Source organism: Drosophila erecta, unplaced genomic scaffold (genome assembly GCF_003286155.1).
Source record: "Drosophila erecta strain 14021-0224.00,06,07 unplaced genomic scaffold, DereRS2 tig00000126-arrow-pilon, whole genome shotgun sequence".
Lineage (NCBI taxonomy): Eukaryota > Metazoa > Arthropoda > Insecta > Diptera > Drosophilidae > Drosophila > Drosophila erecta.
This window is the reverse complement of record NW_020825209.1, coordinates 7,629,910-7,751,805: the sequence shown is the minus strand read 5'-3', so window position 1 is coordinate 7,751,805 and position 121,896 is coordinate 7,629,910. Positions and strand designations below refer to the sequence as shown.

General features: G+C 46.4%; 17 protein-coding genes and 1 long non-coding RNA gene across 35 annotated transcripts; 9 read left to right on the top strand and 9 right to left on the bottom strand.

The window, feature by feature from the left end:
- Positions 1-875: 875 nt before the first annotated feature.
- Positions 876-3,142, top strand: LOC6550368 (N-acetylglucosamine-6-phosphate deacetylase). 3 transcript variants are annotated; one of them, XR_003408016.1, is made up of 4 exons: positions 876-1,266; positions 1,937-2,205; positions 2,276-2,808; positions 2,859-3,142. XR_003408016.1 is itself a non-coding variant. In XM_001977829.3 (4 exons), exons 1-4 carry the CDS (start codon positions 1,005-1,007, stop codon positions 3,038-3,040), a joined length of 1,254 nt encoding a protein of 417 aa, XP_001977865.1. In that variant the 5' UTR covers positions 876-1,004; the 3' UTR covers positions 3,041-3,142. The 3 variants fall into 3 exon arrangements, 2 of the variants coding, with proteins under 2 accessions (XP_001977865.1, XP_026837571.1); XM_001977829.3 differs by having other exon boundaries at positions 2,268-2,808; XM_026981770.1 differs by lacking the exon at positions 876-1,266 and having other exon boundaries at positions 2,054-2,205.
- Positions 3,143-3,262: 120 nt separating this feature from the next.
- Positions 3,263-6,526, bottom strand: LOC6550367 (ras-related protein Rab-10). Its single transcript, XM_001977828.3, has 4 exons — positions 6,081-6,526; positions 5,411-5,610; positions 5,260-5,349; positions 3,263-4,786 (listed from the first exon to the last, which is right to left on the bottom strand). The coding sequence occupies exons 1-4, from the start codon at positions 6,205-6,207 to the stop codon at positions 4,589-4,591; spliced, it is 615 nt and encodes a 204-aa protein (XP_001977864.1). The 5' UTR covers positions 6,208-6,526; the 3' UTR covers positions 3,263-4,588.
- Positions 6,527-6,679: 153 nt separating this feature from the next.
- On the top strand, positions 6,680-9,510 carry LOC6550366. Its single transcript, XM_001977827.3, has one exon. It carries the CDS (start codon positions 6,872-6,874, stop codon positions 8,948-8,950), a length of 2,079 nt encoding a protein of 692 aa, XP_001977863.1. The 5' UTR covers positions 6,680-6,871; the 3' UTR covers positions 8,951-9,510.
- Positions 9,511-9,523: 13 nt separating this feature from the next.
- LOC6550365 (protein obstructor-E) lies at positions 9,524-12,908 on the bottom strand. The gene is made up of 5 exons (XM_001977826.3): positions 12,749-12,908; positions 12,593-12,653; positions 10,594-10,809; positions 10,328-10,522; positions 9,524-10,192 (listed from the first exon to the last, which is right to left on the bottom strand). The coding sequence occupies exons 2-5, from the start codon at positions 12,642-12,644 to the stop codon at positions 9,963-9,965; spliced, it is 693 nt and encodes a 230-aa protein (XP_001977862.1). The 5' UTR covers positions 12,645-12,653; positions 12,749-12,908; the 3' UTR covers positions 9,524-9,962.
- Positions 12,909-14,795: 1,887 nt separating this feature from the next.
- On the bottom strand, positions 14,796-17,512 carry LOC6550364 (protein obstructor-E). The gene is made up of 4 exons (XM_001977825.3): positions 17,337-17,512; positions 16,187-16,390; positions 15,501-15,704; positions 14,796-15,436 (listed from the first exon to the last, which is right to left on the bottom strand). The coding sequence occupies exons 1-4, from the start codon at positions 17,383-17,385 to the stop codon at positions 15,180-15,182; spliced, it is 714 nt and encodes a 237-aa protein (XP_001977861.1). The 5' UTR covers positions 17,386-17,512; the 3' UTR covers positions 14,796-15,179.
- Positions 17,513-20,780: 3,268 nt separating this feature from the next.
- Positions 20,781-29,097, top strand: LOC6550363 (cytoplasmic dynein 1 intermediate chain). Of its 14 annotated transcripts, none has more exons than XM_015155253.2 (10): positions 20,781-21,142; positions 21,474-21,710; positions 21,783-21,929; positions 22,319-22,446; positions 22,841-22,873; positions 23,860-23,880; positions 25,127-25,174; positions 26,673-26,825; positions 26,969-27,891; positions 27,954-29,097. In XM_015155253.2, the coding sequence occupies exons 2-10, from the start codon at positions 21,556-21,558 to the stop codon at positions 28,305-28,307; spliced, it is 1,962 nt and encodes a 653-aa protein (XP_015010739.1). In that variant the 5' UTR covers positions 20,781-21,142; positions 21,474-21,555; the 3' UTR covers positions 28,308-29,097. The 14 variants fall into 14 exon arrangements, with proteins under 14 accessions (XP_015010739.1, XP_015010737.1, XP_015010735.1 ...); XM_015155251.2 differs by having other exon boundaries at positions 26,670-26,825; XM_015155249.2 differs by having other exon boundaries at positions 22,811-22,873.
- Positions 29,098-29,829: 732 nt separating this feature from the next.
- LOC6550378 (annexin B10) lies at positions 29,830-32,025 on the top strand. 2 transcript variants are annotated; one of them, XM_015155259.2, is made up of 5 exons: positions 29,830-29,990; positions 30,429-31,140; positions 31,229-31,410; positions 31,521-31,523; positions 31,810-32,025. In XM_015155259.2, the coding sequence occupies exons 1-5, from the start codon at positions 29,979-29,981 to the stop codon at positions 31,864-31,866; spliced, it is 966 nt and encodes a 321-aa protein (XP_015010745.1). In that variant the 5' UTR covers positions 29,830-29,978; the 3' UTR covers positions 31,867-32,025. The 2 variants fall into 2 exon arrangements, with proteins under 2 accessions (XP_015010745.1, XP_001977859.1); XM_001977823.3 differs by lacking the exon at positions 31,521-31,523.
- LOC6550377 (TIP41-like protein) lies at positions 31,940-33,276 on the bottom strand. Its single transcript, XM_001977822.3, has 4 exons — positions 33,109-33,276; positions 32,714-33,048; positions 32,378-32,597; positions 31,940-32,310 (listed from the first exon to the last, which is right to left on the bottom strand). The coding sequence occupies exons 1-4, from the start codon at positions 33,118-33,120 to the stop codon at positions 32,062-32,064; spliced, it is 816 nt and encodes a 271-aa protein (XP_001977858.1). The 5' UTR covers positions 33,121-33,276; the 3' UTR covers positions 31,940-32,061.
- A 209-nt stretch (positions 33,277-33,485) lies between these two features.
- LOC6550376 (xaa-Pro aminopeptidase 3) lies at positions 33,486-35,470 on the top strand. The gene is made up of 2 exons (XM_001977821.3): positions 33,486-33,991; positions 34,055-35,470. The coding sequence occupies exons 1-2, from the start codon at positions 33,620-33,622 to the stop codon at positions 35,318-35,320; spliced, it is 1,638 nt and encodes a 545-aa protein (XP_001977857.1). The 5' UTR covers positions 33,486-33,619; the 3' UTR covers positions 35,321-35,470.
- On the bottom strand, positions 35,405-36,943 carry LOC6550375 (delta(3,5)-Delta(2,4)-dienoyl-CoA isomerase, mitochondrial). Its single transcript, XM_001977820.3, has 4 exons — positions 36,666-36,943; positions 36,360-36,528; positions 35,664-36,288; positions 35,405-35,604 (listed from the first exon to the last, which is right to left on the bottom strand). Exons 1-4 carry the CDS (start codon positions 36,715-36,717, stop codon positions 35,506-35,508), a joined length of 945 nt encoding a protein of 314 aa, XP_001977856.1. The 5' UTR covers positions 36,718-36,943; the 3' UTR covers positions 35,405-35,505.
- A 442-nt stretch (positions 36,944-37,385) lies between these two features.
- LOC6550374 (mucin-22) lies at positions 37,386-40,835 on the top strand. Its single transcript, XM_001977819.3, has 4 exons — positions 37,386-37,435; positions 38,322-38,628; positions 38,696-39,198; positions 39,263-40,835. The coding sequence occupies exons 2-4, from the start codon at positions 38,527-38,529 to the stop codon at positions 40,326-40,328; spliced, it is 1,671 nt and encodes a 556-aa protein (XP_001977855.1). The 5' UTR covers positions 37,386-37,435; positions 38,322-38,526; the 3' UTR covers positions 40,329-40,835.
- Positions 40,836-41,501: 666 nt separating this feature from the next.
- LOC6550373 (ras-related protein Rab-35) lies at positions 41,502-44,949 on the top strand. The gene is made up of 3 exons (XM_001977818.3): positions 41,502-42,504; positions 43,159-43,458; positions 43,619-44,949. The coding sequence occupies exons 1-3, from the start codon at positions 42,453-42,455 to the stop codon at positions 43,870-43,872; spliced, it is 606 nt and encodes a 201-aa protein (XP_001977854.1). The 5' UTR covers positions 41,502-42,452; the 3' UTR covers positions 43,873-44,949.
- A 608-nt stretch (positions 44,950-45,557) lies between these two features.
- On the bottom strand, positions 45,558-52,643 carry LOC6550372 (neurogenic locus notch homolog protein 1). Of its 2 annotated transcripts, none has more exons than XM_001977817.3 (6): positions 52,485-52,643; positions 50,681-50,855; positions 50,172-50,410; positions 49,998-50,079; positions 46,483-47,099; positions 45,558-46,230 (listed from the first exon to the last, which is right to left on the bottom strand). In XM_001977817.3, exons 1-6 carry the CDS (start codon positions 52,485-52,487, stop codon positions 46,021-46,023), a joined length of 1,326 nt encoding a protein of 441 aa, XP_001977853.1. In that variant the 5' UTR covers positions 52,488-52,643; the 3' UTR covers positions 45,558-46,020. The 2 variants fall into 2 exon arrangements, with proteins under 2 accessions (XP_001977853.1, XP_026838098.1); XM_026982297.1 differs by having other exon boundaries at positions 50,792-50,855.
- A 2,602-nt stretch (positions 52,644-55,245) lies between these two features.
- LOC113564531 lies at positions 55,246-55,864 on the bottom strand. Its single transcript, XR_003408074.1, has 2 exons — positions 55,798-55,864; positions 55,246-55,719 (listed from the first exon to the last, which is right to left on the bottom strand). It is a non-coding gene; the product is annotated as an uncharacterized LOC113564531 (long non-coding RNA).
- A 318-nt stretch (positions 55,865-56,182) lies between these two features.
- On the top strand, positions 56,183-57,949 carry LOC6550371 (odorant receptor 19a). Its single transcript, XM_001977816.2, has 3 exons — positions 56,183-56,921; positions 57,231-57,591; positions 57,645-57,949. The coding sequence occupies exons 1-3, from the start codon at positions 56,191-56,193 to the stop codon at positions 57,708-57,710; spliced, it is 1,158 nt and encodes a 385-aa protein (XP_001977852.1). The 5' UTR covers positions 56,183-56,190; the 3' UTR covers positions 57,711-57,949.
- A 776-nt stretch (positions 57,950-58,725) lies between these two features.
- LOC6550404 (mediator of RNA polymerase II transcription subunit 15) lies at positions 58,726-64,855 on the bottom strand. The gene is made up of 5 exons (XM_026981898.1): positions 64,669-64,855; positions 63,496-63,688; positions 62,856-63,004; positions 61,959-62,766; positions 58,726-59,993 (listed from the first exon to the last, which is right to left on the bottom strand). The coding sequence occupies exons 1-5, from the start codon at positions 64,690-64,692 to the stop codon at positions 59,185-59,187; spliced, it is 1,983 nt and encodes a 660-aa protein (XP_026837699.1). The 5' UTR covers positions 64,693-64,855; the 3' UTR covers positions 58,726-59,184.
- Positions 64,856-74,895: 10,040 nt separating this feature from the next.
- On the bottom strand, positions 74,896-75,510 carry LOC6550403. The gene has a single exon (XM_001977814.3). The coding sequence runs from the start codon at positions 75,446-75,448 to the stop codon at positions 75,098-75,100; it is 351 nt and encodes a 116-aa protein (XP_001977850.1). The 5' UTR covers positions 75,449-75,510; the 3' UTR covers positions 74,896-75,097.
- Positions 75,511-93,208: 17,698 nt separating this feature from the next.
- Positions 93,209-94,170, top strand: LOC6550401 (fork head domain transcription factor slp1). Its single transcript, XM_001977812.2, has one exon. It carries the CDS (start codon positions 93,263-93,265, stop codon positions 94,013-94,015), a length of 753 nt encoding a protein of 250 aa, XP_001977848.1. The 5' UTR covers positions 93,209-93,262; the 3' UTR covers positions 94,016-94,170.
- Positions 94,171-121,896: the final 27,726 nt, after the last annotated feature.

The following is a 121,896-nucleotide window of genomic DNA, read 5'->3' as shown; positions in this document are numbered from 1 at the left end:
AAAATGTTGGCCATTGTGGATTAGCTGAGACAGAGGAGCACCCGGCCGCCAGCAGCCAGCAGCACGTCAAACACGAGGCACTGGAAGAAAAACAAAGTGCATACAGCACCCAGAAGTAACTGAAAAAATAAGAATGCAGCCGCTTTCGCAAAACACAAGCTACTTTTGTGAATTTTCAAGCATATTTCTGTTAAGTACCATCACTCTATTAACATTATTATGTGTCTCACAATTAGAATTGTCTTCTTGATTAGTTTTGCTACTTGGCATAAACACCTTGAAGGAGTTTAAAAGGAAATTGATCTGCAAGCGCCTGTTGTTTGTAGTGCACCTAGGCACTTGAAGCCTTCTGCTGTTGCTGTTTGTGTGCCGTGTCGTCATTATCATTTGCATTTGCATTTTCGGCCTGCTCACCGACGGCTTGTTGGGTAAATATTGCCATATTATGCAGTGTCCACGAGATGCCATCGAAGGAGCCGGCACTTTGGCTATAAAAACAAATTGGAAGGGGTCGGTGGCGCAAGGCCGCGACAACTGGTTAAACAAATTGGCTGTGCACCGGAAACTGCGTTAATTCGCTGAATTTCAATTTGAATCTAGTCGATAACGATTGGCATGAATCGAGTGCCCCCGGCCAGAAGCTGATTGCTACGGCAGGTAGGCAGGTAATCAGTGCTGACGCGCAGTTAGCTGGAGATTATCAATGTTGCTGTATTATTTCAATTCCATAAGTAATGCATATAGGCAGGATTGTACGCTAATGGGCGTTTAGTTCTTATGCAGTCGTATATAACCACCATTTGCATTACAACTTACATGAAGTAGCAACGAAAATACCCAAAAGGCAAGCAATAGCACATGGCTAGGAAGTAGCTGATTTGGCAGCACAACATCTGATTGCTGTTAGGTTCGTTTTTGTTTTTCGTTTTAATTTAGTTTACGCTCCTCTGTTTATTTGCGAGCCATCGCTCCGTGCGCCCGCATCGCCAGCCCCGCTCCCACCAATGGACATCCGGGTGAAGTGCACCGACGAGGAGCCGGAGGCTCTGGAGCAGGAGATCCCGGCGAGAAGACAGCGCCTGCTGCAGTTCACCAACTGCCGCCTGGTGCGCGGCCACCGGATCATCCACGAGGATCTGTGGGTGCGCGACGGTCGGATCGTGAATCCGGAGCCCGTGTTCTTCGACGAGCGGGCCAAGGCCCACTGTCGCATCGACTGCGGAGGAGCCATCGTCGCACCCGGCTACATCGACCTCCAGATCAATGGTGAGCACCTGCCCCGACTCTACTCCCCCTGCTGCACTGGGAAAAGCTCATGACATGTTTGAGCTCTGAACTGCACATAAATCATGGAACATTTCATGGCCGTAGATATAGAGATTACTTTTAGGATCTACATCTAGTCATTTCGTTTTGGCGCCTACTACACTGATTGGAACAAGTGCAACGCACTCCATATTTATGACTCTCCAAGATAACATAGATATAGCTAAAGATATATGTCAAATCAAGAGTTTTCCACATTCAGCATGTTTCCCATATGGAAATTATGTTGCTGGGCTTTTTCGGTGCCACTTTGCCTGGAATTCCATTAATTAATTGGCACTTTCGTCGCGCTCCGATCGGCCGCCAAGGTCATCCATTCAGTTTACCCGTTGACAAGCGGCAAGCCGCAATAGGGAGCACCGTAATCGGAGCGAGTTAATCTTATCGTGACTTCGCAGGCCCCAAGCTACTGAGCTCGACCGCAAGTGGGCTACAGTGGGCCCTTGCAGCGCTGGCCCACTGTGCTCAAACTGAGCCGCGATAAGCTGCCTCTTTGTCTTTGGGGGACAAAGGCTGGACGTGCGATGTAGATAGTCCCTGGTGTGTTATCATATCCATCGAGTAGTGCCATCTAAAGTAGCTTCTAAACCCAAATGCAAATGTTCCACAGGTGGCTATGGCGTGGACTTCTCCCACGACACGGAGACCATCGAGGAGGGCGTGGCCATGGTGGCACGCGGCCTGGTCAAGAGCGGGGTGACCTCCTTCTGCCCCACGCTGGTTACCTCGCCCAGCGACAGCTACCACACCATACTGCCGCGCATTCCCGCAGAGGTTTCCAGGGGAGCCGGCATCCTGGGTATCCATGTCGAGGGTCCGTTCATCAATCCGCAGAAGAAGGGCGCCCATCCGGAGCACTGCATACAGACCATCGATAAGGTGGGAGACCAGTTTTCATTGCAGATTATTTAAATGTAGCCCTGTGTTTGCTTTGCTTGCAGGGACTCAGCACGCTGAAGGAGACGTACGGCTCGCTGGACCGCATCAAGATCATCACCCTGGCGCCGGAGAAGGTCACCGACCCGGAGGTGATTGGCCAGCTGGTGGAACGAGGCATCACCGTGGCCCTGGGCCACTCGATGGCCTCGCTGAGCGATGGCGAGGGAGCCGTGCAGCAGGGCGCCACCCTGATCACGCACCTGTTCAACGCCATGCTGCCGTTCCACCACCGCGATCCCGGCCTGGTGGGACTGCTGGCCTCGGACGCAGTGCCGCACGGAAGGACCGTGTACTTCGGCATCATCTCGGACGGCGTGCACACGCATCCGGCGGCGCTGAGAATCGCCTACCGCACACATCCGCAGGGCCTGATCCTGGTCACGGACGCCATATCGGCGCTGGGACTCGAGGAGGGAGTGCATCACATCGGACAGCTGCCGCTGGAGGTTAAGCAGGGCAAGGCGTTCATCGCAGGCACGGAAACGCTGTGCGGCAGCATCGCCCCGATGGACGAGTGCGTGCGGATCTTCCAGAAGGCGACCGGTGAGTGGGAGATCCCCGATAGAACTCGCATTAAATGCTCCGTTTTGCAGACTGCTCCGTGGTGTACGCCATCGAGGCGGCCACCTTGCATCCAGCTCAGTGCCTGGGGATCGAGCAGCAGAAGGGAACCCTGGACTTTGGCTCGGACGCGGACTTCATTCTTCTGGACGACCAGCTCCGGGTGCTATCCACCTGGATCGCGGGTGTATGTGTTCACCGGACTGCCAAGTAGTACATCGAATGTACGATTGTTGCAATTGATTTTATTTACCTGATGCAGGATGTATTTTATACCGAAGATTCTTCGAATAAATTGTTAAATTTATACACTTCAGTTGCAGTTCGACTGCAGAAATTTGGGATTCCTGTGGCCAGATTCAAATCCATTCTTAATAGTGATGATTGGCCATGGCATTTACCATTTGAAAGCCCCAAATGAACCAAAAATGAGTCATTCGTTTATATGACATGGTTTAGGTTGTTCTTTATATTTTAATCGGTAAATCATTTGGTGTGGACAACTAAACTAAATCCATATACAGTTACAAATAATTGGTTTACACGACAAAAAAAAATGTAGAATAAAATTACAAGGAGACGGGAGGCGAGCGCTTGATGGTGCGTTGGGTTTGGGCGCTCCTCCCAAGTGGATGCGAATGCAAATGCGAATGCTACATTGATGGCGTGCACCGTCCTTACATAGAAACATGGAGATATACACGCGCGCACACCCACGCCCCCTTAAGTGTACACAGATATATATATAAATTGGGTGTGCGAGCGCGAATGCACATAAAAACGATGCGATATACGGTGTGTAGTTATATATATAAAGATATATATATATATATAGGCAATAATCAGAAAACAATTTCGGTACACCTCTATCTCAATCTGGAACTCCCACTGCAACTCCAACTCTGGCCAGGATCTGGCTTGATGAGTGGCCAGGGCACAGAGCAGAGCAGGGCGTCCATCCCCACCCGCTCCATCGAATTCCTCGCTGGCTTAGCATCGACAAACAAAGCGAAAGCAAGCTAGGTATAGGCTATATACTATCCGATGTATAATATGTATAGATGTTCTTTATATCTAGGCGGAAACGCAAAACAAAACGAAACACTAAGTGGGGCGGCAGGGGAGGCGAGTGATGGCGAACGGACGATAGGACGAACGATCAAACGAATGACTGACTGAGTACAGGAATCGTAAGACTATATGTATATCAAAAGTACGTTACAAAAGTTGCTTATGTCTGCGTCCTCGCTATCATTGTCGTTTCGTGTGGCTGGACAGTGGCTGGAACTGATCTTCTGGCCACGTCAGTTAACCGAAATGCAGATCCGCGCTCCTTCTGCGAACGGAGCCGTGTCCAAGTTAGGTGTGCGTTAACTAACGTGGTCCATGCCGCCTGACCATTGCCTGACCACCATCGTCGCTCGGAGTTTTGTAAAGTTGCTTCCAAATGTTCGTATTACAATATCTGTTGCTTGTTGTTAAACTTTAGGTAGGTTGTTTCTGTTGCTTGTTCCATCTGCGTATCCTCGTAATAAGTAAGTTCCCCACGTGCGAGTGACCCCGACCTTATTGCTTTGCTTCCCTTCGTGCGTGCGGAGCAGTTTCAGAAACCGATTCCCAACGCTTCCCGTTCCACTTCGTTCTGTTCCTTTCCGTTCCTATCCGATCCAGTCCAATCCAATCCGTCTTTCGCCGCCTTTCCCACGCACAGCTAAGCACAAACCGGGCCAAAGCACGCCCCGTTCGCCTGGAACGCCGCTTCTTACGCGCAGCACTTGCTGTAGCCCGGCGCCTTCTCTTGGTTCCGGCGGTCGATGATCACGCGCTCCTGGTTCTCCGCCGACTCGCGTCCCGATGTCTTGTCCAGAATGGCCTCGGCCAGCTCGCAGAAGGCCCGCTCGATGTTTATGTTCGATTTGGCGGATGTTTCCATAAACCGAATGCCATGTTCACGGGCAATCTAAACGTGGGCAGAGATGGGAAAGGGGGGCAAATTATTAGCTTGGTAAACAAATTGATCAAACAGACGTGGGGCGTGTGCGATCAATGAGTATCATTCTTAATAAATAACCAGAATAGTTCTAAAATAAATTGTGTGCTTGCCTCTTGCGGAAATTTTCATTTGCTCTGATTAACACGGACATACCATAGGACTAAATATGTAGTTTCGTCTTGATTGTTAGATAACCAAACTCTTTCATTACTTATCTGTCATTGTATCATGTAGCAAAAAGCTATTGGACCTATCCACTAATATATGATCAACTGCCAAACTACTATTTACCTCTGGCTATTAACAAATCAACACATTCTACAAATGCAATGGAATAGAAGGGCACAAGAGCTATAGAATCTAACTTCAGCTATGGATATTTGGGAATCTCTGGGACCGATTGCTGTTTTATGGGGACACCAAGGATGAGGGATGCTCACCGCTTCGCCGCGCTCCTTGTTGACCACCCGCTTGTCCGTCATGTCGCACTTGTTGCCCAGGATCATCTTCTCCACATCCTCGTTGGCGTGCTGAAAGGGGAAAGAACACTTTAGACGGACAAAGGCCATTGCTCGCAGGGGGATCACGTACCTCGTCTATGTTCCGTAACCATTTGACTATATTCTCGAAACTCTTCTCGTTCGTTATGTCATAGACGAGCATTATGCCCATTGCGCCTCGATAATACGAGGTGGTTATCGTGTGGAATCGCTCCTGGCCGGCGGTGTCCCATATTTGCAGCTTGATCTTCTTGCCGCGCAGCTCAACTGTTTTAATTTTGAAATCGATGCCTGGGGAGCAAGTAAAACAAATGTAGTGCGGAAAAACAAACGCAATTAGAGCCGAATGACGTCACGGCGGTGTTATCGATTATATTGGAATTGTAATTTAACAAAATAAAGCAGTTCCACAGTGATATGATGATTCATTACATTCGTATTTGGAGCACGCATTCCAACTAAATGATCACACGTCTGTGTTACGTGTTGCGATCATAGTTTAGAACGAAAAGTTCACGTTCAGGGAGTTATATAGCCACATAAATGACATATTTTGCTCGCTTTTCACTCCATAAGCGATCGAATCAAGCAGTGCGTCCGCCTGTCGATAAGGCAGTACCACGCCCAGTCACACACGCACACACATATATACATATATCCTGGCTGCGCAGCTGACATGTGCGTGTGCGTGTGTGTGCGGTGCGGTGCGGGTGGACAGATGCATGTATGTGCGTTACTTGCGTGTATGTCCCGTTACTCACCTATGGTCGATATGAACGTGGACGTAAATGCATCATCCGAGAACCGGAACAATATGCACGTTTTTCCCACTCCCGAATCGCCGATCAGCAACAGTTTAAAAAGCAAATCGTAGGTTTTCTTTGCCATTTCCAAAACGCAACGATACCCTCGCAGAACAAAGCACAAACACACGCGCACACTCTCACACGCACAGGCACGGGTGCAGGTGACAAGCGATATTATTATTATAAAAGCGTCTGCCTTTTGTCGCGCTTTCTTTCGCTTGTGGCCCCTTATACAATGATCCTGGATCTCGTGTTAGCCCTTTTTTCTTTCCGCTGTTTAAATGCGCCGAATTAATTAATATTTTTCGCTTGCAATTGTTGCTATTAGAACTAGAGCTGGAACATGAAACGATATCTGCTCGATAACACCGATGCTAATCGAAGTGTGGCAGGTTTTATGCACTATCGATTTCTAAAGAGAAGCCCGAGTTTTTAAATCTTAGCTTAGTAACCGAAGTATGTTTTGAGTTATAATGCTTACTCTTGAAACCTCAAATTTGATATTTAGGCCAGTGAACTCATGTAAGTACTGTTTAATTATTACGCGATTTGGCAGCCCCGTACTATCGGTATAACTGTCAATCGATAGGCGCAGACAATAACGCTTTCGGTTATCGGTATCGTAAAATAATAACAATTTCGCAAAATTCCAAACCGATTCGCAAAAAGGTGGATTATTCTCACAAATCAGAGCGGACAACGTTTCGATTGAAGTGATCCCAATCCCAGCCAATCCACCGCAGGCAATGGACATCGACTGGCAGAACGGGCTCACAGAGCTGAAGGACCGGGGCCAGTACCTTCTGCACTCGGAAAAGTGGGCCGACTGCCGCTTTCTGGTGGGTTCCTCGCCCACCCAGCGGCTCATCGCTGGCCACAAGCTGCTGCTGGCCATGGCCTCGCCGGTGTTCGAGCGGATGTTCTATGGCAACCTGCCAGATAAGACGGACCCCATCGTCATACCGGACGTGCAGCCGGAGGCGTTCGAGGCGATGCTGGAGTACATCTACACGGACCGCATCACCATTGGGTCCTTCGACAAGGCCTGCGAGCTGTGCTACGTAGCCAAGAAGTACATGCTGCCCCACGTGGTCACCCGTTGCACCCACTTCCTTTGGGCCGACCTTAGTCCGAAAAACGCCTGCCGGGCGTACGAGTTTGCCAAGCTGTTCGATGAGCCACGCCTCATGCAGAGCAGTATGGACCTAATAGCAGCCAACACGCGCGAGGTGCTGTCCGATCCCAGCTTCCTAGACATCGAGGTCTCCACCCTGATGGCCATACTTGACCAAAATCGCCTGAACATCGACTCCGAGCTGGATCTGTTCAACTGCCTGCTGAAATTCGCCAGTGAGCGGGGCATCCTGAACGAGCCCGGCCAAGAAGAGGCTGCTGGCGGAGGTCAGGTGCTGACCAAGGAGTCGCCCGACAATGCTGCCGGTCATGTGCTGGTCGAAGAGATCAAGATGGAGCCCGATGTGGCGGCCATGGTGCAGCACATGCACCAGGACGACGAGGGTGACAGCTTCGAGACGGACGCAGGCATGGCCTCCACTTCCTCTGGTGCTGTAGTGGCAGCAGCGGCGCCTGCGGCTGCCTCCCCGCCGCTAGACGTGGCTTCCGGCTCTGACGACCTGGTGATTATCGATAGCGACGCTTCCGCCGATGCCGCCGCCAACATGATCAACATCATGGACGCCCAGCGCACCATTCTCGATGGAGCTATGCTCCGGCAGGCGGTCAAAAAGATCCGCTTTCTTACCATGACGCCGCAGCAGTTCGCCGAGGGGCCGGCCCGTTCCAAGCTGCTGCAGCAGCACGAGGCCCTCTCGATCCTGATTAAGATATCCAGTCCCTCGCTCAACGATTGTCACATGCCAGAAGGTTTCTGTGTGTCGCGAAGCACGCGCAACTTCTATGAGTCGGGCCACCGGCACGCCCAGAGAGAACTGTCCTCCTCGTACCGCACTGGAGCCGCTCCCTCAGGCGTCTGTTTCCCGGGTCCGGCAGTCCGCAGCGGAGGTCCTGCCGGCGGCGGAATGATGATGGGCAATGCGCCCCGTTTCGGATCCGTTGGCACTGGATTCAGCTTCGCAGGCGAGGAGTTGGTCATGCGCCCCCCGGACCCAGTGGGCGTCCCACAAGATGCCGCACCGGGGCCAGCCCCACTGCGCTGCTTCGGCGAGGGCTATGAGAACGGAGCGCCAGTCCCAGCGCCCGCCAATGATGATGACGGTGGCGATCGGGGTGCGCCGGCGCCCGCCGGCGGAGCTGCAGCTGGAGGAGCTGGATCCGCAGCTGGAAACTCGCACAACGACATGGTGCGCGCCTACTGTATGCGCTCCCTCACCCGCCAGTTTGACTTCCGCAACACCAGCGTCACGGATGCAGGCGTGACTTTCCAGGTGGACACCAACATCTGGATCTTGGGCGTCCAGGTGCCAACACGTGTGCTGTGTGGCGAGCTGATGACCTCCGCCGGCTTTACGGAGCGTTACACCGAGGTGCTGTACGCCCACATCCAGGACATGCACGGCTCAAGGATCACATACACCCACTGCACGGCACGCGTGCGTTACGACTCGCTGCTGGACATAACGTTCGATCGACCTGTGTACATATACCGGAACCAGATCTACAAGATCTACGTCGTGTTCAACAAGACCGGCTGGTATCCCATGTACTCCTGTGTGCCCGATGCCAACTGCAACCGCGTGAAGTTCATGTTCAACGTGGGCAACCCCACGGAATCCGTTCGTGACGGCCTGATCTACGCAATCATCTTCTCCACGCCCCAGGACCACGGCCGTCACCTGGTCGACTGAATCCTAAGCAATATTAGTTCATTAGTTTAGCTCCTTCCCTGTATTTTCGATGTGATAGACTTTGGTTGGCGTCTTGGCCCATGGAACTTATTTGATCTGTATGCTGGAATTTTCCCATTCTATGTTTACAAGCTGGGAACTAATTGTGCATAGTTTTAACATCACTTACCAATGTATGGATCGTTTGTGTTCTTGGCTGGTTGTTGTATTGGCGAAATACTTAGGATCACCTAGCAAATGAATAGTCTCAATCACGCTTCAGATCAGCAATTGTTTCATAATTTTGTACAAGTTTATTGCCAAGTTCAATTAGTTCTGCTGTATAGCTCTAGCCAATTATGCATTTATTTTTTTGAGTGCTTGATTTAAGCTGCCAGTCCCTCTTAACAAACTCCACTTAAATGTTTTTTTTTTACAAACGTAATTATTTTGCGTTTAGCTTTTATAGATCAACAAGCTAATATTTTAAGACTTATATAAGACTAAATTGGTATATTTCAATTTAATAAAACACATTCAATATATTTCCTAATATCGTCACGTTTGCTGTGCTCAATTGTGAACATCTAGGGTGTAGGATTCCAAAGGAAACGCAAATGGGGGCGAAACCGAACCCCAAAAAATGGCTTTTTTTGCCTTGAAGAAATGTACAATAAATAAAATTAACTTTATTGCGATTCATATACAAAAGAGACCAAACAACAAAACAAGTTAATAATACAGAAAGGAGAGGTAAAGAAAGATAAAGACGGTTAGAAAGCAAAAAGGTTAACAAGCTATTGGGCTAGGAAGTTTTTTACAGTGCAGAGACGGAGGGACGGAAGTAGTTGGTTAGTCGGAGCTTACAGTGCACACTCGAATCAGCGAACCAATGGAAACCTAGGGGTGCTTCAAAACAACATAACTCCCAGTTTGCAGCAAACAAGTATGTATCTCCTTTAATTCGAACGTTCACATTATCGAGATAGCACTGCACTTTGTTCGTGGGCATATACAGAGCGGCCGGCGATCCCTATTTGCCGTAGTTGGCGCAGCTGCCGCTGGCGTACTCCGGCTCCTCGCAGGTCAGCGTGTGCTCGTCGAAGACCTTGTCCTCGCCGCAACTGATCAGGCGGGGATGCCCCTCCACGCAGGTGATCAGGCGGTGGCAGTCGCCGGCGACGGGGAAGCGGGGGAAGGGCCAGAAGCGGGCGGCCACCGAGTTCGGGTCCACCTTGGTGGGGCACTTGAAGCCGACGACCGCTGGAATGATTTGGGTTATTTAAAATACACAAATATATTCAAGGAGTGAGGAGACAAGTGGGAAACAGGTGGGGACAAAACTGAGCATGCTTCTAAACATCACGTTAAAAGTGAGCTAGAGATTTGAAGGCTCACCCTCGGGATTGCAGTGCTCCAGCAGCTGATCCGGCCAGTTGCAGCCGTGGATCCTCTCGTCGTAGGCCAGTCCTGCGTCGCAGTCCTGCTCGTGGGGCTCACCGTGGGCGCACTTGATGTAGGTGGTGGAGCAGTCCTTGGAGACCGCGTACAGACCGAACTGGTACTCGCAGGCCGGCGTGGAGATGGGAGTGGCTAGCGGGCGAGAAAGAGTACCCCCTCAGTTAGGGAATCCGGCTCGATGGACTCGCTGGACTGCTACTCACGATCCCACTGGCGGCCCTTGCAGTCCACCGCCCAGTTGTAGTTGCAGTGGTTGTGCACCGCGCCCTTTCCGTCGAAGAGCAGTCCGTTCTCGCAGGTCTCCAGGGTCAGGGTGCCGTTGGTGCAGAGGAAGAACTGGTCGCAGTTCTCCGTGTGGGCGTACGCCTGCACGCCGTACTTCTCGGGGCACTCCGGAGATCCCACGGCCAGGGCATGTCCTGGAAATTGGGACGGATTGCAATTTATATTGGTTGTTTTTATATTGGGAATCCATATTCGGATACGGAGCTTGCTGGGAAGGTAATATCTCTAAAGGCAGTGCTTATCCCCCTTTTTATTGAATTCATATTCATATCGCACTAAAATGGTTCTCCCTTTGCTGCAAAATGTATATACGCCCTAGACCATTGCGTTCTCTTGTTTTTTTCAGTGTAGAAGCGCTCTATAGAGCTATGGGCATATGTAAACTGAGCGATTCAGCCGATGATTGTTCGAAAGCGGTGACCAATGTTCCCAACATTGTCAAACCCGAATCGCGGTGCCGTCCACTTCCTTCCTGTCCGCCAGTCGGTCTATCTCCATTCCACCTGGCGCCCCTGCTCCACCTCCGCCTTTCCACCTGCCCAACTGGTTTTGATGCAAGTGGAAGTGACGCCACAATCGCGACCACGACAAATTCGCGCATCTTCGCACCGCGTCTAGCTGTTCGAATCGCTTTGGAAATGGAGATGAAGATGGGGAGATGGGGCTGTGGAGATGGAGATGTGGAAATGGAAATGGAGATGTGGAGATGGAGCTTTGGAGCTGGTGTGATGTAAGCCCGAAACAGCTTGATTGTTGACTGTCGATGGGTAATGGTTAATGGTTAATGGTTAGTGGTTAGTGGCTGACTAGCGGCCTGCGCACAATTTGCTCGAAGTCCCCAACCGAAAATATTCAAATATGTGAAGATTTCCGGTATTTAAGTTCCACACTCGCCATCAATAAGTTGTGGATCAAACACCTCAATCTTTTGTTCCTTGTCGGAGAGGTTGAACTTGGTCCATCAAGGTTCCAATCGTGATATTAGCCAGCTATCTTATGTAAATCTCTGGAAGCCTGGCGATAGTTCCATGTGGTTCAACTTATAGAGATTTGCCTATGGCCATAGTGGTGATGGAATTCACAAGTGAAAACATTTAAATTAAGTGCGAGTGGTTGGGAAATGGCTCAGCCACCAAAAACAGCCTTCTTGTGACATAATTGACATTGATGGCTCTCCGAAAGGCCAAAGCGTGTGGCGATAATCCGATGCGGTCCGCTGTGATCTGTGCACCTACCTTTCTGGTCGCCTTGGTTAACCCAGAACTAGATCGCACCTAATTGTCAACTGGTTTGACGGGCCCAAGTTCTACTTTTGTTGGGTTTGGCATTTGTTTTATTTAGTTCATTAACTTGCCGGATCGGCTGGCCGATTTCAGATGGCTTACGTCTGATATATACGATATACGGGCATATATGTACACATGCATGGTGTGTGATTGGCGGCCAGCACCAAGATCTCCGCAGTGAGTCAGTGGTGGAAACAAAAGCAAAAGTGATCGCTCGCCTGATCTGCATGCCAAATCAGCTACGGCCATAGGGTATAGATATGGCTATAGATCGGCGGGCAGCACGATTAAGTGGAGCAGCCTTCGGCTCGAAAAACCAGTAATTAAAATACATTAAGACTGAAGCTCGATTCTCGAGGCGAGAACAAAAGAGCAGACCGTTAGGTTTGCCAGATTCGAAGGGGCACCACGATATGTGTACATATGTATGCACTCGCAAATATACTATAGATCGCATTTGGACACTCCACGCGATTGCAGTGGAATTTTTGAAAGTAAAAGCTCCGTTTTCGAGGCGCACACACGCGAGTAATTGAAAGGTTTGGCTAATTGCAAGCGGGAGTGGCAATCGATTCAGTAACCAAGGCCCTAGAGCATTATGTATTGGTGCTGGCAATAGTTTGGCACTTACCACAGGCAATCCAGGCCAGGATTAGGACGCTGCACACTTGGAATCGCTGCATGTTTGGTGCCTGGCATTTGAAAACATATACATATAAACAAATTATTAAGGCGGAAATGCATGGGGTGTTAAGTGAAAAACCACAAACAAGGCACACACACGCACCGTAAAAAAATATATTCAAATGCGCGCAAAAAATGGAATGGAGAAACTTGAAACTTCCGCTCCAAGATTGTACGTTTTAACGGTTACGCGTTCCAAACTCAACTGAAAAGATTTGTACCGCGCTCCAAGAAGAAGAAGAAGAAGCGGCCGAGCTGCGACTGCGCAGCGTTGACCAAACTGCGCCAGCAAAACCGAAAACTAAAAACAGCAAAAAAAATTAAGTACAGTAGAAACGTGGTCGAAAAAACCGAACAAAACCGAAACCAAAACCGAAACCGAATCAAAAACAAAAAACCCCACAAACGACACCAGAGTTTTGCAAAACTTTGGTTTTTCGCTTTTTCAATCCCACTTTGTTTTTTTTTTTGGGGGCGGTGGGCGGTGGGTGGTGCTGTGTGTTGTCACAGCTGCCATTGTTGTTGCATTGTTGCTGGCTGGTGTTTAATACAAAACGGGATTTGGGATTGCCAGTGCTGCCAATCGAGCTATTTTCCCGCCGCAGCTCACCAATTTGAGAGTCCAAATCTGTTGGGAACAGCAAACGACATACCGAATTTCATATCGATCGAACATTTTCCTCGCAGCAATCTCTTATGCTTTGAAACCTCTGATAAAGAATTAAATTGTAAGTATAAGCTGGGGAAATAGTCATTCCAAGATGTTGCATAAGAATGTGATCCACTAACCCAATCGTCTTTCTAAAATGAATTAATACTGTGCCCAAACTCATTTACAGTGCTGTCCAAAAGTATGCTGCTAGATAGTACGAGTGTTGAGTTATCAGCACAAGGCAATGTTTTACTGGATTCTAGCTATTTTGAGTCCGTTTCCTGGCCTGAAAACACGCCAAGGAGGAAATCGAGCTTCTCTGGCAACATGTGTGATTGAAAGTAAAAGGCAAAGCTCGCGCAGACCATAAGCTTCATTCATGATTGGGCCCGTTTGCCGATTGCCGTTACATTGTTAACTATTGCAAAATACTTGCTTTTGCTTTTGCTTTGCTTTGCTTTGCTTTGCTCGTGCTGCGCCGATTGCATAAGCACTCTTGCCTGCTTTTTGTGCCCATTTACATGTGCGGTGGCTGCTCTTTTCTCGGTCTTCGGTTCGCTTGGCCACTCGGGCAATTAGCGACTCTTTGTAGCCGATGGACGGACCAAGGGCCATGGTGGATAATGGATGGACCGATCCCGCCTCCGTCCACCTCGGTTATCCGATATTGCGTGTGGAGTGAAAGGTTTGATGGATTAGTCAATCGCGCTCCGCGCTATTTGCCCAAGAGATGCACACTAATTTTGTATAGATTCGAAATGGTTTTTTAATTCGAAAAAAGCGGAGAATGTAGGGTGAAGTTGGATGTCAGGGGCTTACAGTCTGATGAATGATTACTTAACTTAAGTAGGCGAAAATCACATGTACAGATTCGAAGGTTGTGTCGCTTGGATTATTGGATGCAAGTCAGGAAGTTTTTTAATAAATAGCTTGGCGTTCCTCAAAAGGGAAAGGAAACTAGATAAAAGTATAGCATAAAAGAGAATTTAAGAGTCGGTATAACAAAGTACAGGGAAATATATATGAGGAAGGCAGAATTTATAGAAAAGATTTAGAAAACTGAAATGAAACTGAAGCTAAGCTTGAGGTAGAAGAGAAATACGCATTATAGTTTTAGAATGCTTAAAAAAATGCTCTTAGGAATAATAAACTGTTGCATAAAAATAGTTTACAGATCAAATGGACAGGAATTAGAATTTGAGAATTTAAAAGTGAGAAAGAGGAAGAGGAGAAAGAGGAAGAAAATAGAAAAGAAAATATCCAGTTTTGAAACTTAAAGAAGGACAGAAGTTTGTAAAGAGGTTTCCCATATAGACAAGAAATTGGTTAAGGAATATCAAAATAATATGGTAATATGGAGAAGTAGAAGGTTGTGGAGAAAACTTAGAGAAACCAGAGAGAAATTGATATATTAGGCGAAGATCAGATAGGATAGCTGAAACAGAACACAAGATAGTTGTAGTTCTGGGAGTGGGAAGATAGATCATTTTGGCAGGAGTAGTTTATAAAAAATTCAGTTTATTCTTTTTGTATAATAATAAGGCGAAAGTCTGAAAGCGGGAAATATATACACAACAATTTGGCAGCGTTCGGTTGGGCACAGAAATGAACAGATGTGGTGATTGGTAGTAAGAAAAGTAGTTAGAAGTAGGTATAGAAAAGTCAGAAGTAGGGAAAATAGTTAAGAGATAGATAGTCAGAGTATTGAAGTTTAACTGCTACACATACGCTCTATAGGAAATGGGCTAGAACTACTAAATTTAAGTGACTAAGACGCGAATCTGTGTGTTGTTTTGTTTCGATTTGATTGCTTTTCTCTCAGTGTGCTTGTGTGTGCATGAGTGTGAGTGTGGATGTGATGAGCAGAGCCGACCGGAGTGGCTTAGTCCTTCTTGTCGTCCACATCCTTGTACCAGTCCTCGCAGCCGGGCACATTCTCGGGAGCATCGCACATCTCGGTGGCATCGTTGTAGACCTCGCCCAGCTGGCAGCCCAGATCCCTGGGATCCTCGCCGTTCAGGCACACGTAGAACTTCTGGCAGTCGGTGGGATGCGGGTACTTGGGGTGGGTCACCACCTGGCCGCGGTCGTCGGTCTTCGGCTGGTCCTTGGGGCACACGAATCCTGTCTCGGAGGTTCCTGAAAGCACACACCACATGGCACCATTAGCCCACTCCGCCGCACTCCGCCTCCGGCCACTTACTCTGCTCCGGATTGCAGCCCTCGCGCTTCGCGGTGTCCGGCCACACGCAGGTGCCCGAGTACTCATCGAAGTGCAGGCCCACGGTGCACTTGGTCTCCAGGGCGTCGCCCTCGATGCAGTTGTAGAAGATGTTGCACACGGCGGGATCGGGATGCGCGAAGAAGCCGTTCTTGCGCGGGCAGTACTTGCTGGACTTGGGCTCCTCTGTGAAGGGAAACCAAGCGGGGTTAGTTACTCCAGCTACCAAGAAGCTACATCAGTATTACGAACTATGATCAAAGTTATGATCTTGAAGTTTGAGTGCCGACTTTTGGACAGCTTATTACAATGGTTTCTCGCCTTTAAATGTAGAGAAGTCCAAAAGTATGCTACGTTTTCTGCAAACGCGTTTTTCCCCTCTCGTATTCCTTACCAATAAATATATTTATGGCTTTTTTACCAACTTTAAGATATGAAACCTTGATGTTTCCAACTGATGTTAATCCGAAAAATGAAACTATATCTTAAGTTGGCATAAGATGCGGCCTAAAACTCTCTAGCTGAGCTATTTACATTTGCATGCATAGTTTATGATAATGCGAACAACCAGTTCAGCTTTGCCTTGACCCAGTTTTTTGACCATTCCCGAGAGTCAGAAACAACAGCCTGGAAATAGTAATTGATGGGTCATGGGATGGGCAACTTACGGAGCTCCGTGCGGTCCTCGCAGTCCACATTGAAGGGCTGGTCGCACTTGTTGAACTTGCGGTTGAGGGGATCGAAGACCAGGCCATCGGGACAGAGCTTCGCCTTGGCCACTCCGTCGTCGCAGACGTAGAACTTGTCGCACTGCACCTCATCGGCGAACTGGCCATTGGGCTTCGGGCACTCGAAGTCGGCGGCGGACACGGCTGGTGGAGGGGGAAACAAAGGAAAGAGGCACTTCAGTCAACTGGTTTTCCCACTTTCACTTTCCTGGCGACCCCCAGTCGCACTCGAAAGTGTAACAGATCGATGGCAATTCCGCATTCGCGGTTTCCTGATTGGTGCCCAAGAAATGATCGATGGCTTTTCATTGGAACAGGTTGCTCCAAGCTTCCACTGACTTGAAAACCCAATAGGGAAGAGTAGATTTTGTATATTATTGTGTGACCATTTACAAACAATCTGAAATCTCCTACTCGAGTGCCTAAAAGTAAGATACGAAATTCATTCGGTGCGAAAATCACTGCATACTTTTATACACCTTTTCATTTGCTATGCTGAAAATGCCCCTATAACCAATTCCACGCGAATTCTTTAGATTTTCGTAGCACACCGGCAGGTGATTTCAAATTGTAAATGCCAGTGAAGGCTTCTTGCTCAGCAAGATGCCCAGATTACGATACTCGGACCGGGTTCAACGCACTCCTTGGTTGACGAGCGCGATTCCGCGGCCCAAAAGAGCAGAATGCCACTTGGGCAACAAGCCGCAAGAGTTGCATAACCAGCGGCCCAGACTGCCAGACAGCCAGCCAGCCAACGGCTCTTGGGCTTGGCCAGCATTCCAGTTTTTCCAGACGGAAAACGGCGGCCCTCCATCTCGATCTGCATGTGGCCCGTAGATCCGCAATCGCGACCACATTTGACATTTAAGCGAGGCGTCTAAATGCCATAAGTAGCTATACTTATGGCTTTCAGTTGGCCCAAAACTCTCGATATGCAAAACACACAGTGGACCGAAGTGGTCTTGATTTCGGTGTCAGTGTCAAAGTAATTAGCAACAATTTGCGCCTTGGACTGGCTGGATGGGTTGGCCAGTAGTCACTTTAGCTCCAATATTCCAATATTCCCGCAAATCCATTGATTCACACTCACTTGTCGCCACACACAGGGTCACAGCAATGGCACATAAAAATAACTTCATTTTGGACTCGGTCTGAGAAAAAAAAAACGCAGAGCGACGATCCTGGCAACTGGATACTTGAGCAACTAATCGCGACTCAAGCGCTGCGATGGTTAAACTAAACTAACAACGGAACGCCAAAGAGGCGCACTTTTCAAGACTTTTTGCCGGCTCTGCTCGACGTCGCCGTCGACGACGCCGTCGGCCGCGGCAGAGAGATGCCAATGGGCGGGGCCACTACCGCCCCCGCCACTGCCACTGCCACTTCCACTACCAACACCAGCACCACTACTACTTCCACACGAAACCGAGCCAAGCCAAACGAGCTGCGGCTGGAGCTGGAGCTGGGGATCGGGATGGGGATGGGGATGGGGATGGAGCCGGGGCTCCAAAGGCGGCAAAGAAAGGCGAGCCGGAGATGTAATGGCACAAAAACAAGAAAGTGCAGAGGCGAGGCCCGGAAAACCGCTGGCGATATGCCCTAGCTTTAAAAGCACCACGCGAATTCTTCAGTGCGCCACCTGTATGGTTATCTCTCTTTTGTTAAATCAGGTTTGATTCAATCGCAGACTTGGAGGAATCACCGAACTCTTAAGTGCACGCAATGCGTCGATCAGAGCTTAAGCGAACATTAAGCCATATAAAAGGTTATTAAAAGAACAATCAGAAATTTTAATGGCGCGAATTCTTCAGTGCAGACTGGGTTGGTTGTATCTGCACCATGCCAACTGGATTTACATATATTCTCGTCTCCATTGTTCATATTTTTTATTTGTATGAGTAAGAGTTTTATTAAAATGCTGCTGTTTACCAAGAGTTAAAGTAGTGCCTAAAATAGTTTGTTTTTAACAATATAGGGTAAGAAACAGTTCATATCACGCAAAAGAAACATCTCAGCTTGTAAGACACCTGGTCAACTGCATATTTCCGGGTATTGACCGTCAAATAGCCAGGAGCGATCGAGTGGCCGATGGATCCGGTTCGAGTAGGGTATACGCTCCCTGCGATCAGTGTGTCGATGTGGCCGAAAAAGCCACACGAAAATGAACATAAACAAATTCATATGCGTCAACGGTCCTCGCGTTCAGTTGGCTCGAATCGAGTTGAATTGAGTTGGCCGGGTTGATGGTCCGCATGCAAATGGCTTACACCGATAAAAGGCCACAACGCTAATGACCATAACAAATGGAGCCAAACAGGTACAACCAAATTGGCGACCAGATGGACTGGAAGACTATCCTTCGTCCAAAGTCCCAGCCAAACATTAAGGCTTCAAGGCTGACGAGGAGTCGCCATGGTCGTAGCTCCTACTGGTTTCGGTCTGGAGCAGATCGTCCCTTTTCAATTATATCATATATATAGTCTGTAGCCTCATAGTCTAATCATTTCGGTCGGAATGGAATAGGGTAAGATAAACATAAATATAAATAAAATACTACTGATAATAGCACAGATACTGATTTAAATAGCACAGAAGAATGTAAAAGAGAATATATATTAAAATTAACAAGAGCAAGTAAACGGCGCGTTGGAATTTAAAATGTTTCTTTCGCAGCATTTTTGACCACATAGCAAAGATCTTTATCGCATAAATTTAAAGTTATATATTATTAAGGAACATACCAATGAAATGCCAGATATAATATAACCATTATAATTTGGCCGGCTTAGGAACTGGTCTTTAGCGAGCTGGACTTCATACTCAACCCAGACACTGGTGAGATGTGGCCGTTTCCGAGGAGCTACGCCCATGGGATGGAAAACTGTGTCATCCCGATGTTCCCAGCGACCGAGCAGCGGAGCATGCCGGTAATATATGTACATAATATATGCATAAATATGCTAAGCGTCCACGCAATGACCCAAAAGCCGCTGTCCTTGGGAGATGCGATCCGTCCGATCGGAGTAGGAAAGAAATAAAAAATAATGAAAATAAAATCAGAGACCAGAGCTCGGAGATCGGAGAATGGAGATGCGACCAAACCAGACCGGCTGGGAAACTAGTTTAGGTTAGCAGCGTGGAGTGGCTAATTAAAAATACACTTTTACTCTCGCCCGGTCCCATGGAGGTGGTTCTTGGAAGCCCGGCCAGCCGTCTAAATCTAAAATTCAATTGGCAATTCATTTGTAAACTAATCACGCTGGGCTGGATTCCCTGCTTTAGTGCGACTGGTTTGGCCTGCAATTAGCGAGGGGAAAAAACGAAAATATTAAGTATCCGCTCATCGGTTTGCCAACTCCCGCCCATATGCAAGATTTATCGGCCTGGAGCGAAATGTTGAGCAGTCGAAGATTTGGAAATTCAAGGTTTTTAGGTTTTTACTGCAACAGGGGATCGAATCTCGAATCGATTTCAGTTCGAGTCCGGTTTATCAATGCGGTTACGAAATGAGCCACTCGGATTACAGTTTGTGGGTCGTCGAATGCTGGCATTAAAATGCAGATGCGCCAAAATCGAACCGAAATTAAATCCCCAAAGGGTTTCATGGGCGCACTTGGCCTTTGGGCACCTCTTCCTTGGCATTTCGAGTTCGGCATCTCACAGATACTTGCGATCGGAGGCACGTACTACTGTTTACAGCTAAGTCACCTGCCATTTGACCCGTTTTATGCCCCTGCGGTGCAGGAACGGTGGCATTGGTGGCATAAATTATGGAAGAAACATCACTCAAGTGCGCTTTCTATTTCCACGGCGGGTTCTGGTGATTTCACTTGCCCATAGACGCGCATTGAATGTAATTGAAGACGCGCTTGGGAGGGGTTATAAAACACTACATGAGTGTGCCTATTTTCAGAGCCCCGAACGTACTTTGTAAACTCACTAGTTTGGGGTCACTAATAAAATTTCAGAGCTATTCATATTTGTACGCATTATTTGTAAGAGTATGTGTAATAATTATTTTGTAACAGTTAAGTACACAGTAACCTTTATTCATAAATTTATACATTTCATAGTAACCAGATCCATAAAGCATGATACTTATTATCATAAATTTGGTATTTTCGTGGCTTTAACTATTAGAACTTAGATATTTACAGATATATTTTTGTAAAAATGTTGATGCATAGATGGCATCTGTTTCTAGTCTTCTCTTGGAACTAATAATTATATGTTATGTTTTAGATAAAAACATACTTATATATTTAGTTATTTTCTATTGCGCTGAATAATTCTATGATAAGAATGCATAATAATTTAAATATAAAGCAGTTGATGAAATTCGTTCCTAGTACGTATTTTTTTTGCCTATTCTTAGTATTAAGTTTGAACCTCCATCTACGTATGTCCCTAGATTGCATCCATTTATATATCAAAATAATAGTAAAATATAAGTGCAATTTAAGAAAATGTGTGGAACTGCACAAGTGTGTTTCAGTGTAAGCGATATATAACTGTAACTTAAAGTGTGCTGCTAGCCGCAGCAGTGTTGCCAGATCGTTGCGCTAGAGAACGAGAGTAGGGTAACTATCGCAGTCACGACAGCTGTTCTCAGCTAACGCTGTACAACAATAAAAGCTTATTCGTGTGCCTAAACCTGTGTAAATTAGGTATTCCGCTAAAGGTCCTAGTTTTTCATACCCTTTAAGGCATATTTATAAACCAACCGCGCCCATTATCTCCCAAACGTGCCAATTATTGTGCGAAGTAGCTGGTCGTGGACGAAGTTCCATCTCTAGTTAGTCAAAACATTAAAGTCAGTCGCATTTTTACATTGTTGAAAAATGATGATTTAAGTACTTTAAAAACAGCCGAGCAACGTGTAACGAAAGTCAAGAGGTGGGTTGTTGTGCATTTCATGGAAAAATCACAAGAGCAGTGGGAGAAGTGATTTAAAAAAGCAGCCAGGGCGAAAAGACGTCACAGTCGAATCGCTGGATTATTGATTTTTTTTTGCCAAGCAAAGGAAAGTAAGTTGATGGCCACTCACTGGGTTACCGGGGAATGAGCTCCACTTGGCGATAGGAAAACAAATGCGGTGGGCGCGCTGCGCCAACCGAGCGCCGGAGAACCACACAACGCACCCACTTTCTTTGCTTCTGGCCAGCAGTTGGTGACATCATCAGAGCTACCAATATTGGCGACCATTAATCATGCATCCCCCTTGCAGAGAACTTGGCCAGCCAGAGATCGAGAGCCCCGCACTGAACGCCATTCGAACAACAAGTCCCAGCAGGTAATCCCTCCGAGAAATGGATCGCAAGGCTGAGTTGGAACGCAAGAAGGCCAAATTGGCCGCCTTGCGGGAGGAGAAGGATCGCCGGCGGCGCGAGAAGGAGATCAAGGACATGGAGGAGGCGGCCGGTCGCATTGGCGGCGGAGCAGGCATCGACAAGGATCAGCGCAAGTGGGTTTGCAATCTGCTTCTCTCCGGGAGTTGACTCACCGCCATCATCCGTCTTTCGTTCGCCTCTTTCAGGGATCTCGACGAAATGCTGTCATCGCTGGGTGTGGCTCCCGTCTCCGAGGTCCTTTCCTCACTCTCCTCCGTCAACTCGATGACCTCGGATAACTCCAACACACAGACTCCCGACGCCAGCCTCCAAGCCACCGTCAATGGCCAGAGGTGAGTCAGTTCATACCAAAGCCTTGTGGGTAGAAGTGCCATCCTAAGTAGAAGTATCTGAAAACTATAGAGATAGATCTTATCTATGACTTTTACATCATAAAATACCAGCTCTCAAAATTAATATCCTGATTAGAAAGATTTGTAACAAGTGGCTTTGGCCGTTTTTAAAATTGCAGTCGACAATGGGCTAAGTACTGATTTAGTTTTTACATCCAAAGCCTTCTAAATTGTGTTAATATTACTGCCCATTCAAATAATCTGTTCTCATTTTGCATAAAGGCTGTTTCAACAAATATAAATTATATATACGATAGAGGATGCAGCAAAGGCCCTGCAAGCATTTAACTAATTCCTAACTAAAACCGATTTCTAATGTGCACCCCCAGCGGCGGAAAGAAACAGCCCCTCAACCTGAGCGTCTACAATGTGCAGGCTACGAACATTCCACCAAAAGAGACGCTGGTCTACACGAAGCAGACCCAGACGACCAGTACAGGAGGCGGAAACGGCGATGGTGCGTATTGCCCCCGGGGCGGGGATATGGTCTGGGCTCTACTGTAACCACTATCCATAGTTTGACTCCATCTTTCGCTACTGTCGCCGTTCTTATTCTTGGTCTCGTTAACTGTGTTTGGCTTTCCTGCGCTCCCGTTCCCGTCTCCGTCCGTCGGAGGAGCTGTGTATTTCTCTCTATCAGTCCATGTCTGTACTCCCAACTGTCCCTTTCTGTCTGGTGCTAGTTCACTCCGCTGCATGCTGACCCGTTTCCGCGCTTTGTCCCCCATCAAGTGTCCCCAACTCCCGTCCCTTCCATCAGAGAAAAAGCAAAGATGCAAACAGAAACCATAATCCATAGTGAAATAAAATAACAAATACAGTTCTTTCTTGCCACTCCTCGCCTCTGTCAGGATATATGGAGGACTGGTGGCGTCCACGTAAAGGTACTAATCTTAATTTTAAGCAAACTCCACACCTAATCACACATCAGCACACGAATTTTGTTGTGACAAAAACAAAGCGGCATACACATGAGTGTACAAAGAGGGCCATGTGAACCGCTCATACGATTTAGTCAAAATTTGCTGTAAAGCTGTGAAGGCAGAAGGATGTCGGACAATTCGTAGTAGACAATTCGGTGGACTATCTACTCGACTGCTCAAATTAAGACAGCTTCCTTTTGCTTTGCCTCAACTCGATTCGGTTACAGCTCTCAAGAACAGTAGTTGCTGGTCGATTGATCATCTTATGAACGCTTTCTCTTGATTTTCCCTACCCGCATTATTGGTTTTTGCTTCCTTGAGTGCTGCCAATTTGGCCTATCTACCCCAGCATTTGTTTTCGTCAGTTTATTTTATATATCCCATGAACTTACTCAGCTCAGATACAATTTCTAGAACCATACGCAACTATTATGCTCACTTTTTATGCAATATTCAGCACACTATCTGAACACATCAATCCGAACCTTTTAAAATATGTATCTGTATTCTATTATTGTGCCTGTTCCCGTAATGAAGTCTAAACATTCATCTAATATAGGTTGTAAATGGTACAGAAACGCAATGTGTCATGTTTATCCCCCTCCTTTAAACCCCCTTTTGTAATTATTAGTTAACTTTTTGACGCATTTTTGTAAAGGTTGTTGGTAGCACCAAGCTCCAATCATTACACCAATTGGCCTTGTTTTCCTTCATTTACGCCGCAGTCGTAACGAGTCCCGACTCATTTCCTCATATCCACCGCTGTCCAGCATCTATCAGTTATGCCACCCAGTCATCCACACGCAAATCCACATCCATCCATGTTCGCATCCGAACCCATAGATCATTAGAGTGTACACCGTTCGAGCGCATTTAATAATTTGTCTATTTACTTTCTCTTTCTTCCCCCTTATCTGTTTTTGGCACGCACGCAAAAAAAACTGCAGCTCATGCTACGGATTATTATGGTGAGTAGTCCTCGTTGTATGCGTAATTCCGTATTTAGAACTTTTCAGCCTCCGTAGCGGTCTATGTATCACCCGTAAAAAGCGTATCGTATGCCTATACCCGTAACCGTATATATAACCTTAAATCTGAACCTCTCTATGCTGAACTTTTCTATAATGTCTTTATGTAGTTTGCTCTATCTCTATTCACAACACGATCTATGCCTTCTCCTTAGAGTTGTTCTGACTTGCTTAGTGTACGCCTGATATCGTAATCCTATCCTAGAATATACATCTATGTCTATGTCTTAGCCTATCGTAGATGCTTCTTCGATCTTCGTTTCCGATTTGGTCGTTTGATTTGCATCCCAACCGGGTTTATATACATATATTTATATCTTTGTATACATTTAATATGATTTATATGACATTTGTTTCAATTAGCTCAAGAACTACCTGAAAAGATATTCAGTTCGTATCAGATCTTATAGACCTTGTGTGAAAATCGTTTACATTGAATCGAAAATGAAAAAGAAATTTGTAATCTCCACCCAATTTTTAAGTTCTTAATTCGTTTAAGTATTTTTCGTAATTGCTTTAAGTTGAGTTTTAATATAATATTTTTTTAATTTATGTATAATCCATTATAAGTATGGAGGGTTCTTATAGAACATTCGTGCAAAAGTTATAACTTGTTTTTTTTTTTTAATTTTTTAGCATAACCGAGCTATTACTTAAATATTTGAATTCGATTCCTCTTCCCAACAGTATTTTTAAGTCTATGCTAATCTCTAAGAATCAAGTACATAACCCAAACATAAACACGTATGAACGAATCTTCATCTGTAAGCACGAATAGCCTTTATCTTAATATCGTTTGTATGATTGCGTATCAGATATATTAGCTAAACATCCTAAGCTGTATTATAAACACTTTCTCCTCCCCTCGCTACTTTTTGTGTTCCATCATATGAGCCGGCTTGTGTGCTAATAGTACTTATACATATACCCTATATAAACATATTTATACATATTCGTGTGATAAATACGCCAAGCAACAAGAGTTGAGCACACTAAAAACCAACATTTTTCACTTCTTACCGTATGCATTTTGTTTAAACATTGACTATCGATCGATTTGTCGATTTAAATGGGCGGTATGCTAAAGCCAGTCATGATTTTTTTTTCGTTTTGATTTGAAAAGTCGCAAAATACCAAATACCAGCAATGTTTGTACAATATATTTATTTCTTTATATTTCTTCAAGATGAATACAATCTTAATCCGGGTTTAGAGTGGGAGGATGAATTCACAGGTAGGTACAGGCCAGCCGCCCGAACCAAAATATTGAACAGTGACGGAACCGACATGAAGCAAAATAGGAACGTTCCAATTCTCACTTTGCCAGCGAAACTAAATCAGAATTAAGAAAAAAAGCACAGAAAAGCAAGCGCGTTCAAATCGATCCTGTGAGGTGTCAGTGTTGGAAAGTGAATTAAACCGCAGATACGCACGCGCTCCCACAACACTGAAAATAATGGTCCCGTGCCCCTCCTTGCTCTCTCCATCTCTATCTTTCTGACTCTATCGCTCCTTCATCTCTGCTTGTGTACATCCTACATTTGCATGACTGGTAATGCGCCTGCATTGCCCCTTCCTCATTGTGTGCCGTGTTGCTAATCCCAGTCGTTCATCCTGAAACCCGAGATAACAATGTCCTAACCACTAACATACCCTTCTCACACATGAAAACAACGAAAATGCAGCAGCGACAGGATGCTAGGCTTGCTCCATTTCACTCACTCTCACGCAATTTAGCAGCGAGCGCCTCCCTGCCTGCCTCTCTCTCATCTATTGATCCCGATAACCGATACCCTCTTCAATTACAGCACTGTTACAGAATCGAAATCGATCAATCGGCCGTTAACTTTACCTTGTTTAATATATGTGTAATATATTTCTAGCATAAAACTAAATAATTTTAAGTGCAAGCAATTATAAATTGGGTGGAGAAAAATGCAAAAACGATGTACAATAGCGATTACGTTGATAGAGTTAATCGAAACAGAACCAGAGCTAAACCTCAGCAGGGAACTTGTAAATTTTTGATTTCAGTAATTGGCTTTGTATATTAACTAGGTGAAAAACAAAACTGAAAACTGAAAACCGAAAACTGAAACGAATCACCACACCAAGCGCACACGCTCGCATACTCACCTGTCCATGCCCTAACACTGTATATATCGATAACCACCTACAGTGTGATATATGCACCTGTGTGAGTGCCTTTAACAGTTTATTAACAGCCATGCACCTGCCGCCACATCTCTCCTTTTTCTCTCTCTCTCTGCCTCACTCTCTGCCTCTGTCTATCCTCTTCCCCCGATTGGATGCACGCACGCACACACCCACACACAGGCGAGAAGAATCAGTGTGCTTCAATTCTCCTCCTCTCCCTCTCGCTTTCCCTCTCACACTCTGATCTTCATATAATCCCCCTGCCATCCCATTCAATCCCAAATCCGGAAATCCTAATCCACAATCCCGCCTCAAGGAGTCCCGAAAACAAAGCCAAATGTCTCCGAAAATTTCCTTGTTCCTAGCCAAGCAAAAAGCGAGGACGAAGAAGAACGCATAAAGAAAACGAATCGACTCAAAATCAAAGTCAATCTAAACTAAAATCAAATCAAATCGAATCGAATAGAATCAATCAGAGCCGAAAGTAGAATTGTTCCTGTTCTGTCGATTGTCATGTTCCTCTAGCTGTGTTAGTTTTATACCTTAAACAGTGCTTGCATTTGATGCCCAAGGAGACGACGAAGAGAGCTCACTGCAGAACCTGGACAACGGATTCACCTCCAAGCTGCCCCCGGGCTATCTCACCCACGGCCTGCCCACCGTCAAGGACGTCGCCCCGGCCATCACGCCCCTCGAGATCAAGAAGGAGACCGAAGTGAAGAAGGAGGGTGAGTCACCACTTCGAACAGACATCTTTTCACATTCTCTCGAAAAATAATTGTTCAATGAGAATTGTTCTTACAGTGCTAAAGAATTCGCGTATCTGCACTGTTGGAAATGTAAAGTAACAAACTCTTCATCTTTCTCGCAGTCAACGAGCTGTCCGAGGAGCAGAAGCAGATGATCATACTGTCGGAGAACTTCCAGCGGTTCGTGGTGCGCGCCGGCCGCGTCATCGAGCGGGCCCTCTCGGAGAATGTGGACATCTACACGGACTATATCGGCGGCGGCGACAGTGAGGAGGCGAATGACGAGCGTTCGCATGCGCGGCTCTCGTTGAACCGCGTCTTCTACGATGAGCGCTGGTCGAAGAACCGCTGCATCACCAGCATGGACTGGTCCACCCACTTCCCCGAGCTGGTGGTGGCCTCGTACCACAACAACGAGGAGAGTCCCAACGAGCCGGACGGCGTGGTGATGGTGTGGAATACCAAGTTCAAGAAGAGCACGCCCGAGGACGTCTTCCACTGCCAGAGCGCGGTGATGTCCACCTGCTTTGCCAAGTTCAATCCCAACCTGATCCTCGGCGGCACCTATTCGGGCCAGATTGTGCTGTGGGACAATCGCGTGCAGAAGCGCACGCCCATCCAGCGCACGCCACTCAGTGCCGCGGCGCACACGCATCCCGTCTACTGCCTCCAGATGGTGGGCACCCAGAACGCGCACAACGTCATTTCCATATCCTCGGACGGCAAGCTGTGCTCCTGGTCGCTGGACATGCTCTCGCAACCACAGGACACGCTCGAGCTGCAGCAGCGCCAGTCGAAGGCAATTGCCATCACGTCGATGGCCTTCCCGGCCAACGAGATTAACAGCCTGGTTATGGGCAGCGAGGACGGCTACGTCTACTCCGCCTCGCGCCACGGCCTGCGCTCCGGGGTCAACGAGGTGTACGAACGCCACCTGGGCCCCATCACTGGCATATCCACGCACTACAACCAGCTGTCGCCGGACTTTGGCCACCTCTTCCTAACCTCGTCCATTGACTGGACCATCAAGCTCTGGTCGCTCAAGGTACGCAGTCGCCAGCTCGCAGGGCTGTTCTGAAGGAAATCTAATAGCCGCATCTCTTTCAGGACACAAAGCCGCTGTACTCCTTTGAGGACAACTCGGACTACGTGATGGACGTCGCTTGGTCGCCCGTGCATCCCGCACTCTTCGCCGCCGTCGACGGCAGCGGCCGCCTGGACCTTTGGAACCTCAACCAAGACACCGAGGTGCCGACAGCCTCGATTGTCGTGGCGGGAGCACCAGCCCTGAACCGCGTCTCCTGGACTCCATCCGGCCTCCACGTGTGCATCGGCGACGAGGCCGGCAAGCTGTACGTGTACGACGTGGCCGAGAACCTGGCGCAGCCATCGCGCGACGAATGGTCGCGCTTCAACACCCATCTTAACGAGATCAAGATGAACCAGAGCGACGAGGTCTAGGACGATAGTTGTTAGCTGGTAGTTGATAGTTGATACCACTTTTGCTATGCGTAAAGGAGCGTCCTTGAATGAAATTTAATTTGTATTTTTGTATCTTTTGTGATCCCGCTGCTCCTTAGTTGTGTATAGCCCAGAACTCAAAACTCATCCGCAGTCCAAGTGCTCAGAGTTCCCATGACCACATCCACTCCAAAGCCCCAAAAAAATCAAGGGAAACTGCAACATTCTCTAGATAACCACAGCAACTGTATTAGAGGGTTAATTCAATGAAACACGACAGAATATAGATATACATACATACATATATGTAAAGAGCAGTGAGAGAAAAACTAGAAGTTTGTCTAACCGCATGTTTGATTGGTATATGCATTGTTTTGTTACTCGATATTGGTTTCATTCCATAGCTATTTCCCCAGTTCCGCTCCCACCTCCAATGACAACCAAATTTGATTGGTGGTGGCAACGGAATTGCAAATAGGATTCATACTTTATTTTAAATTTGTGGAACTAACAAGATTGAAGAATGATCGTTTAACCGACTGTCGGGCAGGCTGAGAGCAACACATAAATAAATTAAATGCTATATAACTATATGCTATATATAATTATACATAACAACGTATTAAGCTTAAGCCTGAGAGGAGGTCAGACAGGAAATGGGGCTCGGGATTGAAGGTACGAGCACTGAAGGTGGAGCAACATCCACTCAACGGAAAGAGCCCAAATGTAAATGTATTAGAGCGAAGCCTATTTAACGAGATTTAATAAACATAATATCTATATACACAAACAAAAAGAGGATGCGTGTTATTTGGCTCGCATATTAAGTATAAATACCCCCAAAAAATTCATGTATTTTAAAGTCTTAAAAACTTTCGAATGCGCCGCTTGCATGCAATTTTGAACGGCGCTGGCATACAAAGCGCAACTAAAATTCCATTTAAACTGAGATGCTTGAACACATGTATTTTCACGATCTCATCGGCAGGTTTTAATTAATTAATTCAAGCAATGTGCCGAATGAATCAGTTGCTTTGGAATTCAAGTGCAGCCCCATTAGAAGCGGAATTAAAAGCTCTTCCGCGAAAGTCGCGCTCGCAAAAGCTTATACACTGAGAGAAATAAGATTGACTTCAAATGCCAGGGAACCATTACATGGGAACCATTATTAAAAGAAGACATACGTTTTTAAGCCCGCATTCAAATAGAAAAATTTTACCAAAGGTCCGTGTTCAAACCCCATCGCTGACCAATACATGAAGGTATATTTTCTGTTCGGAAAAAGTTATTTTTTTCGATTTCTATTTCGAAAGAATTTTTACATTTGAATTTAAATATCAATCGATCGGTTTAGGAGCACAGACTAGGTAAACAAGTGTATTTATTTTACTTAACCCGAGTGCTGCCTTCAGATGCATATGTGTCATGTATGTGACACCATCGAAATAAGTCTCACTTTTCTCTGTGTGTAAAACTTGTGCTCTGTAACGAGCGCAATTCGGAGAGCACAAAAAGAGACCGCGGTGCAGTGCCTCCCAATCCCAATTATTCACCAAAAGCAGGCGGAGACGGCAAGACGTCGCGAGAAAAATTCGCATATAACTCCCAGGAGAAACGTTAATTTGTGCGAAGTTGTCAACCGCAGAGCCTAAGGAATCTACCAGCTGCCTAATGGACTACAAAGTGAGTGGGTTGCCAGGCTAAAGATGATTCCTTTATTGCACTATTACTTATTATTGATTTCCCACGGCGATGCGTCACTCGCTACACACAGAGAAAAATGCCTGCGGTTCGATGATTTCACACACAGTTAAGAGTTTGTTATTATCACTCTGAATTTGAAGGTATCAACTTTCCAAAGCTTACATTTCTGAAGAAAGTAAAGAGTTAACAATAGGAATTCCAAGCTCCTATGTGAAAACATAAAAAGTTTAATAGGCAGCGATGATATTTAAACCCAGACCTTCCTAACAATTATTTATGGATATTGGAAACATATACAGCTCATAGCAATCAGCATCATAATTACGTGATGCTAGGCTGCTCAAATATTAAAGCTTATTGATTTATATCTACCTTATCCTAAATTTACCTTATATCAACTTAATTATCACCGCCCAGCCCGTGCCCACGGTTAAGGATGCAGCTCCCTTCGACGCCTCCCAGGACGCCCAGGTGCTGCGGGCGGCGATGAAGGGATTCGGCACCGACGAGCAGGAGATCATCGCTGTGCTCGTCGGCAGGAGCAACCAGCAGAGGCAGACGATCAAGGCGGTTTACGAGGCGGAGTTCGAGCGTGACCTGGTGGACGATTTGAAGGACGAGCTGGGGGGCAAGTTTGAGGACGTGATCGTGGGTCTGATGATGCCTCCGGTGGAGTACCTGTGCAAGCAACTGCACGCCTCCATGGCAGGCATCGGAACCGAGGAGGCAACGCTCGTGGAGATCCTGTGCACCAAAACCAACGAGGAGATGGCCCAAATTGTGGCCATCTACGAGGAGCGCTATCAGCGCCCGCTGGCCGAGCAGATGTGCAGCGAGACCTCCGGCTTCTTCCGCCGCCTGCTCACGCTGATCGTGACCGGAGTCCGCGACGGACTGGACACGCCCGTCGACGCCGACCAGGCCAAGGAGCAGGCCGCCCAGCTCTACTCTGCCGGCGAGGCCAAGCTGGGAACGGACGAGGAGGTCTTCAACCGGATCATGTCGCACGCTAGCTTCCCGCAGCTGCGACTCGTCTTCGAGGAGTACAAGGAGCTCTCCGGGCAGACCATCGAGCAGGCCATCAAGCACGAGATGTCCGACGAGCTGCACGAGGCCATGATGGCAATAGGTCAGTATATTTCTCTATTACTCTATAACTTGCTGAAGAATTTGCGGCTTACTCAAGTCTCCTCCTCATCCACTCCTTAAACTTTCAGTTGAGTGCGTCCAGTCACCGGCGGCCTTCTTCGCCAACCGCCTGTACAAGGCCATGAATGGTGCGGGCACAGATGACGCCACGCTCATCCGCATCATCGTCAGCCGCTCGGAGATCGACCTGGAGACCATTAAGCAGGAGTTCGAGCGGATCTACAATCGTACGCTGCACAGCGCCGTGGTGGTAAGTGGATCTTGCGACGATCGCAAGTGCTTCGCACATGGTTAACGCATCCCTTTCCCCTTTTCTTCACTTACTTGTTGGTATTTGTTGCGGTGTTTGTGTTGTCCTAGGACGTAAGTATTGGCCACTCCATTGGTGAAACGGATGTATTCCTGGTCTTGGTTACTTCTCGGTATCAAGTGCTCCTTTTACGCTACATATGCTGCCAAAATCCACACCAAATCATTTCTAAGAACTCACCAAATTATCCCTGAAGCAAACTGGCTCTCGTAAATTTTTCAAAATCTCATTGGCTTGCGAATAAGTATTCTTAGGCGAAGTAGTAATTGTAGTGTAGAGGGCATGGGATTAGCCATAACTTGGATCTCGCTCCAATACGGTACTTTCTTTACTTTCCAGGCGGAGACCTCCGGTGACTACAAGCAGGCGCTGACTGCCCTACTTGGATCCGCCTAGACGCGAGGATGTGGCAGCTGGTCCGCCCAACAACGTATTCATATTAATAGCATTACTCGTAGTGTGCCTTTTAGGAAAATCGCTTTTAATGTCGTCTGCGCACGCGCACACTGTTGGCAATAAATAAACGTATATAGCAGCAGTTCTAACCAATTAGAAGCCTGGCATAAGCCTAGAGATTTTTGGACATCGGGACTACTTAAAGAAGAGCTTGTGCAGCTGCCTGGTCTTAACGGGCACAAAGTTTTGCATTTCATCCGGATTGGTCCAGAAGGCCACCGAGCTCTGAAGCTCTGTGCAGGGCGCCTCCCGATGGATGTACTCTTTCAGGATGAAGTCGTTCTCGATCTCGTGGTGGAAGCGGGTGTCGTGCATCCGGATTAGCACATCGTCCACGCGCAGAAAATGGCGCAGAAGGATGAAGAATCCAGAGGGCATCACGCGCTGTGCCAGAAAGAGGCGTGTTTCTTGAAAAAGGGCTCTATAATTTGTATATACAAGGACCACTTACGATGCGCACGCTCATCACAGAGATCCCGTGGTCGTGCAGCTCGTCCTCGAACAGGGTTAAATCGTGGTAGAATATGATGTTCTCGCGCTGCATCAGCTTGAACTTGTTCAGTGTCTGATCCGTCTCCTCCGACCGCACCTTTTCGTTCATAGTGCCCTGGTAGGTGGAGGTAAATGTCCAGTCGAAAGGCTTGAACTTCTCCTCCATTGTCTGCTCGTTGCTGGCAAATAGAATTTAATCATTAGGGCGAGTTACTCAGCACGACTAAGAGGATCTAGGGGGAACAAACTGGTGATATATGTGTTCCCAATCAAGCACACATAGTTAAGTACCCACCGGGTTTCCCGCCACTCCTGGGCACATGCGACCTCCAGCGGCTGCTTTCCATTGTCCACCAGCGCCAACGCCTCCATGGGACGGAACTCGAGAACGGCGCCGTCCTTGTGCTTCAGCACCAGCTGGTTCTTGTGAAACACCATGTCGGGCAGGTGGGGCAGCTGCAGGGAGTCTTGGTAGTGGCAGAGATCGCAGCGGTCGGCAGAGTCCTTGGGGCAGCACTCGTCGGTGCCCAGTTTGCAGCTGCTCTTCAGGATGTGCGACTTCTCGTAGCTGATGGCCCAGTCGTGGAACTGGATGGACTCGCTGTCCACCGGCAGCCGGGGCACAAAGCACTGCAGGCGGGGAATACATTGAGTGTTTGGCCATTGGAAATGGGTAATACCACCACATACCTCGCTCGACATTCTCTAGATATGCTAAAAGATTTTAGAGCGTCTGTCAAAATCGAAAATCCCGTTACAAAGCTCTCTATTTATCCAGTTAAAAATCTTTGTTTTTATGTTGGGGATGCTAATATCGATTACATCCGAAGCTTAGCGGCGGTACTATGGAGGATTTTTCGATTGTAGTGGCATATTTGAATGCTTTGGGGCGAAATCGATCCAGTTGTTTCTACTTCAGTTAGTTTATTAGTTTATGTAAGACGAGGACTCCTAAAATTTTAAATTACCCAGGTTTTTGGGAAACTTCTGAAGGTAAAGGGAAACTACATTTATATTTTCGAATAATTTTACTACGATACTTATCGACACCTGTCAATCGGCGGGACACTTGATACCCAACCGTCTGGCAACCCTGGTAGTTTGTTTTTATGCAGGATCGTTATTGTTTTTGTCAGTTCGGTTTTCTTTTGTGTGAAATATAGTGTAGATTTTAGTTGGCAACCCGAGAACCGGAAGCACGATGAATGTCCTAAGGCGCCTGGACCGCCTGATCGCCCCCACCGCCCGCCGCAGCGCCGCCATTTCCACGAGCTTTTGGCCACACCGCCGGATGACCCAATCCATAACGAGCTCACCAGGAAGTCCCAGCACCAACTCTACAGTGAACGCGGACGAGGTGCGCGGAGTGGCTCAGATCCTGCGCCAGCAAAAGGGCAACCTGGGACAGCCTACAAGCGTATCGCATCCACACCTTATCCAGCCACACGAGCTGGTTCCGGGTGTGGAGCTGGCCGAGTTCGAGAAGCGCCGCTCGCAGCTGATGCAAAACATCCGTGCCTATGCGCGCAGCTTCGGCGGCGAGTTCAATGGGCACTCCAGCCCCTGCCACATGGTGAGGATCTCCGGTCTGGTCCACACAGAGAAACCCAAGATCCCTAACTTGCATCTTTTATAGCTCGTTCTGGGCGCCGCCTCCAAGAAGTATATGAGCGGCAAGATCCCATATGTGTTCCGCCAGAACTCAGACTTCTACTACCTCACTGGCTGCCTAGAGCCGGACGCCGTTCTCCTGCTGACCATTGACGATGCCCAAAACGTGCAGTCCGTGCTGTTTATGCGTCCCAAGGATCCGCACGCCGAGCTCTGGGATGGTCCGCGCACTGGGTCCGAGCTGGCGGTACCGCTCTTCGGAGTCACTGAGGCCCATCCGCTGTCCCAGCTGAAAGCGGTGCTGGCGAGTCGCGCAGGTGCCCTGAAACCACACATCTGGTTCGACCAGAAGAGCTCCGATCTTCCGTCACTGGTGGAGGACATGCTGCGTTTGAGCAGCGATCAGCAGCGTCCGCTGCTGCCGGCCTACACTTTCCTGGAAGCCATGCGTCTCCTCAAGTCCCGCGCCGAGATGCAGCTGATGCGGCGCACCTGCGACATAGCTGCACGCTCATTCAACGAGGTGATGGCCGATTCGCGGCCAGGTCAGTCGGAGCACCATCTGTTCGCGGCAATTGACTACAAATGCCGAATGCGGAACGCCAGCTACCTGGCCTACCCGCCAGTGGTGGCTGCTGGTCAGAACGCCACGGTGATCCACTACGTGGCCAACAGCCAGGTGTTGGGGCCGCAGGATCTGGTGCTCATGGACGCAGGCTGCGAGTATGGCGGCTACACCAGCGATATCACACGCACCTGGCCGGCGAGTGGGCACTTCACGGAGCCGCAGCGCACACTGTACGACATGCTGCACCAGCTGCAGGGCGAGATTATTGGCACTGTGATGAAGCCAGGCGGCGAGACTCTCGACCAGCTGTTCGAGACCACCTGCTACAAGCTGGGAAAGTACCTGCAGGAGATCGGGCTGGTGGGCAAGTCGGTGAGCGGCTACAAGGAACTGGCCAGCCAGGGGTACCGCTTCTGCCCGCACCACGTATCCCACTACCTGGGCATGGACGTGCACGATACACCGCACGTGCCCCGCAACACGCGCATCGTTCCCGGCATGGTCTTCACCGTTGAGCCGGGCATCTACATTGGCCAGGATTGCGGCGACGTGCCGCCCGAGTTTCGAGGCATCGGCATCCGCATCGAGGACGATCTACTCGTCAACGAGCACGGCCACGTTGAGGTTCTAACTGAGGCGTGCGTCAAGGATCCGCGGGCCCTGGAGGAGCTGTGCCAACAGCAACAGAGGAACCACGGCGCCTCCTCCGCCGATGTGTTGTAAGGGTTCACAGAGAAAACCAAATTCCTAGTCATAAGCCGACAGAAAGCCTAGTCTTCCGACAACTACAAGCGCCGATTTGGGTCCTAAAGTAAAGGCAAATGGTGTATTTATAAATGCACACATGGCAAATACATTTTAAATTCGATCCTCCGCCGTTCGACTCTTCCTTTTGTGCGGATTGCAGATCACAGCTTGGCGAACACGGGCTTATCGTCCTTCGTCAATTGGGCGGCGACAGCCTGGGCGAAGTCCTCCGACAGCAGGTTGAGCTTGTTCAGCAGAAGCTGCAAGGAGTCAAGCGTGGTTAGTTCCTGCAAATTTGTAGAGATAGGAGGATACCCACAATGTGATCCAATCCCTCTTGATTGGTGTGCTCCAGGGAGTAGACGAGGCTCTCCTTAGTTGTCTTTACGGCGACGGGACTCTTGCTGGCGATGAGCTCGGCCACGGCCAGGGCTCCGGTCAGCAGGGACTCCTTGTCTGGGAAGAGGCGACTCACCAGGCCAGAGGAGTGGGCCTCGACAGCCTCGAACTTGCGCCCAGTGTAGCACAGTTCTCGGGCGAGGGACTGACTGCCCACTGCCTTGGGCAGACGCTGCAGGGTGCCCACGTCGGCGGCCATACCGATGTCCACCTCCTTGACCTGGAAGAAGGCGTCCTCGGTGCAGTAGCGAATGTCGGCGGCGGTAATCAGGTCCACGCCGGCGCCGATGCAGGCCTTGTGCACCGCCGTGATGACCGGCTTGGGACAGCGCTCCAGGCTGCTGATCGAGTCCTGGTACACCTTGATCACGCGCTCCATTATGACGCCCTTGCGGGCGTAGTCATCGGTTTCGGACAGCGTTTGGCCCAGGTTCATCATGTCGTTGAGGTCGATGCCGGCGGTGAAGTGTTTTCCAGCGGCGGACAGAACGATGGCCCGGCAGTCGGGATTGGTGGCCAGTCCGTCGAAGCACTCCTTGATCTCCCTGGAAATGCGTAACGCAGCTTAGGTTAGCACTCTGCGGAAACGGTAACGAAAAGCTATTGGATAACCCACAGCCACATCTGCTTGCTGATGGCGTTGAACTTGCTAGGCCGATGGAGCTCCACATGGAATACAAACGGCTTGGGCGAACTGACAGCCAGGGTCTTGAAATGACCGGTGGGTCCCGATTCTGGGAGGGCCGAGAGGTTTCTCTGAGGCTTCATCTGGAGGGATCTGGCGGCTGGCGAGAAGTGTAATTCAGTGGTGTAATTTCAACCGAGTCTGAAGACAAAGGTTCGTTCACCAGTGTTCGGACTTTGAACCGAACCCAAATGTCAAACGCATGGATTTCGAATTATCGGAGCCACCGGTACCTACCCGTGGACTTGGGTGCCAGTTTCATCAGAGAGTTTAGGCGGGAGAGAGACATAGTACACGTTATTGTTCCTTAAATAAGGTTCTTTCAAATCAAATCCACTTGTTGCGGCACGGAAATTTGTTTGTTTACTTATCGGTACAGGACAGTGCTGCCACCCGGATGGGATATTTAAAATGACCGGGTTCTCGGTCAGTTTCTACCGAAGCTTCTGTATATATTTTACAAGCATTTACCATCGTGCTCAGGCTGTACAACAACATAATTGTTGTAATAAATGTATTGCGGTAGAAATTTGTATATTTATCTATCGATACGCGACAGTGCTGCCACCCGGCTGGTGAATTCAAAAACACTAAGGCATATATTTACTAAAATTACACTTTAAATGCTAATGGAATTACATTTTTAATGCTAGTGGAACAGTTTCATTAGCTTTTACTGAATAAAAATTAAATTGCCGTGGACAAATATTTGCTTTGAAAGTATCGATGTATTGCTTCAGCTCCCATCTCTTCGCGAAGTTATCGTAAGTTTGAGTCCTTTGGGTCTAATGTCAAAATCGGAATATCATAAATGTGAATAAGGTCGGCGGAGCAGCATTAACACAGCTCAGTGAAAAATTAACTGAAAAAAAGTAATTTTTACAAGTTTTTAAAAAAATTTCATACCAAACCCTTTGAACCGAAGTGAACGCATAAAGCAGTAAATCTTACCTTTTTTCAAAATTAACAACACAAAACACTACTGACGGGAATTCCACGCTCTTTTGGTAAGTTTTCATAGAGAATTAGCATTGTACAAAGAATTGGAACACAAATATACTTGCAAAGGCATTTAACCTATACACATATTTCGAAAAAAAAACGACTTTCCAACTTCCATTCTATTCGCATTTTCTCAAGAATTTTCTTCTTAAAACCGGAAACCGGAACCGAGCGCTTGGCGCTTGTCAACTCTGACAGTAGGGTTGCTCTCAAAATGTTTATATTTGTCTCTTATATGCACGAATTCGTATTCAAGTGGCTCACACACCTAAGCTGCAACAGCAAGTGATAATTTTGTAATCGTAGCGTAACAGGGAGAGAATATACATAGGTATGTAGCAGGTAGAAGGAAGTGGTCATTAGCCAAATCAAATTCTCGGTATGTCCATGTGTCCATGTGGGTCTGTAAGTCTGTATTCGTAAGTGTGTTAGTGTCATTTGCCAAAATTAGTCTAACTGCCAAAATTTGTTCAGATTGGACTTTTAGAAACCTACCAAATGCTAACAAGTACAAAGGCATTCAATTGCTGCGTGTTACGGCATTCAGTAACTGAGTAACTGGAAATTGGGTTTTTTGGTGATTTTTCTTTTTACTTTTTAGTCCGTTCTAGTTTAGGGATATAATCAGTTCATGCTACATTTTTAATTCCACTACCGAACGCTCTATTCATGTTTTAATTTTTTTGTGAGGCTAGTTCCATTGCAAATGGGGGCCAAAACATATAAATTCGCTTTAATTTGGGAGAAGGGACTTCCCAAGGCAATTTATTGAAAAAGTTCCCTTGCACTCGCACGTGTCTTTCGACATCGGGATTGCCTTGAAATTGTTGTACAATCTAATTCACACCAATCGTCAGTCAACTAATTTTCCAAGTATTTATATTTCTTAAGGTAGCAGTGAATTCGTGCAAGCGCAAATCAAATCAAATCACGGTGGTCTGGCATCTCTGGCAGCAGGGTTGCCCCCGATCAACTGACGTTAATTGCCCGCGACAACAGTCAATCGCTTCTCCCGGCTCCAGCTCGATTTGTTATTTTCGACTGCTGCTGTTTTAGTTGAGGGATTGGCCACCGGGAACGCAGCGAGCACGCAGCTATGGTACAGAATTGCGTGCTGTGCCGCAGCAGCGAGCAGGACGAGTTGGTCTTCGGCACTGTGCACGTGCAGGACAAGATGATGGTGCACCGCAACTGCTTGGTAAGACTGCATCCGCAAGCCCACACTCTCGCTCTCTAACCGCCTCCGTTCTTCCTTCCGCCGGCAGTACCTCAGCTCGAATCTCATCCAGCGCGGCGACAAGCACTTGGGCATACTGAACTTCCTCAAGGAGGACATCGAAGCGGAGGCCAAGCGCTGCCGTACATTAACGTGCTGCTATTGCCGCCGCCTGGGGGCCAATATTGGGTGCTGCAAGTCGGGCTGCCGCCGCACCTTTCACACCAAATGCGGCGTCGATCATCTGGCCCAGAACCAGTTCCGCGACACGTACAAATCGTACTGCCATCAGCATGTGCTGGTGCATCGCCACCGTCCGTCGCTCATAAAGAAGGAAGAATGTGTCATATGCGCAGATGAACTGCTCGGCGTGGGCGAGCGCTTCAGCGTGGTGACCTGTATCTACGCGCCGTGCTGTCGCAATGGATGGTTCCACCGCAACTGCCTGCAGCGCTACGCCAATTCGGCCGGCTACTTCTTCAAGTGCCCGCTGTGCAACAACTTGGAGGTGTTCCGCAAGGTGGTTTTGATGGGCATCTCGGTGCTGAACCAGTGAGTTACCCCTACTTACATCTGGATCACCTAACCCCAACTAACCAGTACTTGTATTCCGCAGAGACGCCACCTGGGAGACGGATCCGGACGCCTTTGTAGATCAGTTTCACCGCGATTTGGTTTGCACGGCCGAAAAGTGCTTTGCGGTGTCTGGTCGTGACGACACCTCCGCAACGCTGTTGTACTGCAACAATTGCGGTGCCAACCCGTCGCACTTCTTTTGCACGACCCAGAGTTACAAAGACTACGTCTGCAACATTTGCGCACCCGTCTTGCCGAACCCAGTTCCCTATGTCGATTCGGACTCGGATGACGGCGACTCAATCGACGTAACTGAATTTGAGACAGCCGCCACACAGTTAGCAGCGGGCGAACAGGGTGATCTTATTCACCTCAAGCTGTCCGCCTCCATTTGGGATGTCAGCGACACATCTGACGATGACGACGATGCCGTCTTTCAGCGCGCCGTCGATGCCAAGCTGCAGAAGACCATCTCCGATGACCAACCATCTACTTCTGCGGCGGCGGCACGCGCTTTATCCTCCAGCACCCGTTCAGCGCTAGCAGCGGCCGGATCACGCGCAACTGCTGCGCCATCTCGTGGATCTCACACAACATTTGAAACACCGCGTGGATCGCAAGCAACAACTGTAACCTCACGCGCATCACGCACCTCTGCCGCAAGGCCATCTCGCGCTACTACTAGAGCTGCTGTATCCCCAGCCACACCGGCACTCAATAACCAGGAAAACACTGAGCCGTCCCCATCGAACGTGCGTCGCACCTCTCACTCTCGCGCACGCACCACGCGCACTAGACGCACCATGAGCACTAGACGCACCATGCCAGCCAGAATGACAGTGGAGGAGTCCGATAACGAGAAGAGCGATCAAGATGACGGGGCTGAGACGAAGAGGCTCCGCCTTTCGTCCACTTCCACTGAGCCGTCGACAGGCAGGCGTCTATTGCGCTCCATCTCGCCAGAGCCGAGCACTTCTGCTCCACGCACGTTGCGTCGCCGCACTTTGGCCAACATGCATCCAACATACACCAACATGGATGTATCCTGTGTGGCCAATAGGACCCGCAACCGCTTGCCCACGCACATGGCCACTCGCAAGGTTTAGGAGATCGGATGGCAACGACTAGTGACACTCGCAAATTCCATGTACAGCACATCGACTAGGCTGTGGACCAAATGCGTGCGTTTGGTGCGCAGCTGCTTCTCATTGTATTTTTATTGTTCAGATTATGGAGAGCGACTGTTGTACATAGATATATCCCATTAAATACCTGTTCTCCTTGCCTGTATTCGCTAATAAGTTTCGAGCAACTCGGTTCATTTATTATTTATTTCTTCTGCACATGCCATTTTCTTTAAGTATTTGTAGAAATAACTTGTATACATATTTACTTTATTTAACTAGTTGTAGACATCATTTAACCCTTTTCGCCTTTCTTTCCAGCCACTTGCAGTGCAGTATTATTATATTTTTATGACTAGCAATCTAAGAATCCCTGACCAGTATCTGTTTTATGATACATGTTGAGAACCACCGAGCTTAGTGCATATCTTTTCTTTGCTTTTTTTCATCTCCTTTTCCTGTTTCTTACACGACCTTATTCCGGAGAAAAGGATCTATTGAGTTTCCAACTAACAATTTGTAATTTATTCGTTGGTAAAATACATAATTGTATATACAAATTGGAACAATTATTCTTGGAATTGGGGCGGTGGGAGGATTTAACTCATTAATTTAATGTGATTTTACCTTTTAATGGTCGGAACATATATTTCGTCTCTTCTAGGGTTTTGGTAAGAAAATATATGATTTTAGTTTATTAGGGATAAAGGCTGTGAGAAATTTAAATTTCGGAAAAGGGTTAATAAACTTTTCATATTAAGCATGTTATTTTCTAAGTAACACAACATAAACTGGCAGACTGCCAAGGTATAAAACATAGCAGCAGTGTTTAAAAATCGCGCCATTCCGAAAAAATAAATGATAATTGTGACGAAAAAAAAGCCAAATTGTAAACTCTGGCCAACAGTTTATTAAAGGGTGGCAACGTCAGCAATTTAGAGCTACTCACAAAACGACAACACTTGCAATAATGTTTAGTAAATATATCGATATCAATTGATGTTTTTGGGTTTATATTCCAGGTTTCGTCGTCGAAATCAATGTAATTTATAGTTCTAAATTTATTTAATTTATTACCCTATTTTAAAATTTGCCAGATTGTACTCATAGTCATTAAATAATTCGACTGATGTTCCGCTAAATATATCGATGGTTGTGGGTACTTTCGATTTTAAAGTGTCGAAGTCATAATCATCGGGGTTACTTCCGTCTCTAGTGTGGGTGCGTTAGTAATAGTTTATCCAGAATATGAATTAAGCAGAATTAAGCCGGAACGCCGACGCCCACAAATTCCCACAAATCGTCGTCTCTTCAGCGCTGCAAAAGTAACCCGGAAACTGGAAGCTGGATAGTTCAAAACTGCCGAGAAACACAAGATAAATTCAACAGTCAGCCAGACCTCCGCTTCTGTGTGTGTGTGCGTGTGTGTCGTGTGTTGTGTCTGTGCCGAAGTGTTGGAGAGAGCGAGACGGACGATTGCGAGGGAGTCGAGCTTTGCGAAAATTTTTTGCCAGCCTATTTTAAATTTTCGGCACCAAATCACCGTCTTATCCGCCAGCAAGTTCTGATTGAAATGAGAGTGCAGCTCGATTTCTGTTTGCGAATCCGTTGATAAGGCTACAGCCACAACTGCACTAGTGGAGCCGAAAAAATAGAAACACCTAATCAAACGGAATTAAATAACAAGGCGGCGGCAACAACACACACATAAATTAAATCGCAGAGCAACAACACTAATAACAATAGCTTATCACACAGCAACAAAAACATCATCATCATCAGCAGCAGCAACAACAACAATAGCAACTGACCAGCAGACAGAAAGAACAACAGTTTATCTCAGATATTCAGCCGGCAGCACCAGTGCGAGCGAGAGAGCAGTAGTTGGGGCGAAAGAGAAAGGGCGCTCCCGAGAGCGAAAGAAAGAGAGAGAGAGAGAGCGCAGGGAGTGTGCTGCTGTGTGTGTGTGCGAGTGTGGGAGCAGGCAGCAGAAAAAAGAAAACAAAGTATATTTTGCATTGTTCGACGCGCCTAACTGTAAATATAAAAGCACTTGCAAAAACAAGGAAAAACACAGAGAAACGGGGGAAAAGCAACCAACGAAAAATGGCACGCGGCTTCGATCATCTCTTCAAGTTGCTAATAATCGGCGATAGCGGTGAGTTTCCCAGGCTTTCCCGTTTCCCACAGATCAGGTGCTTAAAAATAGCATTGCGTTGAAAATAGCAGGTGTAAATTTCGTTCTGTCCCCGATTCCTGGCCAAAAGTGCAGTTCTCTCCACCGCCGTTTGGCATTATTGCATCTAATTACCATTTATGTTACATTTGAAATGTTCACGCCAACATGGCGTATGAGTAATGTTGTTTTCAGTTTCCATAATACTTTCAACATTCGTCAGCTTCTTGTTTCTATGGCACAGGCATACTCAACATGTGTTACGTTGTACTAACTGTATATCTTTAATCTTAACCGCAATCAAGAGCACTGTATCAGTCCTTTGTAATAAGAAACATCGATCCTAACAGCTAACTATTCATTTGAGTGTATTGCAAGCTTGTGCCAAATGAAAAGTAGTCTGGTCCGCGGATCGTCAGAGATGCGGATAAAACCTGGCTCATGACTAATGGTGACGCACTGGCAGGATTTACATACAGATTGATATGCGAGCAGTCCAGCTGAGGCGGTAACCGGAGCAGGGAAACACTCCCTGCCCAGCAATGTCACATGCCAAATTGGCCACTTGTGTATAGTAACCATATCGCATAGTGGTAATCCGAATCCCGTTCCATCTTTCCATCTGATCCCCTGCAGGCGTGGGCAAGTCGTCGCTGCTCATCCGGTTCTCGGACGACACATTCTCGGGCAGTTACATCACCACCATCGGCGTGGACTTTAAGATCCGCACCGTGGACATCGAGGGCATGCGCGTGAAGCTGCAGATCTGGGACACGGCCGGACAGGAGCGCTTCCGGACGATCACCAGCACCTACTACCGCGGCACCCACGGCGTCATCGTCGTCTACGACGTCACGAACGGTGACTCCTTCGCGAACGTCCGCCGCTGGCTGGAGGAGATACAGAACAACTGCGACGTGGTCAAAAAAGTATTAGGTGAGCCAGTACAATTGCACGCGTAGTCTGGGCGCAACCAAAGATAGATTTGGTCGGGTCAACCGACGTAAGAACAAGTTGTTGGCTATGCCAAGGACTTTAATTAGTAGCCAACTTCCACTAGCGATATATGTATACTCATGTTTGAATTCCTCAACAGTGGGCAACAAGAACGACGATCCGGACAGGAAGGTGGTCATTACCGAGGACGCGCAGCGGTTCGCGAAACAAATGGACATCGAGCTGTTCGAGACATCTGCCAAAGACAACATAAACGTGGAGAACATGTTCTTGTCGATCACGCGGCAGGTGCTCGACCACAAGCTGCGCACCTCCCCCAACGAGCAGCAGAAGGACACGCTCCACCTGAAGCCCAATCCCAAGGGCAGCAAGGGTGGGAAGTGCTGTAGGTGAAAGCGGCTCCGGCATGGGAGCTGGCATTGCAACTGGACCGACGGCGACGGCGGCGGCGGCGGGACGGGAATTGGAGCCGGAATTTGGACCAGGACCTGGATCAACTCTGGGGGCGGACGAAATCGTTGTGGGGGCGCGTAGTTTGTAGGGTTCTTGGCGTACGATGCGGCACACACACTCACTCACATAGACATAGCTAACAGCACCAAACAACCAACAACAAGAGACCAGAAACCAGAAACCACAAACAACACAAGACAACAACACTCACACCCACTAGAGACAACTATTTTTTTTGTTTTGTTTTTTTCCTCCTGAGTTTTATTCGGAATAATGCCAGATAGCCGTAAATTAAAGTGTAAAAGTGTAAAGCGCAATTAAATGTATTTAGCAATTTATATACATATTAATATATATACATAAACAAAATTGAAACAAATCGCATATTTATATACAAGAATATATTTATATTTCAAACGGAGAATTGTATTTACAATAACTTGAGCGACCGCAGGAACAGGCACTAGCACGAAAGCGCCTCAATAGCTAAGATACAAAACACATTTATATAAATATAGAAATATATGTAGGGCGATAACACATCAAATTATTGGCTTCCGATCGCGACTCTTCACTTCATACTCCCATAGTTTTAAACTCGAAAACGGAAGCTATGAATCTTAAAACACATGTTTTTCCCACCCATCAACCGAGAAAGAATCTCAATTTAATTTGTGCGGAGTAATGCTATTAAACATTGTGTTGCTCCCGGAAACTAACATACTTGATAAGATTTCATTTGATACCAGCGCCATTCCGTGTTAGCAGTAACTGGAAAAACTAAACAACTTCATGGACTGTTTTCATTTAATTTGGGCTCGTTTGCTTACAATGAAAAACCTGAAACTGTCAGTTAATATTACTTCCAATTAACGTTTCTGAAGAAAAATAGTTCTATAGGAGCCAATAATCCCATTCTCCGATATTATGTACCATCAGAAAGAATAAAGATAGATCTTTACAAAAACACGATTTCAAAACGCGATAAGCATTGAAATCAGTGTGTTGTGTGTTGAATCCATTGCTTAAACTTCATTTAAGTCCTTAGGCATTTCTGGCACCTAACTTCTTTGCGGCATACATTCCGGGGATACTTTGAAAAACGTAGTAACGAAGCGCACCAGGAGAGTGTGGGAATTTATAAACACAACTATTTTGTGAGATTGGTACTTATATATAATGGACCTGCATCTCAGCTGGATTTCATGTGGAAGATCTTTTCTGATTCAGAATGTACATATGGGTACACTTCTTAAGAACCATATACATATATAAATGATCGCTTTTTGACACTATCAAACATTTTCTTATAAAGCGTTATTTTTTGTTCAGTTTTGTTCGATTTTTTGATTACAGCTTTATTTTAAAGGCTATACTTTCCACAATGAAGCAGTCTTTCGGTTCGAGGCATTTACTAACTCCGAGTATATTTATATGTATTTGTTTAGGCAGCTTAAGCTATACCCAGAAATTCAACGACTATGTAATTGCGTTTGAATACCAAAAATAATTACCTAGTTATGGGTTAAGTTGCAACAAGCTTTCAGAAAGTGCGGCAAACTCATAGTAAAAGACTATGCACGAATATAAAACCTATATTTCATACCAACCAAAAGGAAACTATATATTTATATACATGTATATATTTATCGATCAAAATAAAGAAGACAATTGGATTTTCTAAAATGTTTGGTGTTCTTCTGTTCAGCTGTTAAGATTTTTAGGTTTAGAATACGACCTGCAATATAATTATTGTATGAACCTTATATCTTATAACTATTAACTTTATTTTAAAACAGTGTGCTTAAGTTCTCCAGTTTCTTGTTGTGGAAGCAATTTCGCTGAAGCAATAGTAGTTATTAGATTGGACCCCAGTAAAATGGCACATTGGTTATTATTATTTACGTGTATTATTTATTGGTTTTCAACGCATTTCCGTTCGCTTCGATTAGGGAGAGCACGAGGTTAGGGCAACGACTAGTACGGGAAGTAGGCGGATAGACTGGTGCGGATTGCGATAAGGGCGGAAGGGGACTGGCGTGGCAGGCAGTGCGGCTCCGGGAACGATGGGGAGTCCCCCATCCCGCCTCAGTGGTACTTGGCCACGGGGAAGGTGCGCGTCTGGCGGCAGGAGACCAGGGCGTCGCCCGACTGTCCCTGTGGACAGCGGCAGACAGCTAGGTGGGCCTTGGGCTCGCAGCTGGCTCCAGTGGCACACTTGCCGATGCAGGGATCGATGCACTGGTAGTTGATGCAGGCGCGGTGGTCGGGACACTCGTTGTTGCTCAGGCACTCACCCTGTGGACGTGGGTAAATAAGTTAGTATGCTGGTGCCCCACTATGTTGGCGTACTTTTGTCAAGAAATTACTATGGCAATTTTTACTGTGCTATTTCTATTAAATTTCTATTAAGGCGCGTTCGTCACTAGCTTGTAGCCTCTTTTCTTAGTTTCATAAAGACTGGAAACAGTGATCCGTGTTGGGAGCACCGGCTTCGCAGACTACACAGCTGTTGCCCAACCTACGATGCCCATTTGCCCAGTGACTCACCCGGGTGCAGTGGCTCAGCGGATTGCCGGTGTGGCCGGGCAGGCAGTTGCAGACTGGCCGCTCGCGGCCGGTGTTGTCGTGTCCGGGCACGCAGATGGCGTTGGTGCCGCACGGATTGGGGTCGCAGAGGTCCTCCTTGGTGAAGGGTCGGCAGCGGACGAAGGGGTCGCCGGTCATGTCACGGGGGCAGCTGCAGACGGGGGTGAGCCCGCGCAGGTTGCAGTCGGCGCCGATGCCGCAGGCTCCCTCGCAGGTGTTCTTGCAGATGCCGTAGAAGCAGGCGGGTCGCCCGGCCGGGCAGTCGACGTCTCCGTAGCACTCCGGGCGGCACTCCGTGTACGGACTGCCTATGTAGCCCTTGGGACACTCGCAGACCGCCCGGTGATTGCTGACCGTGCGGCAGGTGGCGCCAGTGCCGCACTGCCCGCAGGCCGGCACGCACTTGAAGTTGCTGGAGCACATGTCCCGGCTGTTGCAGTCGCCATCGTGGTCGCACTCGTGGCGACATCCGCTCAGCGGATTGCCCACGTAGCCGTGGACGCAGGAGCAGGTGGGCACGCCGTTGATGATCTCGCACTTGGTGTTCACGCCGCAGGGACTGGGATGGCACTGCTCCTCTGCGGAGTGGGGAGAACAGATTAGCTAGAATCGCCTAAGAACCCACAAAGCTGTCTGAAGCTATGCAGCAGTATATTTTGAATTCGTCATGGCGATGGATTCATTCCACTGCATTTCAGACTATCAGCACTAAACTTTTAAGTCCATTCTTTGTTGGGTTGATGGGACAATGATTCTTTTTAAGGGACCCTTTTCTTACGATACTGCAGTTTTTTTTTCTTAAAGCTTTATTGAGGCGTACGGGGAAATCTGGGAACCCAGTGTATTGCCAAGTTCACGCAGCCGACGAAAGACTTTTTTTCTAGGCGCCCTTTCACCTTTCACCTTTCTCCATTCGCCATCGAATGGGGTTGTGGCACCTGTCAACATCCGCTGTTGCTGCCCCATTTTTGATTTATGCCGGGTCATATGACCTATGTTCCGGTCGAATCGGGGAAATACATCCAGTGGAGCCAATAATTGGGGGCCAGGCACTCAAAGGCGGCAAATAGAAAATCATATTCAAATAGCCGGCGCTCATTTATGCGCATATTTTTGGTTTTTACCCATATTTTCTTTTATTTTTCCGCCAATTGTTGTTCCTTGTCGTTCAAGACGATGACGATGATGATGATGACGATGATGATGATGGTGGTGCGGTGAGCAAGTCAAGAAATTAGTTTGCGTTGTTTTCCGTTCCGATGGCAAAAGTTTCGCCATTATCAGGCCCTTTCCCTTACATTTGCTTTTGACATAATTTGCCAGAAGTACCACCAAGAAAATGTGGTGTAATGAAATCTGGACTTTCTTTTGAAAATCGATTGCAAAATGTCTGACAACGAAAGTGGGAAATTGTCGTCGCTGACATTAAATCAATGTGTTACTACATTTCGTTAAATTTATCCCAAAATATCTGTGTGGTAGAGCACTGCGGAAATAAATGAAAGCATTTAATCTGTATTCCTGGACGGAATAAGGAATCAGGAATAAGGCAAAGGTCCGTGAATGTTTTCAGATAGTCTGCAACACGCCCAAAAGGAATTGCATCTGCATCTGCATCTGCTCCTCAGGAACATGAATGGAAAAGAATCCCGAGTCCTTGGGGCGTGAGCAGGGAATCCGAGCTCCTTCCACTCCCCGTGGACTGTTCGTTTGCAATTATTGTTTCCAAGTCAGTTGCTAATTGGAAATGCAAATAAATATTGTATTTCAATGGGAATTGCACGCAAGCGACGGCCGGAGTAAAGGCAACACAGAAAGGGATTTAAGTAAAATCAAAAAATGTATATAGGGCGCCAGTTAAGATGCGGAAATCGGAAAGGACTTGACTCGAATCCCAAATGAGCAACTAGCGGAGAACTGCAATTTACTAACGCCAACTTTTGGGCAGCAACTGAAATTTTGAGTTGCTTTTGAGCGACATACTTTTAAGCAAATGCCTGGCGAAGATAATATTTGTGACATGACCTTTTAAAGTTAAGGTCACTAAGTTACTAGATTCTAAGCCTGCCAAGGGTTAGATTCTTGATTGGAATCGCTAGTTGGTAGTGCCTTCGACCATGTCCGTCCGTATGACTGTCCGTATAAAAACCAACATGTTGGCAATAATTGCGTGTTTCGGTTTTGTTTTAGCTTCATTATTTGTCTGGCCAATATCTATGGTACAGTACTTAAACTTGTGTTTAATATCACAACTGAAAACTAAACTGATTTTTTTTAATGAGTTTCTTGCAGTGTAGCGCCCGAGTGGATCAAGTTGTCTGCTCCCAGAGAAATTCCCAAGCCACTCGGCTGACCAGCGCTACCTGAATTCATTCGTTGGCCGACCTGCGCAGCTTATGACCATAATCGGATGTGGACTGGGGCCTACCCGGGGCCACCTTTCGGTTCCGTCGGATACTCGTTGGCCCTGGGCGCTCGCCCACTGCGTCCTTGATCTTGACAATTGCGAAGCGAAATGCTCTGCTAATTACCATAAAATTACAAAGCCCCCAAGTGCGATTCTGGCCGTTGGCCGCTGGCCGTTGGCAGGCTGGATTTGGCTTATTATTATTATAATTTTCATTATCATTGTGCGCGAAATGTTATGCAAGCCAGGGCAAAGCAGCGCGAAGCAAAACAAACCCACATGCTGCCCAGAGGCCCAGCCCCCGGTTTTTGCCCATATATTTGGCCCAATTTGGCCATACCAGTTGGATTTGCGACGTCATCTCGCCACTCGCAAGTATTTAGCACCTACTGTACTGCATAGTATTCTCGTTGCTAATTATCCGATATACTGTCAATCAGATCCGTGCGTTTCCGGAGCAGTGGTATGCTCTCCTTATAAACAACATGAGTTTCAACAAATTACTGCAAATTTGTCGCGATTTATCCGTTCATTTAGTATGGAATTTGTTTGTAATACATGAATACGCAATTATTTAAGCTCTGTAAATTCCGCGCCTTCTTGTTTCACTTCATCTTGTTTCATAACTCTGTAAAGAAACCTGTTTGCCTGATTTTACTCAAGTGCCCAAGGCTTTTTTCTGGGCATTGTTACCACATAGGCACATATATGACCCTTGCATCTTTAGTTATATGTTCAACCAAGTAAATAAGTGGGAATCTTCTAGGCTTGCAATTCATATGTTCTCAATACATTATCAAACTGATAGTTGTGAACTGAGGCCTATTTAATCTTCAAATAAGGGGAGTATTCCCGTTGATCCCTACTATTTATATAGATACAAAGATACAGCATTTCAAATTAGTGCATTTCTCCTGAAATGAATAGCTCGTGGAACAAAAGACCGGAGTCAATGGCTGTAGGAATCGGATGGACTTCGACTGGCATTCTCTTCACACCCCGCATATAACCCGATTTTGCCCTCTGCCACGCCCACTTGGCGAGCTGCAGTGGCCCGGATGGCACTTACCCGGATCGTTGAGGTGGCAGACGTGATAGGGGTCGCCATTGTAGCCGGCTGGGCAGCTGCACACGGCCACGTGGTTGCGGGCCTGGAAAGAGCAAGCGGAGGAAGCGGAGAATGCCGCTGGTGGTCAGTGGAGGGTGGGGATGCTGCAGTCCCTCCGGCGGACGCGGCACTTACGTCACAATTGGAGCCAATGCCACAGGCACCCACGCAGGGATTAACGCAGCGATTGTCCTTGCACTGCAGGTTGCCGCGGCAGTCGACGTTGTCCAGGCACTCGCCGCGATTGCAGTGGGTGAGCGGATTACCGCTGAATCCGGGCGGGCAGGAGCAGACGGGCCGTCCCCCGGAGGCCTCCTGGCACACGGCGTTCACGCCGCACGGGTTCCCGCTGCAGCCGCTGCTGTAGGACTGCGCTGTGGGGGCGAGAGGAGGGGCACAGGCGGTGAGGTGATGCACTGGTGCAGGTGGACTCGTGTCTCAATCTACGCTCTATGCTGTGCTGCTGGATGTGTGTGTTAGGGGTTAGCTACTACAGATACTCGCGCGTTGGAGGGTAAGGGTAAGGGTAAGGGTCAGGGGTCAGGGGTCTGGGTGCTTGCGGCGGTGCGCTCTATGTACATTGTGCTGGTGCGGAAATACTACGGCTACTGATGCTGATGCTGATAGGGAACCTGTGTAAATACCACGTGTGTAGCCCGGATCGCTGTAGACAACCCGCTGCAGGGATCGCCCATCGCCGTAGGTGTAGTAAGTGCGGTACGTGCAGTTCACGCAGCGCTTCCCGACCTTTTTACCTGCGGCCAGTTGGGGCACGGACGCGATGGCCACCGCCACCAGGGCCACGACCAGGAGCTGCTGCTGCAAGAGAAGGATCGGCGGCGGTTAGTGCAATTTAAGGTGCGTATCTACTTATCTACTTATCTATCTATCTATAGCTATTCAAAGTAAACATACAATCTTATGCGAGAACAAGGTAGTGAATGTAATATTATGCGAGGCCAATATCCATGGCAAATTCGATGATCGGATTGGCTTGGACTGGCCAGCGGGATTCTGGTGACTGAGAGCAAGCCGACACCATGTTTGGGTTAGCCGGGCATGGAGATCAGATGAGATGAGATGGGACGGGATGACGATCGACGATGATACATACGGCTTGGCGCTCAAGGTGGCGATCGCTGTTTGCGAATGACACATGGGAGATAAACTTGTTGTCCGCTTCTTTGGAAGCTCAATTCGGGCTAAAGGCAATTATTTAAATCGGAATACAATAGGAATATGCAAATGGGGCGGCTGCCTTTTCGAATTACTCCGCATGACCAATATGGTAGTCCATATTCGCATCAACTAGGTTGTCGATCATCACGTAAATGGTTCGGATGGAACCACCGAGGGAGGAAATTGGATTTCTTTAGTCGCCCATTGCAGGGTGATTTATATTCAGATTACATTGCTCAAGGGAAGTGAGTCAGAGCCATATTGGGATCGTTTATATATGGCATTATACAAAATGTAATTATTATTTGAATTTTTAAGCAAAAACCAAGCAAAAAAAAAGGGTACGAACTAAATAACGCAAGCTTTCTGTTCTATTTTTAACAAGTTAAAACTGCACAGCCAAAAACTGTATAAACTGCAAAAATTTAAGATAGAATTTCCCGAATTCGAGTAACGAGCCAGGAAGTGTTAAGTGCTTTTCATAGGTGGCTAAAAAGGTATACAAGTCAAATCCATACAACTTTTTGCTCTACAAGTGATGGCAATTAAAAAAACAAGCTATCGTGGAGTGGTAGAAACTAATTGGTTTGTTTTTTGACTTCGTTGCTCAAACAAATGAATAATGGGCTTGATGTTTGCTTGGGCTGCTTGAAAAGTGTTGAGTGATTGATCGTCCCAAAAAAAGTAGAAGGCAGAAGGCAGATCGAAACCAGTCAAAAGAACAAACCGATCGTGGGCTTCAAAAAAATGATGTGGGAATATGGTATAAGCTGCTCTTGGTTTATTTGAATTTTTTATTTTATTTTAGCAGCTTAACCAGCCGGAAGTAAACATTATACAGCGAAACATTTCACCGATCAGGGGCGCATCCTTAAGTTGTCCAGTAAATATTTCTGTCGTGTTTGCTTTGGTTTTGCGAGCTGTTAAGTACATCAATATTCCATTCACGTATCATACACTGAATGCATATTTTATGTACTGTCTTTGTGCGTAATATTCTTGAACACTAAAGTTTCTTCAATCAAAAAAACAAACAAGTTGAAATCTACACACTCTTGCGTGATTCGGATTCTCCTCTCAAACAAGGCCGTTCTTATTACTTTTATAAAATTGTTTATAAAATGTTTATAAATTATTAATCTGCGGGAAGTGATCAAGCACTTGTTTAATATATTGCTTCAGCTTGGATGATTTCAAAACAAATATATATATGTTCTTTAACACACGGTTTTACATATATAGACTGCGGTTTTTCCCACTGCAACTCACCATTTTCGGGGTTCAGTATTAGAAAACACTAGCACTACAGCAAAAAAACAACGTAAAGTAAAAAAAAAAAGTGTGAACTGATAAATCCGATTTCCACTTGGCACGCTTCGCTTTCAACTGAGTCGGCTTCTAGATGAGCTTGGGCTATTTATAAGGCCGCAGCTCTTAACTCGGCAGAGAAACAGCTGAGCGACGTTGGCGTCATCTCTCAGCTGCTCAGCTTCCCTTCCTCTCCGCCTCTCATCGGCAACCCTTCCACATGCACGGAGAGAAAACTATAGTATATTCAAAATATACTAAATAAATAACTAAAAAATATACTAAATATACTAAATAAATAAACTAAATAAATAAGCTAAATAAATAAATAAATGACCAAATATCCCTATATTTCTCCTGAGGAAAAATGAAATATACTAAATAAATAAATACCTAAATAACTAAATACCTCGCAATATTTCTGAGGAAAAATAAAATATACTAAATAAATAAATAACTACATATCTCGCTGTATTGCTCCTGAGGTAATAGCATCCAATAATTTACCCAATCATCAGCTTGTAAAAAGAAAATATATGCAAGTAGAGTGCTTTAACTTGGGAACTAGAAACATGTCGAGTAACGAAAGCGGTAGATCGGTGGTAAATCAAATCGGTTGCGTCGTTACTTAGCTATTTATATTTGTTCAGCCTGTCAGTGGGAAAACTATTTTTCCCAATGCACCAGAATTCTGCCATAACGCTGTTGACAAGCTTGTTTTGCTGTTGACTTTGCGCTTTCTGAAAGCATTGTTCTGCTCGATTTTAGCTAAAACCATTTCAGTCCAAATCACCTCTCAGATTGAGTCATTCGCACATATTTGTTTGCCTGGGCATCGGGCTATTTATATACGCGTACTTGACGGCTTTGCCTCGGTTTGTTTTGGCCATGCCGGCTTTGATGGCTCGACTTCTGCGTGGGCCGCTGCATCCGAGTGCTGTGGGACGAACTTGGCGGGGTTTCCTACTGAGCACGGCTCCGGATCGGAGGCAACTTGGCCGAGAACGCAGAAGTGGCCCACCTGGCAATGGGCAGGTGTAGTAGCCTTCTCTGTAGGTTACTTATAATTACATGTGTGACATGGGTTTTTCTAGAAGCATCCAAAATCAGAGGCTTGAATTGAAGCGCTTGTGGGCTAAAACACATGTATTTATAGCGAATACATTACAAAGTCATTATCCTGCTCAAATAAAAGTGCTATAAATACACACCGGATGACCATTTCTACCAGCTGAGGCAAATATTGCAAATGGTAATTTCGCTAGGGCTTTTCATTCCTCTTCAATGTGGATTGATATTTATGTATATATGCACATATATGTGGATAATCGTATTACAGAGTTAATTAACTTTTCGAATTTGCATATTTTTCAATCTAAAAGCCGTCGGAAATCGGGCAAAAAAATAGCCCATTTCCGTTTGACAAGTAAACAAGAAGAACAAATAAATTAAGCGCTAGCTGTTCAGTCGCTTTAATTCCAGAAAATAAAATAAGAATATTATTGAATGGCTTGAGGAATTCCCATTAACTCATACCGCACAATATTCATAAACTGGGTGTTTCAGTGAACATCTTCACTCGCCTCACCGTTTCTAAGTCCATTTTAATGGCTTTTGAATTTAAAATAAAGCTAAGCAAAGCCCGCCTCACCTTCATTCGATATCAAAAGCAACGGATTAAGCCCAGGCGAATCCGCACTGGAATCGAACCAATTAAAACGAGAATCTTGACTTCTGGCTGCAATCCAGTGGATGCACTGGAAGGGATAAGTAATAGAAATGGTCAATGGCAATTGACTTCCATAGTACAATGAAATGGCATCGCCTAAGCCTGCAAATGGAATCGATGAGGGAATATTGCAGATTAAACTGCAAATTGGCCAGAGCTGAATGAGACTTCACCTGACGACCGACAGTGGCACCTGTTCCTTTGGCCATGCTAATTACGCCGTCTTGGTCCACAAATCTCTGGGCCAACCTAGCTGCTTAGCCATGTTTTTCTTCGTTTGTTTCAGCAGCCAAGGTCGCGACAGGTTGCTCTGATGGATCAGGTTGGCCGGGATCTGGATCCACTCCCCTGCCTTCTCATAATTTATACCGCCCAATATCAATCATATTCCATCATGGTGCCTTGCCTGGTGTGTTTTCGTGAGGTCTATTCCACTCCGGACGGGTCATTCCCGGCAGATTGCCATTGACAAATGTTTTATAATCAATTTGGCATTATTAATTTGAATACACACCACCTGCGAGCAATCACCCCCTCCACCCGCCCTCCGCAAAATCTCATCTGGATGGGATGGCTTTTAAGGTGGAGCCGGAGCCTCGCCAAACTAAAATGCGGTTAGTTGGGGGGCAGGGAACTGCCTGATTAATTGATTATCTCAAAAAGTAACGCCTATTTAGTAGAGCCTTTCAGCAATACATCAATGCATACTATTTAATAATAGTATTTATAGCATTTTTTGCGACTCCAGGTGGGAATAAAATGTTATACAAACTTCTTTCATATGGGTTTTTGCGCATTTAACTCTTACTTACCAGAAAAAAGGGTGTCAATTATTTTTGTTGTATTACTTTTTTGATTATAGGTATCCTAAATGATTAGTAAAGCAAACGGGATGTTTGACAAAATATTAAATATATGAATAGCTTGTATTCATTATTGCAATATTTATATTGCTCATTGCTTATGCTTAAAACACCGAGAGATTATTAAAAATTAGTATTTCAACTTGAAGTTAGGTCTTTGTACCAAAGCCAAACTTAGTTTTATTTGGTTTCCTATTTTCTTAACCCATTGTAACATCGCCAGAATCCATCACATGTTCCGAATCATCCCCTGGCTTAAAAGTCCATGCTGTGCCTCTTGTCGCCACTTCGAATTCGGATTCCCATTCCCTAAGATGAACTATCTTGTACAGACCCAAGGGCTTGCTTCTTGGAGTCTCCTCTGTGGGATTCCCATTGATCGGATGGACTTCGTCAGTTGTGGATGGTCCATCTCCAATCCTTTTTCTCTTCGCCGCAAAAGGTGAAACCCAAGCATTTTCAATGTTGGTCACGGGATTCATTTTTTCATTGACGCACTTGTACTTATTCGGAAAAAATGATTTCAGCACTACCTTGAGATGTGAAATGATTTAAAAGGTTCAGCTTGTCACATATTTGCCATTGAATTTTATTCCAGAGCACACTATGCGGGGAAAAAATGGATTGTTGCAAATGGTTTTCAATTAAATACGAAATAATATTTTTGGCGGGCATTTCTTACTTTGTTTTTTCAATGAACTGATGGTAACAAATCCACTACCAAGTATTTTTGAATCATCCCTTCCTTGCTGATGGACGAACTGAAAGCCTGGGAGACTCATCGCTGTGGACTAAGCAGAAGCTTAAAAAAGTGGAGGAACAATTTTAAAACAATTTCCCAGGAAGCTAAGTGGCTCTAATAATAATAAGGAGACGATTGATTTGCGAAAATGATTGCCATTGTAATTGCTGGAAGGTTCCAAATCGAACTTTTTCGGTCTAATTTGCAGCAATTTGCATAATTTGACTGAGCGGATGCACAGATGGCTGATTGGTGATTGGTGATTGGTGATTGGATTAATATAAAAGGGACGGACTGCGGAGAGGTGCCTCAAAGAACCGGACATTCACGGACATGGAGAAGGTGGATTCAATGAAGGCCCTGGCGAGCCACTGGCGCATCTTCAGGATTATCGGAGTGTATCCGCCGGCGAGGACAACCGTCTGGGGTCGCCACTACACTGCGTACTCCGTGGTGTGGAACGTGGTCTTTAACGCCTGCCTCTGGGTGTCCTTTTCGGTCAACCTCCTGCAGTCCAACTCGCTGCAGACCTTCTGCGAGAGCTTCTGCCTGACCTTGCCGCACACGATCTACCTGCTGAAGCTGACCAATGTCCGTCGGATGCGCGACGGGCTGATCCGCAGCCACCAGGTTCTCCGTCACTTGGACAGCCGGTTGGGCAGCTCCGACGAACGACAGATCCTTAAGGCGGGCATCGATCATGCCATGCTCATATTCCGCACCATATTGACCGGCGTTGTGTCCACCCTCAGTGTTGGGATCATTTACATGGCCGTGTCCAGCGAGCCCACGGTGATGTACCCCTCCTGGATTCCCTGGAACTGGAGGGACAGCTGGTCCACCTACCTCTCCACCGTCCTGCTGCACACCAGCGCCATCTTTGCGAACGCGGCAACGGTCCTCAACCTGACCACCTACCCGGGCACCTACCTCATCCTGGTCAGTGCCCACGCCAAGGCGCTCGCCCTGCGGGTGTCCAAGCTGGGATATGACACGTCAGTGCCGGCGGATCGGGTGCAGGCCATTCTGATTGGGTACATCCACGACCACCAGAGCATTTTGGTGTGAGTGTGGGAAAATCTCAGCTTTACACTTAAACTCTTTTAAGGCGACTTGGGGCCTCGACCTTAAATACCCTTTTCAGCTATTGCTGATGAACAATTCTCCCAATTTTATAGACCAGACCATAAAAGGAAGGTAATTAAGGTGCCTCAGAAATCAAATAAGCCGTTCTTCATGGATATGTTTCGAAAACTCTCCAGCAGATGGCGTATGCCATAACATTATTTTGTTGCTTTACAAACTTTGAAGAAAGACTTTCAAGAAAGACCTTTTCAATGTAGATTAACGTATTTATTTTCCGCCAACTGCAGCCTCTTTAAGTCACTGGAAAGATGCCTTTCGATGACCTGCTTCCTGCAGTTCTTCTCCACGGCTTGTGCCCAGTGCACCATCTGCTACTTTCTGCTCTTCGTAAAAGTCGGGATCATGCGGATCATGAACATGATGTTCCTGATGGCGGCCATCACCACGGAGACCCTTCTGCTCTGCTATTCGGCGGAGCTCCTCTGCAAGGAGGGGGATAACCTCCTAGCCGCTGTCTACAGCTGCAACTGGATGTCCCAACCGGTCAAATTCCGGAGGCTCCTGCTCCTGATGCTCGCACACTGTCAGAAGCCACTGATCCTGGTCTCCGGCGTAGTAGTGCCCCTCAGCATGGAGACCTTCATGGTGGTAAGTGCTGTACAAATTGTCTACTTACTCTGCTTATCACAGATGTATTGCAGGTGATTAAGGGCGCGTACACCATGCTCACTCTGCTGACTGAAATCCGTAAATCGTCGCTTGAGTAGAACTCTTCATCCGCCCATCCGTCTGTCTGTCCGTATCGGTCTGTCCGTATCGGCCTGTCCGTATCCGTCTGTCCGTATCTGCCTGTCCATATCGGTCTGTCCGTATCGGACCGTCCGTATCGGTCTATCCGTATCAACGTTGAGCTCTCGGGAACTTTCGGAGCTAGACAGTTGGGTTTCAACATGCAGATTCCAATTGCTTTAATTGTTCTAAATTTTAGCTCAAAAAAAATACAGAAATACACATTTTACATAAATGAATAAATTATTCTTTGCTGTTACTCCGAGAATGTATTTTCGAACGTATCCCACCCAAGCTGTTTATCTTTCGCTGCTGCGTGAATATTACATTTCAGCGGAGGGATTTTCACCTGCCTGTGGCTCGTAATTATTGCTGCATAATGCAGGCGCTTATTATTAAACGAATTGAACGGAAATTGAAGTATCACAAACTCCTCTGACAGCCGCACCACACGAACGCAGCTGACCAGATGCAGATTCCATAATAGACATTTTAATTGAAGCCTCCCGCGACCAAAGTGGGCGTGGCACTCTTGCCGCTCAACTTATCATATTTGCAAAATAGCCTTTTTGCCAGCTTAACTGGGTTTTAACATATCGAGCACACAATCGGAATTCAATTCTACCCTTGCACTGAGAGCCCAGTATTGTGGGAAGATAAAATACAAATTCGGAAAGCTCATTTGGTTTTTATCAATATTTTTTGAACCCATTTTGGCCCACTGTGCATGGTTAAAGTCCACATAAGTCAATTAATGGATATGCGATTAATGATTTAACCAATGCGCGGTTCCAGCGACAATTTCAATCTGATTCATTTTCGCAGTCATTGCACTGAATGTGTGCTTAAATATTGAATTACCAGCATAATTATGTAACTCATCAGTGGCAATTTAAACGGTGCGACATAGCGATTATAGGATCCCGTGAAGATATAACAAGTAAAAATGCTTATTTTACTTACAGGATCGCTTACGAAATGAAATCCTTTGCCTCCAGTTAATAAACGAGTATATTTGTGAGCATAATTGTTAATGTTACAATAAACATAGCGAGTTCTTAGGCTAAAACAGCGGAGACGTACGTATATGTAGGCTTAGGCAAATATTTATTTGGCGAGTCTATTGGAAAATTTCTCAAATATTTACACAAAACCGAACGGGCGCCGTCGAGTACTGGCGAACTAATTAAAAGTTGTAAAAGCAAAAGCGACGGCACCGCATTTGCATAACAACAGGGAGCTGGGGCTCCAAATGGGGGGTTCGAAATCGAGTAAAATACGTAATTAGCGTGCCGCAAACAGGAGCAAAAGCAACAGCGTATAACAAGTGGGAAATCCGTTGGAGGTCCTGAAATCGAGCTTAAAGCTAAGCTGCATCCCTGGACGATGGGCGATAGTTGCTGGGTGGTGATGTTGCTCCTGGTGCTCCTGGTCATTGTTGCTTTGATCGCCTTAGGGATATTTCACAATATTGTTGCTGTCACCTGGCAGCTGTCCCCCACTTGTTGCGGTCGACTGTTGCTGCTGCTTTGTTCCTGCTGCGGAGGGTGCTGCTGCTGCTGCTGTTGCGCCCAGCGCTGTTGCTGCACCTGGCTGGTACAAATGCGTGCCATAATGCACGGCGCCCGGATGGCTGAAGTACGGTATAATGGCCGGCGAGGCCGCAGTCATGAGTGGCGATGGCGTGGGTCCGGCCAAAAGGGAGCTGGAGCCGGAGGCGGACTTGGAACCTTGCACCTCGTCGCCGGCCGCGTAGGGTGACACATACTGCTGCGGCGCATGGCCATAGAGCGGCTGCAGCAGAGGCGCCGGCTGGTAGTGGTGGTAGTGATGGATCGGCGGTCCATTGGCCGCCGACAATCTGACCAAGTGAATGGGACCCGCGCCCGCTCCCGGTCCCGCTGATTCGTGGGCCAGGCTGTAAACGGCCTTGGGGTTATTATTGCTAAAACGTGGCAATATGGCAAATTGATGTTGCTGCTGCTGCTGCTGCTGCTCGGCGGGTGCCTGCACGTAAATGGGATTGTAGTGCACCAGGGGCAAGTGTTGCTGTCGTGTTGCTGCTGCTGCTGCAGTCTGTGGAGCTGCTGCTGCTGCTGCCGTTGCTGCGGTGCTCGTTGTTGATGTTGTCAATGCTGTCGGAGATGTCGGCGCCGCAGGCGTGTATTTATGTGCCTGCTGCGAGTGATGCTCCTGTTTTAGGTGCTGTTGCTGGTGCGGCTTCTGCTGCTGCTGGTGGTGGTGCTGCTGCAGCGGATATGCTGAAAGGCGCAATGAAACAAGGGGATTACTCGCATCAGATTTCACGGCATCACAGCACTTTGCCAGTCGGCTACATTACGGACTCTAATTGCCCAGACCAAAGAAACTTGAATGGTTTTGCACTATGCAGCCATTTTTTTTGGCGACTGCCGCTCTCTTGCTCTCTTGCCGCTCGCATAAAATTGAGAGCATAAAAATCTAAAACACTTGCGTGAGTGAAAACAGTAAACAGAAAAGTTGTGCTAGGAGACGATTTGCGGTGCGAAATCAATTTATCTAAGAAACGAATTCGATTAATCTTTTGGTCAATTTCGTTGCAATATGAGCTAAATAGTATTTAAAAATTGATGTTTTAATCGCCGCTCGAATTAGCTACCGTTTACACATAAATATTTTTATTATTAATTATCGGTAATATATGTATTTTAGGTATCCAGGGAACACCACGGGGAGGACATTACAATTGTAATGGGGTCTTATATTTATATGACCTTCGAGTCGACTTGAAATAATAAATGTTGAATATAAAATATTAATATAAATTGTTTTATACACCGTTGTTTTTTAATATTTTTAAAAATATTTTCAAAAACTGTAATGTGTATTTTGCAGATATTAAAAAAAATCAGATGGTGCCTTTAGTTTTCCAATGTCCGATTCTATAGAGTAGTTTTTCTCATGTATAAAAATCTCAGATGGATAGATAGTTAAGATGGATCAGATGGATCAGATAGTTAAATGCTAAAATTGTATGTATGTATGTATGTATGTATGTATGTATGTATGTATGTAGGTATGTATGTATGTATGTATGTATGTATGTATGTATGTATGTATGTAGTGTATGTGTTACTTGCACAATGTAGTAGAAATTAAAGTCTTAATTAAAGCCTGAAGAATGTTTAACCTACTGTCGGAACAGATAGTTATTGCCGCCTTTGATATTTGTTTGGGTAAAATATTTTCTTGTAGCCCTATAATTCCCAACTAGTTCTAGCGAGGACTGTAAGGAATGTCTTCAAATTTTGAGTCGCAAAGTAGTTCTCTCTTACCGATCGAGCAGTGAGTGTAGTGTATGTACCGGTGGATGTATGTATGTAGGTATGTATGTAGGCATGTAGTTATGTAGTTATGTATGTATGTATGTAGGTATGTAGGTATGTATGTATGCATGCATGTAAGTATGTACATATGTATGTATGTATGTATGTATGTATGTACATACGTATGTATGTATGTATGTATGTATGTATGTATGTATGTATGTACGTACGTATGTATGTATGTATGTATGTACGTACGTATGTATGTATGTATGTATGTATGTATGTATGTATGTATGTATGTATGTATGTATGTATGTATGTATATGTATGCATGTATGTATGCATGCATGTATGCATGTATGTATGCATGTATGTATGCATGCATGTATGTATGTATGCATGCATGCATGCATGCATGCATGAATGTATGCACTGTATGTGTTACTTGCACAAAGTAGTAAAAATCGTATGGCGTTACGCATCTTATTTTTCTAGTGTCTTTGCCCAGACCATCGACTTGGCATCCCAATTGTTTCGGTGGGGCTTTGTGCCTCGCATCGAGGGCATAGTTGGCCCAAAATGCTACCTAATGCATTTCCCAAACTGCACTTTTATAGGCAGTAGCTGTCCCATTATATGGGACTATAATATTTGACATGTTTATTGATACTGAAGTACTTGGGGCGTTTTAGCCCAGCTTCCACCCGTTGCAAGCGATTATAAAATAGGGGAACGAGGTAGTCAAGTGCCTGGACTATCACATACCTCTTACTCAGCTGAAGCCAGCGCGAGGGAGGTAGCGATATACAGGCGACTTTTGATGGAGCAACGGGTAAGCGATAGTCGAGGCACGCGTTGTGGTTTCTTTTACTGGTCGTAGGTAAAGTACGAGTCTAGTAATCTAAAATGTTGGCTTACCATAAAGTGGAGCTGGCTGCTCGGCGTAGATGGTCGATTGCTGCGGCTGCGGCGGTTGCAGGAAGATCCGTTGCAGTTGCAGTTGGATCTGCGGCTGGTGGTGGTGTGCCTGGGCCTGCGGCTGGTAGATCAGGGCGGGCTGGTAGGTGGGTGGTGCAGGTGGGGCAGCCACCTTGGCGTAAACAGCCTGCTGCTGCTGCTGCTGCTGGTGGTGCTGCTGCTGCAGCTGCTGGGCGGCGGCCATCAGCAGGCTGGTGGGGACTTGCAGGTACGGCTGGTGGATCAGTGGTGCGCCGGGTCCCGCGAGCCTTGCACTGGCGGCATCCGACTGGTAGTAGGGCTTGTACTGGCCCTGATGGTCGCGGGCCAGCGGACCGAGCAGCTGCACCACCGGATGCCTGCCGTTGGCCGGTGGTGCTGAGGGTGGTGCCGTGCTGGTGGTGCTGGTGCTGGTGGTGGGCGGTGGACCCAAGACCAGCTGATGCTGCTGCTGTTGCTGCTGCAGCTGCTGCTGCTGCTGCAGCTGTCGCATGTACGATAGGGGTATGGCGATTATGTACTGGATGCGTTGCTGCAGCTTTTGCTGCGGCTGCAGCAGGTACTTCTGGGTGGTCAGTGGAGCGGTGGCTCCCGCCTCCGGCTCCAGTTCGCTGTAATTGAAAATCGGCTGCTGATGCGGCTGCTGATGCGGCTGCGGCGAGGGGGCAGCGGGCTTGAACGCGACATGTCGCTGATAGGATTCCACTTGCGGCGGCGCTGCAAAGCTGAAGCGGTGCTGCTGCGGTGGCGCCTTCTGCCCGTAGAATGCCTGGGGGTGGTGGGGCACGGAGAGTGAGTGGGTGGCACCCAGAGATAGCGGCGCCGTAATTAAATGCATTGGATGTGGTTGCTGCGTACCTGTGTCTGTGGTGCCGCCTCCGCCGCCGTGTAGCGCAGCGTGGTGGGTCCGAAGATGGGCGTGGGCGTCTCCGCCTCAAAGTGGCTGCCGGGTGGGTAAAACGGGCGGAACGGTGGGTTCCTGCTCGATAGGCTCAAGTACGGACCACCTGCCGGTGCAAATTTGCGGTCAGTCACTGTAAATACTGCAAATCAGCCTGTGGCGCTAACTGAAGTTGCTTGGCAATTAAAATGTTGCTGCCCTGTTTGGCTGATTAATTTGTGCACGTGCAGATACATGAAGTTTGAGTGGTAACTGAAATGTTACGGAAATCGCCATTCTAAGATATATACCATATTTCCGTTAGATCTCAGCTGCTCAAGATGTATCTGGGCACGCATTTATTTAGCGAAGATCTGCCAGCTGGAACACCTAGTCTAAATTGTAGTTGTGCGATAATCGATTTTAAAGAACTTCTATGGAGACATCTTTTCTATGCTGCCTGCATTGCTGTAGCCCCTTTTTCTTTTCTTTTTTCCTGTCAAATCGAATTATTTTCTAGCGATAAAACTCGGGAAAAACCCCCACTGCAGACTGTGGCCAGTGGAAATAACCATTAAATAATGATGCACGAGTATAGGGAACCTGGCCACCGCCCACCTGTCTGATCCGATGAGTCGCGCTTCCCCGTCTTGCTCTTGGAGTCGGAGTCCTCCGCGATGGTGGGGGTCAGCTTGGTGGTGGTGGCGGCCTCGACCTTGTCCGCGGCCTTGCTGGAAACGGCCTCGATGTCCGCGGCGCGGCAGGAAGTGGTCAGGAGGCAACAGATGGCGATGGCGATGGCGGCCAGTACCTGGAACACGGAATATTGGGGCGTGAAAGGGGGCGAATCGAAATGCAATCAACTTAAATCGAAATCAGCGCAATAAGTTGGCCATGCTCGTTGCGCGTGCTGGATGGCTCATAGTCCATTTAGTGCATTAAATGTCGGAAAAATGCGTTTGATTAAAAATATTTGCACTGCAATTCATAATAATAATTTAATTAAAATGATTTATATGCAATTATGAAATTTTATTCACCAAAGTGCAATTGTTTTCCGCTCTTATCGCACATTATTATTTTTGCTCTTCCACTGCACACGCGATTAATAACTAATACTCGTAATTAAGCCGAGTGTGTACAATGAACCTGGCATAAAGGTAATTAATAATTAGCTGCATGGCAGCAAATACCCTCCCATCCATTTGCGCCTATTATTCGAACGCATATTCGGTTTTTGTATTCACATACGACCATACGAGTACTCTTACGTACATACGTATGTGGTAAATCTGATCTGATCTTTTGAGATGAGCAATGACTTGGCCACGTTTGTTGTGGTTGGTTGGTCGGGTCGGGTTGTTTTGGGTGGGCGCGATTATTCGCTTGACTTTTTGAATTCAATACTCTTGTTTATGAATAATGTAGGCATCAAAGGGAAAAACGGGACCAGGGAACAAACAATTAAATAAGCTCAACGGATGGCATACGGCGCTTAATTATGTACATTTTATCCATAGGTATTTACAATTATTCAATGGCATTAGCCTATTATCATGTATCATCCACTGCGCTGAAACATTTAATGAATAATAAAGTTGTGCTATCACGACTCGCTCTGCATCAGTAAGAATTATCTCCCTTCGATTATCTGAATGGCCAGAATGGCACGAAATCGAGTGGAAGTAATCAAAATAGGCGCTGATTTCTGTCATTATCAATATTTGATGGGCAACTTTCAGTGGGTTCGATTTCAATTACATGGGCTTAAACCTATTTTGCATTATTTACCCGTATGAGAGGAATTATTCCCATGGCTGCTGCTTTATTTATTCAAACCAACATTTACAATACACATACGCGTATACGATTTATATAATTTATTTTGTGTTCACTTATTTTGTTCGTTTTAATTTGGTTTCCCTCTGTCACTCAATTAAAATTCGATTCGCGGCAAACCAAAACAAAAAAGACAAAAAAAAACTGTAAAACAAACAAATTTATAAACACTTTTCACGGCTATTTGTTCAATGCAGACGTTCGCTCTTGCTGTGGTTAAGTAGACGCGCCGGAATCGCGCGCGATTTTACTGCGGCTGAAATCGCTAGCTCGCGCGTTGGCCAACAAAGTGAGAGTGAAATTGGTTCGCCAGCCGTGCGGCGTTTTATAGGCAGCGCCTTGCAACTTGCAGCTGCAAATTGGCCACCAGCCAACAGCAACATGCAGCAAGCAGCATGCAGCTAGCAACTAGCAACTAGCCACTAGCCACTTGCAACCAGCCACTTGCCACCGTTGGGGGCAAGCACCTTTTGGTGTCGCCGCGATCCGACTGAGCCATTTGTGGAGCACAATCACGGCCATTAACCGATGGTCATTGTCAGCTGCAGATTCGCCGCTCCCATTTGGCTTGCGTCATCGACTTTTTCTGCTGCATCCATCGAGAGATCGGAAGTAAGTCCTTGGGTAATGCCTTTTAGCTTTATTTTCTAACAAACTAATCAGCTGCCCAAGAATTGTCATAGCAAAGCCAATCTTTTTGATTTCCGGAAGAAGCCAGCCCAACAAAGTTCAAGGCACTTGTTTAACTCCTTGTTCTTGCCACAATTCACCCATCGCGAATCGATAAGGCTTAGCACGAGAACTTTTAGTGCAATTAAACTTGTACTAATTCCTCACATTACACGAAGTGCCACTTCTCGCTGCATTCTCGTTGTTTGCCCCAAGTGGGATTAGCTTGCACTCATTAGCAGTTTGTTTTTGCATTGCAGGTCCTGTGGCGACCACGTCCTTCGGGTGTTTGGATGCCTGACAAGCCTCGTCCTGGCCATTTCCGTTGTTGAGCGAAGCGTTTACAACGGACGATGGTTTTATGAGGGCTCCTAATAAAATCAAGTGGCTTTCCATAAAACTTAACTGTTACTTCGGCAATGGCACACAACACCACTAACTTTCCGCCCCGAACGACCCACTCTATCCCACTTTCCACCTTTGGCTGCCGAAAAATGCTCTGCCCATGCCACATCATATAAAAGTCCCCCAATTTGCAGTCGGACGTAAAATGTGTGCGGCAAGTTAAGAGCTCCCCATCTCCATCTCCATCTCCATCTCCATCTCCATTGGCATTGCCATTCGCACTCCAGGATTTTGGGATGACTGCAGGTAGGGAAGTTAAAAGTCCCCGGTTTTCTGAGCGCGGCAACATCCATTTAATTGTTTCTCGGACAGCAAAGTGTCATAATTAGTAGTGCCAACTAGGTGATGTGGTCTGCAGTGGGCGTGGCAAGTGGGCGGAAAAGCGGGCTCGCATGCATGGTTAGTTTTTGGTTTGTTTGTTTAGCAAGTTTGTTGGCTCGAAAGGTTGGCCAGGATTAAAAGCATCTGATGCGATGTGCTCCAGTGCGAAAATTGTGCTTAAATCAAACAGAGCAAACTTTTTCACTTCACAATTTCAGCAAATTGTTCTGCTCCCTGCTTTTCCGCTTTTTTCATGCACCACACTTACCGCAAATTGCCTTTGGTGTGGCATAAAATATTCAAAAAGGCTGGCTCAGCTCGGAAGACAATATAGCCCAATATCTTTGTGTCTGAATTTTGGTATTTGCTTATGTGTGGCCAGCGTTTTGTACACTGCGTGAATGGATTGCTTGTAAAAGTGGCTTTATTATAATTATTATAGTTAAGGACAGGGATATAAAACCCATTTGTCAAATGTGCTCCCAGCGCAATGCGAATAATTACAATTTAAAGCGTGAAATAATTATTAACTCGCTCGGAAATCTAACATAATCTAATTTCCACATAACAGAACCAATTTTCGGCCACGAATAATTGCATCGTTTCTATAATGAAATATTTTAATTTGCCACCCGCTCCTCTTGCAGCGCAATTTTGAACAGAACAGCGTCCAATGCGCCCCAAATTATAGACTGTTGCACAAACGATCTATGTGCGTTGCAACCCGATAATCCGGGGCGGTATCAAATCGCAAATGATTGTGTCGCCAGTTTGTCATTTCATTGGGTGGCCGCATAATTTGTAGCCAGACTCAGACAAAATCTAATTAGTAGCCCAATACTTTGGGGCAACTGCAAACTAAGCAAGATAGAATGCTAAAGTCGATATAACTATCAGATACCTTTTACTCAGCTAACGGGAAATTTCCAAATTTCTGCCATATGGGCAGAAATTGGGGAAAAAACAATAAAATTAAAAAAACCTAACATTTTTTACAAGTGTGGGCGTGAGCGTTTTGTGCGGCTTGTGGGCGAGGCAAAAAGTATTTTGGAAAATCCATAGAAATTTACAAGATATATAAAGAAGTGCCCGTTTCCTTCTGCTCGTTACATACTTTTCAACGAATCTGGTATACCCTTTTACTCTACGAGTATCGGGTATAAAAATATAAACTGGAAACTGAAAACCGAAAACTAGGAGGCGGTGCACTTGGGGCCAGGAAACAGCGATGCGATGCGTTGGCAATCGGACTTATGCAATCGAACGGCTCCAAATTGTCGAAACTAAATCAGTGCAACGCAAAACTGGTTATCAAAGACAAAAAGGAAGCGTGCAAGCCATCGGCCATCAATTATTTTCACGGAAATGCACCTCGGGCTGTCGCATTTTGGATGAAATGCAGCCTAAAATCGAGATCCGCAGCCAGGTGGGGTGCCCCATTCGCAATCCTCCATCGGCAGCCCCCATCTCCAATGTCCAATCCCCCAATGCGACACCCCACTCAACTGGTTTCGACGGACTTTGGCTCGACAAGTGCACTACTAGCCTTCTTTCGGCTTTTCCGGCGAAAAGAAAAACTTGGGTGCACTTGCAGAAACAGTAGGGCGAAAAAGGCATCCACAGTTTGATCGGCACTAATTAAATATGCTTCTCAGTGTATAAATTTAGTTGCAAACAAGTAGAAGAAATTTTAGGCAAGGGCATAAATACAGATAGTTTAAATGAAAAGAAAATCACTGAGTGGCAGATTGTAAGCAAAACAACTCCTTTTGGGCCAGTGTAGTAAAGCATTTGAAATGCAGTACACCCTTTCCAATTAAAGCTTAAATTGCCATTAACATTGGTCACATTGCCAGCCAGTCATTACACTTTATTAGGAGCAATTACTCCCAGTGTATTTTTGATGTTGCAGACTTTTGTTTGACACCATAACTGTTAATCAAAGTTAGCGATGAAGCTTATTAAATTAGTTAAAATCAAAGCAACTGCAATACATACCGCTTAAATCTGTGGATTTTATTTATATAAATAAATCAATGCGCCCCTTTAATTCGACACTTGCCTAAGTAAATGTCAAGCTGTATAAGTAAATTGTATATTTTCAATGTCTATTGCCAGTTTTCTTCGCAAGCAGAGATACTGCCTCGCAGCCAATAGCAAAAGTGGCTTATTTGTGCAGAGATGTATCTCTCAGCCGTGCAGATGCTGCAGCCCAGCCGGGTTCAATCTCAGATTCGCTTCATGGGGCCTCGATAGCCGTTGGCCAAACGCAGACGCAAAGTGGTTGTCAACGCAACCGAGCCAGCTCGAAACTAAGCCCCTCCACATGGCCATCCGAACCAGATTGCGTGGCACCAGCAACGCCAGCAGCTCCAGCAGCTCCAGCAGCTCCACCAACTCCGCGGCAGCCCAGCATTCCAGCATCAAAGTTTCCTACACCCAACTTCCCACCTCGGGCCAGCTAACTTGGCTAACTTGGCCTGCTCAGCTCCCCGAACAGTTAAAAGCTAAATTATTCATTACAATTTCCGCGCTGACGAGAAAAAAGCGCGCACACACTGCAGATACGGGCGAAAAAGGCGAAAAAGTCGAAAAAGTTTTCCATGGAAATGCTTCAAATGCTCATTTGAATCTGCCACGTAATTTAGCTTGCGGTGTGTGTGCCAACTTGCTTGGGAAAACGCGCGCGATTTCGGCGCTGTTTTAAACGCAGCGGTTCGGTTGACTTTAAATAAGTTGGCGCTGCATTGAAACGATGCCAATTTCTGTTGCCAAACTGTTTGAATTGTGGCTGTGACAGTGGCTCACATCGTTGGGGCTGAATTCAGTTTTGTGCCTTCTGTGCTTCCGCCTACAGTGGAGCTGCCCTAAGTCGAACTTCAGCCAACTCATCAGTGCAACTGGGTGGTTCTCAAACAAAAATGTGCAGGTATGACGCCAAATGATAGGAGATTAATCTTGCAGTTAAAATTATAGATAAGATATAGATATAGTTAAATTATAGATATCGGCAATACCTTTCGAGTTTCCCCTGTATGCTGCTATTTTGCCTACGCAGCTTATCATGCATTCAACGCGATATATTGTGTCCTTGGCCACTTGTTGTCATTCCCTGTTGGCCAAAATTGTTGGCCGCCCAGCCGCCCAGCCGCCCAGCCGCCCACTTGGCGCTCCTGACTTTTAAACCAGGCCAGAAACTTTCGTTAATTTTAATCAAAAACACTTTGTTGTTGCTGTCGCTGCTGCTTGTGGCGGATGGAAAAAAGCGTTTAATTGGGCAAGGGAATACGAACTACAAACATCGAAACAGCGGCACCAGCAGAGCCAACAATAAAACAGGCCAGCGAAAAAGTTTGCCAAGAATGAAAATGAGAACAAAGTGAATACAAGCTGACAACTAATTTAATCAAATACAGAAGGGGCGGTCGGAGTTGTGGGTTTCGAGGGGATGCCTGATATTTCGCGTGGCGAAAGTGGGAGAATAAATTACTAAAAAAGAAGTATTTGCAAGTACGGGTGATTATCATTCATCATCTTTTCACTGCAGAATGGCCAATGTTTCTCAGTTTCGCAGTTTTCTGCCATGGAATGTGGCACAACTACAATCCGTATCCGCTTATTTCCGCACCGTGATACCATCCTTTCGTTAGAAGAACTTTGTGCCTGGAAACGCAGTGAAGCGTGTTAAAAAGGCCGAAATAGCAGCTCACATCGGGCATATGAATAAACAAACATGGCCAGCAAATGAACATGACATTTATCTAAGCATAAATCAGAAAAACCTGTAACTGACAGTGTTGGGCTCTCCTCTTTGCTGGGAGCGCTATTGGCCAGTGGATCCGACTCCAAAAGTGCCAAATGCACAGAAAAGGTTGCCTAATAAACCCACCGCTGGTCCCGCAACTAAAATAAGAACCGAATTGCTCAGTCAAATGAAAAACTCTTTAAATGCAGTTGCTGGCCAGGCCGGCCGGTCCGGGAGTCGATTTGTTCACTGAATATTTTGTGGATGCATTCCGAGGTGGTCGATGGGCAATGCGGCGTGGTGGACCAAGTAAACATTACGAAACCAGTTAGCAGATAGTATAATTTCCGCTATCGCCGTCCGTATCCGGCGAACGACACGGAATGCCGTGCAGTGGACACTTCGGCTACAAGCTTTGGCTACAAGCCACCCGTAAGGAAAGTCAAGTAATCCTCTTCGCACTATTGCATACCCTCTACTTGTGGCTCATTTAAATAGCACTGCAAGGGACTGTTCTAGGTTATTGTTTATAGGCTAAATTTAGAATCTTAAACAAATTTACTGGTAATTTCTTGTAGCAACAGGCTAGTATCCACAGAAAACATGCTGCCTACTTGTGATACTTCTTTCCGCTTTCATTCCGTTTAGGGCGCCAATTTGTCCCGCTCGTTCGCGGACCAATACACCCCACTTCCTAAGGGGTACCAAGCACCTTTCCCTGCAATAACGGCAATTGGCGAGCTCCGAATGGAAGCCGTGCCATGAATAAGTAAGCAAGCTCCCAAGAAGTGCCTGCAATTGTGCCGTGCACTCGGTGCATCTGGTGCGGTTCCTTCAGGTTTTTCCGAGGTGGCTGGTCAGTCAAGAGCCCCGTAAGCTGCACAGCTTATTTCGGCTCGAAGGAATGCCGCCGAATCGAAGGATTTTTTTGCAGTGCCTCTGAGAAAGCGTGTGCCCGCATAAATTTTCGGCCAATGGACAAGGTGTACACCCATTGAGGACATGCAAATATTTTCAGGCGATGCTCACAGAACGGGAACTTATAATTCAGTAAGTGACTTGAATATTCTCTGGTTACTACTAACGTTTGCCTTGCTTGGCTTTTCCAAAAGTTGATGTTAATAGCCATGCAAATTTAGTTAGGAGTTGTAAAAAATGCAGCAACTTAGTGATGGACCCAACTGACTTGATATATATTTTTTTAATTAAAAGCACAGTATTCAGTAGGCAAGTTATGGTTTGCTAGTATCAGCCAGGCTAAGTACTTCATACTGGTAGTTCCCATCCGATCATAATTCGATGTAATTGCATGATTCTGTGCTCGAGCGGGTGGCTGGCTCACAAAGAATCCATTAAAAATGGAGCACTCATTGACTGGCAGCGCCGGCAACGGGGGGCAGGCAGGAAATTAAAGGGGAGCAGGGAACTGGGAGCCTGGTTGTAATTGACGCCCACGAGGAGGGGGGTTTGGGAAAGTCATCCCAGTGGGTGGGTGGTGAACGCCGCTGGCAATTGGGCTGCTGCCACCATGCAGCCCAAGCGCCCTTCGTTCGACTTGCCACTGCCATCATTCGGGGCAGTCAAGTGTGCAACACTTTGGGGCATTCGCAGCATGCGCGGCATGCGCGGCAACTTTGCATTTTACCGGCACCCCGTTTTCTGGTGAAAAAATACACATTTTTCGAGTCGAGTTGCGTCGAGTTGAGTTGAGTTGAGTCGAGTCGAGTCGAGTCACTCACTCAGTCAGTTAAATTTCCTGCCCCAGCAATTATATCATTTCCCCACTACCCAGTCCCGTTTCATTCGTGCGTGAACGAATTTCAGCTAATTTGCACATTCTTCATATTTTATTTGTTCGACGCCTAATTTCGTTTCCGTTGCCACTGCTTTGATTCACTTTTCATTTTGTTGCCACGATCGAAATGCGGCAATTCGACTGCGACTTCACTGGCGCATATTTCGTGTATCTGCAAATTGTCGGTTGTTTTTGGGCAGGAAGAGGAAGGTACTGGCTCTCCCACGCAGCTCAAATGACTAACACTTGGCTTCGATTAAGTATCCATTAAATAGCTTCCCGGACTAGTGGATGACTCACTAATATCTTTATTTACGCGAACCAGCGGTATCGTATTTGGCCACTTTACTTGCCACGCTAGAGGTATTTCGAAATGCCAAATGAAATGCTCAACTTGTTGCGTGCCAAGTTTGCTTTTTTGGGTTCTTAAAATTATTCAAAAATATTCAGGTTAAAGTTTTATCACAATAGGATTATTGTTACATATATTCGAACACTTATTCTAAGGTAATATACAAAAAACTCTATTTATTAGTATTGTTTAGATATGCCTAAAAAGTATTTATGTTATGAGTTTTCTACCTTATTGCAGACCTATGTCTCTGGTGTTATGCAAATGAGCCAAGTGTTTCCGCACTCCTGAGCTGTACTTTCGAGCCAATGGAGCGCATGTGAATCGAACTCCCCCGTTTCCTGGGCCGGCCAACGTGTGGTATGAGTAATGAGTTGCAAGCGCGGGGCGACAGGGCAAAGACATAAATGAGCAACTGTTTGCTCGCTCCGGTTGAAAGGTTGCAGGGTTGAAAGGTTGCAAGGTTGCAAGGTTGAAAGGGAGTGGCTGTGAGTGCGACGAGGTGGCTAAGTGGCGTCGGAAATCCCAGTGGAAGGTCCTTAAGTGACCAAGGATTTTCATAATTTTTATTCTACCGAAATATGCACAGCAAGTTGTTACTCGTGCGAGCGGCGAATAAACTTTATAATGGAAATAACAAATCAATTATCTCTCGTTCTACTTTTTGCACACACTTCTTTGACTTGGCCCATATGTGCTCATGTTAATGGAAACATAACAGGGCGAAAAAACACACAGCAAGAATCGGGTTATATGTTTTCACGACAAAAAATGTTATTATATTGTTAAAACTCAATAAAATTCGATTGAATCGCCTCCAAATGATAAATATATTTACTTATCGAAAAATGGAAGGGTTCACCTGCTGGCTTTAATTTTGTGTTAACTAATTTTTGTTTCTACTGAAATGTTCAAAGGAGTGTACTGCTTAGTGCTGAGTATGATTGTGCCATCATCTGTTCTCTTTCGGAGTGAAACCTGTACGTTCGACGGCGTTTGGAGTCCAGGAAGGCTTCATTAGGCAGCCAACTTGGTTTCCTGGGCCGGACTGCAATAGCACTCTCCACGGCGGGGAAATGAACAATTGCAAAGCGAGAATGAAATTTCATTTGCGGAATCATTAAATTTGCAAGCAAATGGAATGTGTCCAAAGCCGACTCTTCCCGGTGCTAATAAGTTACTTAGTGCTCCCGGCACTGGCGTCGCATCTTCGTCACAATGTGCACTCAAAGAGGAGAACTTTTTGCTGGGCCAACGAAGTTGGAGGGTCGTGTATTCTGGTGTCCTGGAGTGCTGGAGCTGGAGCTGGAGCTGGGGGTCAAAGTTAATAGGTGGCACGTAGTTCGAAGCACACACACTGCCGCAGCCAAAGGATCCCACTGGCGTCCTGTAATACGCTCCTCTATTCGGCGTCGCCTTTTTACATATTTAATGCAATTATTTTGCACAATTTATAATTGCCACGAGCAGTCGGTTAGGCCGGGATACTCGCCACCTCGCATCCTTCGGCAGGACCCTGCCACCCACCCACTTCTCCATCAATGCTGTCCTCGGCTGTGCTTTAGTTAAATGTGCCCCGGGGAGAGTTTAGCTGGCAAACAAATTATTATAAAGATACACACGAAAATATGTATATTTTTGATGTTAGCCGGTGGAGTATCTACCATCGATGTGGATTCGGTATCCCAAGTCCCCCGGCGCTAGTTGAGCTCCTCCCCCCGGAAGCGACTTACCTGCCGCACCAACACGATTAGCAATCTAACTGATAAGGCGCAGCATCTAATCGCACGAAATGTAATGAGGCCGAAAACTACGCATTGTATTCGAACCACTTTTACTTACTCTCAACGCAAATTTCATCATGATCATGCTTTGCAAAGTTGTCGCAAAGCTTATGACTCCTATTACTTTTAGTTGATTTGTTGATAGGGTATCAATGCGTTTAATTGGAATATTCAGCTCTTGTGGAATATTCAGCTCGTCCATTCGACATAATTGCGATAATGCGTGTGCATAAAAATAGCGCCGAGCTGGAACCTTCTGTCTTTCTGTTTGGCACGTAACTCGCCAATTTGGTGAGTGGCTGAAAAAAGGTTTTGAATTTTTAATTGGAAAGGCATTCGTGCGTGCCATGTTTTAGGGCCCTCCTCCCCCTTGAACCCTCCTGCCCTTCAAGTGTTGTAATAATAACAATTCGCCATCTCCGCCATATCCCTTTATTGGGCTTGTCTGCTGCTTATCATTTGACAGCATCCGGCCGAGAGGAGAACCCTTATCAAAGGCGAGAGACGTCACATTATATTGAGCTGAAATCAGTTTAGAACATGTGTGAGGGGGAATGGAAATGCCAGAGCAACGGCTGGAAATCTATTTCGTATTTACCCATTTTCCTTGTCACATCCAACTAGGGAAAGCAATGATTTAGGCGTGCCCAGGGCACCCAGATGGGGGGCACTTGGGGTAAGACCTGCAGCTTATGGCACAGAACAATGCCATCAATCAAACTTGGCCAATATGCGAGTATCTGAGCCGCCGACCTCTTCAAGCCCGCAATTCACTGCCTAAATGTCAACTAATGGATATAATTGGCGTGGCTGGGCCTTCAATGACATTCATTAAATCGCCGACTCTTTGAAGTGAAGTTTGGATTTCAGCCTAATTGGAAATTCTTTTCATTCCTGGCCGATCTCAGTAACCCGTAAGCTATGATAACATTTGGTAATTAGCCAAGCAAAAGTTTCACTTGATGGGCATGGATGGCTATGGAAAGCATCCGTGAATATTCATTTTACCACCTTCCTCTTCTGCGTTCTACAAATTTGGATTCAGTGCTCGCTTAAAACCCAGCTAAACTAGTTTTCCTCAACCACAAAATAATAATCCACATCCATGTAGTGTCCAATAGAAGTGGATTTAACTTGAACATTTATTAAGTTCCAGGCTGAGTAAGTAGGTCGCAGAATACATAATGTGCGTATGAATTGAGTAAGTTGGTCTTTCTTCCGTAAACAACAATTGATGTAATAGATAAACACACTCGCACAGTTTTGCACTTAAAAAAAAGGCCGTTTCGGGGTTCAGATAGCCGAAGGACCTAGGAGAAGCAGTGGCAGGAGTTCCTCTTGCACTGGCCCACCCAGTGACCTTGGCGCTTGCAGTAGCTGTGGCACTGGGGGTGGTGTGGGTGGTGGGGCGAGAGCTGGGTGCAGTGGGCGGGGTCCGGCTGGATGTGGCGCACCTTGATCGAGACTATGCCCAGTGGCTTCTCGGTGGCGTCCTCCTCCCCGAAATCGATGTCCAGTTCGTTGGCGGCGGACGCGGGCACATCGGGCACATTGGGCACATTGGGCACATTCGCCTCCACGGGATTCGCCCGACCTTGGCCAAGGAACAGGCCTATGGCGAGGATCAGGCACAGCAGCAGGGCGGGCTTAATTGCGCTCATCTCGGTGGCAAACAAGCAACTGACGCCCTTCCGCTCCCAAGATTCGATTCGAGCTCCCACTTCCAGCGCTCCAATGCCGCCTTATCAGCTCCACTTGCCGCTCAAGGTCACTGTGTCCAGCTCCCAGTTTCCAGTTTCCAGCACGCAACTCTCAGCTCTCGCCCGTTCTAATCGGTGTAACTAGACGCACTTCCCGAGTCTCTGTCCATTTGCGATTGTGCCCCAGCTTGGCTCCAGTTTCAGATTGAATCCGCCTTGCTGCGAGGTGGCTCTAGACGAGCCCATACCCTCGTTTATTTCGATTTCGATTCTCTGAAAGCCTTATCTAAGAACCTTCCACATGCAATGGGTTAATGATTAATCAGGCTATATACCATAAATACAGATAAATAATATAAAAATATACTTTATCAATTAGTGGCTAGGCAGCCTGATTAATATTATATGTACTTTACAAGGTCGCTTGTGCATGCCACATACTTTCCAGCCAATAAATATTAGAGGCCATCGAAGAGCTGTTCGTGCTTGATTTACTGGGGACATCAGCTTGGCCACTCGCTTATTTATGGAAAAAGTGTACTTTTTCGCTCAAATGTAATGCATTATTTTTGTGGGAAACGGCTACAATTTCGCCGCTCTTCAGCGTTTTTGTGCACAAAATAACAAATGTTGAGCGAACGATTTACGCGGAAATTTGATTTTTATGTTCGTGGAGCTGGTATCCTCCGCTTTCTACTTTCTCCTTTCTCCTTGCCGCTGTCATTTCTTGGCTCGCTTTCGCCAGAAGTTAGGAAAATTGATGGGCAACGGACAGGCAGTTAAAGCCACATAAAAACACCATTTCTGGGGTAATTTTTGGCCATTTTTGGCACACATGCGAGGTCTTACTGAGTCTCATTTGTTTTAAAATGCAAAAGCCATAAAAATAATCATGATAATATTACACAATAATAATAACAACAATAATAACAATAATTACGGCGCTCCACTGTAATACACAGGGAACAGCTGCCCGCTTTTCCCATTTTCGGAAAAGTCAATAAAAGCGAGTGGAGATGTGAGCATCCGGAAGACGAACTCCACATACACTGGCCTTCATTCCGGGCTTCTGGCCTTGCATAATAGTGGTAGAATATGGCACCCAGCTGGTTAAGTAAATGCAAAAATATGGAGTACTTAGCCTATTGTTGTTCAAATGCAAGAGGCGGCAAAAAGAGGGAACTGGACGCACTAATTGGCATACATCTCATGCAGCAGAGTGAGTAACGAAACTGGAGAAAGTTTTCGCTAAACGCTTAAATTTCATTGCTGCAAATGAAGCGCAATAAGTAGAGCAACAACAAGAGCCAAGTGGGCGGGCTTTTCCTCGTTTTTCGTGCGTGGTTATCGGGTTTAGGCGAATCGAAGAAAAACAGGTGGAAAAATGCGGCAAGAAACAATTTCTGTTGTGCTTAACTTGTTGATGGCCGGGAGAAACATTTTGTCAGTGGCAAAAGTTTCATTCTTTCCTTCTTTTTCCTTTTAATTAAAAAAGTTTCCGCCTCCTTCCGCTCCTCATATTGTTGTGGTTGCTTTGGGCTTAGGGGCACAAGTTCTTCGACGGAATCAAATTCCCATATGGAATTTTGTGTTTCGCAAAAGAGATTGATTCCCACAGCGGGAATTCTATCAGGTCTAATGTGATCGAGTTTCCCGCCACCTTGTCAATTAAATAAGTGATCAGCAGCTCCCAGAATAAATTTCTTTGTCCGCACAGCGGAGAAATGTGTTATTCTATAATGAAATATAAGTGTTAATAGCTCGAATCCGCGAGATATGCCTGTGCAATTAAAAAGCGAAAGCATTATCTCCAGACAAAAGGCAATTGGATTTGTGTTTTTAGTTTTCCCAGTGTAGAATCCAGACTAAAATCTACTTCCCGAAATGAGCAAACACTTTGCAAACGATGGACTGGTAACTCAAGGTGATGTATTCCAGATAAACTGGTATTTTGGCTGCTGGAAAATAATTTTGCATTGGCGCTGGGGCCTTAAAACTGAATTAAGACTCTTCAGCTTCTACTTGACTTAATTCATTTATTCGCTTTACTGATTGGGAGCTGAAATGGTCTTCTGATAAATGGCCGATAAATGTTGAATGTAAAACACGTTCTTACGAAAAGTCCTCTTCGATTATGCTCAAATATTTCTCATATGTCCTTATGAGTGTAGCTGTGTCCAGAAGGACACATATCGAGTCGAGTAGAATAAAATAGATTTTTCGTTGCGAGTTGGTAGAGATTACTTAGTAAAAGGAACCACAATGACTTTGCCCGAGAGACAGGAATTCTAGGATGAGTTTCCGAGTTGGAGGCTCCTTGTTTGGGAGCCGTATGAAACGCTTGTCAACTAATTGGGTTACACTCGGAGCTACACAGCGATTATGGCGTCTTGTGGGTAGTATCTATGTGCATCCTTTCGCCTTCCGTTGCTCCTCCACTGTGGAGCACACACGTACACGGATTGTGGGACTGGCTTGAATTCCGATGACATCCTCGTACAACTACATGAGTTCGCCATTAATTGCTCTGCGATTTCTCTCTGTGGAGGTTCATAAACGAAACTGCAAAACACTTAAGCAAATTGTGTCCGAGTCGCACAAACCTGCAGAAAGCATTCCTATTTTCTGATTAGCTGGTTTCAAGTAGGATAGTACGAAGGGCTGAATTCCAGGGGTCATCTAGCTCATCTATATAGCACAAATTTCTTAAAGAACTCCCCAAGTGATAAGGCCACACAGCCAACTGTGTGGTAGTAATGGAGTGAAGTTTCGGCCAGGACATTTGATTTGGTCACAAGGCCGCAAGTAGCTCGTACTTACATTCGCAAGTTCCATGTTCCATGTTCCTTGATTTACCCACAACAGACACTCCTTGTAATCAAATCAAACATCAATCAAGTACGAATTTGATTTTCTGTTTTCCGAATTCTGTTCCTAATACTGTGCTTTGTTACTGCGACAATTACTTTGCAGTCAAATTTATTGTTGTTTGTTGGACACTACGGCAGACATCGGACATCGGACATATCGCATCTAATGCGTTTAACTGATGATGCCAGTGCATGTGCAAAGATTCGTTATTAAAAGCAAAATATCTCTTTCGAATCATTAGTTCCAGACCATCTCTTCTGCTCTGAGCCCTGTTATTATATTATGATTTTAGAGCCATAATTGATATTGGATTACTGCAATATGCGCATGGAAAAGCTTAAACCAAGGGCGATGCCTTTCTGTTTTCAAACCAATTTCAGCTGCCACAGAAGCTGGCAGCATGCATTCCATATCGGGGCCACAAGTTGCAATTCGATACGGAATCTGTATCTCGAGGAGTCTTATAATTGGTCGGGGAGAACAAGTGAGTCGTTTATTGGAAAGTTGCGTGATGTGGCGCTTGATTTGCGAAGGGAGCACGGAAATCAAGGAAGGTGGCAGTTTGTAATCTGGCTCACGTTTCGTGTAATTAAAACTTAAGGAGGACCTGGGATCCCCAAGGATCTGGGGCACGCGGGGCACAGTTGCAACTTGCTGGCGGCTGACTGCGGCAGACAAATCAAAAGTTGTCCAGGATTCCTCGCGGCTGCTACTTTTCCTTTTCCGTATTCCGTAATTTTTTAATTTTCTTTCGCCGCGGCTTAACCCGCACGGAAAGAAAGTTTTCAGCCCAAGACATTGCCGCACATAAATCAGTCAGTGCGTATCCACCTGCTGGTGTGGGAATGTGCCAACTGACGGACATCCCGACATCCGCACAACCAGACAGCCAGACAGCTGGACAGATGAGCCAGGCAAAGTTCGCAGATTAATTTCAATAGTTCTGGAATTCAATTTGTTAGCCACCCACAAACAAGGTCGCTCTCAGTGGCGGACACGCCATAAATCCCGCCACCAGGTACTTCCGCCAAATCAGGAACACTGAGTACCAGCCTTGGGCGAAAGACCATCACCATCCAAAGTTCACGTTACACTACACTCATTGCACATTACTCATACGCACTGTGGCCTGCGGTCGTATTTTGAGTTTCCTCAACGGCGGAGCGGATTTGCTTGTATTTATTGCGAGTACAGGGTACTTCCTCTGACACGTAACTTTAATATATATCGAATATATAATATATATCGAATTCCTGCTATTTCGATGCATATGTCCGACAAAGTCAGTGAGCTCCAGCAGCGCATTTGAAGGTCCCAGTCTCGTTTCGCTAGTAGTAGCCCATGAAGCATCTCAAAGCTGCGAGCCGGGAGGCAGTCGACCATGTCGACCATGTCGCCGCCTCCTTCCGCCCGTCAGCATGAGCAGCCCAATCCGCATCCTGAATGGCCAGCTCCATGTGCTCCATGTGCTGCTTGTGCTGCTTGTGTGCGGTCTGTGATTAAAATGATATTTTCAGACAATGTCAAACAGCGTGTTACTAATGGGTCTATGGGTTGTCCGAAATGTCTGTTATTACTTGATAAATCTTGTCGGTCACACATTTTGGCAGGCACAATGGACGGCACACACGGATGGCCGTGTCCTTGTCCGTTTGTTTTATGCAAATCCTCGGGTCTGCCCGTCTGCAGTCAGCTCTAATGACAAATGGGTCAAAAATTTGCGGCTAATGACACAAATATGCTGTTTTGGCCTATAAATTCTATGCATAAATAAGGCGAAGGGCGACCTTCGAAAAAAGGGGCGACTCCTTATGATGGAAGACCTGCGACCGAAAGCCTCGTGTGTGCCCATTAATCAATGGACAAATAAACATAAAACCTGCGTAAATTGACATTTGGCCATTGACCGGCGATTTGCATCCTTTCCTGAAGGCTGAATATTGTTAATGGTTATGAGTTCAAATTTAAGTTCAACTTGAAAAATGATTGTTCGACTGGCGGGTTGCATGCGAATAAATTATTATTAACTTCGAAATTAGTTCAATAATATGTAAGAGGTTCTCTAAGCGCCGAAATAGAAAGGAATCTGTCTGAAGAGAAGATTAACTATGAATATCCGCATTTAAAGACCTATTCGGTTGTGGGGCACATTAAGTAATAAACTCGCAACTTATTACCGCGAAAGGTGCGCAAATGCCGAGGAGGAGGAAGTGAGCCATGTTTGCGCTCTTCCCTGGATGTCCAGGATGCTGGGGGTGCTGTGGATGTCCAGGATGTTGACTTAGAACCGTCCTGGCCGGAAGGAGGTGCTGGGAACTGGGCCTGGGGTGCTGCCACTCCACAGGTTCCATGCGAAGTCCACTTCCGCAGATCCCGCTTTTGCTGACGGCGGGGAATAAGTCGCGAATGGCTTTTCCTTTTATGGCTGCCGCACTCGAGGCGAACGCAACAGTTGGTAATATATTTTGGAATTTTTGATTAAGTCGGCATCACCTGAATCGCCGAAGAGGCTTCTAGCTTGAAACCGCTGTGCCGGCTAATTAGGAAACTTAAACTGCCAATCCAAGTTCCATAAACTGCGGCTCTCCCCTCGGCCGAAACCCATTTATATACAGATTTGAAATACCCCGAAAAATCCAAGAACTTGCACACACATATCACATGCTAATGTCCTTGATGTCCTGCAAAGGACGTGGGATTATCAAGGCAGAGCCGCAAAAAACTTGCCCCAACAAGCCTCCTCCTTCCATGTCCTTAATCTCAACAGTCACAGCAGCGGAAGAGTCCTGCGACATCGACATCCACATCGAAAACAAAAGACCAAAAAAACCGAGCTGAGCTGAGATGAGATGCTAACCAAAACAGAAAGGCAAGCAAAACAATGTGGCTATTTGGCGCACTACGAGCATCTTCCATCTGTGTGTTGGCCGGGCCCAAAACTTTGATTGTGGTTCGAGTTGTAAGTGTATTTGAATTTCCTGCTCCTGCTCCTGCTCCTGCTACTGGTAGTGGTCCTGGTCCAAGGGCCTCCTGTTGCCTTTCGTTTTTGCCAGAAAACTATCCAACTGGAGAGTGGCCAGTGTAATGAAGACAAATAGGAGCAATTCCTGATGGCCTGACTCCGTGACTCCAGTCACCCATCACCCATCACCTGATATCACGGCTGCTGCATATTTGTTTAGGCTTCCACCCGGAATCAGTGTCCTGTGTTCCCAGTCCGGCGGATGTGTCCACTCGAACCGACTCTGTTTGCACTGGTGCCCTTGAATAATGACACTCGATACGAAAGTAGCATATTATTTACCAAATTATGTGTTATTTGTTTTCACTCTTGGAGGCTAATCCATTGCAAAATAGAGTGTGTATAATATATACATGAAAAAGTTGCATTTCAGTATTAATTATAAATTAATTTTCATCTTTAGTTCCATAAAGTTCCTTATGCATCTCTAAAAAAGACGTACTCGTTTGGTTTACTGACTATTATTGCTTCTTTACTGCAATATTCTTTTAAGCCACACCCAAATAAAAGCCATCGAGTCAACACAAAAATCAGTTGAGATTGCAATTGTGCCCTACTTTTGCTTTGATTATAAAACGTTTATTTTGTATTCAAACTTTTTAAACAGCAATGCAGGAGCTCTGCTTCCTGGAAAATTACTAAAAGAGACAAAGAAGGAATGGCACATTTCGGGGAAAATGAGTGGAGATGGCATTTCGTTTTCATTTCCTCTTTTTTCCGACTTCTTGACAATTTATGAACCAACATTTGTCTTCTGTTTTGGTTTATCTTGGACATGTGCATCATGAATGTTGCCCGAAACTCGCTTCTTCCTCACTTACGCAATTCACGTCTACTTCCGTTTCCGGCTTGCTGCTACTTCAAAAGATAATTTTTGTTTATGCCTGCTGATGTGATAAGCCATTTTGCGATTGAGTTTTATTGCCATTTGTAAAACACTTTATGCGAAAATAGGGCAATCTCCTTATCCAGATCTACTTATTAATTCATAATTTACTTCGAATTGTGGTCTGCCAGATACTGAACACGATTTAGATAGACCTACCTACCTATAAGATGAATTGCCTTTTTGGAAGCCTGATATATTTGCGCAGGATCGCAAAGTCCCTCTCTTTTATTTGGCAGCTCAGCATTTGTAATATTGAATGGTATAAGCCCAGTTCCTTGCTGAAACTTGTCTCCAAATTGAAGGAGACAAATCAAATTTATGAACTCCCACAGCCGCAAGTCGCAGTGGCAATTTATTAGCATTCAGTCGATGTTATTTTCGTTGGCTCAGCCATTTCCATTTGCATTTCCAGTTTTGCCCCCATTACAGTATTCCAGCTTTTCAGTTTTCCGTTTCCAGTTTTCCGTTTTCAGTTTTCCGTTTTCCGCTTTCAGTTTTCAGCTTTCCCAAAGCGTCATCCATTTTATGCACGCATTTTTCATTGCACATGTTTAGCAAAGCAATCGAATGCAAACAAACTCGTCGCTCGGCTATATCCTATATACATACAAGTATATAGACGGATAGGAGCAGCGGCAAAATGCCGGAGACACTGCACAGCCCGGAACGTGATTCTCATTTTGATTTCGATTTGCATTCCGCCCCTTGCATTCCGCCCCGAATGTTTGTTTGTTGTAATTGCAATTGATTTGGCTTACTCCTGCCGGCAACGCGAACCTGCGAGACCTGCCATCTTGGCTAGATTAATATTTACCTAGTCCGATCCACTCCATTCCACTCCGCAACCTGCGACGCTTCTCGCAAGGGACGTGGCTTGGAGTCCTCCACTCCATGGGGTCAGAAAGGAAGTAGGCAGAAGGAAAAGGTCGCCAAATCGATTGTCGCTATACGAGTAGGTAAGGAATATGAGGCTTCATGTTTTATATAGGCTGTAATATTATGTGTTCCTATGCAGAAGTGACCAAGTTTAATGTAACTCCTAAATTGCACAACTCTTCGCTTATCAAAGCTATATTCTTTTGCACTAGAGCTCAAATGCACAAGTGGATTTTTCTTCCAGTGCGCTGACTAGCCAAATAGGTGCAAGCAGTTCAAATAGGATTTGTATTTGTTTGCCTTTTGGCTGAGCAGCGTATCCTGAGCCATTGGCGAACTGCAGCTGGCCAAGTCCAGAAGATGGAGGATGGAAACTGCTGGAGTCTCGAGTCTGCTCCGAAAAAGAGAGAAATTGTTTGTCGGCAGAGGGGCGCTAATTTGAGGCATTAAAGTATCGGTATCTTTTCGAAGCAGGACGACTGTTTGTCCCATGTGTGTGTGTGCGAATGTGGATGTGAGCGTGAGTCGGCAAATATTTGGTTGCATGCGGCGTATGAGTAATGCGACGGGAGTTTCCCATGCCGCTTACTTCAGCTCCGCAAAGAGTTATTGCAAATAAGTGTAGCATACTCTGCGGCACTTGTGGCTTGCATGTCTGTGTGCGTCCGTGTGCGCTGCTTGTGCCTGTGTGAGTGATTGCTTCGGCGGCCTGAGACAAATGGGCTTTGAATCGCGAGCGATTATTAAGCAGCCAACCGCAAAGGCAGCCGCCAAAAGTGGCAAAGTAATTACAATTTTCACTGCTGCTGAGCTGAGATATTATTGAGGGCGAGGGGGGTGAAAACAGGTGAAAATATCCTTGACAGTTGGCGAAGTAGTCATTAGTATTTACTACAATCAAATGGCCTATGTGTAGTGTTACATATAATGCAGGTGCGGAGAATAGTACGATCTTTAATGAAAAGGTTCATTGAATAAACTGGAATTCCGCCTCGGATCACTGTCAATAATTGCCGTGCATTTCTCTCTTCCCTTTTCGCGCGCTTCCCCGCCGATTTATTAATAATTTCGCCAAAGAATGCTCTCAAACAATGCAAGTGCGATGAAAAGCCTGCATTGCCTTTTATTTATGGCGTTACAGCCATCGAGCCGAGTCAATATCATTGCTAGCCGGAATGCGGTGAAAAGTCAAAGGCAAATCAGCAGTGCAAAGTGTGCGAGGTCCGAAAGCCGGCGAAAGAGACGGCTGTAGTGGCGTAGAGAGAGAGGGCCATACGAGTGGATGGCGTGCAGTTGGGAGCTTCGGTTGGAAGTGAAATCTCAAAGCCCGCTTGTAATCCCGACGGGTGACATCACATCATTTCATATGCTGGCGCCAGCGGCTTCAAAGCCGTCCGCTCCGAAGCCCCCTGCCCCTGCTCCCCTGCTCCCCCCGCTCCCCCCGCTCACCCCAATTTCGACAGGATCAACGAGCAAGGGGGAGGAGCGGCGCAGGGAGCGGCAGGGACACATAAAGTATTGTTGAAGTCGAGAGCTCGTCGGAGATTTTGTCGTCATGCTCTGTAGTTGACATAATTATATTGTAAAATATCGTTGCACATCCCATATCTCAGAGCGGGCAAAGTGCCCCGGCCCCCGCTCCCCCCCTCCCCCCCTCCCGGCAAGCTGGTAATATATGATGTGCGTGTGTGTGTGCGTGTGTGTGGGCGTGCATGAAATGGTCACTCTTGTTCTCGCCTCCGGACCTCTTTTTGCCAACGCTCCTTCCTCGCCAGGACTTTCAATTTTTAATACCGAGATTTATGGAGCGCTGCTCGTGTTTGAGCCGGAAAGTACACTGCACCTTCTCAGCGCCATAAAATTCCCAAAGGAGCTGACCATTTTACAATGGCTTCAATTGATATACATATACACAAATAAATATGGCAAGCATTGTCTGAACATATAAATATAATTAAATAAAATAAATATAATAACATGATGAACAAGAAATGACAGTAGTAATTCCTTAAATATCTCCTTGCCTCCTATTTCTATTAGGGATGCACGAACTTGAGTAAATGAAACTAAATTGGTCAGCAAATGAAGATGTCAAGCCAATAGCGCCATCTAGATTTCCCGAGTGTACCCGTGGGGCGTCTACATCGTATTAGTTTTGCCTTAGTAAATCAGCCGCTGGAGCCAGCTGTGAGCCAAGCGGAAATGACTCCCATTGCTTTATATGATTTTTCATCTTTCTAAAAAACTATTTAGAAATATATAGCTTTCAAAGAGAAAGTTGCAGAGCTAGTGCGAGTGGCTGACCTCCCTTTGACTCCTCGTTGCGTGCCCCGTTTTAAGTGCCCAGCTGAAATCCAGAAACACCACCAAAAAGTGCAGGCTTTGATTCAGTTTCTGTTTCGGTTTCTGTTTCTGTTTCTGTTCCTGTTTCTGCTTCTGTTTCTGGGGGAAATAGCCAGCTAATTCATTCGTGGATAGCAATCTGAAAACTCAGACTAAACTGAATTGTAGCCATGGCAGCCACAACCTCATATTGCTGTCAGCAGCTCGGAAAGCGAATTTCCATTTACGAGGATGGATCAATAACTACACCCACATCGAGTTCACGATGGGAATACTGGGCGTGTTTGGAAATTGGGTGTGCGCCTGAGTATGCTAATTGTGTTATCGTGTACTGTCTTCCACTTAAAGACACATTCCTACATTTCGGCTTGCAGTATGGACTTCAATATCTTTTCTCTATGGATGAAATTGGTCCCAGGTCCAGCTTTTTCAAAAATGCAGCCCCCATGTTTTTCTGATCACCTTCAAATGTATTAATGGGCTGTGCTAGGCTTCTCGAAGAAAATGACGATGTTGGTCAGGGAAAAGAGCTATTTAAAATCTCTGACCCTATGGAAATGATGTTTCCGACTAATTATGCATGTCCATCTTCACCATATCCTGCCTCTTCCAAGGATGCGTAGTATTGCAAACTTCTCTGGCGTGAAAGGGGTGAAGTGCCCCTCTGCAGAGATTGCTGATCCAAAGGGCCAGGAACTTGACGAAGAAAATTGTTTACGCATTTTGGCTTTCGCTCGAGCAAGGGCATCAACAATGGCGAATACGTTTTGTTGTGCTCCATCGATGCAGGATGCCGGGCATCCAGCTGGGCGAAGTTGCCCCCCGTTGCACTGGCCATCGAAAATATATAAATATTTCATTTGAAAAGTTTAAATTAAATTATAGCTACCTGCAAGGTTGGTTAAGTGGCGTAGCATATTAGATAGCTCATCTGGTGTACCACACGTTCTTAATGTACTCCGCATTCTGTGCTAACCTCGAATGAACGGCTAATTCATTTTGTAGTAATTTTGTTGTGGAGTTCTTGCTTCAGTTGGCGAGGGTCCTTGCAAAGTTAAAGTGCTCATATGATCAAGCTGTGCCTTTCTCGAATTAAATTGAATTAGGGCTTCAATATTTGGGTAATCCTATTCAAAGTTGGACTTTTCGGCTCGCTGTAGAGTTATTAATGAATGGAAGGATGTTGACTTAAATGCAAAGCTGCTTTACTTGGGGCTTTAAGTCCTTTATGGCCTCCTGGAAGGGCATATCCTGTGCCTCGTAGACCAGCCCGCTTGTGGCTTCCACTTCCACATTCCCGTTAACGATCCGCGCACTGCGGCTTGTTGGCAATGTCACGTAAGCAACGTGGCAGCAACAACTGCAACAACTGCAACAACTGCGGCAAGCTACAATGAACTGAATAGCGTTGCACAAATTGTTGGCCAAGCCAAAAAACTGTAAATAAATATTTAAACTATTTGTAACTTTATTAACTTTGCTCAAGTGGCGCAATATATTGCATACCAAAATGGGGCAGGCAACAGCAGCAGCAGCAGCAGCAACATGCAACTTGGGTGTAAATAAGGGCAGCAGCAAAGCGAAAGCGCAAAAAGCCAAACAAAAATTAAAGCGTATTTAATGGCAAATGGGGAAATTGTTCTTTAAGCTCTCTCTGTGTTTGTGTGCGGGCGACTTTGTAGCCCCATTCATTCCACTCGCTTTTTATGGCCAAACTCAATTCTGGCCCGCTCGTTAGCCTGATACACCCACCACTTGCAGGATATCGCAAGCTCATGCGAATTCCTTTGCATTTTTTTAATGCAAGCCGTAAGGAATTGAAACTGTCTACCAACTCTGCTAAGCCGCGGCTAATGAATACGAGCAGACTACTTCAAAATTAACGAATTGCGATTCTACCGTCGAGATAATACAGATAAAACCCTGTTGCAATACCGCTACTTGCGAACTTTCATCCGCGTGTCGTCTGCAAATCGTTGCCCATCAGGACGGCCATCAATTGCTTTCCACCGAAACCGGAAAGATTCCCAGCCGGAAGGGAACGCATCCCTCAGGTTAACAACTCTGCTGGCGGATCCGAGGGTGTTATGTAAATAACAAATATTCTTTTTGGCATTTTGATTGCACGCCTTTTGTTGCTGTGAATTACGCGAAAGCAACAAGTATCCCACCCCAAGGCCCCCCTTCTCACACACACACGCAAACACACAGACACACACACAGACACACACACAGGCACACACACACAACAAGACACTTTGCACACACAGATACATCAAACTGGCGGGCCGCTTTCTCCACTGGCAACAAAGGCGACAGAAAGGGCGAAAGTGAAAGTCATCACTTTTATTTCATAAAAATTTTATTAGGCCTCCATATTTCATTCACTTAGCCCAAAAAACGGAATCTCGCCGAAACACATCCCGCCATCACTTCAGCACTTGCAACTCCAGAGTTTCAAATCGCAATCCCAGTCCCTCTGCGAACGTATCAGGCAATACATTTACATTTGCTCTATTTACTTTTACGACACGTTTGGGCCTCGGCCCAAAGCAACAATGCCATTAAACTTGTAGATACGTAAGTCCGTCTAGAAAAAAGTGTCGCAATTGTTACATAAATTATTCAGATGCTCGCCGGGGTCCTTCGATGTGGAGCATCCAGGAGCGTCGCCTGCCCCGCACACGTGCTCCTCCTCTGTCCGTCTGTCCGATGGTCCTACATATTTCATGCAACATGTCAGCTCAATGTGCTGCCTTCGTGTTGACACCTAGGTGGCGCCACTTTAAAGGACTCCCCCAGATTGCAGCGAGCACTGCGAACTGCTCGAAAAATTAATTGTGAGCAGCATTAAGCCAATTAGGGGCCACAGATTCTGACAGAACATTGCTGGCTGGCCAGTCGACAAACTAACCGCATAAATTAGCACTTGGCCGCAAAAGCAAAAGCAGAAGCAAAAGCAGAATCAGCAGCAGAAGCTGAAGCAAAAGGTCCCTCAAAGGCGGCTAGAAAAAGTTGCACTGCCTTTGGCTTTGTGGCGGCAGCTTTTGTTGATGTTGCCGTTGTTGCTGCAGCAATTGTTGCTGCTGTTGCTGCTGTTGCTGGTTGGCAAACGCGGCGCATTCATTTGGCCATAATGAGGCAACGCTTTGCCAGAAGACGAAACAAGTTAAAAAGCCGGGGAGCATTCTGTCCTTGGCCAGGGCTTTGCCACGTCACTCGTCCATTCAGGTGGCATTTGGAGGTGAGCGCGTATTTTTCCAGCACTCCAAATACGAAGGGTATTCGTACCTTTGCAGTTAGAACCAGCCAATTACGGGTCAATAATCCTTTTGCGACCAAGTCGATTTTATGCCACAGACTTCATGTTTGGATAACACATTCTAGCACTCCTTTTCATCCGTTGTGTTTTTATATATATTTTGCCTGGTCGAGCCAAATTTTAGCAGTTCGATCAAGTTTCACGTATCTCTCGTTGGTATCACCAGTGCGCTTCGTCACTACGCATACGCACAGCAGTGCTCTGTGTTTATTGGGAATACAGAATTTTACTTATTTGGGGCCGCATTTAAGCTGGGATTTTTAGGAACATTTACGATTACTTCTTCTAAAATTCTATAATATGAAATTACCAGCTTGTGATGTGAAACGATTTAATCGATAATCGCTTTACCTGTTTTTACTATAATATTGTTACGAATTGTTAAAGCTCTTAATCGATTGAATCGATTTTCTTAAAATAAAGGCGAATATAGATATATATAGATATGACTTACTTGTATCTGCCGAATCCGTGTTTGGATCTAAAAGGAAAAGCCATCTTGCAAATCATTTGCTTCACCTGAGATTTGTGTGCTGACTGCGGCTTAGCGCGTTGACACTCGCAGATGAGGCAATTATATGTTGCACGGCCAAAAAAGACAGCGAAACAAAGGGCAACGTCGCCCGAAAATAACCCGAAAAACCCCAATCGACCCACCACCCACAAAGCCGCCCTCTCCAAGGCCACAGGATAACGTATGGAGGCTGGGAGAGGATTGGAGAGGATGGCAGATAAGGGACGGCGTTGACTGGTGCAACCACGTGTCAAAGGAACTACTCCGTCCCCTGCTACCCTAATCCAACGCAAGTTGCGAGCTCCGTCTGCGGTGGCTGCCACGCCCACCTGGCCAAACAAGTTTCTACATACAACATCCGATTTATTTTTTGATTGATATTTGCGTAACTGTCAGCACTGGTGATTGATTGAAGGGTTGTGGCCCCTTTCCCGCCGCTTTTTGCCAAGCACAGCAAAAGTCAACTTACAATTACTGGCAGGGAGGAAAGGGGAAAGGGGATGGGGCAAGGATACGGATAAGGATAAGGATAAGCATGAGGATGAGGATGAGGATGGGCGGACGAAGTGCCTACTGTCAGCTGAGAAATTTTGATCTGAATAATGCGTAATGCGAAATAAATAAGTGGCATATGTGCATGCGAGTGGGTGTGCGGCAAGTGTGACAAACGATTTTCATTTTGTTTCTTTACCCGAAATTGGTCGATGGCTCTTGCTGCGCTGGAGGAGATTGGATATGTAAGCGGGAGGGTCCTGACTTGGAAATGGCGGGGGCTAACGACGAGTGGAAAAGGTTGCCGACTGACTTGATTTGATTTGATTTGATTACCGCTAATCAACTGAACTGCTCAAGGATTGGACAAATAAAGTGGTCGAATGGGTTCAAGTAAAGACGAAAGTCCTGAGCGCGAAATACTATTCAGTTCTGACCTCTAATTTTTGTACGCCCATATAAAGCATCTCTTACAGTCATTTCTGTACAGTATGTTTAACTATTTCATGTCTGCAGTTGGCAGAGCAAATGGGTTGTTTTGTAAAAACCCGCATGATGCGAATGAAAGCAGTGGAGACATAAGTTCCATTAATACCCAGTTAAGTTATCGGTTTTTGCGCCACCTCCCCTAATGATAGCCCCAATTAGTAATCCCCTGCCCCGCGAAACGGGAAACAATTCTTTTGCAGGTCCTGGGCGCTCCGTTGAGCCAGTGGTCCCCAATAATCCACCCGGCAGAGCGCGACCATCTTTCGATTTATCATTTTAAGCTGGCAAACATTATTTCTACACTCCACTCGGCAAATCTTAACAATTAACACACTTTATGCGGCATTGTCCCCGCTACCGCGCCTGCTTCCTTCATTTTAGCCAGAATTGGGGCCGATGATGAAGTCAATGGCCTCGTTGATGAACCTGACAATGTGGGGGTGTTTGAGGCCTAGCTCCCGGCTCCCGACTGCCAATACCCAGCTCCTGGCTCCCAGTGACGCATTGCCTCATTAACACTAAAGCCCCGGCATTTATTTGAGCCGAGTTGGGTGCCGTGCCCCCAGTTGGCACGCATGTTGCCACACGCGGGGCAGGGGCGCATAAAAATAAAAGTGTCTCTTAATTTGTGCGCCTATGGCACTTTCACTTTCTAGCAGTCCGTGTTTGATGCTCTCATCAAAGGCGAACGCGCCGCGAACTTATTAAGCAGCTTTCATTTTTAATTATACCCTCCACGACTCGCCGACTTCGACTCGACTTGGACTTGGACTTATGTATTTCTTTTTCCGATTCTGCGCTCGCTGGCTGTCGCAGAAAATTAAAAAATCATTTTGGAGCCCAACACCTCGGGGTCTTCGGGTCCTGGGGCTCTGGGGCTGTGGGATCCATCCCGCCCATCTAGCCGAGCGCAATCAATCACGCAAAATTTAATTAAATTCTTAAGAAAATTTAACAAAGATGATAATTGTACCCAGTACTCGCCGCGCAAAGGCCATGCTGAGTGCGGGAAAAGTATGTAACAGCGAGGAGCAACCTTTTTTTCACCCCACTGAACACATGACTTTAAGCTCCCTCAATAAATTATCATTTATGCTATGTATTGTGAGTATTAAACCACTTGCACATATAAATGATCGTCTTGAATCTCGGCAGAGAGTGTGGTTCAAACCAAGTCCAGCGGCTGAGATAATAGCCATTTGAAATTTCAGAATTCAGCAACGAAGTGACAGATATATGCTGACTGTATAACGGACTAATAGCGATTTAACGTTCAATATTAATAATTTCCGCTCTGGCGGGGCAATAAATCGAAGCTGGCGCCTCTAAGTATGCTGCGATTGTTGCCCTGCCACACGGAGAGCAGTCATATTATGCACATAAATCATAAAAACAATGTGCGTGTGTGTGTGTGTGTGTGCGTCCTGCAGCAAATGCATGTTTTCGGGCGGCAAGGGAGGGGCGGGGGCGCCATTGCCATCCGTCAAAGTTGTTCAAGTGTTTCTCCATGTTAATGCCATCCCAGCAGTCCTGGAAGTCACTCATGACAATGCCAGCGGAGCACATTACCTCAGCTTTCAGCCAGCGGAAAACATTGTTTTTTAGAAACTTTAATACTGCAGCAAGCTAACATAATTAGCCCAACTATTGCTTCATCGAATTTATTTAGCGCGCTAAATGCATGCACTTGAGAAGTCAGCAGCATGAAGCATTTCATATTAAATCCTTGTGGTTTTGCTAATTAGCTAGTTGGTTGGTTAGTTGGAGTTTGCGGCATGGCGTACTTAAATATGCTGTTTTTCCAGCATTCAGTGCTTACTAATTCAAGTTGAACGATTCGAAACCCCCTTCATTCCCAATTCCGCTACGCCACTGCTCCCAAATACTCGCACACCCAACTGCACCCACACACACACACACGGGCACACACACACACAGGCACACTCAGACACTCACTTAGCAGTTGGGTGCGAAGGACCCAAAGGAATTTTCGAGGGCCATTTACATCTAAGAGTGCAGCAGCAGTGGCAACATCGCCAGATACTCGCCACACTCGTATGGGTGGTCTGTTCTGGCCTGGGAAAGTGGATCTGGATGCGGAGAACTGCGATTGGGAGTGGGAAGCTGGGCGGGCCGGTGGCCGACACATTTATCACACATTGTACATTGTCATTTGAGTGGCTTGCCGTTTACGAGTATAAGTGTCACGACGCTTTTGCTTTCAGAGCAGCAGTGCAAGTCCTACATTTCAATCGGATCACCGGTGGGTTCCCGAGAATTCACAACGTATTTCCCGAACCACAACCACCTTAAATCTATCTGTATCTGTATTTTTCAGTCATAAGTATTCAGTACTCTGGCATGGGCATAATATAATAATATATATGAAGTTTGATGCCAATGATATGACACTAATTTTCCGATTCAAAGTCATTTTTTCTGACCATTTGTCGATCCTTCCAATTGGTTGTAATATGTAATAAGCAATATTGCATTAAGCAGAATTATTGCTAATATGATTACCCCGAAGAAAATCCCACCTTGAAGGGGCTTGCAAACCCGGTATTTTTCCAGTGTGAATAGGTAAGCCTGCTAGGTCAGCAGTTGTACAGTGCTCCCGAAAAGGACCTCCAAGGAGGCGCTTAGGGACGGAGGACGAGCACGAAGGCTCCAGGGGCAGGTAGCAGTAGTCCAATTTAGAAACCGCTAGTCCAGCACTAATCCGAAAACGTTTGCGACTCCCGAGCGTGGATGTGGATCAATGAATGAATCCGAAGGCTTTAATGAATCTGCTCGCGCGGCGATTAAAAGGGGGATGGATCGCTAATCCGCGGCCCAGGATGCTCGGGTAATCCTCGAGGGCAGCCTTCCTCGCGAATAAATAGATCGCCGGGCGGTGGACCAGGCACAGTCGTTCTACGAACTCAGCCAGTGACACACATTCCAGTACTATAGCCATGGATACGACACCTGTCTTCCAGTCCAGCTTCTCCATCCGATCGCTGCTCTCCGTGGGCAAGAAGGAGGGATCCCCCACTGCTAAGCATAACTCCGCAAGCAGCTGCAGCTCCAGCTCGGATTCGCTAGCCGCTAAGAGCAATGCGAAGCCGGCTTTCACCTACAGCGCCCTCATAGTGATGGCCATCTGGAGCAGTTCCGAGAAGCGGCTGACGCTGAGCGGGATCTGCAAGTGGATCGCGGACAACTTCCCGTACTATCGGACCCGCAAGAGTGTCTGGCAGAACTCGATCCGCCACAACCTGAGCCTCAATCCGTTCTTCGTCCGGGTGCCGCGGGGCCTCGATGATCCTGGACGTGGCCACTACTGGGCACTGGATCCCTATGCCGAGGATCTGTCCATCGGCGAGACAACGGGCCGCCTGCGCCGCAACAATTGGCCGCAGAATCCGGTGGCGAGGCCCAAGGTCGCAGGCCATCCCTACCAGCGCATGCCCTATTATGCCACCGGGAACGGCCAATATATCAAGGCTCACGGCGCCTACTTCCCCACAGTGGAGCACCAACACCATGCCGCCATGATGCAGCACTACCAGGCCATGATGCACAGATACCCGATGATGCCCCATCCGCAGCATCACTATCACCAGCATCAGCATCAGCATCAGCATCCTCAACTCATCCAACAATCGAAGCCCCTTCCTCTCCAGGAGCCATACCATCACCACCGCTATCACCTCCACCAAGAGTGAATTTCAGCGTTGAAAACTCACTTGACTACGAACTGTGAAAATTCCTTCTTGGCGTAGAACGCGGCAAATGTTGTTAGCTTTAAATCATTTAGGGTCATATCCATAGTAACTATGCCCAGGCTTTAAAATAAATCGTACAAACGTTACAAGCATTCTCTTACCAAACTTAAGTATGTTTTTAATAAATATGAATCGAAATTCAAAGACTAGTGCGCACTTCTTATTGTGCTTGGGCTTAAATATTTTGTTTACTTAAACTTAAAATTAAACTAAAAAGAAACAGCAATTAAAATAAAATTTGGTTTCCAAAGGACAAGGTTCTGTCTTTCTTAAATGAAAAAGGGCATTTTCCAAGATTCATTTTTAATTTTCATTGTATTTTATATCGTTGTGTATAAATATTGCAATAATTACTACAAAGCCTAAATGCTAGCAGTGCGCTTCGTCACTACGTGGACTGCCGTCCGCAGTGCTATTGGCCTTGTGGAAAAACCTAGCCGAAATGCCCTTGACCAGCAGGTACTTATTTCGGTTTTCAATTGCATCCCAGAAAACACCTAAATATTTCAAAACAATTTAAATAAAGGAGTCCGCTGCAAAGCTGGACTTCATGGAAGTGCTGCGCTCTCGAGGATCCCAACTAGTCGCTATTCCGGGAAGTTTGCTACTTGTCGTCGGTTGAAGCTGCATCGCCTCGTTGGATGCCACATCCAAATGCCGGCTGTAAATGACTTAAGTGCCTGGCATTTATCTACTAAAACGTGTCCTGCTTTCGTCCTTGTCATCGTCACAGTTATTCACTTGGCCTTACTTGTTGGAGTGACAGGAGCCACCTCGTTCTTGCCGCTGTCACACCTGTTAAGTAAGTGAGTTGGGCAGTGGGTGTACTTGGATGCGGATGCGGATAGGGGGCAATAGCTGCACAAGCACCCAACTTTTTTGGCCATGCGAGAGATTTTACATTAAATTCATGTGGCAGCACGAGCAACAAAAGAGTGCGCAATTGAATGCCAAATGACTTCGAAACTTCTCGCCACGCAAACAACAAGCAGAAATGCTATGACAACAAGATTCCCCTAAAATATTACACATTTTCCGTATCCATTCTGTTTGCCCAGTGTGGCAGAAGTGAATGATCCGCTTAGCAGCCCGATACCCTGTATAGGGAAAACTTAAGGTGCCCTTTCCCCCTCCGTTTCGCCGGAAAAATACAAATGCTTACTCAGCCAAGCAGTGATATTCTACAGATGCATTGTGCCACTGTTCAGAGTGGTCAAATCAAAAGTTTTCTCGATTGTCTGTGGCTTGGCTTTGGCGTTTGTTTAGGTTCCAAAAGTTGCTGATGAACGATGAGTTTGAATGCATTGTTTTCGGGTATAAGTGTACGGAATACTTTCAAAACTCCGCTGACACCTCTGTGTAATTCAATCACTGATCACACAAAAGAGTGATTGGACTCAAAAATAATATTGTTGTGCCACAGTTGGGTTGCTGTGCTTTGTCAAGGAAAACGTCTTAAATTATTCAAATCGTGAAAGGGGCAGTAACTTTTAGGGTTTTTTGGCAGCACCCTTAGTTGTTAGTTAGCCAACTATGAAATTCAGGTTAAAGCGATGTACAAAGTCACCATGTAATCAGTCGAATAAAATAAATTTCCGTTACTTTTACTCGCTACTCGTTACTTAAAAAATCGACTTCCATCTGCTCCTATGGATTTAATCGCTGCAGAGCGGAAAGCGGATGTGTACAGTGAGATTAGGGTATTACTGGACGAACTTTTGTTTCTGTTTCATGCACGACACACCTATTATGCGTTCTTTTTGAGATGGGGATGGGGCTGGGGAGTGGCTTTCAAAGAATGCACTCGGAATTTTGCCAGCTTATGACGGCAATACAGCGGACTCAAACTAGGTCACTAATGCCGCCGCCGTTGCCGTGTGCAGCGTGCATTGTCACAGGGATGTGAGTGGTACTGGGGTACATCATGTAGCGAGCTTATTCTCGGAATTTCATGAATATGTGAAATATGCAACACACACAAATTACGAAATACAAAAAAAGCCGGCGAACTGACTATGCAACATGCCTGAGTTTTTAAGTCGCTGCAGCTGGGGGAATTGTGTATTAGTCAATTAGAAAAACTGGTTAGAAACTAAAAAGTTGTCAACTAAAGGGGGTTTTTATTTTAAAGTGGGTATATTGAGTTGCTTGTTTTCATTGTTCTTTTCTTGTATGTATTATTTCTGTTTTATTTAAGTCAAATGGCCCCACACTTTTATCTGCGTGTTTTCTTGTTCTTGTGTATTGACGCCCAGTGAAATTTCCACTTCAGGCAGAGCCTCGTAGTCCTTGAAATGGCAGATATTCCACGAAATATGGATTCGCAGGATGCGCAGGACGCGCTGGAGTAATGTGAAAACTTCTGGCTGGGTGACCAGCCATCTCCATTCCTATCTCGATTGAGTGTTTAATGTTTTGTCGCACAACTTACGGCAACTCGCTGATGAGGCCACTTCTCATTGCCCTCCATCCGTCCACGTCCTCACCCCACCTGGCGCAGTGGGGAAGATTTATTTCTTCATCGGCGTCTTCCATTTGCCGGCCTGCCATTTTCCAAATAATTACACATTTACATTTTCATAGACAATTTCGGCGTAAATCACGGAATCAACTTCATTTCACTTACGAGTACATGCGAATAAAGTCAACACAGTTCGCCGTTGTCACTCCCGAGTTGCGGCTCCTTCGTTCTGGGAGTCCTGCGAGTCCTGGGAGAGGGGGCAGTTGGACGTGGCCGCCACTGTATCGGGTCAAACGCCGGAAACGGAAGTCGGGCGATGCGATGCGCTGCGCTGCGCTGCGGTGAGCTGGGATGTCCTGCACGGAACCGAACTGGAACTGAGATGGAACTGAATGGCACCGAATGGAACCGAATGGACTGCGCTGGGCGGTCCATTGTGGCGGCTTTATCTGGCCAATGTTTGCGCGCTGATGTTGATGGCTATCTTTAAAAAGACATAAATCATTTGGGGGTGGAGGCTTGTTGGTTGTTGGATGCTGGGTGCTGGGCTACCGACTGAAATACCGACTGGGAAGCCACCGGCCTAGTCTCCGTAATTAATCATAGCCCAAGGCGCCGACTTAATTCCTCGAACCGACGGCTGTGCATAGTTTTGGGCCGCTCGTTGCCATTAAGATGGCCCTTTGTGAGTGCAAATTGTCGAATCAATTTGTAACGATTATGAAATCCTTTCGCAACGGTTGCGTAATTTGCACAAATTAAGACGCTGGCCCCTTTAATTCGCATCCAATGCAAATGGAAATTCCAAATTCGAGCATGGCGAGCGGCAATACAAAGATTGCGGTCCCTTCAAAACTGTCCAATGTCGAGCCGAAACGGTCGAGCCTGGTATTCGCACCCAAACTTCAGGCTAAATTAAATTCCACTCTTGGTCAATTGCACTCAAAGAACCGCAAATAGTTATTGCAATTGCAAAAGGCCTGTGGCCAAAGCGAGTTTCTGGTTTTTGGTTTCTGATGGGCGCCAAATTGGGCGGGGCTCAAGATGCCCGAAGGGCGGACGCAGATGCCAGAGATACGTGTAACCGGAAGTGCCACACACGCACACACACTCGCATACGAATATGTCATTCATTATTTAATATCTAATTATCAAATGCTGCCCTTGTTGTCATGACTGTTGTTTGTTGCTATAGCTGCCGCTGCTGTCGCTGCTGCAGCGATAACAATTAAAACAAGGAAGGCGTCGAAATGAACATGAACAGCTGCCACCACAACTTGGCCACTAGCCACGCCTCTGCCCCTGACCACCGCCCTTTGACCTCCCACCCTCGAAAACTCGCATGACAAGCAATTGAAATTGCAAGTGGCCACGCCCACTGGCCCAAGCATCAGTTGTTCGCCTTAATTGTCGCCGTTGTTGTTGTCGCAAATTTATGAGCCGCAGTCTAGAGTGGTTTTGGTTTGGGCATGGGTTTGGGCCCCGGCGGCTTAAGAGAGCATTTCTGGTTATTGTTATGGCGGAAGTGGAGGTGGAAACGGAGGTGAAATGAAAGCACGGGCCAAGTGGTTCGCCAATTAGGCGGGGTGCCACGGCGCAGGAAAGTGCCCTTCCACCGCATTTGAACTTGACGCCCGGATGGCAGACCCTTTGGAAACGCAACTATTCGCAGATTGGAATGGTGCTTATCGCACCGCCATTGCACAAGCCCACTCCATTCAATAAGTAATGTTTGCCATTAAAGTTTAATGGAACACACTGTTTAGCTACATCTGAAACTACTCCTTGAAAGGTCCTTTGAATGCTATTGCGCAAATTGTCATATTGAGTGCTTCTAAGACAAAAAGTGTCGAGTACTGCGACTATCAGATACCAATTATATATATAAAACTTTGTAAGAAACATCTCTAGTTAGATGCGAAGATTTAATTAACTAACTACGGATATAAAATGTTTGAATAGAGGGTCAATCACAATGCCCACAAATAATTAAGTTTGTAGGTTCTACATTAAACATGAATGTGGATAACTAAATACTAATGCTCATAGTCAATCATAATGCTCCCAAATAAATACAACATATTAATCTGTTCTTATTTTTAACTGCCATCTCATTAGTGGGGACTTTAATCGCTGTAGCGGCAGGAAAAGTTCGAAGGAAAAGTCGAAGGCAAGCATTTTCCCCTTTTTCCATGTTGTCCCTCCCGTTTTCTAATCCGATACAGGTTTCAGGACTTAGGTCCCGCAGGACCATGGATGGCTGGAAGACAATGCTAAAAATACATTTAATGTGTACTTGAATAGCCAACAACTTGCTCTAAAACGTTTATCTCGCAGCACAATTAAGTTTAAATCGATCCCAGAACATATTCTCAAAATACCTTCTCCGTTTGCCAACTTGCAAACAAAGGAAGGGCGCATTTTGGCCATCGATTGGTGGCATCTGATGGATCCGTTTGACTTTCCTGTCGCTCGAACACCCCGAAAACCAGAATGCCTCGTTTCTGGGGCGAGTGAATGGAAGGAGAGCAGTACGTGATAAAAATTATGCCACATGCAACTTGTGAGCAATAAATCTTCAATTTATTACAAAATAATTAAAATTAATGAGCGAAATTGAAAATGTGCACGTTCGCTTGTAACTGCGTTCATGCGCAGCTCGTTTCGTGAATTCTCTGTACATGATATGTACTCGTATATATGAACCAATGCTCGAATGCTCTGCAGACTCGCTGCTATCGAAATTAAGCAGTCATTCTACTTTTACTTATTGTTATTGTTTTGATTTTACGAACTACACAATTGCTTATTTTTGTAGCATGAACATGTCTGTGTGGTTGGTGTTGGGTGTGGGTGTGCGTGCGAGTGGTTGTGTGGGTGTGCGTCGAATACAAAAATGAAACCATAAACTTTGCCAATTGGCAACCATTATGTATTGCAAGGACCCAGGACCAAGGACGATGGACCAGCCCGGCTATGCAAAAGCCATGGCTCGTGTTGTTAATATCTGGAACCGAACACGTGATTCGTGGCTGCGTTTCCGTTTCCGTTTCCGCTTGCGCTTTTGTTTCGGTGGTCGGTGGTCTTGGTTGAAAATGCTATATTAGATCCCGATCGTGATTGTCTCTACGGTTACACCCACAATAGGCGGCCCACTTCTTTTGCAGCTCTTGGGTTAATGGAATTTCTTCTCACTAATTAACGCACTGCTTATTTGGTGAGTTGCTGCCACCATAAACCTTTTATATAAAAGCCAATTAAAAATGTATTTTTTTCCTGTGAGCAATGAAATTTCACAATGTGCACAGACTTCTAATTAGAAATGCATATCCGAATTTCGTTTTGAAAACCGATTTCCATTTTACAACTGAAAACGCTCCATTGGCGTGGGCACAGCCTTTTTAGGCTTTAAGCATTCCTTTCGGAGTAGTATTTTTCATGTTTCCGGGCCTTTGAACCCAATGCTAATGCGGTAATTCCGCAGCCTGCAGTTTCGCCCTAGGGCCATGTGCGAAAAGCAAATATTATTCTTGGCAGCTTTGTTTGGTTTAATTTTTTCTTCGAGCAGGAATTTTACCCATACAGCCAGCCCAACGGGGACCCCGCCCCATCCGCCCCATCCGTCCCAGGATCCATCTATCTTCATCTGTCTGTCAGGAGAGCAATCGAAAGCCAATCATGGTCATTTAGCACGGCAAAATTGCTTGACTGTATGCTGTATGCTGTATGCTATGCAGACACCAATTTATATATATTTTTTATCAATTGAATTTGCCGGCAAAGTGCAGTAAGGACGAACTGTTTATTGGGCAACAATTTCCATTTTGTAAATTTGCAATAAATTCGTTCGACACTACGCAGTTTATTTTATCAGCATAGACAACTCAATTATCCCCAACAGAAGCGGCGCTTGTGGATCGATGCAGTGGAAAATCGATGGTGCAGTTTAACTGGAGTACGGATCCACAGCCAGCGATTTCGCTGAAGTATCTGAAAATAGTTGAATTTATTGCCATTATGGGGCGCTCATAAACGGGAAATTGGAATTCCGGCTATTACCGAATTCTCCAGTGATTAAGATGCACGATAAGGTGCTCAAAACTATACCATGCAGCAGTGTTTTTTGGTCCCCACAGAATAAAATTGGTAAATATTCACATCAGATCGGCATAATAATGTGTGTTATTGCGCGCTTTCGTAAGCATTTGGTCGTCTTTATTAATCAGCGAATGATTCAGAGGTCGTAAATAATTTTATTATTCCTTATACGCCAGAGAACCGCTCTGAAATGTTTTGTTTCAAACAGAAAGCGCTATGAATGTTGATTACCAATCGAATTGCGTTATTATTCGAGCAATTTAGGGACAACTTCAGTAAGAAGAAATCCGGGAAAATCAATTTACAAAACCAACAAAGTAATCTTTAAATAATACAAAATAACTACAAATATGAAAAGATATTTCGGCTGGGTAAATACGTGAAAAGTAAATTCTCGACCAATATTAACTAACTCACGAATGACTTGCCCTCCTCCATTTTTCGTCCTAAGCAAACAGCATAGATATGCTCCCTTGTTCCATTTTTCTGTCTGCAGGACGAGGGGCGTCTCGAGAGCCCACCTACATAAGTATGCTATACTTTTGCCAGCGATTTAAAGCAGCCAAGGAAATGGCGCCCAACACACTCGCACACACGCACACACGCACGCACACTTGGGCAAGCGCTCACAGCTTCCCCACGCGTTGTGATAAACAAATTCACACATTTCGAAATTCGAAGTTCGAAAAAACAAAGCCCTGGCAGCCAAAACCGAAGCCGAAGCCGAAGCCTCGTGTGTGTAACTTCGCGCTCTTCGGGGACGCCCAAAGAGAGCCGCTCTCTTCGGGCCGCTCTTTCGGCCATCTGCAGTTGGTTAATCAAATTTGGCATTAGCCACCGAAAGTAAAACTGGCCGCAATTAAACGTCGCCTACTTGTGTGGATACAAGGATGTGACCATGTCACGCGCCTTTTCGGTCAATTCCGCAAACGCGCCGTCTTAATTGCAACGAATAAATCATGGCAAACACACTGCGTGTGTGTGTGTGTACTTTTCGGGGTGTTTGGGTGTGGTTTTGGGGGTGGAGAGGGCACTCCACACGGAGAAAGTGCCAAAGCATTGGCAAGGACAATGGCCGGCTGGCCGACGCTCAGTTGCGTTTCGCACATAAATGTCAAGTGTGTGTGCTGGCCATGTTAGCACACGTACTCTAAGTAGCTTTTCACGCACACCAGCGCAGGCAATGCATCACCAGCGAACGCACACAGTCGCAGGAATCCAGGATCCTCGGATCCTGTGGACCCACGATGATGAATGCCAATAAGCTTGCCATAAATAAAATGGTTCGACTTGGCCCTTTGTTTGTACTGCTGCTTCTGTTCTTATTCCTTTCGCTTTTGTCGCATGGGCCGTGGAAATTATGTGGCAAAGAAAAATCACACGCTTCAAAAGTTTAAATGACTTGATTCGCCTGAATTCGCAGAAATTGGCCGGGAAACGCCGCGGGAATTTCCCCAAAGCAGCAGATAAAAGTGAGTTAGACTAATCTGGGAAACTGGTTTCCCAGAATATAAATAAGGCCGACGGGAAATCGCAAGCTTTGCAACTCATTCATTTTCCTCATTAGCTATCGGTTAAAAGAAAAGTGTCTTAAAAAAAGTAGAATCAAAGAATGCAACAGATGAATTTTATTCGTAAGGTAATTACCGAGGTCCCCTTTGATTAATTATACAAAATTTACAATTTCTGAACGGCTTGCAGTTCTTGGATACATTTACGTTTTTAAGAAAACAACAACTTTGTTGTTTGATTATAAAATAATCCCTTGATTTCGGCCCTGTGGTTCCAGTTCGTTGGCATAACTTTTTTTAATCTCTCACTAATTGCTCTCCGCTTTTTCCCTACCTTTTCTTTTTTTTTGTTTGGAAGCCTCTTTCGCGCTGTTTTTCTTTTGATGTTTGAATTTTGTGGCCAACATTCTCGAATCGGATGTCGGCAGCGAACCCCTGGAAAAGTGGGTGCTTCAAGGATGCGGAGCTGGTTGGAGCTGGGGATGTTGTGCGCCCTGGTGTTACCACTTTGTGTTATGGCTCACCCAGGCACGATCCTTGCGGCTTCTCAGCTGCTGCTTCCAATCAGACGGGCGACACATCGCCTTGATTGAGCCGCACACGTAATTCCCGTAAAACGGCGAGAGTCCTTGGCTTTAAACCCGAGCCAGCCTGTCTTCGAATACGAATACGAGTGCGAGTGTGAGTGTGAGTGTGAGTGTGAGTGTGAGTGTGAGTGTGAGTGTGAGTATGAGTGCAAACAAGGCCTGAATCACAAGCGCACAGCCACCGCAAACCGGCATAATCAACAGGAGCAACAACAGCAATAAAAGTGAGCGGCCAACTCATTCTGAATGACGACAATCAACTCAATTTTTGGCTGGCAGCACATTCGACAATTTAGGCCAATCTCTCTGTTTTTGGGGGATTGGAATTGGATGGTACGGAGATGCTCCAAGTGTGTGTGTGCGATGGGTACCTTAAGCCGTTCCCTGGGTCCCCATACACTCAACCACCCATTCACCCATTCACCCACTCATCCGGAACTCTGAACTTAGAGCCCACCCGGATCCGCCGACAACGCGCATCGTATTTCACGTGCCAACAGTTTTGCATATTTCATATTTAGAATTTGATGCGCCACAGCGCGCTGTGCCCAAGTCAAGTCATTGAAGGCGGATGTCTGCGACTGAGACATCCCAGGCCACACACACACACACACACGCACACTCATCTTATCCTTGGGCTGAAATCCACCCACCACCCATCTAGGAAAACATATGCAGGCAACAAATTACGAGCTCCTTGCGGGCTGACTTTGTCCTGACTTTGAACAGTTGGCAGTGCGCAAGTTTCTCGCTCTTCAACCTCTTCGATCTGTCAGCCATTGTGCGTATCCGTATCCGGTTGTCTGTCTCTCTGCTTGTGTGTGTGTACAATTCGCCTATTTGCATAAACAGTACCAACAACGGACGCAAGTATCTCAGCCTGTGCGACACGAAATCTGCAGCACAGATGCGCTGCGAACTTTGGCAAGTCTAAATGTCTAAATGTGGGATGCTGGGGGTTGTCAATAAATTCCTACATGAATTGCACTGCCTAGCCGGCACTTTGGATCCCCCGTTTGGATGTACCAATGGGTGCTACACTTTATCGAGCTGAGCTACTCGTTACCCGTGACTCAATTCATGAGTTATTTGGCTGCTGAGTACGATATCTCAATCTATGCTACAACAAAGCCCACGAATTTACCGCACTTTTAGATCTCTTTGCAAACGAAAATTGAAGGCGATTTCGCTTTCTGATGGCTTGGATGGGATAAAATGGATATCCAGCACCTCAACTATCAGATACCCCTTCACTATGCTTTCATTAGGCCGTACTGTGGGGCATTTGTATCTAGTGCTACTGAATTTATTGAACTTCAAAGTTTCTCAACTAATTTAAAACTTAAGAAGCTAGTGATCCGAACAAGAAGCGATATCAACCATATATGATTCTTCCCGATCAAATAAGGCCTCTAATATTCTACGATTTTTTGCTTAATTTTTTTAAAATCAATCTATCTGACAGATACTTATTTGCTCCTCAAAGCCTCCTGCTTGCTTCTTAGACAATGTTCAATGAGGAAACGGTATTTATCCGTTAAATATAAATACTTTTCTTCCTAAAATTCTTCTTAAATTTTTCCCTACGTAGCAAGTATGAATGCCAAATGTATAACTACAATGGAATTTCCGTGAAGTCAATCAACTGCTCACGCAAATTAAACTTAAGCTAGTTGTAATAAAGAGCACATGAAAAACCCCTCAAGCTGCATAGATTTTCATAGTACTTAAAGGGAAAATAGCCCTTAAGACGCATTGGACGATAATGTGCCACCTAATGACCTGGCCAACTTAAATCGATTATATGGCTACAAGTTTGTGCCTCACACTGGAGTACCCGGCAGCTAAAAAGAGTTCGTGTATCGGCTCATATTCGAAGCTGGCTGAACCCTTCTTAAGTTCGGGGTATGGAAATTCCAAAAGTCGAAAGTAACGCAGGCTGAGGAGCTGAGGAGCTGATGCCCTTCAGGATGACGACGAGGGCATTTGGATAAGCAGAAAATATGGTTATGGCTTCTGTAAGGCGGATTCGCCAGCCTGAGTTATTCCAACGCAATTAATGGCCGCACATTTCAGGAGCATCTTGCCGACTGATGCCCAATCCGAAATAGGAATCCGATGATTGAATCCGAGACTTTTGGCCAGGCTGCCGTAGAAAGGACAGGTGCAAATGCTGAAATAGTAAAAGGAAACATAAATTTTAAGTGCCTGCAAAGCTGAGAACGAAATCCGTACATCCGTTTTTTCGGCTGCCTCTTTTGGCTCCTGGCTGCTAGTCAAACTACTTTTTTCTGGGTAGCAAATCACAACCCCTGTCCGTTGAATTTGTCCTAATAAAAAGCGAAACAGTGCCTGGAGTATCTTTAAGATACACGTAGACAGCGGAGAGGAAGCGTAACTTAAGCCACTCGGAGCAGACGAATTAAATATTTGCTTAGCATATATCAACTCATATTTTTTACACGTCATTGTGCATGCGAGATTATCAACGTCATAAATCATACATACTCGCACAGTCTTTTCATAAATATTTACAAAGGCTCATGGAGTGGAAGTACGTACTTGTGGGCGGGCAGGCTATCGGTGGGTCTCGGATTGTGGTACTGTGTATTGTCGGCTGCAGGGTGCAGGTGAATGTGTAGCGAGGACGGCAATGCTTTCAAGATGTATCCAACTGCATCTGGTATCAAGTATGTGGCATCAGTTTGCCCAGCTAAGCGACTGTGGCAATTGTTTCATCCTGCATGCCGAAAGGTAACTCAGGCTGTGCTCCAGTTCCTGAAAATGAGTTCCTACCTCTAGGAGCAAGGAGCTGGGAGCTGGGAGCTGGGAGCTGGGAGCTGGGAGCTGGGATGTGTGGCCATGCCAGTTATTTTGTTATGTCCCTGTCAGTCGGAGCTTATGGCTGATGAGGCGTGTTATATGCATTTTATTTGCAGTGCCCCTCTGGCACTGCGATACCCTGGCACTCTGGTATTCCATTGCCGCCACCCGCTGGTGTGTTAAAAAAGCATTCCCGCTCCCAAGCTGCAAGTGTGCGTGCATCTTCGGCGGTGTTTCTTTTCTTGCTGCGGTTGTGGCAAAGCGATACGATGGAAATTGCATTTTGAGGTTTCTGGGATTCATCGCTCTGACGTGTTGTGGTGTGGATGTGAATGGGAACGGGAATGGGAATGGGAATGGTTATGGGAATGTAGATGCGGATGCCACACAACCATTGAGCTGGGTGTGTGCTGGATGGTCGATGAGGCATTGCACACACAGCCACTGCAAATCACTCATTTGTTATTCCTGCCACATAGCGCTAATGAGCTGGAGGCGGCATGCCTTTGTAGCTTTCTGCTTTCAGCGGGAGCGCTATTATGCCACCTTGCCACCTTGCCACCTTGCGGCAGCCTCATCAATTAACACGTCAGCCAACGGTACAGCTAATGTTCGACAGTCAAGTCGCTGAAAAGTTAATGATAGTCGATGGCGCGGAGTGATGCCCCAGATTGCAGAGCGCCATTTGGAGCAGCTGGTGGAGAGCCACATCACACAAAACCCGCTGCCTGGCAACTCAAAGTAGCCAAGTAGGCAGGTAGCCAGCAGCCGAGGGTATCAATTGTCCACTGGGCACACACTCAAAACTGAGAGTCTATTCCATTTGATTTGTTTGCTTTTTTACCATTGTAATCGATAAATGATTTTGTTTAGTGCTGCACACCTATACGTATACGCAACGTGGTATTACGCCCATAGTATGCTAAATATTCCGGGTTACGTTGCCAGGACTACCGGAACGGGGCACGGATGTGGATGTGGATGTGGATGCCACATGACATACCTAAAAGGATTTGGACTTAAGCAGCTTACCATGTAAACAGCGCGCACACAACTACAGGCGAGCATTCGCACAACACACTCAAGCACACACACACACACGAACACGAAGGCCATGCGAATTATGATGCATACTTTTATGTAGATTACGAACACACACACACACACACGCACACGCAGGCAGCGGGAGAAAGGCGCAAAGACAAGGATATGCCGGTGTCGTTAGATCAATATTTAAGCCAGGACCTGCAGAGTGTTTCCTTACGCGACCCGAGACATGTTCGGTACACAAAACGCTTTGAAAAATACCAGTAGAAGTAATTTTCGAATAAATAGTCGAACAGTTTGTGCACTACGTAGCTTTATACGCGTGCCTGGTCATCGAGGCTTGCTTCACTGTACTCCCCCATGGCTATCGTCATCCGGAGAGCAAGGTACACTGATTTCGACTGCAGCTGGCGCTCCAAACTGATGATCCCGACTTCCTGATGGCCTGATGGCCCGATGGCCCGATGGCCCCCGCCCCACCCTGATTTGCATACGGAGTCCCAAGTCACGGCATCTTTTGTCAGCCGCCTTGCTCCAAAATGGGCGCGCTTGCGCCTTTCGAAGGAGAAGGGAAAGGGGTTCGCACGGGGTCGTCGGAGCGGAAAAATTGTGCCAACTGCAAACGAGTCCATCTGTGCCCCGTATCCACCGTATCCACCGTATCCTCCGCATCCTGGCCCCTTGGATGGCGCTACTCCATCTGCACAACTTCCTGCATGCAAATGAGCCTCTTCTTGCCGCTTTTCCACTTCTTTTTTAGTTAGCTTGTTCGCCTTTATAGTTCTGCTGCCGTTCATTCCTTTTTCTCCTTTTGCACGTGTTGTCCTTGTCCCGCCTTGGATTGAGCTTGTTATGTAAAACTTTGGACTTTTCATAGTTGAGTTTTTCCCGGATCCGTCTTGTCTGGCACTTCTCTCTTGCCGTTCCCGCGCCTCTTCAACTGGGATCTCAAGTGGGGTTCAGGGAGTCCTCCCAGTCCGCCCAGTCCTCCCAGTCCTCTGAGTCCCATGCCAGCTGTCTGTCAGCTCAGTTGAACCCAACTGCTTTGCATCAAAATATCAATGCACACTCCGGGCCATAGGCATAAATTATGGCCGGGATTTGCAATCGAGAGCACGTTATCGTAAAATTGGCTGCTCCTGCAGACTCAGCCTCTGCTGGCCATCGAGGAGCACCCCAAAAACTTGGCCATCCTTGCCTTCCGCCCTGCGATATGGCACGGAGCGAAATGGAGATTGCCGGAGTGACAGATTTCGGAGAAGGAGGCCAACAAAGTGACCAACCCAAATGGTGGGGTGGCAATTGGGTATGGTTCAAATAAAACTGAACGATATGCTTCAGATAAAATATAGATTTATTTATATTATTGCTTCTCCATAATGTTGTAATAGTAGAGAAGGGGGTTTACTTAGTCAGAAAGGTATCAAACACTTTGAAGGAATCCTTGATCAGCCAGAGACTTGATATGCAAACTTCGAAGATTCTGCTAGGGTAATTTATTTGCTTAATGGAATTTTAGCAAAAATAGTTGATACTTATCCGAAGAACGACTTCTTATAAATTTAAATGTATGCATTTTAAATAATCTTTGAAATTCTGTGCGCGCTGGGAGAGAATGTTTTAGATGGTGTGTTTATTCTATCGAATTTACGATAATTTAACGTCCTTGAAGATAGCAAGATTTTATGTTGGCAAGTTGAAGGTGCGGTTCCACCTTGGTTCCCAAGAATGTCTAATTATACCTTTTTTGAAATCGAATTATGCGCGGAATTTCAGTTGTTTGTGTTCTGAGAAAGCCTTGCATTAGCGACGCGACATCAGATTAATGGGGATTATGTGGCGCTGCAGAGCATTGACACAGATACGAGTACATATCCGATATGCATGCTGGTGGCACGCATTGGCCAATTGGAATGTGTGTGTGTGTGTGGGCCATTCATTTGTCATCACGCTAATCGGGCTGGCTGTCGTTTTGGCCACCATAAGTTTACCGAAACGTTCACGTGCAGCTCCAGCTGCACTGTGAAAATGCGAAAATGCGAAAATGATACCGCTGGCGGGCCGAGCTTAGAGTTGCGAGCTTAACGCATAATTTACGAGTGGTTTTCGGGCCAATGCGTGGAATCTTTAATTCAAAAAATGCATAATAACCGTCGATAAGCCAGCATATTTGCTTTTGGCCCACACACACACACGGCCACCACGCACACATACGCGTCCTTGAAGAGAAGGACGCGTACGCAGGAGTGCTGATAATTACAAATTACGCATACGCCACGTTGCCCCATTCCGACATTCGACTCTCGCCCGCACGCGTTGTAATTTATTTATTTACGCTTTATCTGCACTCGCCCGCGCTCCACGGCGCAAATGGAAAAGCGAATTGGCCCCAATTTGGCGAAATTGTGAAAAATCAAATGCTGTTCAAGCTTTTCAAGCTGTTTGCGCTGCTTACGCTCGCATGGCTCGCATTTGCAACTGATGACTGTGCACACTTGTTTGCCCTGCATCGCTGCCATAAAGCGAGTGTGTGTGCTTAAGTGCATCCCGTTCTCTGACTTGCCAATTGTCTGTCTGGCAACAGGAGCTGAAACTCTTTCCTTCCCCTTCCCCTTCCATCGCCAGTTCCCCAGCTCCCCAATTTCCGCGCTTTTCCGGGTCTTGGCAGCTGACTAATAGCTTGATAAACTGCATGCCACGCTTTTATAATGAGCGAACGCCGTGGCTCATTTGTCTATTTCACACGGCATTAAACGATCCGCAGTCGAGCTCATTGGGGGCTTTAAGCAGGCAGAAGTGCGAGGTCCTTGGCTTATTTGGTAATTTGGTAAGATACAGCTGAAACCAATATTCCATCGGTGGATTATTGAAATTATTAAAATCTTAAGTCGATCCCAGATGAGCCCAACAGCCTTAAAAGACGGTACGCAATCCTTGGAAAGTATACGAAGTACATACGAATCCGTAAAGGTGGGATTTTAGAACAATGCTCTTGGTATCTGGCTGCATGCAGTAGCGTGGCTTTTCTCTCAGTGCGTCAGTGACGTCAGAGAGCGCCGGCGGGAAATGTTTTAACGCATTTGCCACGCCCATTTGCCCACATAAGTCCTGACGTTCAACTGCTCGTTTGCCGAGCTTCAGCTGCCCTCAACTTTTGTTCTTTTGTCGCACGTTCGGCGTTCTGAGTGCGGAATATGGATGCGGAATGCGGAACAGCGGATACGCAAGACAGGGCAGCCAACACACAACACACAACAGACAACAGACAACAGACAACAGCCGACAGGCAGCAGACGACAGATATGTATGATGAAATACAAATTAAATTTCCCTGGCATAAGCACATGCACGAAAAAATCAGATATGAAATGTAAAACTGAGCCAGGATAGCTGGATCTCCAGCAGCAACTGGGTGTGAAGGCTGGCGGGGCTGGTTGATTGTGAGTGGTGGGTGGTGGGTGGTGGAGCATCCTTGGGGATGGGAGCTGTTCATTCGCACACATGCGAGGGGGCTCCGGCCCACTTCATCAGCGGAACGCTTCCGCCGCTGTGTCTTTCGGCGGGGCTCGAAATTCGAAGCGCGCGGCAATTGAAGTCAGAATTTAAATGGGATTCCCCTCGCTCATCAGCACTTGTCTGGGCCCGCCACGCCCCTCTGCATCGCCCAGCACCCTTCATCGCAGTGTAAATACGTAAAAAGGCGTATAATTTGCATGAGATTTGATTTCACACCGACACCAAAGACGGGCTCCAGCCGAGAACTTGCTACAAGGATGTGAAAAGGGGGCTGTGGGATCTGGTGAAAGTTAAATGGGTGTTCCACTTGCCAGCGAGCGCCGAAATCCGTTGCGTGGAAGGTGCTAAGTTGTATATCAGGCTGCAAACTAACCAAGGGTAATTACGAGATTCGATTAATAACACGTTCACCTTAAGAATCAACTGTTTGCACTCGGGTTTCAGTGTATAATGGGGTGAGGAAGTCTAGTCAGTTGGACATAATTAATTTGCATTACCAGGACTTAGCTTTGGCTTAAGTTAACTGCAGAGAGCCATGTGTGTATTTAATATAAGGCTTAGGCGGTATTTTGTTTAATTAAATCAATCATTGCGTGAATTGAGTTGGAGAAAATTGCGTTTGAATATGCCGAATTGTGAGGAGAATCTTTGTTTTCTTATAGTACCATTCCAAATCTGGACTTGATATGCATAAGGATCTACTGCCATTAACCAGATTGACTTGTCGGCTGAATCTACAGCTTGGAGACCCAACGTCGTTGAATATGATGGCTCATTCACGTCGAGCTGGAAACGCACTGCATAATTTGGTCTTAAATCAACGTGCCCATTACCGTGAACTTTTAAAGGCTTACCCCCATCAGGCGATTCCAGTTATGAGTCCACAGTCAAAGCCAGGCCATTGTGGAAATGGAGCCCTGTGCGAAACCTGATGCCATTGGGCTGATTGCAACTGGCAGTGTTGGCTAATGCCCGCTTTCATGCTGGCGCACCTTTCGGCTTTCGGCTTTCACCTTTCACCTGACCCCGCCACGCCCCCTTCCCGCCAGGAGCGCCAACAATTGGCGGAGCGTGCCCGGCTTTCAGCAGAGCGCTTCTTGCAATTGACAGTTTCGGATTCAGATACAGGTTCAGCTACAGATACAGGTTGCGCCACAGATACAGCGACATATACAACCGCAGATACAGACACAGATACAGATACAGATACCGCCGGCAGTGGCAATGGCATAAGCAACAGACATTGGCTGCAGTGTTGAGTACATATAAAAACAATAAGTGGCTCTGGGGCGCAACTGCGGGTGGCGGGAAAAAGGTGACCCCGATGTGCAAAAAACCAATAAGTCGAGGTGCTCGACTTTGCGATACCCCTCACACGACTTATGAGCAAATGGGGTGGCCCCAAAACTCTCTTTTGCCACTAGCAGTCAACTACATGTTATTAAGTCTTGCTTAAAAATATATTCATATTTATATTTTATACACCCCTAACCAGTATTTTCCTAGCTTCAACTACTGGGTCTTAATAAAGGGAAGTGACTTAATTTGAAGGTAAAGAAGATTATTTGAATATTAATAAAAGCTTCCACTATTTTAATACTTTGATACTAATTGGAAGGTGTTTCAAAAACAGCGCACTTGTAAGTAACTGTATTTGTGAGTAATGACTAGTCAGTCAGTATACTTGAAGGTAAAAGTCAACCTGCTAATTTAGAGATGTCTTATCCCAGATCTATCCAACGCTCGATTCAGATAGAAAACGCAGCGCAGAACGTTCGGTAATGTGTCCTTTAAGAGGATATACCCTTGTTATCGTCGAGTGGCGGGTATAAAAATCAAACCAAAGCCGCGGCGAAGGGGAGTGCGAAAATACGTACAACAATAAATATTAATAAATTTCACATGATCATAAAAATAAATTTGTGAATCCAACACGCACTGGCGCACAAGCACGCACACACATACATATGCACATGCACACACACACACACACACACACATTTGGCGAGAGATACGGGGCCCAGTCAATACACACAACCATATTACATTATAAGGCTTAGCCATAACAAGGCAATCACATTATTAGGCGCCACCCACCGCCCACCGCCCCTTTCTGGTGGGTGTGGCTGGCTGTCAGGTGCTGCCTCCCCTTCGTATCTTCCGCTCTGGGGCTTCGAGCCCACGCATCCATACCAGGCCATACCATGCCACATCATACCACACCATTCAAAACCATACCATACGCATAAGGACGCGCCGTTGTAACGGTAATATAAGCATATGCAATAAGGTTATCTTATTACCCAGCGAGCGATGATAAAGATGAGGCGGGTGGCGGGGTGGTGGGGTTGGGATCCAAGTAGCAGCAAATGACAGTACACACTCACGCACTTGGAAATCGAAGCAAAAATTCGACACCCAGTCCCCGGACCACAATATCTCAAGCCAACTCTCCATGCCCCAACTCCATGCCCGTTCCATTGGATCATCTCGAGCTCAAACGCCTTTGGTCCGGGTGTAGTGTGTAGTGTGTAGTGCGGACGGTGGCATGGGAATCAATATGCTGCCGGGACACTTAATCCCGTCGCACAGATCCCGCCCAGATGAGATGAGGTCGGTTGGCCTGTCTAGTAATTTTCACCAGCCAGCAAGATAGCACCGCACTTGGCCAACACGCCGGCGACAAGAAGATGGCCAACTTCATGGGCCCACAACCACAGGCAATAAAGCACATCCGGCCCGCTCCGCCAGGTGAATTGTCAGCTCTTAAGTATCTCTGATTGTGACAAGTGCCCCACACACATGACAAAGTACTCCTTTGCCCCCACTTCCCTTTCCTGCTGGCCAGTTAATCCCACCTTTCGTGTGTTCGGGGCGATGCCATTTCCACGCCCCGCCATCCAAAACATCCAAAGCATCCGAAGCATCCGAAGCATCCAAAGCATCCAAAACATCCCAAACATCTAAAGCAGCCAAGCATCCGAGAGCGAAAAAAACAAACAAATTGAAAGAGCTTTGGGTGCATCGACTGCCAGCAAGGGCAAACCTCAAGCCGAAAAAAGAAAAGCAAACAAACACGGACGAAAGAAAATTTGGACCAGCTCTGGGCAGAAATTAGGGATACTCTTACGCAGCACCAAGCCCACTGATTAGGGAATCAACCTGTGCCAAGGAGTCCACGAGGCAGAGGGTCTCATAAAATGTCATTTCCAACTGTGCGATTTTAGAGCTAAGGATATTCTTCTTTGGAAAAAAGATTATGGCTGCTCTGTTAGCGGAAATAAACAATTTTTGGGCCCCTCCCAAATTTGTGACCCACTCTTGTGCAATTTGATTTCAAAGTGCAGCAGAAAGCCTCATTATTTCAGCGCTTATGCTTCGAATGGGCCTGCGAAAGGATAATGCCACATCCTGCAAGGGTATTAAAGTGTAGAGGAGCCTGCGGAAAGCGGCGACCAAAAAATGGACCAAAATCGATAAGAATGTAATTTGCCATAATTCAACGAAATTTGCTCGGCATATTGGCTTTTTCTCCTTTTATATATGTATGTATGTATAAATACATACTTCCCCACACGTTCGCATCTGTGTTGGTGTCCTTGCGAAGGTGTTTGTGCAATAAAAACAGCCTCAATGAGCGCCACTCCTGGCAAAAATGTGAAAATTATTAATGGCTAAACAGTGGGACCTGGCACATTAGGAAGTTTTATGCAGACGCTTTGGATCTTAAGATCTTACTGGGCATTTCCGCTTCGCTTCTGCGGCTTTATCTCTAATGGAAATGCATGTCTGCGGCAGAGATAATACTTGTTCTGCTAGCTGTGCTTTTTTGTCACTTTATTACGGAGATAGTGGTGCTATTAAAAATGCTCATACGCAGCCTCTGGGATTTCCCAGGGAATCAAGCAGCGCGGAGCCTTTTTCGGTTCCAGCTTGTCATGAAAGGAGCAATCTTGCCTTGAATAAAAGTGCGGGGAGGGCGAGGCATCCGCCATCCTGCTATGCATTGAATTGACATTCATATTACTTATTTATGCATGGGAAATTAATTTTGATATGTTGATTTCTCGCATGGGCACATCCAACATGCCACGCACACTTATGCACCTATGTACAGTACAGTGTACACTGTACACTTGCCACAACGCAATCAAAACGCTCGCTCAGCTGCAGGTGACATATGTACACATGTACACCCATTTATGGATGGCTTGTTTATCTGTAAATAATGAAGTAAGCTTTGCTGTGCTTTTAAATAATTGAAGACTCCATTTCCCAGCGAATCGCACACTTCCAGGTTGCAAGTTCATTATTTCGGAGCTCGACTCGCAGAAGAAGAGCGAGAATGGACATTAAAAGTTGATGATGATTAAGCACTGGCCAACTCAAAAAAAAAAAAGAAAAACATGATTGCATTAAGTGAATAAATTAAACATTCCTCCTTGCAAATTGTTAGAGGTAATTAGAGGTAAATAATATTTTATACAGGCGTTAATTGAAAAGTTCACGTTGCTCACAAAGTTTGTTCTAGTTATGCTTGCTTCAAATGAAATGAAAATATTGAACTATATAATTGAAAATTCCGGTTGCAGCCCAAGTTGTTTATCTGCCTGGTCACCAAACGGATGATACAGCAATTCGAGTGCTACAAATGGGAATATGTAGTATTTTTCTCAGGCTAACAGAAGTCAAAAGGAGCAGCGAAATTAGCGTTGTTTTTGGTGAGTGCTGATCACTTAAGTGCCGGCGACTCGTAAATTCCGGGCTCTAGTAATTTATGCACGTGGAGCCAATTTGCCATTCCGTGGGCCACTTTAATCACTGACTTTGTCATTAGTTATGCACGAAAAACCGACTCGGTAATGGGCTGAAAGGAGTTGTGGCTTTCCAAAAGGGATTATACATAAATTGAAAGCCGCCAAAGGGTTTCATGAGCAGATGAGGCGGCGAGTCGCTGGGAAGGTGGTGGCCAGGATATCTCCAACTTTGCTCTTTGTCCCTGGGAGTTTCTAGTTCGCTTCCGTTGCGCTAACTCATTGTGCGCACTTCCTGCCATCCGGTGCTGGCCAGGCCCAAAGCATTATGCACAGCTCACTGTCCTTCCACCTCCAAGCCACTCCGCCCACTCTACGTGCCCTTCCCTTGCCCTTGCCCATTCCGAATCCCAATCCCAGCGGCCTGGCATCTAATTGTTTTTAATCACTTTCCAGTTGCCCAGGCTCGTCCGCAAATGGCTCCGGGCGCAATTTGATTGGCAAAATAACGATTATACCTATATAGAATATTAATTATCATCTGGGTTCCCACTGGCAGCCCATTTCGGACTGCTGACCCCCGATATCCGGTATATCCGATATGCGGCGGTTCCAAGAAGTTCTGATTTGATTGCGGCTCCAGTGGAGCGTGCGAAGCATTCGGATAGTGAGTCAGTGCATCTGCCAAGTGGCAAGTGGCAAGTGGCAAGTGCCGAGTGCCGAGTGCTCAGTGCCGAGTGCATTTTGCAGCTCACTTTCGCTGGCAATTCGGATGGCAAGTATGCCAAACTGTGCTCGGATAAATTCCGCACTTTGTATTTCGCATTTTGTGTTTGCGACTCGTGTTTACTTAGCATAACTCGAGTGGCTCGACTGAGTGTCGTCCTTGTTGTCGCTGCCACTCTTAGTGGGGCAATTAAGCGATAAGCTAGCTAAATACACAGCACTCTTCAACGCCCCCCGCCCAAGACACGCCCACTTAGCGCCCACCGCCCACCGCCCACCAAGCAAGCTGTCAGACAAAAATCTGCAATGGAAAATGGAGGAGACACAGCATTTTCGTCGGCGACACAACGACAATAACATAATAACAAAGCACACAGAGGCGGTGGGCGGAGAGGGAGGGGGGCGTGGCAGAGGCAAGATGAAGATAACCACTTGGAAACTCATTAGTTGGGAATTATAATTAGACAATTATTTGGTTTTTAATTCATTGTAGTGGCTGCTGCTGCCAGCAGAGAGACTCTTATTATTATTCCCATAATTGCTGTGTTTATTGCATGGAGATATGCACACACACACACACACACACATTTGTATGTATGTACATATATCGGTTCGAACAACATGCGCATTACGCATACGCCATGTATGATGGCTAATGCCCAAATGAAATGCCACTTAATGGTTTTAATTAGTTGTCTAAACACATCTCTCTATCCCCCACTCATGTGTGGTTGTGCGTGTGCTTGTGCTCCTGTGTGTCCATGGGCGAGGTTAAGCCGATGCCTTGATGAAGTGAAGTGCTTGCCAGGAGGAGCCGCATCCAGCACGGAAATCGGCAGCACTCCGGCTTTGATTCGTCCGTTTTGTGCGGTTTTCCAGGGCCAAAGCAAAGCCTTAACTGGGTTTCGGCAGTTCAGATTGCAGATTGCGGATTGCGGATTGCGGAGTGCGGATCTAGGCGCCAGGCAGCCGCAAGGAGCAGGCCAGGACACTGGAACACATGTCGCTGCCGCTGCCAAAGGACGAACTCCCCATTTCCTAACTCATTAGCGCGTGAGGAATCTTAGCGCCTCAAAATGAATTAATTTTCATCCAGCTCGGCGTTGTCACCAACAAGCCCGCAACTCCCATCTCGACTGGCGGGGAGTGGAGATGAGTGCCAGGAGTTCCGCTGACGGGGACACAATGTTGTCCTTTGGCTCATTATGCACCTGCCATCTGGCTCCCGCCCCCTGAAGCCCCTCCCCCACGCGGCGCTTAGATTTATTTTTAAATTTCCCTTTTTCCTCGCCCTCGTTCCACTGTGCTTTGTTTAATTTCTGCGCTTTCTTCATTCTGCTCGCTGATTTTGAACTTCGCCGTGCGCCGATGTTAAGTCCGTCCGCCTTTCAGCCTGCGTATCCGTTGCCGGCTGCGCGTGTGTGCGTGTGTGCGCGTGTGTGTGTGTATTTAAATCCGATTTGAATAATTACAAATTTCAATTGTATGGAAACCAACGGCAGGCGCCGCCCCTCCCCCCCGGCAGCCAGCAATATGACGCCATATGGAAATGGCAATGCACGGATTGCGGATTCTGGGCGGGGCACGTAGCGGGATCGGGGCGGGAGGCGTGGCAGGGGGCGCGGCAAGGGGCGCGGCTTGCAGGAGGCAGCACGAATATTTACCGTACAATAGCGCACACTGTGCGAAAGAAGACTGTCATTTAGCAAGGCGAAGTGTATTCAGCTTGGTGCATAAGTGCATGTGGCAAAAGCTAAAAGTATCTTTTATACATATGTATATAATATTTAGTATGATTATTACTAAAATTGTGTTGGTACTTTTAATATTTGGCAATGTTTATAGGCAAGTATATGATATATTTTGAAGTTGCCCCATGACTGTGACTACCTATAGTCACTAATCGAAGCTGGTTGTGAGTGCCCTTTTCTCGCAGTGTGCTTGTCGGAGTGGCTGCTTTTCACAGTCGCTGGCTACGAAGACAGCAACAACAAAGGCGCCGACGACAACGGCTTCTGTTTCTGCCGAGTTAAAGATAAGATTATTACCCACCGTGCACACACTCGCAAGCACTAGCACGCACACACACACACACACACACAGACATAATCGCACACACACAAGCTGGCAGAGCGGCAGGACTCGAGAAGCTTTGCCTGCTGGGGGTTTATTTTGGTATTTCGCATTTGGTCCTTTTTCCTGCTCGCAGCTTACAGTTCACAGCTCGTGTTGACAGTTTTTTTTCGCCTTTTATGTATTTTTTGCCGGGCGTGTTCATCCAACGCTCTGCGGTTGACTATTCCGACTTTGGTTTGTTGCTTCGGCAGCTCCACTCTGGCCTTTCATCACGTTTGAATAATAATTTCCCTATTCTGTGCGGTTCGCACTGAATGAATTGCGATATTCCGCAGTCGGATGGCCCAGGAGCACTGAGGACACTTCGAAAAGACGGATTTACTCTGTCCTAATTTAATTAATTACATTGATTTTATTGCTGCAAATGCTCCGAGGAGTGTTGTAGCCATCACAATTGTGGCATAGCTTGAGTGCTTTAAGAAAGCCAACTCCTTTAACTCCTTTACTTCTTATTATGACCATTATTATTGCCATGAAATGTATTCCGAAGTAATATAGTTGTTATAGTTCTTTTTATCTAACAAATTTACAAAATACAATGGACACTTCACTCCTTGAGCCTTAAATCCTTGAAAGCGCTGTGGAGATCCTGTAAGCATATGCCGCCGCTCGAGTTGGGTCAAGCGGACTCCTTGTTGCGCACTCCGCCTGTTGAAAACCAATTAGTAACTGGCTCCACGTGCTCCAAGTGCTGACCCACTCGAAAATGATATATTATGAGCCCGGCTCCGTTGCCATCACTCCGCTCAGTCACTTATCAGCAGTCGGCCATCTGTTGGACTCCGTGTCCCAGTATCCTCGGCATGCCAGTTGGAGGCGAAGTCGCAAGGACCCGGGGCCTTCCCAAGTGGACGAGGACAATCTACTGTTAAATTACTTTAACTCGATTCATTTGCAATTGCTTTTTTTCGGTTTCTGGCGTCGTATATTTTTGGATGGTGTGCTTTTTCGGACTTGGCGGAGGAGAGTGGGTCAGACATGCAACCCATACACTAAGCCTGGAAGCGACAGGAGCAGATACCTGAACGGACCCTTCTCTCCTGCCCGCATCCCCGATGCTCGGCTCGCTTTTTGCGTGTGTGAGTGCTGGTCGCTGGCTATAAAACAGATAAATTGCAAAAGTTTTCCCAAATATTTTCACAAGACGACGGCAAGCCGATGGCGAAAGGTGTGTGTGGTGGCTGGGCTGCAAGGGGGAAGTGGGCGGGGCAGCAGACCAGGTAGCGCAAAAATCTGCAATAAAATTTTACCAATAAACTTTAGACGCACACATGCACGGCCGTCCGACGCAGATGCGGATGCGGATGTGGATGTGGAGGTGGATGCGGATGTGTATGCGGATGCGGATGCGGATGCTGATGCGGAAGTGGGTGGTGGAACGACGATAGGTGGAACTTTTTGGTGAACTATACTAAATTATTGTAGTTGCTGAAAAAGTTTTGGCCCCTCTCCCTCTCTCCCCCCCTCTCTCTCTCCATCGCCTGTCTGCCACACGCAAAACACAGAACACACACACACACTCCTTGGATTCCTGGGACAACGCACATGGGTGGTATTCACTGTTTACAGGCCAACTGCAACTGCAACTGCAACTAAGACTGCAGCCCAGCGTCTTGCCGCAGTCAGCATTTCTCCTCTTCAAAAATTTCTTTATGAGATTGAATCTTTGGATTCGTCTCGTTGGCGAGGGGCGAACTAATGTTTTTAGCTTCAGCTCGAGGCGCAAGGACTGGATGTGCCACATGCTGCATGCTGCACTCGAAGCTCGCAACCCGAAACTGGAAGCTGCGAGCCTGCAGAGTGTCCCTGTGACAAATGTGCCAAACTTGTCCCGCAGACTTTTTCAGTTTGTATAGCGCGGTTGTTTGTTGTTTCAGTTGGCCCACAAATACTCGCACCTGCCTGGTTTTTGGGCTGCTGGGGGTCAGCACATTGCGGGTCGCATTGGGGTCCAAGGTCGCCGTGTTTGGCAATTGAAACGCTGCATTCCCAGCGGAATGCCGCTGCTGGCGAGGCTGGCCAACCAAATTAATCCCAGGAATCCCATGCTCTGGGCCGCAACTCCATCGCAATTTTCATGTTTTAGTTGGCATGGGGCTTAATTTATTGATTTGATACATGTGCCCGCTTCCGATTCCGATTCCGATTCCGATTCCCGCACCGAATCGCCCCCAGGGCGCGAGTTTGGATTTGTGATTTGTGTAATTTGTGCAACTGTCACTAATTTCTATTTCCCGCGCCCTAATGCGACCGCCTGGCCTGTCCTGTTGGTCCTGGCATTTATCCGCTCCTATCAGGCCACTAATAAGTTTGTCATTTATGGGATTTATGTGTGCAGCGCTCCAAACGGGCGACGTAAACAAGTCCGAGAAGGAACTCAAACGATTCCAGACTCAGGCAGCAGCGGGCACAACTTTCCTTGCCAGTTGGCAACCCGGTCACGTACGCGTGTGGATACAATATGTCATAGTGCCGGGATGGAGCCGGATGGACCGGGGCGGAGCAGAGGGCCGGAGCAGCCGAGTTCCGCAGTGCAACTCCTTGAAAACAGCATGTGTTGCGTTTCCTTTCCACTGGAGTGGCCACTTCATATTGATCCCATTCCCAGCCCCACAGATGGCCAAGATCAAGCGGGAATAAGGTGCTGCTGTCGCTTCCAACCAACCACTTACATGCCGATGTCGCTGCCGATGTGGCCGAAAGTGCCGATAAAACTTTCACTAAGCCCCCCTTAAAATGTCCCTGCGCCAATGGCCAGCTGACGAATTTGACGCGCGCTTCCCATTAACGCGGCTAATGGTGAAAGTTTTATGCCTGGCTTCGGCTTCATAATGTGCAGCACTTGAGCAACACGCTCCATGAGGAACCCGCCACCAGCTGCCTTGGCTGCTCCTGCGGCTAAGAGAGCGCTTAAGAGAGTCCTTTCTGGGAAGCTGGGCACTGGCACCCAAAGTGGGCGCCCAAAAGTCTGGCATGTGTCTCCGAAGAGCCAACTTCGAAAGCCCAAGCCCTTTGAACGCCCAAGGATCCGGCACGCAGCTCGTGGGGTCCTCGGCTGCGCACTTCGTGATTCGGACTCTGGACTTCGTCCTTTGGAAGCCCATTCGGAGCGCTTCGGCCCAGTGAGGTCCTTCGGCGGCGGCGGCGGACGGCGGCGGCAGCTGACTCGACAGTTGGTTATGAAATCTGAACGTGTTCGCACGTGCCGCACGGATCTCGCAGCAGCTAAGCCATCAACTCAACTCAGTTCCACTCCAATCAGCACTTCAGTCGCATCGTATCATCCCAGACTCTGACCGCAAAGTGAAAGTGAACGTGAAAGTGAAAGTAGAAGTAAACCTGTAACTGTATCTGAATGTGAATGTGAATGTGAATGTGAGCGCAAAGGATTCGCAGCTAGACTGAACTGAGCCCAACAGTAGAACAGCGTGTGAATCAGAGATTGGAAGCATTTCAGGCCAAGACTTTGTGTTGCAAATCGGTGTTTTTGTGTTCGCGCTTCGTCCTTAGTTGCCATCCCTCATGAACGCTAACCAACTCAATCAACAAGCTGCACAACTAAGGTTGCAAGAAATTTACCATCTAGAAATCACTAGCAATTAGTTATATTTCAATTTGTAGTATCCAGTATCCGTCGGCGATAAAGCATTTTTTTTGGTTTTTTTGCCATTTTTTTTTAACGTTTTGCAAGAAAGAAAAACAAATCAGTTAGTGCATGTGTGTGCAAAACATTTGGTTAAAGCCAAAGCGAAACTAAAGGCAACAGGACCTGAAACCGAGCGAACTTCGACTGAATCTAAGTAAAATACCAAAGTGAGCAAAGTAAGTATGTGTGTGCGAGTGGAAATTACAATGAGTTGCTGGTGATTCCCAGCACACTTTTGTGGCCAACGAAACGGAATTCCGGCCAAATGCACAGCCATATTGAAATGGGCGCGGGAATAGATGCGAAATGCGAGAATTAGTTGCTTTGATGAGCTCCTCTAGGGACTCGCATTGGATTTAGATTGGGATTTACTCAGCTGCCAGAGAACTTCGGCCGTACATCCGACAAATGGCAGCACTCAGGGCGTCTGGCTTTGGCTCGCAAATCAACAGGAGGAACGTCAATTTCAGATTTCAGATTCCCAGATTCGCATTTCAGTTCTGAAAGGCCAGTGCG

Excerpts from the sequence above, each read along its gene's own strand:
- LOC6550368 (XM_001977829.3), top strand. The coding sequence starts at position 1,005 with ATGGACATCCGGGTGAAGTGCACCGACGAGGAGCCGGAGGCTCTGGAG. Across the intron at positions 1,267-1,936 it reads CATCGACCTCCAGATCAATG|GTGGCTATGGCGTGGACTTC; the intron begins GTGAGCACCTGC and ends AATGTTCCACAG. Across the intron at positions 2,206-2,267 it reads GCATACAGACCATCGATAAG|GGACTCAGCACGCTGAAGGA; the intron begins GTGGGAGACCAG and ends CTTTGCTTGCAG.
- LOC6550367 (XM_001977828.3), bottom strand. The coding sequence starts at position 6,207 with ATGGCAAAGAAAACCTACGATTTGCTTTTTAAACTGTTGCTGATCGGC. Across the intron at positions 5,611-6,080 it reads CACGTTCATATCGACCATAG|GCATCGATTTCAAAATTAAA; the intron begins GTGAGTAACGGG and ends CTTGCTCCCCAG. Across the intron at positions 4,787-5,259 it reads ACAAGGAGCGCGGCGAAGCG|ATTGCCCGTGAACATGGCAT; the intron begins GTGAGCATCCCT and ends GCCCACGTTTAG.
- LOC6550366 (XM_001977827.3), top strand. The coding sequence starts at position 6,872 with ATGGACATCGACTGGCAGAACGGGCTCACAGAGCTGAAGGACCGGGGC.
- LOC6550365 (XM_001977826.3), bottom strand. The coding sequence starts at position 12,644 with ATGCAGCGATTCCAAGTGTGCAGCGTCCTAATCCTGGCCTGGATTGCC. Across the intron at positions 10,523-10,593 it reads CAAGGGCCGCCAGTGGGATC|CCACTCCCATCTCCACGCCG; the intron begins GTGAGTAGCAGT and ends CTCGCCCGCTAG. Across the intron at positions 10,193-10,327 it reads GGAGCACTGCAATCCCGAGG|CGGTCGTCGGCTTCAAGTGC; the intron begins GTGAGCCTTCAA and ends AAATCATTCCAG.
- LOC6550364 (XM_001977825.3), bottom strand. The coding sequence starts at position 17,385 with ATGAAGTTATTTTTATGTGCCATTGCTGTGACCCTGTGTGTGGCGACA. Across the intron at positions 16,391-17,336 it reads GACCCTGTGTGTGGCGACAA|CCGTGTCCGCCGCCGACTTC; the intron begins GTGAGTGTGAAT and ends CCCCTCCACCAG. Across the intron at positions 15,705-16,186 it reads CGAGGACCGCACGGAGCTCC|AGGAGCCCAAGTCCAGCAAG; the intron begins GTAAGTTGCCCA and ends TTCCCTTCACAG.
- LOC6550363 (XM_015155249.2), top strand. The coding sequence starts at position 21,556 with ATGGATCGCAAGGCTGAGTTGGAACGCAAGAAGGCCAAATTGGCCGCC. Across the intron at positions 25,175-26,672 it reads GTGGGAGGATGAATTCACAG|ACGACGAAGAGAGCTCACTG; the intron begins GTAGGTACAGGC and ends ATGCCCAAGGAG. Across the intron at positions 26,826-26,968 it reads GACCGAAGTGAAGAAGGAGG|TCAACGAGCTGTCCGAGGAG; the intron begins GTGAGTCACCAC and ends TCTTTCTCGCAG.
- LOC6550378 (XM_015155259.2), top strand. Across the intron at positions 31,141-31,228 it reads CGAGGCCATGATGGCAATAG|TTGAGTGCGTCCAGTCACCG; the intron begins GTCAGTATATTT and ends TTAAACTTTCAG.
- LOC6550377 (XM_001977822.3), bottom strand. Across the intron at positions 32,598-32,713 it reads CAGGAGTGGCGGGAAACCCG|CAACGAGCAGACAATGGAGG; the intron begins GTGGGTACTTAA and ends TCTATTTGCCAG. Across the intron at positions 32,311-32,377 it reads CTGTGATGAGCGTGCGCATC|CGCGTGATGCCCTCTGGATT; the intron begins GTAAGTGGTCCT and ends TTTCTGGCACAG.
- LOC6550376 (XM_001977821.3), top strand. The coding sequence starts at position 33,620 with ATGAATGTCCTAAGGCGCCTGGACCGCCTGATCGCCCCCACCGCCCGC. Across the intron at positions 33,992-34,054 it reads ACTCCAGCCCCTGCCACATG|CTCGTTCTGGGCGCCGCCTC; the intron begins GTGAGGATCTCC and ends CATCTTTTATAG.
- LOC6550375 (XM_001977820.3), bottom strand. The coding sequence starts at position 36,717 with ATGTCTCTCTCCCGCCTAAACTCTCTGATGAAACTGGCACCCAAGTCC. Across the intron at positions 36,529-36,665 it reads ACTGGCACCCAAGTCCACGG|CCGCCAGATCCCTCCAGATG; the intron begins GTAGGTACCGGT and ends ACTTCTCGCCAG. Across the intron at positions 35,605-35,663 it reads AAGAGGGATTGGATCACATT|CTTCTGCTGAACAAGCTCAA; the intron begins GTGGGTATCCTC and ends GACTCCTTGCAG.
- LOC6550374 (XM_001977819.3), top strand. The coding sequence starts at position 38,527 with ATGGTACAGAATTGCGTGCTGTGCCGCAGCAGCGAGCAGGACGAGTTG. Across the intron at positions 38,629-38,695 it reads TGGTGCACCGCAACTGCTTG|TACCTCAGCTCGAATCTCAT; the intron begins GTAAGACTGCAT and ends TTCCGCCGGCAG. Across the intron at positions 39,199-39,262 it reads GGCATCTCGGTGCTGAACCA|AGACGCCACCTGGGAGACGG; the intron begins GTGAGTTACCCC and ends TGTATTCCGCAG.
- LOC6550373 (XM_001977818.3), top strand. The coding sequence starts at position 42,453 with ATGGCACGCGGCTTCGATCATCTCTTCAAGTTGCTAATAATCGGCGAT. Across the intron at positions 42,505-43,158 it reads GCTAATAATCGGCGATAGCG|GCGTGGGCAAGTCGTCGCTG; the intron begins GTGAGTTTCCCA and ends GATCCCCTGCAG. Across the intron at positions 43,459-43,618 it reads CGTGGTCAAAAAAGTATTAG|TGGGCAACAAGAACGACGAT; the intron begins GTGAGCCAGTAC and ends ATTCCTCAACAG.
- LOC6550372 (XM_001977817.3), bottom strand. Across the intron at positions 50,411-50,680 it reads CGATCCGGGCTACACACGTG|CGCAGTCCTACAGCAGCGGC; the intron begins GTATTTACACAG and ends TCGCCCCCACAG. Across the intron at positions 46,231-46,482 it reads CGCTGAGCCACTGCACCCGG|GGTGAGTGCCTGAGCAACAA; the intron begins GTGAGTCACTGG and ends CCACGTCCACAG.
- LOC6550371 (XM_001977816.2), top strand. The coding sequence starts at position 56,191 with ATGGAGAAGGTGGATTCAATGAAGGCCCTGGCGAGCCACTGGCGCATC. Across the intron at positions 56,922-57,230 it reads GACCACCAGAGCATTTTGGT|CCTCTTTAAGTCACTGGAAA; the intron begins GTGAGTGTGGGA and ends CGCCAACTGCAG. Across the intron at positions 57,592-57,644 it reads GCATGGAGACCTTCATGGTG|GTGATTAAGGGCGCGTACAC; the intron begins GTAAGTGCTGTA and ends GATGTATTGCAG.
- LOC6550404 (XM_026981898.1), bottom strand. The coding sequence starts at position 64,692 with ATGGGAATAATTCCTCTCATACGG. Across the intron at positions 63,689-64,668 it reads GAATAATTCCTCTCATACGG|GTACTGGCCGCCATCGCCAT; the intron begins GTAAATAATGCA and ends TCCGTGTTCCAG. Across the intron at positions 62,767-62,855 it reads AGGCGGCACCACAGACACAG|GCATTCTACGGGCAGAAGGC; the intron begins GTACGCAGCAAC and ends CACCACCCCCAG.
- LOC6550403 (XM_001977814.3), bottom strand. The coding sequence starts at position 75,448 with ATGAGCGCAATTAAGCCCGCCCTGCTGCTGTGCCTGATCCTCGCCATA.
- LOC6550401 (XM_001977812.2), top strand. The coding sequence starts at position 93,263 with ATGGATACGACACCTGTCTTCCAGTCCAGCTTCTCCATCCGATCGCTG.